The sequence below is a fragment of the Vicugna pacos genome, chromosome 9 (genome assembly GCF_048564905.1).
Source record: "Vicugna pacos chromosome 9, VicPac4, whole genome shotgun sequence".
Taxonomy (NCBI): Eukaryota; Metazoa; Chordata; class Mammalia; order Artiodactyla; family Camelidae; genus Vicugna; species Vicugna pacos.
Genome location: NC_132995.1, coordinates 59,138,767 through 59,278,463, shown reverse-complemented (window position 1 = coordinate 59,278,463; position 139,697 = coordinate 59,138,767). Strand labels below are relative to the sequence as shown.

General features: G+C 35.8%; 1 protein-coding gene, 1 non-coding gene and 1 pseudogene across 3 annotated transcripts; 1 reads left to right on the top strand and 2 right to left on the bottom strand.

Moving 5' to 3' along the window:
- Nucleotides 1-22,714: 22,714 nt before the first annotated feature.
- TRIM33 (tripartite motif containing 33) lies at nt 22,715-133,496 on the bottom strand. Of its 2 annotated transcripts, XM_015247479.3 has the most exons (20): nt 132,840-133,496; nt 86,799-86,917; nt 86,232-86,376; nt 85,942-86,074; nt 55,498-55,614; nt 53,005-53,119; nt 50,623-50,769; nt 50,029-50,146; nt 48,341-48,615; nt 47,583-47,747; nt 44,625-44,825; nt 37,178-37,310; nt 35,663-35,726; nt 33,258-33,417; nt 31,766-32,115; nt 29,536-29,659; nt 28,107-28,181; nt 26,181-26,333; nt 24,706-24,756; nt 22,715-24,626 (listed from the first exon to the last, which is right to left on the bottom strand). In XM_015247479.3, exons 1-20 carry the CDS (start codon nt 133,363-133,365, stop codon nt 24,414-24,416), a joined length of 3,384 nt encoding a protein of 1,127 aa, XP_015102965.2. In that variant the 5' UTR covers nt 133,366-133,496; the 3' UTR covers nt 22,715-24,413. The 2 variants fall into 2 exon arrangements, with proteins under 2 accessions (XP_015102965.2, XP_072824095.1); XM_072967994.1 differs by lacking the exon at nt 24,706-24,756.
- LOC116281859 (U6 spliceosomal RNA) lies at nt 60,586-60,692 on the bottom strand. The gene has a single exon (XR_004191321.1). It is a non-coding gene; the product is annotated as a U6 spliceosomal RNA (small nuclear RNA).
- A 245-nt stretch (nt 133,497-133,741) lies between the features above and the next one.
- LOC107034477 (cytochrome c-like) lies at nt 133,742-137,100 on the top strand (annotated as a pseudogene).
- Nucleotides 137,101-139,697: the final 2,597 nt, after the last annotated feature.

Below are 139,697 nucleotides of genomic sequence, written 5' to 3'. Positions count from 1 at the left end.
AATTTTTCTCAAATGGTGCGAGTATTTTGAAATGTCTGTGCTAAGAAAGCTTTTCTCTAGGATACTATTTAATGCACAGATTGAATGAATGAATGAATGGGGCCTTCCAGAAAGAGCTTTGGGCAAGGTTGTGTGAGGACCCAGCCTTGCCCCTGTCTGGAATCTGGCCTGCCTCACATCTTGAGTTTTGCTAGCATGGGAGAGGTGACAGGCTTCGGCTAAGCTATCTGGGTCATAAGAACCTCACAGACAACCTGGGTCCACAACACTGGGAGCCCTGGGCTGCACCAGGATGAGCAGCACGCGGGGCCAGCCGAGCACCCACCTCTCCCGTGGGCGGGAGTGCATCTCTGCATGTCTGCTCTGTTCTTCAAACTCAGACTCACTGCTGCTACTGCTTCTCTCTTCTCTCTCCAGTAGCTCCTGCCTCTTTTTAGTTTGTTTCCTCTTCACTCCAGCCTGGCAAGACTCCTCAAAGCCCTGACTCGACTCCTTGGTCTCGCCCCACCACATGAACCTTGATTCTACCCACATTCCCAAGGTCAGATGCCTCTCTTAGACCAACCAGCCCAAGACCACCAGGGACAAGCCTGGGTCTGACCTGACAACGGCAGGTTTGTTGGCCTGTGGCAGCGAGAGAGCTCACACCAGAGGAGCTGGGAGGCAGGTTACCAAATGCAGGAGAAATGAGTTATTAGAGAACGCGGGGAAGGGTGGAGTGTAGGTGACACTCAAACGAGCAGTGTTCTCACAGCAAAGCCAAGCTGAGCAGGAAGGGATCAGATCAGGTCTGGGCAGCAAAGCGAACCAGGGCCTCTTTCCTCAGAATCAGCAAAGCCAGGAGCTGTGGATGGTTGTGTCCAGAAAGCCCTTAACTGCAGCTCTGCACCTGGGCTGTAAAACCCAGGCTGCCTCCCTGTGTCAAAGTGACTTAGAGCCTCCAGGCAAGAGGGGATGTTTCATTCACACCGATAGAATCTCAAACGGTGAAATGGCTGGTAATCTATGATTTTAGAGGAAATGTTTCTCAGTGAGTGGAAACGCAGTACTCAAGGAAGGGGGCTACGCTTTACAGCTGCAGCATGTCCTTGGGAGACACGTTGCATCATGTCAGGGTTGCAGCCTGCTTTATCTGTGTCTGCTCCAGCATAACTGGCCAGGCGGACTGTTACTTCGTCGGTCCAAGAGGGAGGATCAGATTGGCTTAGCCTAGCTCTGCAAGCTGGGTCCAGCTCAGGCACTGGACGTCAGGTGGGCACCCGAGTCCCCTGAGTTGGAGCCGGGAGGAGGGAGCTGCGGGCCCTCCTTCGGGCTGCCCTCCTGCAGGGGCCGTGAGCGCGGCCAGCATCACGTTTGTATGCCTGGCGCACGGCAAGTAAGTCTTGCCCGTGAAAATGAGGATTCCAGCTCCAGAGCTGAGGCAAGGCCCTCGTACAGACAGCCTGGCTCAGGTTCAAAGCATCAGACCGTCCCTTCCAACTGCCCCTGCTCCACGCCCCCTTTCCAAGAGGAAGACCACGTCTTAGGGTGTAGGGTAAACTGCTGTAACGCAGATCTGAAAACCCGAGGGCTTAAACAAGACAGAAGTTTCTTGTCTCTCAGGTAACAGTCCAGAAGCAGACAGGTGACCCAGGTGGGCAGCTCTGCCATCCGCAGCACGTGGTTTCCACTTGGACATCCAGGTGGCGAATGTGGTTCTTGCCAATGTCCCAGCAAACAGGGAGGGGAGAAGCGGGGAGCACACACTTAGTCCTTTCAAGTGCAAGACTCGGAGACAGGGTAGGTTATTTCAGCTCACATCTTGTTTGTAGAACTTGGCTTCAAGTGAGGGAGTCTGGGGCCGTATGACCAGGTGAGCCTCTCTTACTGGGGAAAGCAGAGAGCAGACACGGAGGGGCAGCTCCCAACACGCAGAGACACAGACCTTGTCAGGCTAGCCTCTTCACTCCCAGGCAAAAACTTCCTTCCCTCTTTGTCCTGTCTTGGTTTCTGAGGGAACCAGGGACTCTTAACACCAGAGCCTCCCGGCAGATCCTCCCCCGAGGATCCTGGCAGGGGTCTCGCTGCCGATGGTGATGAGGGCTTGCTTCACCATATTCTCCGGCGGTGTCCTTCACCACTCAGCCCCCTTGCCCACCCCTGTCCCTGTCACTCGGTCTTAGGTGCCAGCCCACCCCCTCTTCCCTCCAAAGGGCTTTGGTAGGCAAAGCAGGCATGGGCCCTGGGAGCACTGGAGCATCCTGAGACCGGGTGCTGCCTCCAGGGCTTTTCCCAGCCTTCTCCAAACAGCTTGTTCTCTTCTCCCTCCCACAGGCCCAAAAGGTGTGGGGCCAGGTGGGGACAGAAGGCACTAAGGTTATGCACAGCCCTGGGCAGCTCTCTTGGCCCAGGGACTGACCACACCGGGGAGGCAGCTTTCTTGAGTGTCCAGAGCAAGCAGCAGGAGACAGGTGGCATCCCAGGCACTGCAAGCGCACGCCCACATCCCCAATCCGACCCAGATGCAGTCCTCCAAGTCCTCCACAGCTGGCACCCACACCATCAGCCCTGGTAGACCTTCGGGCACTGACCCCAAGCCCAGGCAGATGCCGCATCCCTGACGTGGTGGATGCTGTTCTGACTCGTGTCCGACCCAGAGGACACCAAGGACCACGCACACAATTATTACAGACAGACCCCTCCCACCCCAACACTAGCTCTTAAGTTCACATGGAAGAATGTCCCAGAGAAACAAATTCATACTTAAGTGATAGTGACTTCAGGTGCTGAGGGGCATGGTGGCACCGCGGTTAAGTGCATAGACCTGAAGCCAGGTTAACTGAATTAAATCTAAGGTCTGCCACTGACTAGCTCTGGGGCCTTGAAAAACATTACTTAGTCCCTCTCTCAGTTCCTTCATTTATAAAATAGGATTAATAATGGGAACCCAATTCACAGTCATCACAGAAGATGAAAAGAATTGCTACATTGAAAGTGTCTAAAACAGTGCCTAGCTCAAAGCATTCAGTAAATGTTGGCTATCGTTACCTTTCTAGAGGCCTTTGGGTTTTAATAATGGATAATGATAATACATGACCCTGTGGAAAGACATCCACACATTTCCATGAGGGACTGAAACCCTGGCACTTTGTTCCTCTCCATTCCACTTCTGGCCACCATGATCCTGGGGGACTCCAGTTGGACGAGCCATCCAATCACTGAGTTCCTGCCACCTTGACCTCTTCTCCCTTTCTGCCTTCTCCCATGTTCATACTGGGGACATTATCATTCCCTGACTTACTTCACCTTGAAAAATAACTTGAGTGTCCTATTATCTACTGACTACAACTTTCTATCCTCCCACCTTGTCTATTCAACTACCCCAGCTATAACGGATCTTCAGTGTCATTGTATATATCTGGAGGGAACTCTAATTTGAAAAGATACATGCACCCCAGTGTTCATAGCAGCACTATTTACAATAGCCAAGACATGGAAACAAGCTAAATGTCCATTGACAGATGACTGGATAAAGAAGTTGTGGTCTATTTATATGTTAAATATTTATATTTCTAATGGAATTTTAGCCATAAAAGAAGAATGACATAATGCCATTGGCAGCGACATGGAAGGACCTAGAGATTATCATATTAAGTGAAGTCAGTCAGACAGACAAATATCATATGATGTTGCTTATATATGGAATCTAAAAAAAAATACAAATTTTATTTAGAAACCAGAAATAGACTCACGGACATAGAAAACCTGTGATTACCGGGGGGTAAGGGTGAGGTAGGAATAGATTAGGAGCTTAGTATTAACAGATACACATTATTATATGTAATAGATAAACAACAAGGACCTACTGTATAGCACAGGGAACTATATTCAATTTCTTATAATGAGCTGTAATGGAAAAGAAACTGAAAATACATGTATGTATGTTTATGTGTAACTGAATCGCTTTGCTGTACACCTGAAACTAACATTGTAAATCAACTACACTTCAATAAAAAAATTTTTTAATGTTTTGAAAAAACATTTTTTCTTACAACTTTTAAAGAAATTCTTGCAGGTTTTAAAGAAATTGGGTCTACAATTTAAAATCTTTCATTAAAGAAAATTCTAAGGACAAGTTACTTTGTAAACTAATTCTAATTGTATGAGGAAGAAATAATGCTTATTTTACCCAATTCCTTCCAAAGAACAGTAAGAAACGGATTAATCACCAACATATTTTCTATTCACTTTTTCCAAGAGAAGAAGATCTAACTGAAGGAATGTGTTAACATAACACGTTTCTTTCACCACACATTTTCTTTCTTTGTTGTCTCCGTATGTCCATCGACCTTTCATAAACATTATCCACGTAGCAGACCTCATCCTGTGCCTCATCGCAGCTGTTTCCATTCCTTAACTTTCCATGTGTATATTCCCTTTCTCGGGTCATTCGTGACCATCCCCATGTTAATTTGTGTAAGAGGTCAGCTAATTGCTGAGCCTCAGTTGTCCTACTTGCTACCCGTTTGGGGCAGGATGTACAGACTGGAGTTCCAAAACTGCCTGTCATGACTGGATGACTAATTCTTTTTCATTCCACCCTATGAACTACTACCTGTATTTAAATAAACAGCAGAGTCTGCTCTTTGAAGATGAACGTCTGCCTCTTGGCATCTTCCATTCCTGAGCATCAGTAGTCTTTATTACTCTGGCTATCTAATCTCTTCAGCCTGTCCACTAAACTCTTAACTGGCCCCCATCAGGGTGATTTCGTGAAGATTTTGAGCCATAAATTTCCTGGAGAAATGTTTCAGTTGGTCAGGAGACCAAATATTTTTTCAGAGAGATGTGCTTGTGGCTTGCAGGGCAAAGGAGAAGGCAAGGTGAGTGAGGGGCTGGATTTGGTGAGGGCCAGGGATACAAGTAATAGCCAGAGGCTTTGTAGAGGCAGGAGGAGAGGGTCCTCCAAACCAGGCATGATGTGCTGAACAGAAGATGCCTCACTATTGTAGGAGTTTGGCCACCCCTATGATGCTACTGAAGGTTATTGTAGAATCTGGTTGGTTGGTGATGATTCTCCAAGGCTGAATCTATACCTGGCAGGAGAATCCATAATAGTGCTCAGGGAACTGTCATCTCTTCTCCTGGAATTATAAAGGGGACCTAAGTGATTTCAGAGAGGTGCAATATCCTATAGGTAGTGAGGGTGAATGGTCAGTTTGTGGATGGCAGGCACTTTCCTGGGTTTGAGGCTGAACAGTAGCCAGTCCACATGCTGAAGTATGGGTAGTAGCAGGATCCTGGGTACTGCTTTGATACTGAAGGGTTCTGTTCTACATGAGGAGGAACCTAAAAAAAATGGTACCCTACTCTTCATCCTTCTCCAAATCTGAGAGGTGTAGACAGCATCCATAGGCAATCAGAAAAGCCTTTAGTGGTAACACCTGGTTGTGAGTCAAGACTGGTCCTCAAATCTGGTTAACCAAGCCCGCTGCTAATAGTGTAGAATTTATAATCCTTTCAGGGACTTAAAAAATTGGAATTATTCTGGCATAAAACCTTAAAGGTACTGGTGCTACTGAAGTCTGTGACCCCTGGCTGATAGGTGCTGAGAAAGGCAAGGCTTTCTGTGGTGGTGCCACAGTAATTAACCCCTCTTCCTTGTGGTCATCCAGAACCTGCATCTTATGCTCCCATTCTTCAGCATGAATGAAGCATCAGAAGAATTGACTCCAAGGCAGACAGTGTTGACTATATCTTAGAGATATTTGGCCACAATGAGGAAGAGTCAGAAGAGGGAAGCAAAGACGGGGATGGTTGGCTTTTTAATGAGAGACACGTAAGCAAGTTCAAAGCTGCTCTGAAAAACCCAGCACAGGAGAAGTTCAAGACTAAAGAGAGCTGGGATAATCAATACAGAGAACATATCCCAAGGCAAAGGAGCTGGCCATCCGGAGAGCTTGGTAGGATTAGACAGAGGAAGGACATCCCTTCTCCTCACAGAATGGACTTAGGAGAGGACGGCAGAGCATGGTGCTTGTGGATTTGATGGTGGGAAGCTGAGGACATCATGTTTGCTGGCTTCCCTTTTCCTGTGCGTTATGTTGGAGGCCATCAGCTGGGAGTGAGGGGTTATGGAGAAGGTTGAGGCAGCAGATCAGAAATTCGAGAAAAATGAAAGTTTGAAATAGCTATAGTGGTGAGAGGAACAAGTGAGTTGATCTGAGAAAGATGGGATTATCAGGCATGGATGAGGCACTAATGGAGGTTGGTGACCGTGAATTTATAAGTTGGTAGCAATCTGACTTTCTGTGAGACTTTGTGTAAGAAGTAATTTAATGTAATGACTAGAGTTCAGGATTTTGAGCCAGAGAAACCTAGACTGTGTGATTTGTGCAGGTCACTTAAAGTCTCTGAGCCTCCCCTGGACTATTAGAATAGTCATCCTTTTCCCATAGGATTATTGGAAGAAGTGAATGAGTCATTATGTGAGAAGCACTTAGAAAAGTGCCTGATACATAGTAAGTCATTAACAGATGTTTGTTTCAGGTCTTTATTTTCTCTAACATTGTGCAACTGGCTGAGGGCAGGCAGAGGGATAGGGGAATTACCCAGGGTTAGGATTTTGCCTGACTGGTGCTTTAAAGGACAGAAGGCAAAGGAGTTTAGAACGTTGACTGAAATGAATGTGATGAACCATAGATTAAGATGAACCATAAATCCAGAGGGAAGTAATGAGAGGAAGAGGTGATGGATAAGGAGACTACTACCTGGATGGGCAGGATATTTTTAAAAATATTTTTAAAATGGAAGTATAGTCAGTTTACAATGTGTCAATTTCTGGCGTACAGCATAATGTTTTAGTCAGATATATATTCCTTTTCATATTCTTTTCCATTATAGGTTACTACAAGATATTGTATATAGTTCCCTGTGCTATACAGTAGAAACTTGTTTATCTATTTTATAGATAATAGTATCTGCAAATCCAAAATATTTCTTCCCACCTCCTTCCCTGTCTGGTAACCATAAGTTTGTTTTCTATATCTGTGAGTCTGTCTCTATTTTGTAAAAAAGTTCATTTGTGTTTTTTTCCTTTTTCTTTAGATTATATATATATAAGTGATATTATATGGTATTTCTCTTTCTGGCTTACTTCACATAGGATGACATTCTCCAGGTCCATCTATGTTGCTGCAAGTGGCATTTTATTCTTTTTTATGGCTGAGTAGTATTCCATGTATAAATATACCATATTTATACTGTGATAGTGAGAAGGCAGGAGGAGGGACTTCTAGGGAAGCTACCAGGGTTCTATTCATTGTTCCAAGTAGTCATCACAAGGGTGTTGACCTTATCAAAATGCAGTAAACTATAACTTTGTGTGGTTTTTCTATTTCTGTGTTTTATTTTATAATTAGAAAGTTAAAAAGAATTTTATAAATAGATATTATGGACAATTTTCTGCCAATAAGACAAGCTAGATAAAACTAACAAATTTCTAGAAATATAAAAACTGATGCACTATGGAGGACAGTATGGAGGTTCTTTTAAAAACTAAAAGTAGATTTACCATATGACCCAGCAGTCCCACTCCTGGGCACATACTCAGAGAAAACTGTAATTCGAAAAGACACATGCACCCTTCTCACTATCACAGCCCACTTCCTCCCTCCAAAAGTAACCACCCTCCTAGGTTACAGGAATCATTTGAATTTTTAATGACCCAAGAATGCATCCTGAAACAATGTAATTTAGCCTCACCATTTAAAAACAAACTGGTATGTCTTTAACCTCCTTTTAATGCACAAGTTTCAGTTTCCAACCCTTTCTTTTCCTCACAACATACCTCTGAAGAGCAAGGGCATTTCAGCCAGAGAGTTCCACGCGATCTGAAATTCGCTAACTGCATTATCATGGTGCAGTTCAACACGTTATTCTGTGCTCTGCAATTTCTACAAACTGGCAGTTGGATGCAGAGGCCTTAGCATTTTCAGGTTAGATTCCTTTGGCAAAACTGTAGGTTGGATTTTGTTCTTGCATCAGGGGGCATATTACTGCTTTTTCCCCCACCGTGGATTGCTCATTGCTTAGATTCATTCATTCACTGAGGACTGCAAAATGATATGTTGATTCTATAATTTGATTTTCACTCATTAGCTGAAATAATTTTATAAAGGAATGCTTCCCTCATCTGCTACTTGGTTACTCCATGACGGTTCATATAGGAAAGACAGGATATAGGATTTGAGTCTTTTGATACATTTACCATTTTTCAAAGTAATGACTGGTTTCCATCATCTTCTAAAGGTTCCCAATTTTTATATCATTACGAACTCACAGATATAGTTTATGGGCTTCAATCAACTGCAATTATTATCCTTTTTGAAATTCAAATTACACCATTTTGGAAAGTGGAACTCTTCACATTGGCTCCTGAGTCCTTACGAGATGACAGTTGTAGTGGTTAGCTTCCTTTAGTCTCTTGTGCGACAAGATGCTCCAGGCTTATGTATTTCCCACACCAAAATTTGAATCAGTCATTTAACAGAAAATCTGATTAATTTTATTGTGGGAATAGTGTTTGAAGACCACATCATGAGCTAGCTTGGATATAATGACTTCTTCCGTGAAACACTTAGGAAAGCAAAATAAACTAAAAAATACTCTTTTAAAATGAGATATAATTTACGTAAAATAAAACGCATCTATTTAAAGTCGATAGTTACATGAATTTTTACAGATGTATACATTTTTGTAACCACCACCCCAATCAAGATATAAAACATTTTCATTATCAAAAACGTTACAGCCTTTTTCAGTTAATCTACCTCCCGAACCAGAGGCAACCACTAATCTAAGTTCCATTAACGTACATTAGTTTAACCTATTCAAGAGATGTATACTTTCCAATTATTAGATACTGTGTTCTATAAATCTTCACTGAACTTTATATTTCCGTATGCTTGTTTTAGGTATGCCCCTTGTAAAGAACAAGTATGTGAATTTTAAAAATTAAAGTATAGTTGATTTACAATGCATTAGCTTCTGGTGTACAGCATAGTGATTCAGTTATACATATATACATATTCTTTGTCACATTCTTTATTATAGACTATTATAAGATATTGAATATAGTTCCCTGTGCTAAACAGTAAGACCTTGTTTTTTTATTTTATATAAGCAAGTGTGTAAATTTTTAAATGTAGTTTGACAAAGTCCCTTTTTACTAGGCAGTTTGGTTTGCTTATATTTACTGATTATTGATTTTTAAATTTCTGTAATATTTTGTGCTTTCTATTCATCCTATTTATTTCCTCCCTTTCTTCTTTTAGATTTCCCTTTCCTTTTTCCTTGCATGCATATTACACATTGTAGTTCTATTATTTTTAAAAGATTATTAGTATGTATATTTAACTTAAGGTCTAACAGTGACCAGTGTCTTGATCCTAGTGTCAAACAACTCAAGGCCCTTAAAATGCTTTGATTTTGAGTTTCCCTTTCCTGCTATTTTTGTTCAGTATTTCAGTGCTCTTGTTTACAAAGGGGCTTTTTATCTTTTTCAGTATTAAGATATTTCAAATATCACAAAATTCATCCATTTAAAGTATACAATTCAATGGTTTTTAGTATATTCCTGGATATGTATGATCATTACTACAATTTCAGATTTTCATCACCCTCCAAAAGAAACTCCAAACCCTTTAGCTATCAAGCCCTACCCCTAAGCAACCACTAATCTGTTTTCTGTCTCTACAGTCTTCCCTGTATGGCTATTCCACGTACTGTTTATACAGTAGTCATTGATGGACATTTGGATTACTTCCACCTTTTGGCTACGAGGAATAACACTGCCGTAAACATTTGCGCACAAGTTTTTGTGTGGAACTATGTTTCATTTCTGTTGGTTATACAGTAGGAGTGAAATTGGTGGGTCATACGGTAACTCAATGCTTAATAGTTTGAACAGATGCTGTGCTGTTTTTGAAGGCAGCTGTGCCACGTTGCAGCCCCCCCCCTGGCAGTGTATGAGGGTTCTGATTTCTCCACATGCTCACTCACATTTATCTGACTTTCTACTTCTACCCATCCCAGTGGGTATGAAGTGAGATCTTCTTAGGGGTTTTGCTCTGCACGTCCCTGGTGAATGACGATGATGGGCCTCTTTTCACGTGCTTATTGAACATTTGTGTATCTTCTTTGGAGAAATGTCTGTTCAGATCCTTTACCCATTTCTTAATTGGGTTATTTGTCTTTTTATTATTGAATTGTGAGAGCTTTTAATATATTCTGGGCACTAGTCGCTTATCAGATGTATGATGGCAAATATTTTCTCCCATTCTGTGGGTTTTTTTCATTTTCTTGATGGTGTCCATTGAACAAAAGTTTTGATTTTTAAATTAAAGTTAAGTAAATGTATCTCTTTGGTGTTGTTGCCATGCTTTTGGTGTTACATCTATGAATTCCTTGCCAAACAGAAAGTAATGAAGATTTCCCCCATGTTTTCTAAAATTTTTATAGTTTAGCTTGTATATTTACCTCTTTGATATATTTTTTGTATATATTATGAGACAAGGGTCCAACTTCATTCTTTTGCATGTCCTGAATGGTTGACTCACTGACATTTGTTGAAAATACTCTTCTTTATTCATCGAATGGTCTTGGCACTCTTGTTAACAAATCAGTACAAGAGATTTATGGGTTTATTTCTGGACCCTCAGTTCTGTTCTATTGATCTAGTTCAATCCTCGCGCCCATACTACAATATCTTGATTATCACTGCTTTGTAATAAGTTTTGAAACGGGAAAACCATTGCTTTATTCTTTTTCAAGATGGTTTTAGCCATTCTGGTCCCTTGCAATACCATATGAACTTTACAATCAGCTTGTCAACTTCCACAGAGAAGTCAGTTGGGATTTTGATTAGGGATTACACTAAATCTATGTATCAGTTTGAGTATTGCCATATTAACAATGTTAAGTCTTTCTGATCCGTGAACATGATGATTTTACAAGTACTTTGATCTTCTTTAGTTTCTTCCATGTTTTATAATCTTCAGAATATAAGTTTTACACTTACTTTGTTAAATTTAATTCCTAAGTATTTTATTTGTTTCCATGCTACCGCAAATGGAGCTGTTCTCTTAATTTAGTATTTTCAGATTGTTTATTGAAAGTGTGTAGAAACACGATGGATTTTTATATATTGATCTTTCATCCTACAACCTTGCTGAACATGATTTTTAGTTCTAATAGATTTTTAGTGGATTCCTTAGGATATTCTATATATAAAATCATGACATCTGTGAACGGAGATACTTTTACTTCATCTTTTCCAATTTGGGTGCCTTTTGTTTCTTTTCCTTGCGTAACTGCCCTGTTTGCCTCCAGTACAATGCTAGATAGTAGTAAGGGCAGATGTCAGTCTTTTTTCCTAATGTTTGAGAGAAAGCATTTAGTTTTTTTAGCATTACGATGTTAGGGGTGGATTTTTCATAGATGATGTTAATCCGACTGAGTAGTTTGTGTCTTTCTTGGTTGGAATGTATCCTTTTCATCTAGGTTATCTAATTTGTCATATAATCATTCTTTGTATTCTTAATTCTTTTATTTCTATAAGATCATTGGTAATGTCCCATCTTTCATATGATTCTAGTAATTAGAATCTTCTCCTTCCTCTTCCTCTTTTTTTTTTTTTTTTTGGTTACTCTAGCTAAAGATTTGTTAATTCTGCTGATCTTTCTAAAGAATCAGCTTTTGGTTTTCCTTGATTTTCTCTGTTTTTGTATCATGCATTTTATTAATTTCAGCTGTGATCTTTATGTCCTGCTTTCTTTAGGTTTAGTTTGCTTTTTTCAGTGTCTTAAGGTGAAAAGTTGTTACTGATTTGAAAATTTTTTCTTAACATGCATTTATAACTATAAATTTCCCTCTAAGCAATGTTAGCTGAATTTCATGTTGTTTTATTGTGCCATTTTATTCATCGTAAAGTATTTCCTGATTTCCTTTGACTTCTTTGACTCACTGTTTATTTAGGAGTTTAATTAAATTAGGAGTGTAAGTAATTCCACTTATTTGCGATTTTCTTACTTTTTCTGCTATTGACCTCTAATTTCATTCCTTTGTTGACAAACAACATATTTTGCCTTATTTCTATCCTCTTAAACCTACTGAGGTTTCTTTTATGGCTTAGCACATGATCTTTCCTGAGAATGTCCCATATACACTTGAGAAAAATGCATATCCTGTTTTCCGTAAAGAACAGTGCTTTACAGACGTCTGTTAGATCAGCTGGTTTACAATGCTCTTTGTCTTCTAGTTGCTCTACCTATTATTGAAAGCGGGGTATTGAAATCTCCAACCATTATTGTATTGTCTGTTTCTCTCTTCATATTTCTCAGTTTTTTGCTTTCGTACGTTTTACTGCTGATAGTAAGTGTGTGTAAGTTTAGAATTGCTTAATCTCTCTGATGTGGATTGATACTTTTATTATTTTATAAAATGTCCCTCATACTGTTTTCTGTTTTAAAGCCTTTTTTCTCAAAGCATAGCTTTCATGTGGTTGCTGTTTGCAGGACACATCTTATTTCCTCCTATTACTTCTATCTGTTCTTATCTTTGAATCTAAAAAGTGTACTCCAGTAACAATATATAGTTGAGCCAGGTCTTTTTATACAGCCTGACAATCTCTGCCACTTTATTGGATTGTTTAATCCAATTTAATGTTACTCAATGTTAACATTAACATAATTGGATTAATCTCTGCAATTTTACTTTCTGCTTTCTAGATCGCAAGTCTTCTTTGTACTATTCCTCCTTTAATACTTTCTTTTGCTTTAAGTAAATATTTTCTAAAGTATTTTAATGTCTTTAATGAATTTTCACTGTATTTTTTGAGGATTTTTAAAGTTGTTCTAGCCTTTACCATATACACTTTATCAGAGTCAGCTACAGATTCATACTAGGCTAACTCCATGTAGGAACATCTCTCTTATATAGCTCTATTCGTGTTTCCTTTTTGTAGTATTATTATATACAAAATCCCATTAATTCTACAATTCCCCACAATACACTATTATAATTATTACTTTAACCAAGTATAGTTGACTCTTGAACATGGGTTTGAACTGCATGGATCTACTTACAGTGGATTTTCTTTCAACACGTACATGATCGTGTGCTACAGTGCCACACGATCCACAGTTGGTTGAATCCTCAGATGCTGAACTGCAGATAAAGTGGGCTGACTATAAATTATACATGCATTTTTCGAATGTGTAGAGAATCAGCGCCCCTAACCCCATGTTGTTCAGAGGTCAACTGTATAGTAATTTCCTTCTGCTAAAACAACTCCTCCCCACCTCCTTTATGCTGTTATTAGCAAATACAAAATATCTTACATTTCAGTATGGGCCCAATGACATATCATATACATATTATTTTATATAGTTGCTTTTTACAGCAATTAAGAGAAGGGAACGCATTTATGCTGTCTTACATAATTACATAATTACCTTTACTGATGTCGATTCAAAGTATCGAAAGGTGTCATTTGCTTTCAGCCTTAAATCCTCTTTAGGTATTTCTTGTAAGGCAGGTCTGCTAGCGACAAAATTCTCCAATTTGTCTATCTGAGAAAGTTCTAATTTCACCTTCGTTTTTGAAACACGTTTGCTGGATGTAGCCTTCTTGGTTGACGTCTTTTCCCTTTGAGCATTTTGAATGTTACCTATAAGCTTCTGGCCTCCACTGTTACTGCTGAGAAGTCAATTGTTAATCTGCTTCCCTTGAAAGGAGTTGTCTTCCTCTTGCTGCTTTCAAGATGCTGTCTTTGAGCATTTTTTACTTTGATGTATATTTGAGGATTTCTTTATTTTTATCATACCTGGGGTTCGCTGAAGTCCCTGGATGTATAGTCATTGTTTTGCAATACTTAGGGAGAAAGTTCAGCCATTATTTCCTTGAATATTTTTACTCCTTTCTCTCTTCTCCTTCTGGTGTTACCATTCTGCATGTTGGTGTGCTTTAATGGTGTCCCCCATTTCTCTGAAGCGGTATTCCATTTTTCTTCATTTTAATCCATTGATTCATCTTCAAGTTCCTTTATTCTTTCTTCCAGTTCAAGTACACTGTGAAGCCTCTCTAGTGAATTTTAAAATACTTGTTACTGTACTTTTCAACTCCAGAATTCCCATTTGGTTCTTTTTAATATCTAGCTCTCTATTGATAGTCTCCATTTGATGTGACATGGTCATCACACTTTCATTTGCTTTTTAACTATGGTTCTCCTTAGGACCACTTTCAAATTTTTCTTACGAATTGCAACATCTTGTCACTCTCATAGGCAGTTTCTGTTGCCTGCTTTGTTTCCAGTATATGAGTTGTATTTTCCTATTTCTTTGCGTGATTATTATGTGTCAGGGACTGAAGATTTTAGAGAATATGTTGTAGCAATGGGTCTTCCCCCTCCCCACTCTGAGCTTGTTATTTTGTTTAGTGACTGGCTGAAATAGTTCAGTGAAAAGTACTCCCTTGCCTCTCTCAGTATTAAGCTTCTGATGTAGCTCCTCAAGGCCCAGCTTTGGGTATAATCATATTTTCCTTGTGATGACTGAGTTTGGTAGGACTTCCTTATTTCTTTGACTATGCCCAGCTGTTAAAACTCCCACAACTGCCAGCTGCTGTATTTCCAACAATGCTGTGGGGCGTAAGTTGCTCTACAAAGGAATCCAATCATATCCTGGCTTCTTTAAAGGCACCGATGACCATTTAGATTTGAAAACAATGAACAGCTAGACATAAAAATGATAAAAACAAAAAGATCAAGTCGAAATTATACAGAATGCAGTACACTGCAGATAGATAGACTGTATGAAGAAGTTAAAGGACAGGATGGCTCTTTTGAGATGTCTTAGTCCCTGGTTCTCTCCTGCAAACTAGTTAACCTACAGTTTAGACTGTATCTTAAATTTCTTCTCAGTTGTCTTTTGCCACAACATGCAGCGTTGTGCCCTCACGTTTGAAGTTATCCGTGCTCTGTTGCAAGTGAAGTCGGTTCTTCAAGGGATTAGGCGCTATTGGTTTCATAAACTGCTTCTCCCTCAAGGTAAAATCACTATGCCTGGGCTTAGCTGGGACAATGTCAAATTTCTGAGTGACACCTCTAATCTACAAGCTCAGTGGAGGTGGGAAAGCAGCCCGAGGCCTTCTCTGCTCCTCTTCTAGCAGGGAACCACCACTTCATACAGAAATCAGTGTCCCTGTATTCTGAACGAGCCACACCCAACGGAGAGCCTCTGCTCTGAGTGGGGGCTGAGTAGAAGTGAGCTCCCACTTCTCAGCCACAGTCACTCAAGACTTAAACTCAGCAACAGGCAGCTGGGGGCAGGATGAGAAAGACTAATATTCTGCTTTTCCCACGAGGAGAGCCTTCCAGCTGGGAACTGAGGAAGAGGAAGAGGAGGAGGAGAGTCTTGGTTCAAATATTACACACTCTCACCATTCAGAATTTTCATAGGTTCTTTTGAAGAGATGTTTCATCATCTGTTTGCACAGAGAACCATGTTCAGAGGCTTTATGTTTTGTTACTAATTTTCACCAGTTTCTGGGGAAGCAAGGAAGTGCAGCTCCTCATGCTATCATGCTGGAAAGCATTCAGTTTTCTTTTTAACTTGCAAAAATCAACATCCTTATTGTTTTATAGTCTACTTATCTCCATTAACTATTTTCTTTGATCACCGTTCCTTCTTAGATCTGTTTTTTCTTGGAGTAAACCTTCAGAAATTCACTTAGGATATAATAGTAGTAAGTGCTTTGTAGCCAGAATGTCCTTGCCTTTTTTCTTGATAGTTTTGTTGGGTACAGAATTCTAGATTAACAGCTCCCTCTTGGTATCTAAAATATTACTCCACTATTTTCTGGTTTCCATTGTTCTTAAGCAGCTATAACACTAGTAACTGTTACTTATGGGGAAGGTCTTGCTCTTTCAAAGACCCTCTGTTTTTAATTGTTTGCTTCATAAGGGTGTCACTAAGACTTCCCACTTTTGTAGGTCCTTCAGAATTTAGCTCAGTAGGCCTAGATATTAACTTATTCCCCAGCCTTCATAAATGTCAGGATCTATGACTTTAATAAAATTTGGCAAATTCTCAGTCAAAATACCCTCAAATATTATCCCTAACTAGTCTATCATCTCCTAGCACACTATTATGTTCATCAACCTTCTCCACATGTCCTTAATGTCCTTTAACTTCTCTTCTTCATACAGTCTATCTCTCTGTCATGTACTGCATTCTGTATAACTTCATTTTGGTCTTTTTGTTTTTATCATTTTCATGTCTAGATGTTCATTGTTTTCAAATCTAAACGGTCATTTTTCTTCCCATGCACTCTTGTTATCCCCACCTCCACCACCATTAAGCCTCTTGTTCCTTCTCAAATTTTTGATGTTTTCTTCTATTCTCTGTATTGTATGCCAGTGAATCATTAAGCCATTAAGTATAAAGGGCACACCTTTTTTTTTGTAGCCAACATACACAATACCATCCCAATTTTAGAGATGTCAATTTTTTAAAATGTCTTTGTACATAATCATCCAGTAATTTCAGTATCTGCAGTCATCGTAGGTCAAAAATCTTTCTCCTGATTTTTAGAAAATGGTTTGTTTCTCATTTTTGTGACCTTGAATGAATCCAAGATTATTGGAACATTACCTATGAGAACTACTTGAGATTGGGTTTCAAGTGCTTTTCTTAAGAAATTAATATTCTGTTGAGTGCCTGGAATCACTTCTAACCTGAAACAACTTTGAATTCTTAAGCTTCCTGACTGCATAAATAGTATGAGTCTGTATCAGCTTATAGATGCAAATTCTCGGATGATTTTTTTCCTTTCCTCCACCCAGTTTTCTTTCTCTGAGGCAGGCTACTCTGGTTCATTCTTTACTGAGTGTTTTTGAGGTCCCAGGTTTTGGAGGAGTATCTCACTCTGACCTGATATTTATGTCAGTCCTATGCTTTGTTTTTAAAGTTTAGCAAATTCCATAGTCTTTAGAACACAAGGATTGTCAGAGTCCTCTTTAACAGTTACTTCCCTGGATTCATGCTTTTTGTCCCACAATCTCCTCTCCCCACTCCATTAAACTTTATTTTGAAATTTTTCAAGTCTGCAGAAGTTTGAAGGAACATTATTGCTGTACCTATATATTTTTCACTATTTGCTATTGTCACATTTGCATCATACACACACACACACATGCTTTACCTAAACATTTAAAATAAAATACTTCATCCTAGATATTTCAGTATGCCGTCTCCTAAGAAACAGATGTCCTGTATAAGCACGACCCATTATTACACCTAAGAAAATACACACTCTGGATCATCTAAGAGTTCATATACAAATTTCCACAGGTGTGCCTAAAATGTCCTTAATGGCTAGGATTGTTTAATTCAAGATCAAATGTAAACTCATGCACTGCTTGCTGTTTCATCTAGAATAGTCTCCCCACAGTTACTTAAACAGTTAGTTTAAGAATTCATATCAGAAATCTCTGTAATGCCCTATATTCCACTTCTAATTATTCCACATAAGATTCAGGTCAAACACTTCTGGCAAAAATGCTACCAGTGATAGGGTGGAGCTCTGAGCAGCCTTCTTCCTTCCTAGCTCAGCAACACATTTAAAGGGTTTGTTTGTTAGTCAATCTTATCCAGCATCTCAGATGTTTTATATCATCAGAGTTCCTCAGGGCATGCAGTCTGCCATATTGTCAAAAACTGATGCCCCCTCTATGCTGCCTTTCCAAATCACCAACAGTAACATATTTATAAGTGAAAGAATAGTGATATATTTATCACTACCTGAGGCCAGGGAATAGGAAAAGAGGACACTTGAGACAAAACCTGGCATTAGGAATTGTAGCCTACTGGTTCATGTTTGCATTTATTATCTCCTAAAAATCTATAGCAAAATATGGGTATTTGCTGGAATCTTTAGAAGTCTATATATTTAAGAGTTGAGGATAGGTTTAAACATCTTGGGGGTCTTGTATTAAAGTCTCTTCTCATCCATCAGTAAAAAGGGAGAAATTACATTTCTAACCTCCCCCTTTTCGTGGCAATAGCAGGAAGATATAGGAAAAAGGAAACTGAGAACTTACTATGGGCTGTATATGACCATCCTCGTTTCACAAATAATCAAAAGTAAAACTCAGAGTCCACATAACCAGTAAATCTAAGTTTAGTTTGAACCTTTTAGTCTGAAATGGTGAAGTCTGCCCAGTAGCCAAAATTCATGTTTTTCCACTGTACAAAAATGCTTATAGAATGGTAACAATTTGGAACATTCATTCTGATGTTTTACTTTATTAACATAAGCTCTGTATAACCTAAAGAAAAAACAAAGTCAAATTTCTTGAAAGAACGGTCTACACTCAATCATCTAACCTACTGCACTCTTGCTGCTGCTCAAACTGGAACAGCTCTTACCAGCGTCATCTATGGCTTCTAAATAGTCAACTTCATCATTACTTCATCTCCTGCTCCAGGACTTGTTGTCACTGGTACTTCACACTGTGGCTCTCCTGGCTTTCCTCCATGACTACTCCATAGTGCCCTTGTGGAGTCTGTTCCCCTAGTTTCCTCTATTATTAAGTATTCTACTCTTCTCATTCTATAAATTTCCTAGGCAACATCATACTCGTACATTGTTTTAGTTATCAACTATTATGCAAGTGGCTCAATGACAGTTGTTTACTGAACGCCTACCATGTGCTAGGCATACTCATGATGAATAAAACATTTCTGTTGGATCTTACAGCCCAGGGATTTCTCATGAGCACCAGAACTATGGACCTGCACCTTAATTTTCCATAGGTACCTTCAACTCAGCAAATCCCCAAACTCATTCTCCTCTACTCGTAATCTTTTCTCCCCTGATTATTTTAGTAGATACCATATAAAATATACCTAAGGCAAGTACATGGCCCCAGTTATTGGTCTATTTTACTTTTTAAATCTATAATTTGACTATTTTCCATTTCCACTGCTAGATAGCCTAGTTTAGGGCTAACCTGGATTACAGCCTACAACTGCCTCTCCACTTCCAATCTGCTCCATAACTCATTCTTCATAATTAAAACGATCTTTCAAAAAGGCAAGTCTGATTATGTCAACTCTCCAAGCCCCATCCTGCTTAAAATTCTTTTCAGAGACTCCTTGTTGCCCTCAGTGTAAGGCCCAAGCCCTTTAATGTTGAGTTTCAAGACACCCTGCATGAAAAGGACTCTGCTCAATTCTTTAGGTTAGTATTTTAATACTCCAACTTACACTCTATTCCAGCCAAACTGAGTTTTTTGGGGTCCTGGAACACACAGATGTTCTTTTAATTTTCAGGCTTTTGTAACACTTTTTTTTCATTCTCTCTTTACCTGTTCCACTGTCCTATCTTTCATGAATGAAAGAGAATGCTTCCCTGACCAGCAAAATTGGGGGTCAGATCCCTTCCCATGCGTTACTAACTACTTTCTGTGTTAACCCTATCATTGCACTCATTCTCAAATACAGTCTAAAGACTTGTGAGGGCAGGAAGGTATTTTATCTTGTTCATGACTGTATCTCCAGTGCCTGGCACATAGTATACATTTTAAAAATAAGTTTAAATGATTAAGTCTCAACTCAAAAAGGAAGGAAAAAAAATTCATTTGAAAATGTTTTCAATTTTCTAATTTAATAGAAATAACCAAAACAATGTGGCTTTCAAACAAGGCTTTAAACTGATCTAATACAACTTCTACAACACGTTCCAGAGCATTGTAACAAGAAATATTTACAGGCAGCGAATGCATTAAATAACCAGGAAAGGAAAAGCTTGCTTTTATTACACACCAGCAAAAAACACAGGAAGGGAACAATTAGAAACTGTAACTTTGTTTAAAAAATTAAATATGATTATTTAGAGAATACAATACCACAGAAACAGCACTTTTTCTTTCAGAATCATACTGAAGGATAGTTAACTATGTGCAAAAATAATAGTAGTTGTAGTAATGATAATAATGAGGGGAGGAGACGAGCTGAAATACCGGAAGCAAGGAACTAGTAAGGCTGTGAATTTAACCCTTTCGTGTGTAGGTATGTCTACATAGAAAATAAACAGGCTTTCAGATTGCACAAAATTTTTTATAGGCGTATTTACATGTTTCACTGTGATTTAAAACATAGTTAATGCCTACATCTCTCAAACCAGGAGCAGACATGCATTTCGTTCTTAAGACTGAAATTGAGGCCACACTTGAAAGGGAATATTGCAGTGGCACTTACAAAATCATTTCAGTGCCTTCCCACACACAAATTTGGTGAATTTAAAAATCAAAATTAAAAATGCTGTTCTTTTAAGATCACTTGCTAGAAAAGGGCTAAATGTAATTTTGCACATTTTGTAGTTTGATTATAATAAATGTATCCAAATTGACTAATTTTTGAAGATAATTTTGTTTCTCAGACACAATAAAAAAATATATAAAAGACCACAAAGGCAAACACAAGAAACTAAGATGGAAGAAATGCTATACATGCATTTGACCAAGTAAAAGAAACCATTATATCCAAGAGTACATGTTGAAATCTGAAATGTCTATGTAAACTGTGGCATATAAATTTTTTCTTAAAAAAGTACCTTCAATTTTTTTACTCAAACGCCTACTTTTAAAAAAATATGCAACTTTCCCCAATTTTTAAAATAAAATGCCACAATATAGTCATTAGCTCCAGCATACATTTAAATTTCTTAATTTTTAAAAGATAGACTGGGTGATATGCATACAAACTTTCCTATAAAATCACCATCCAGGAGGATTACGACATGCTATTAGGCAACAGACTTAAAGCAGTGTTATTGCTTTATCGAGGAGGAGATAACCGTGGGAAATAAAGCATCCAGGTCTGGTATGTGATCACACTGTGATATACCTTAAGCTTTGGATCACCTCCAGCAGATTATTAATATAGACGGGATGAATTAAGAATTCATGGGATGAATTAAGAACTTGATTGTTTTAATCAGAGAAGTTGGGGTGGATGGATTTTATAAAACTACTCACTGATCCAATGTTAAATACACAAATAAGCAGTGCTGACTTCAAGAAATGAGATTTTTATAGTTCATGTGTTGTATTTGAGTAGGTAAGGGACTTAAAAGGCCAAGGGAGAGCAGCTACTCCCATTTTGAATACTAAGAGACTGTTTAACATATGGTAGGCTACAGCCCAAGGGCTTAGTCAGAAACCCTAAATCTACTGGCTAATTAAAACTAATCACTAATAGTTACATGGCAGGATACCTGCTGAGGTAATTAATAAATCTATAATTTCCACACTATAAACCCTTTGCTTGTATTTAAAAGCATTATTTCTTTGGATTAACTAAAAATCTCAAAACTGTTACAACAAAAAATCAGAGTTTAAAATTCCCTTGTAAGAAATGGAAGTCAGAAGGTACCTTGTTGATTCCAAAAAAGAGTAATTTCAACAGTGGATACAATGCCTTAACCTTTCTCCGTGGTAATGATTTGATGTTTCTATATAGAACATGACCTACAATTTAACCATACTTTGGAACACACACACTTCACCTTGCAAAGCAATCCGAAGCAATTCCTTCACTCAAGTGAATCAGCTGAGCCAACTGCTAAAAAATAAAAATTAGGCTAGTGGAACATGCTGAGGGACACTTTGTTCTTAGTGTTCTGAGGGGAAATGAAAGCAATGAAGTATGGTGAAAACTTTGTAAGCCTTTAAGGAAATATTTAATATCTCCAAATCTAAAACACTGCCTTTAAACCAAACTGCTTTTCAGGGATTGATATTCGATGTTTGTCTTTTTTAAACAAATTAACAGGAAAACATGCTAAGATTATCTGAATATCAATTTAAGTTTTTGTATTTTTTTAGTTACTGCTAAACAAATTGGCTTATAAACACAATGATTAATGTGCAAGAAAAATCTTAATGAACTCTAAGGTGAACATCTTCATTTAATGGTGGTTTGTTGACAGTTATACAATTTAATACTAGTTCTTCAGCAGTATAAATTATCTTCTGTTAACAGAAATGGAGCCTAGTAAATGCTGACAGTAAGCGGCTTTTAAAGAACCAATTTTAAATTAAAAGAAAAAAACCCGAAAAACTCCATCTAACATGGAAATGTTTTGAAGAGAACATCTTACCTTTTAAGGCCTCAGATACCAAGAAATAAATATTTACTTAAAATTTTGTTTTTCCAACCCTGTTGGTAGTACTTATTATCTAAGAAGCATAAAAAGGATTCATATGAAGAGCAAACATGAAGTATTAGAACTTGATGGCTTGGCAAAGTGAAGTTATACTGTTACGCATCTCTTTCCAAAAATGTGCCCTTATGTAAGTCTCCTGATAAACTGAAATCATGATGTGCTGGGGAAGAGGAAACACGCTCTGATAAAAAAACACATTTTAAAATAATTTTCTCCTTCTTGTAAGAAAACTTTAGATTTTTAAATCTGAGAAAAATGATGAACTTTAAAACATATACCAAACTGTTTTAACTTATAACAAAACTGAAAAAGAAGCTAAAAGAGAGTCACAGAATAAAATAAGTCAACAGCAATAATAAAACCAACACACCATCAAAAGGCTTGACTCATATTCATGTTTAACCCCACCATTTGTTAAAAGAAAAACCCAAAGAAATTTGTATAATAATTTCTTTATAGCACTTTATTTAATTCAGTACGCACTAAAAAATATTTACCTCTTAGACAATTATGTCAATTTTTTTCTGAGTAGTCTACTGTCTGAGCTGTTTATGCTGAATTTTTAAAAAGGCAAAAATGATTTGCCACAAATCTGCTGACATCTGAAAAATATCTAATGGCAAGTCTTCTATTTTGGTCACTTTACATTCTAACATGTCCATACAAAAGTAGGACTAAAATTTTTAACCCAACAAAAGAGAAGCCTGTACACAGTCTAGAACACACATCTTGGATCTGAGCATCACAAATGAAGAGAAGAAAAATGAAACAGAGCCAAGGTGGTTTATCTGCCTCGGGTGCTGAAATCAGAGTAGTAAAGGTGGGTTTACTCCAGTAACCATTCAAGTGGGGATTGATTGGCTCATTTTCAGGATATACTTACAGGTCTCTTCTAAGTCCTTTAAGCCCCTAGTCCATGCAAATGTCCCACTTGGTGGACAGATGAGTAATCTAACCCCACCGGGTTTATTTCAATATTTTGATATTTTAATATAAGCTGCTTCTTGAAGATTTTCTGAGAAGTCTGTTCTCTATTAAAATAAGATAGAACCTCAAAATATGAATGTGAACATTAGAAATAGACAGCATATATTACAAATCCATTCTTGATAGGAACATTAGTAAGAATACATATTAGCTTAAAAAACAGGCTCAGCAAATGTTGCTGATCTGCCAGAAGTTTTAGTTCACTATTTACAAATAAGACAAAGTGAAATACAGAAAATTTTACACATTTGGTAGTTGACAGATTACTGTTTGCCAATAGTGGTCTATCAGAAAACTGATATGAGGGAAGACTAGATAAGAGCCAGTTGTCACCTTCTCAAACAAATGTTACATGTACAGAAAACTGCATTATTTTCAATTTTCAAACATTCTGCCTTTCATGGGAATAACTGTATGATTCGATGATTTGATTGCAAAATGCAATTCTGTGAAGTGTCTTCTGGAAATGACTACTGTAATTACATGATCTGCTACTGAAAAGTTACTATATTTATTTCAGTGGACCATTAAAGGTGATTAAATGACGATCAATGTTGTGTTTCCTAGATTCTTAAGTATGAATAGAAAATTAAACTACTGTTGAGTTCTTTAAACCAATATAAAAACTAAGGCCCAACAGCATCAAAATCAGAAAAAAAAAACATAATGGCATGATCTAGGGCACATCTGCACTGACATCAAAGTGGAATCTGAACAACTTGATTTTTAAGTAGAAAATAAGCCAGTATGTGTGTGGAGGGGGAGGCATAAAGTTGTTTTAATAACTGCACTTTAGTCCAAAGAGATAATTTAATAAGCAACATGATCCTCAAGTAATCGAACACTCAGTATCCTGCACCAGTCAACACCAAATGATCGTCAATGTCTGCCCATTCTAACAATGAGTCCTCTTTAGTAACAGAAATCTTCAAATCACTTCACTTTTGCTTTTGTTTTTACTTTTAAAGTTGCAAATAGAGTCCTCTCCCCTTTTCTTGACAAGAATGTGTTTTCTGTCCATTATTTCAATCTAACACTGTGTAAAAGCTATCAGTTTCTTCAAGGAGGTGCCCACTGTAGGCAGGATATTCCAGCAACACTTAAATAAAAGTTTTTCTTTCTTTCTTTTTAAACAATTGATTTAAGTTCATATCATTTTACTTTATATGTACTGGTCTCTCATCTGACTTTAGGCGTTTTCTGCGGGGCTGTATAAAGTCTTCATCAGAGTCCTCAGTTACCTCACCATCATCCTCTTCCTGCTCAAATTCTGGCAAAGGTGCGAAGGTCCTGTCTGAGTAGATCTCTGTGAGTTTATCTTCAAAGTACAATGCAACTGCTTTCCCTGCCTGAGCTACTTCTGAATCAGCCTGCAAGCAAAAGATAGGAATATTCACCTATTGGTAATGCATATTCCTTCACCAAGTTTGCATGGTCTGAAAAGCTTACCTTCAAATTAATCTCTTGTGTTTCTGCATAAACTTGAACAACTTTCATCATCTAAAAAGGATACCAGAGTCAAAAAAAAAAGGGAAATTATAATCCTTTCTAAAGTTATAAGACTGTATAGGATTGGTGACGAAAGTCAGCCATACTAGGAGGAACAAATTGCTATTACCAGATCAAGTGCTTTCTAAAATTATACAGAACACGGACCCACTTTCTTTACAAAGCTACTACTAAAGCTACTGTGAAATTCTCTCAAATTCTGAATTAGTGGCATCAACCTGAATAGGAGTTGGTCTGACTACATCAATCTACTTAAGCGGTTGTTCAAAGTTTGGCCGTTTTTAAAAGAACACTTCTTATATTTGTTTTACAAATTTTTCACTTAATCAGAATTCTATCTGTATGGCAACTGGTTAATCATAAATTATTTAACTATTATTAAAGCAGTTAAAAGGGGTCTTCTTCCCGGCAAATGCTAACTATGGTTCATCAAAGCATATTTATTTGAAAATAATCTAACTGGATTGGAAAATAAGACAAAACTTGGGACTGTATTAATTTAACTTTGAGCAAGTGAGGTTTTACTATATTCTTTGTGGCATATTACTATAAAGGTGACTAAACTTTTCACCTAATAAGAAACTTTTTTTGTTTAAATTTTTAAGTCACCTAGATGCTTCCAGAGGCAACTCTGAGTACATGTTAAATGATTCAATGTGATTTTTTTAGTTAATATTCACATGGCACCCAAATTTCATCAGTAATAAAGATTTTAGTTATTAATCTTTTTGAAGATTTTGTGGATCCTCATCCAATTCCATTTTTTTCTCCTATAATAATGAAAACATTCCTTAACAATAAGAGACTTGACCTTTCACAAAGAAAACAAAAATTTCCTTTAAGGAGGTATATATCTACCACATTTCTTCTGAAAGTACGGAGAGCTCATCTTTAGTCTCAAAATAATACATAACCAAAGTTAATGAAAGTCACATTGCTGAGATCAGAACTCAGCATTATATACTCAGAGCTACTATTCAGGTGAGCCACCTGAGTTTATAATTTTAAGGCTCTCTTATTTATATGGCCAATAATGAAATCAAAGGACACCGGTACAAATACCTTTCCTAAATGTACTCAAAATGAAGGCTTGTTTGTAATCATTTCCCACAAAATATACTTAACTACAGATTACTTTCTATACTTATCTGAAGCCTCAACATGTTCAGGAAGGGGTATTCAATAATATTCTTAATTTATTATATTATATTTAAGTATATACTTCAAAATACATGCAGTAAGCTTTCTTCTTTGGAGCTGTGGATGCAATCAAATTTCACTTCTGACAGAACTGAAGCAGAATAAATTTTTAAAATCAACTTTGAAAATTTCTTGGCAGAAAAAAACAAAAAACAAAATAAGCAAACAAACAAAAACTAGCAATCCAAGACTCTATAGTTTGGAAGCTAACATACTTCATTAAACCTTTCACAGTTCTTGAAGATCAAACGAACATCAGCCACAAAGTCATCTGGGATTTGGTAGTGTTGGGAATGTTTTTTCTGCAGCTTCTTTTTCACGGTGGATAAATCCATTGGTTTCTTTATAATTTTATAGTAGTTTGGTATCTAAAGAAACAAATAAGAATATATAAGGATTCTCCAAAAATGCCAAAGCGTTTAATTTGAATTTGGAAATGCACGGCATATTAATTTTAGAGAAAAACATGTGTTGATTATTGAGCCAGCTGCATGCAAATTCTGAGTAGAGAGAATTGTACTTTAAATCTTCTGCCTCAATCACATCATGAAAATCAAATCATATTCAGAATGTATGGCAGTCTATGGTTAGTGAGGGACCCACAGTTCTATCTTTAATAAGTAAATCTGGAAAGAAAGCAGTCAGCAAGGGCAGCACGCCACTAGTGTTAAGGACACCAGTCCATCCAAACTGTATGACTCCTATTAAAAAAAAAAAAAGAAAAAGAAAAAAAAAGATTCCAAAATGTATTATTATTATTATTATAATACGGTATCTTTTAAAAGAGAGAACCTTGTAACACAAAGAACTTTGGACACAGCAATAGAAGGAAAAAGACTGTAGTAACACAATTCAAGTTTTATTAACCATTTAGTGATCATGCCGGGGAGTTCTGACCCCAACTCTTGGCCAAAACTTTGTAAGCTTGGGAAATAACTGAACACAGAGAAGCTATTTAAACAGTTATGAAAATAAAATATTGAAAAGTCATTTTCTACTGAAAAGCCCCTTAACTTGAAGACCAGGCTTCCTGGTATCAGATGATTACTATTCAAACAAAACATCTTCCTTGTATCTTTTTGTAATTTAAAATCCATTTCTGAGCCTAGCTAGTAAACAGATTACTATTTCAATGCTCTGTAACAGGCCTGGTATTCAGTAATACCTTAATTCAACAAGTGATGGCAAGTAAATAAAATACATGCAGCATATTTCCATCCCATTTATGAGGCCCCGAGCATCCCTGGTATTCCTTTTACTAATGGGACTTTAAAGCCTTTATTCCTTACAAAAGGTTCATTTAAGATAAACAAAGGGTGTTGGCTTGCAAAATTTCCCCATAGTCTTTTCTTAATCTTGACTATTCATAAAAGAGGATTTATGAAGGCAGAATCAGTGTGAAAGAGTCAACTTTACACTTTTACTCAAATTAATACTTATATAGAGATTATTTTCTCCCCAAAGTACAGATACTAGAATCTTAGAAATAATTTAGTCCAATATCCCCACTGTAAGTTTAAAAAGTAGAGGCAGAAAATTATGTAATTTCCCCACAGTTATAAAGCCAGTTAATGGCAGAAATAGGAGAAGTAGTTAAGTCTTCTAATTCCTAGTTCAACTCTTTCCATTATATTTGTATCCTTTGTATCCATCTTAAAAATAAAAGAGGACACTAAATTCATTGTCTTCATCATAGCAACAAAAATCTTTAAAAACAAACTCCAGTTTTAACAAGTGAATCTCCATTTAGTCCTAATATCATCAAAAGTACTTATTAATAAGAAATTTATCAGCTACTATTATGCTAAAAAATTTTACATAGGCTACTGAATCCTAAAAATAATCCAACAAGGGAAGAAACAGTTAAAAAAAAAACTTAAAAAAAATTGTGGGGGGGATTAGGTTTATTATTATTAATTTAATGGAGGTACTGGGGATCGAACCCATGACCTTGCGCTTGCCAAGCATGCACTCTACCACTGAGCTACACCCTCCACCCAGTAGAAGAGAGAACTTGAGCACCTTGGTTGAGGTCAAGAAGCCTGAGTTTTAACAAAAGAGTTTGGGCTCTGGCCTTAGACTGCTTAAGTATTACACTCAACTTCTTTATCAGGAAGGTACTAATAAGGTAAACAACTCACCGAAGCAGGAACTGGCTCCTGGAATTCAATACTTAATTCATGGCAATAGAGGTAAAGCAGAAGACGTTCACATTTCTGGCGAAAGAAAAGAAAGGAAAACCCATGAAATGCTTCCTCCTCTAGTAAGATATTCTTGAGAATGAGAACTTTATCAGTACAAAGTATTATTACAACAAACTGAACATAAGCCTCCCACATTACTACCTATCCAAGTAAATATATACATCCAGAGAAAGATATCTTGCTTCCCGTTTAGTTTTGAGACTATAAGTTCATTTAAAATAGGTCAGAAGATAGTCAACGATAGAGTGCCTTTGTTCTTATCTGATAACTCAAGTAATTTATCTACCATTACCTCAACTATTTATGCAAATGGATAGGAGTCATAAAAGCAACATACAGCATTTTGTACAACAATTTATCACTGTTGCTACTCATTATAATTCCCCAAGGAAGGCAAGATACATGCTACTTCCTTTCTTGAAGGGATTCTTCTGAGGTTCAAAATTAAATAAAAACTGTCCGTGTCTTCTTAATACATTTCTAGAATTTAAAAAATAAAACCAGAAGTAAATTGAAATGCATTTTACATTTATAGTTTCTATTTGCTTAAACTTCTTTTAATATAAGTTTGTATACTCTAAACACATACCTTCCCCTCAAAGACAGTGGAGGGCAGATTTTGCAAGTTTATACATCAGATCAAAGCCAAACATAACTGTAATGACCACAGAATTATGTGAAAGGTATTTTGTCATTAGAGATCAGACTACAGACCAGATCAGCAGAAATCTGAGTGAAATGAGGAGAGGAATTTGTATTTCATTCTTCATATGATGGGAAGCTATTAGAGGATTTTAAGTAAGGAAGTGATAGTTTTTAATATGTAAACAAGTCTATGCACTGCATAAAAAATGGACTGTAAGTGTGCAAAAGTACAAACAAGGAGTTCAGTGAAGAGATTATTACAATAGTGCAGATGAAAAACTATGATGGCTGCCTAAGAAGAATAGTCAGGGGGAAAAAAACAGTATTATAGTCATTTCTGATTCTTCTATTTCTAATACATTTCTGGCTTGAGCAACAGAGATGACTGGTGGTACCATATGATAATGGGGATTATTGAGGGAGGAATGCAAGTTTTTTATGTTGTTATTTGCTTGTTTTTACTGCCTTTGCTTTCTGAAGGAGAGGATTAAAAATCAAGATTTTGGTTAGGAAATGCTAAGTATGACAAAGCCAGACATAAGAGCCTGGAGCTGAGGGCTAGAGATAAAGATTTCAGAAGTCATGAATATACCATCAGATGCTGAGATTAAAAAGCGAAAATTTATCAGGTTACATGTATATTACACTGACGGAAAAAAAAAAGATATATAGCCAGACAACTACAGAATCCCTAATAATAATCAACTTATTTGGCACTTACCCTTTGGTCCACGGGACTTAACCCCTGCGCAGTTTTCCCCTTCTTAGTATGTTGCAAGTTATCACAATCATATTCAACTTCTGGTTTCCCAATATCTCTGCAAAATGTGCATATCCAGTCTCCACTAAAGAAGGAAATAGGCAGTTAGTCCATGTAATCATGATAAAACCCTAGGGAAGCTAATTTCCTAAAGGTAAGTCTACAGTTGATCTTTCCAGTTCTGTGGAAAAGAGAAGTTCTATTTTTGCCAAATTTCGTAAAGTGAAGTTGGATAATAAAAACCTCCCAAAACGTTTCCATTCTTCAATTGATTACCTTCTGGAAAGCAATATAAAGCCAGTATCTCTGTATTCAAAGGGAGTCTCTTCATAGCACAAAGCTCACGATCAGAACTTGCAGCACAGGATCAATCCTCAAGACCCTGGTTTTACCATCACAATGACTCCATATGCATGAAGAAGACAAGAGCACAGGATATGGAGTTCTTCAGGTACCTCGTACTGTTTTGGCATGTATTAAACATGCCAAAAAAAAAAAAAATCTTCTTTCATGCCAGTCTTTTAAATCTGCTCAGTCAATGGTTTTTTATATCAGGATTTCTATTAAATCATAAATTCCAATATGATGACTTCAAAAGCATTCTCCCCTTTCCCTCCCCATATATATATATATGTGTGTGTCTAGGGATTATACTAAAACTATGCCAACCATTTCAGTTCCTTCCAAAGCACCTGCCTTTGAGAGAAAGCTTTCAGTGGCAAAATTCTGACATTCCAGATGTTACTATCCAAAGAAGCAAAAAATTTGAAGTCTTAGTTTCAAGACCAAAATGCCAATGCTTTTCTTTTCTAAAAAAGTTGAAGAAAAAATAAAGGCCCTTCTTACATCTATGGCAAATGACTATGTCTTCTAAGATTTAAGTAAGAATTGTAATTCTTCAGAAAAAATATTCTGGCACTCTTCATACATCCACTACTTTTCTAATCCTAAAGGCTGAATTTTGAAAAAGGGGAGCATATTCAACTAAAATCATTTCTCCTCAGGAATCTGAGAAGAAATGTGAATTTTCTATCTATAGGTAGAAAAGAAGCTGAGTTTTCCCAAGGACACTGGTTTACTTTCTTTCACGTAAAGAATTTGGGGTAAGGACTGGTGAAGAAGGAAGGCTAAAAGAAGTAAGTATGACTCTACTATTTTTGATCTCTGAAATCAATTGGAGATGAAACTGCAAGAACATAAAATATGTTAAATTTAAGAAAAGAAAGAGTCTTCTAATCCAAACTCTGCCACCTGAAGATGCAGAAATTAATGTCTGAAAATTAGTGAACTGTCCAAACTAATTAAGTTAGTTCACTACAGAATTACAACCAGGCTACAGGTATCTAACCCAGATTTGTTCTACTCTATTAGCTAGTACCATCAGCTAGTCTTGGGTGCCCACCAATCAATGCTTTAATGCTTGAAACCAGACTTGGCTGCCATGGGGTCATACAGCCTGAGGACAATGCTCATACGTTGCCCCAGTCTTTATCTTTACTCCAAGTTCTTCTCTTCTAACTAAGGAATTCAGTTAACTGTCCATTCCAAAGTTAATGTCTAAAAGACATTCCAACTAGAGGATCCAAAGAAAAAGTCTGAAAAATCTACACACAGTGCTTCAGCCAGGAACTACCAATTAACCACTCCCAGTGGTCAAGAGGAAGCTATTCTTAAAAGAACTCAAAACATTCAAGGTGTTTTTACAAAGTCCTTGTTTTTTCTTTAAAATGCCTTTCGAGAGCTTTCAAACATGAGAAAAATGTCTTTGGCAAGATCCAAATAGAGTTGCCTTAAACTGAATAGCATTCACAAATAAAGCCATTATTATAGACCCTATGAAGATTGATGGCAATAAATTAAAAAATTATCTTTAAGAGGAAATCAACTAAGTTTCTCAACATCCTAATCCTTTGCCCCTCATAATTTAGTTTTATCTAATTTGCTCAAATTAAGTATAAACTGGAGGCCAGGAAATAGTCTATTTTTTATCATTAAAGCACAACTTAGACCTTGGACATTTCATCGTACAGCTGTTTGTTTCTCTAGAAAGTAATGGAATAATAGGTTCCCTGTTTTATAAAAGTATTATGCACTGGCTAAGAAGACTATCTGTCCTGATTAACTTTGTTTGGGGGTGAGGGTTGGCTTATAAAAATAAACAACAATGAAAAATCAGTTATTTCACTGGTACCTTGGAAAGCTAAGAAGTGTTGGAACATGACAAGTTAGATGAAAGACCTTTGGACACTTTTCACAGCACAAGAGATCCCCTCCATTTTGGCAGACAGCACACCAGTCTTCATTTGGGTCATCATCTTTGCTGTTGCCATCTCCTCCAATCCTTGTGGACCTGTGCATGAGGCTTCGAACTGGGGACTTTCCATTGACGAGGCTATTGAGCCCTGACTGTTTGCAGCTTTCATTCGTGTCTGTAGGTTCAGTTTTCACGTGGTTTTCCAGGCTTGCTAATGCATCCAACTCACTCTCCAGATGCAGGTTGGTAGAGAGAGGTGGTGTCAAGCTACTCTCAGGACTACTCAACTAAAACAAAGCAAGGACAAATTCTTGAAGAATCATTTAATCCTTATTGTAGGCAGTATGTGTTTAGTTTTGTCAACATGTATATACAATATGATATACTGACATGATTATTTTGAAATTTATTATTAATTATAAAATTTGACATCCTATTAGTAACATAAAAGAATAAAAATAACCTCAAAATTATTTAGGCATGTTAATGTATGATTTCAGCAAGCAGTATGATATTAGTTCACTTGAATAAAGGAATTAATTAAACTGTTAGGCAGACTAACTGGGAAGTAAGTACAGGCTTATACTTTTCCTGCCAAGAGCTGACTGTGATGCACTATTTTTCACTCAGGAATCTGTCGCATAGCTTTGTAGAATTTTGAAATATTCTTCTGCCCACTTATTCTAACATACTAAGATTACGACAGTGTAAACTCTTTCATCACCCTTTTGCATCCAGTTTTTTGGAGGTACTTTCCAAACCAAGTTCTGAATGAAGAGGTAACACTGCTCTCTATACCTACATAAATTGCATTCAATATACTGATACCCTGAGCTGAAACTTCTATGTGCCAACCATGTAGGAAATGAGACATATGCCTGGGTAGGAAGGAAAAAAACCAAGATTAAAATTTCTAAACAAAGAGATGAAGAGGGACTTGGGCCTTCTTTCATATAAATTTTATAAAATGTTCCATCTGAGGAACTCTAAAGTCATTAATAATTCATAAGCCAAAGGCAATCTTTCCATCACAAAACTCTTTGATCGTTAAACTTCTTTCATGTCAGCAGTCTTAATCCTGAGCTCATAGGTCTAGGAAAATAGCCAAGGATCTTTTGTAGCCTGAGACTCAATGTAACTACTGAAATGATTAATAAATTTAGAACAAGAACCCAAACTAAAAGATAATTTGAAATGAGTCCTTAATACAAGGACTTAAAACAAGTAAGTCTTTTCTGACCAATTACAGCTGACACTTAGATGAAAAAGATCAGTTAGAAAAAGAGAGATTTGGCTTGCACCAGGCATAAAAATAAAAAAAAAATGAATAAATGCCCAAACGACCACTATTCAGATTAATACACCCCAAAATGGAAGAATTAGTGAAATGATCTCCTTAAATCCCTGACAGACTCCAGGGGGAACTTACCATGCAGGCACTCCTCCTGCCATCCTCTGTCTTTTCTTGTTTCACGGCTCCTGAAAAGCTGCATATTTCATCTTCAGTGCCAGGTTCTTGCTTGACCTTCACTTGATCAGACTTGAAACTAAGACTTGTTTTTTCAGCAGTTCTTCCTGACGACCCACAGCTAATAAAAACAACAAATAAAGATCACATATTTGTAATTGTTTTTATATACACTACACAGTCAAACTTAATGAAATTCCTTAAGTTATATGAAATGTTCATTAGAGTGAAAACAATTTATTAGCTTTATAGCAGGTAAGGATATTTCACAATGCAGTTAAGAGGAGTATGGTATAAACTTAGCTTCAAAATTTTAAAAACGTAGATCGAACTTTGAGAAGACCTTAGAAGCACATTTTATGGTCTGAGGCACTTATCGTAACTCATTCACGGAATCTAGGAACAATCATTTTCCCAGGCTTAGTAGTACAGAATATCAGTAATTGCTCCTCTCTCTATGAAAGTTTAAATTCTTCTCTACCCTCAAATATCTGAAGGAAACAAAATTAAAAATAGTGATTCATGAAATGTTCTCAAAGGAATCACTGTTTTAGCCTCTGAGTCTTTACCTGAATTGATGTGATGATAAGCTAAGAAGACAGGTACATGACTAATCAGTTCTATCTAGACCACAAAGCAAAACAACCGGCAAGGGAAGTGAGTAACTAAGACTGCATTACTGCCGAGAACAAAAACATCTTTCACTCAATTTGTACTTTTAGAAGAAATGTACTGATTATTTAAAGTGTAATTCAAAGCCAAGAAAGTATATAATATAGGACAATTCTTCAAAATGCATATAACATATATACAAATAAAAAATTCATGTATCTTGAATAAAGTCTTTATTACACTGCACTAAATTATTCAAACTAAAGAGTAAAAATCAGTCAACATTTACCTTTAACACAACACACACACACTCTCTCTCTCCCTACCCCACCATTTCTTAGCTCTCTGTCCACCAAAAAGACATAAGAAACCATGAATAACCAGTAGCAGTATGTGTCCCTAGTACCCAGGAGACTGTCTCGGAGCACCATTTCCCCATTAATATGACCAGGATTTTAGAGAAATGGCTTGATTTCAGGCCTATGGCAAGAAATGCACAAGATGAATCTGGAACATCTAAGAGAAAACAAGAATGCTTTCAAAGACTATTGGGGTTAGAGCAAAAGATCTAAGAAGCCAACTTGAAAAAGCTCTGACAGGCCAAATATGGAACAATTTAAGCACCAATAAAAATAACACCTATAATTTTAGAACATAAAATATGTTTAAATGTATGAGCTCATAAAGTTAATAATACTCATTGGTCACTGTTGGAGGGTACTGGGAATCAACTCATTATTATAAAAATAGGTAAATAAGGAGACAAAATCAATGTATTCTGCCTTTAAAATTTATTTATTTATTTATATATTGGAGGGAGGAATTTATTTCATTTATCTATTTAATGGAAGTACTGGGGATTGACCTCATGCATGCTAGGCATGCATAATACTACCACGGAGCTATACTCCCCCCATTCTGCCTTTTTCATAATCAAAGAGTTGACAGAAAAAGTTTCTGCTTACAGAAGTATTCTAAACTAATAATTATTATAGCATACCTTCTTTATCATTTGTAAACCAGTAAAATGAAAAGAGCTAAGGCAATGATCATTACTGGCTGTTACCACAAAAAACAAACAAAAAACCCAACCAGACATTTTGTGATCCTGACAGAAGCACACATCACTACAACAAAATATTCTTCCCACCTAGTTCCCTCGAATCAAATCTGAAACTAATCAACCTCCCTGATCTAAATACCAATACAGAGAAAAAAAGAACAGGCAAGTGTATTTAATGACAAGATGGGGAAATGAGGAAAACTCTGTAAGAGAAACAATACATTTCCTCAACAAATATACTGAGTTTGACCTCAACACATGTGTTGATGGTAATGGAGTTTACCCGAATCTGATTCAAAGAAACCATTAAAAAAAAAAAAAGCATTTGTGAGAAAAACTGGGAAATCTGAATATTAAATAGAGCTCTATTGATGTGAGAGAGCTAGCAATTAAATTTTTTTAGGTGTGATAATAGTTGCATGATTATAAAATTTCTAAATCCTTATCTTTAAGTGATAGATACTAAAACAGCCACAAGTAAAATGATAAAATCCCTGAGATTTATTTCAAAATAATTCAGACCAGGGCGGAATGGGTGCGAGTATAGAAGAAATAAGACTGGTCATAACTTGATCATTGTTGAAGATAAGTGAAAAAGTATACGGGATTTCATTATAATAGCCTACTTTTTAAAATATGTATTTGAAATTTTTCTTAAAAAAAATAAAGCTATTAATAATTTAATACTCACCTGCCTCGACTACCAGTACTAGAAGTACTAGGGGGTCTCACAGGTGTGTGAGAATTGGATAAACCTGAAAAACAGAAAGTCAAATGGGTATGTATGCGGGTAAGAAAATTCAGAATTCTACCTACTAGTTACAGAATTCAAGATTATTATAATGCAATTTAGCAATTCTTGGAAATCAGACCTAGTCTTAGTCTGTGAGTTAAGAATGTCATGTATAATTGTTGGCAGCGATCAATCCAGTTTCTCTCAGCTGAGCCCAGACACCATTCTCAGAATCCTCTCAGAGCAAAACTATTCAATCCATGAGAACTACAAGATCAAGAGAAAGCTATTTGCCATCTTATCCCAAGTCATTAGGTAAATATCCTACTTATACTCCTATTAATTATTCTTTCTTTTAAAAACCCTGGCATACGTATATTAAACCTAAAATATAATGATTCCAAAAAATGTATTAATGATACATCTCATGAAAAAATCTTATTTTAAATCTGGACTGCTCTTACTCTAGAAATAATGAAGTGGTTATGTTTCAGTAAGAAAGGAATAACCAACTGACACCAAAAAAATATACCCCATAACCACTTCTGCACTGTCAATTTGTTTAGAGTTGCTTTAATCATTCATTCATGTAAAAGGGTCAATAAAACTGGGATTCTGGAAGAGAGCAATATCTCATGGACTTGACTAACCACATTTTAATAGTTTTCAGTAAATTTTGATGGTTTTTTTTAACTGCTAATTGAAAATTTACTTGCCCTTCCTCAGTTTTTGCCTTCTAAACAATTTTTCAATTTTTTCATTATTTAACAACATGTTTTAAACTTTGGTTGAAACCAAAGAATTCAACTGACAACCTGTACTGTAAAATATAAGACATGGAAAGTAAATGCATCTATAAATCCAGCAAAGAACAGGAAAACAGTTAAGGGTTGGGGGAGGGGTACATTAGAGTTCTGAATAGTATACACTACAGATATATATTAATATTATTCAGTTCACTGAAGCCTGCCCACATTATTTGAAGAGAGATAATAGAGCAATTAGGGAAAAAAAGTTACTATAATAGTTATGTCTCAACTTGGCAGCTGTTTGGTCAAACATCAGTCCAGATTCTGCTGTGAAGATATTTTTTAGATGTGATTAACATTTAAATCAGTAGAATTTGAGTAAAACATAATGACGCAGGCCGCATCCAATCAGCTGAAGACTTTAAGAGAAAAGAATGAGGTCCCCAGAGCAAGAAGGAATTTTGCCTGGATTCAAGACTGTAACATCAACTCTCCCCTGGGTCTCCACCCCACCTATCTGCCCTGTAGATTTTGGACTTGTCAGCCCCAACAATCACATGAGCCAATTAATTCCTTAACTTCTCTCTCTACACACACACACACTCCCACGTACACCCCCTTTCCTACTGATTCTGTTTCTCTGGAGAATCCTGACTAATACACGTACTGAAAGATACTTTTTTAAGGTGTTGAAGAAATGAGGCAGTACCTCAGCTGACTTTACCTGATGATCCTGGAGACAGGGCAGAGGGTCCTGGGGAGGGATTCATGGTGCTTGTGGGCTGTGGGGGTAGGTGACTGCCTGAGATGTATCTACTTAGTAGATTATCTAAACTACTTGAACCAGCATCTTCCAACTAAAGAAAAAGAACAAAGATAAATTTGCTTTGATTGAAGCAGAGGAGAAGTTATTAATTTCATTAGCATAATCAACTTATGCACACAGTTTACTAACAGATTATCCTATCTCAAACTCAGCTTAATTGTTGTTTCCTTAGGCTTCCCTGAGGACCCACACAGTATAAAGTTTAGGTGAATTAAGCTGTAATTAATAGTATTCAATAAATACCTGGCTGCTCAAGACAAAACCCAATAACCCACCAAATCCTTTATGATTTACTATGAAAATAGTTCTTACACAAATTGACACTTTAGCCTTTTCTCAGAGTTGATGCAGGATCCTGTTTTCAACATCCTCATCCCCTAGCTCGCTACCTTTATTTCAATAATCATAGTCCTGCCAGAATCACTCGACTAAGTTTGTATCAACATGATTAAACATCTAACGTAAAAGCTTTAAAAAGTCTTTATACTCAACGAAAAATCCTTAGCCTGAGATACAAGGTCCTTTATTACACACACAAAAAGGGGGCATTCAACAGAAGAACTAAGCCCTTTCCGCACTTACAGGCAGTAGGTTAAAACCAGAGGATCTGGCGTGGTGACTGTGGGCTGGTTCCCAATTTGAACCTCAGTTCCCTATCTTTAAAACATCCCACCTACAATGAAGAACTGTGATGATGAAATAAAAAAAAATTTATTTAAGAAATAGTAAATACTATTTAATCATGAAAATTACCTTAAGAAAAATTTTACACTATTCCATATAAGAGATGACCAAATTATTCTATGTTAAGTAACTGCTAATCTTCTTGCTTACTGGTCTACCTTTACCCACGGTTGCCACTTTTAATCTTCTTTCTACTAGAGGCCAGATTACTTTTAAGGCAAATCTACTTCTCATTCAAAACAGAAAACTGAATGTATTAATTTGCTTCTTGCTCTCCTTTCCTCTCAAAATCACTATTTTCAAGGTTATAAAAAAGGAAAGAATGCCTCAAAGTAGAAATTTTGAAGAAAACTATAAATATAAACCAAGATAGAACTGGATTAATAGAAAAAATGATCAGAATAAAGCAGCTCACAACATATTACAGGCAAGGGTGGACTCTGCTAAAGTAAACTGTTTTCATCATAAATGTATGTTGAACCTATCAACAATGTGGGTATAGAGGGAACATACCTCAACATAATGAGGGCCATTTATGATAAGCCAACAGCTAACATCATACCTAACAGTGAAAAGCTGAAGAAGTGAAATCTTCTCCTGTAAGATCAGGAACAAAACAAAGATGCCCACTCTCACCACTTTTATTCAACACAGCATTAGAAGTCTTAAAGGAATTTGGCCAAAAAATAAAATAAAATAAAGAGGCATCCAAATTGGAATAGAAGAAGTAAAACTGTCACAATGTGCAGATGACATATTATATATAGAAAACCCTAAAGACTGCACCAAAAAAACTATTAGAAGTAATAAATGAATTCAGTAAAGATGCAAGACACAAAATAAAAATACAAATATCTGTTGCATTTCTATACACTAACAATGGACTATAATAAGAAATAGAAATTAAGAAAACAATCCTACTTACAATCACATGAAAAAGAATAAATTTAAGCAAGGAGGTGAAAATATTTCTACACTGAAATCTGTAAGACACTGATGAAAGAAACTGAAGAATACATAAATGGAAAGATACTCTGGGCTCGCAGACCGTAAGAGTTAATATTGTTAAAATGTCCATAATACCCAAAACAATCCATAGATTCAATGCAATCCCCATCAAAATTCCAATGGCATTTTTCACAGAAATAGAACAAACAACCATACAATTTCTATGGAACCACAAAAAAAACCCAATTAGCCAAAGCAATCTGGAGAAAGAAGAAAGTTGGAGGCATCATGGGCCCTGATTACAAACTACATTACAAAGCTATAGTAATCAAAACAGTATGGTATTAGCATAAAAAAAGACCTACAGATCAATGAAACAGAATAAAGAGTCCAGAAATAAACTCACATATATATGGTCAATTGACAACAAAGGAGCCAATACACAAAAGAGAAAGAACAATCTCTTTAAGAAGCAGTGTTGGGAAAACTGGACAGCCACATGCAAAAGAATGAGACTAGACTATTATCTTGCATCACACAGAGGAATCAACTCAAAATGTATTAAAGACTTGAATGTAACACCTGAAACCATAAAACTCCCAGAAGAAAACATAGGCATTAAACTCTCTGATGCTGGTCTTGGCATCTGATTTTGCATCTGATTCCAAAAGCAAAGTAAACAAGTGGGACTACGTCAAACTAAAAAGCTTCTGCACAGCTTCTGCACAGAAACCATCATCAACAAAATGAAAAGGAAACCTAATGAATGAGAGAAAATATTCACAAATCATTTATCTGGTAAAGGGTTAATATCCAAAATACATACAGAACTCATATAACTCAACAGCAGAAAAACCAAACAATCCAATTAAAAAATGGGCAGAGGATCTAAATAGAGATATTTTCCAAAGACATACAGATGGCCAACGGGTACATGGAAAGATGCTCAATATGACTAATCATCAGGGAAATGCAAATCAAAACCACAATGAGATGTCATCTCACCCCAGTTAGAATGGCTATTATCAAAAAGAGAAGATATAACAAGTGTTGGAAATGATGTAAAGAAAAGGGAACCCTTGTACACTATGCTGGGAATGTAAATTGGTGTATCCACTATGGAAAATAGTACAGAGGTTCCTTAAAACATTAAAAATAGACTATCATATGATCCAGCAATTCCACTTCTGGGTGTTTATCTGAAAACAACTAAAACACTAATTTGAAAAGATATATGTTCACTGAAGCATTATTTATAATAACCAAGATACGGAAGCAACCTAAGTGTCCACTGAGAAATGAATGGACAAAGCTATAGATGAATGAATGAAGAAGATGTAAAATATTCACATACACAATGTAACATTAGCCATAAAAAAGGAAATCTTGTCATTTGTGATAATGTGGATGGACCTGAAAGCATTATGCTAAGTGAAATAAGTCAGACAGAAAGACAAATGCCGTATGATCTCAGTTATATGTGGAATTCGAAAACAAACCAACAGACAAAAACAGAATCAAACTCATAAACGCAGAGAATAGATTTGTGGTCACCAGAGGTGGTGGGTGGGTGAATGGGTGAAAGGGATCAAAAGGCACACTCTTCCAGCTATAAAATAAATAAATCACGGGGAGGTCACGTACAGCACGGTGACTATAATTAATACTCTACAGCATATCTGAAAGTTGCTAAGAGAGTAAATCTTCAAAGTCCTCATCTCAGACACAAATTTTTAAATTATGTATGGTGACTTATGTTAACTAGACTTATTGTGGTAATCATTTTGAAATGTATACAAACACTGAATTACTGTGTAGTACAACTGAAATGAATGTTGTATGTCAATTAATTGACGTAATTTAAAAAAACAGGGTAGAGTGCATGTTTAGGATGCATGAGATCTTGGATTCAATCCCCAGTACCTCCAATTAAAAAAAAAACAACTGAACTACACAGGTCTTTCCCATAAAAGCCCTTAAAAAACCCTCATGTCAGAGACATAAAGGGCTAAAGATGAGTGTGCTGTGGGCTAGCTAGAGGGATGATTAAGGGGTATTAGTAGCTGTGCCTGCCCGGTGGTCATAGCTACTGGCTAAGGATTCACTGGTAAGTTATAACTAAAGCCAACTAGAGGATTTATGAAGAGGGGCAGTTCCTAATATGGGCCACAGGTAGAAACTGAGCTATGTCTCACCTAAACACAAAGGAGGAGGGGATGATTCAAAACAGATATGAAAGTTCCATGTTACCTACCTCTACTCCTACTCCTTTTATATTCTCCCACCTGCAATCTATATCTCTGGCCAGAGGAAACCCTAAGGCTAAAAGAGTGGAAAGATTAGGATGAGGCAAACCACACGTACATAAAAGGGCTTCCTTGATGCCACTACACCACCCATCAGGGAAATGCTAGCTGAAGTATTTACCTCAAGGTTTTACCAGATAAGGATGAAGGGTCATTATAAATAAAGTTATACATCTAATTGAAAAACATTCATTCATTTATTCTTTAAACCAGTGTTTTCCAAGCACCACTGAATACCTGCATAGAATAGGTAAGTGTTACATAATTTCTACAAATTCAAAGGAAAAAGACAATCCACAAAGGAACTCAAATAATCAATGAAACTAAGGATACCTAACCACAGGAATAAAAGAAATCTAAATGATATCAACAAACATCATTTTTACCTATCATCCTGGTAAAGATGGAAGACAGCCAGTGTTGGGAACTACAGTACAAAAATGGGTATTCTATAACATTTAAATGTAAATGTGAGTGTCAGAAAGACACACATGGTTTTCCCAGGACTTCATAATATCCAGTATAGTATCCAGATAAATTAAATTACTAAGTATGCCAAATATGGAAAATTGATTGCAAAGATTTTAATAAAATAAATCATTAGAATACTACATTAAATATAACCTAATCTGAACAGAATCTAATATTCATTTAGCTATTCAAAAAGTATTGAGGTTCATCATGTATCCCCTTCCAATCTGCTGGAGATGAATAGTAGAGTAGAGTAAAAAATAAGTCAGGTTGAGAGAATTCTATTTAAATCAACACCGACTCTATACCGGATGGCTGTAATGACCAGTATTAAGACATATCAACAAAAACCTGAGATACCCTTGTATTTATTTCCTGTTGGCATTGCACAGTTAATACTACCTTGTCTGCTTCCTGTGTAACCTCCCTCAGGTTTCTTTCCACTATACCATGGAAACTACAGTATAGGAAGAAAAGTTACTGATTCTTCAAGAGATGATAGGTTTGCTTCCCCTTCTATTTTTGGTTCATATGGTTGACTACTTACTGTGGCTGTACATTAGTGGTAACCACCTCTAATTGCTTTTAACAGTGGGTGACAGTAACAAGTGTTAGCAAGGATGTGGAAAAACTGAAATCCTCACACACTAACACTGCTAGTGGGAATGTAAAATGGTGCAGCCACTGTGGAAAATAGTTCGGCAGTCCCTCAAAACGTTAAACACATTCACAACATGACCCTAAAATTCCACTCCTAGAAATTTACATAGAGAACTGATAACTTATGTTCACAAAAATCTGCATACAAATGTTCACAGCAGCATTATTCCTAACAGCCAAGAAGCAGAAACCCAAATGTCCATCAACTGATGAATGGATGAACAAATGTGGTAATTCCATAGAATAGAATATTCAGCCATAAAAAGGAATTCGGTACTGGTATATGCTACAACGTGGATGGACCTGGTAAACATGCTAAGTGGAAGCCAGACACAAAAGGCCTGATAGGCCTGATATTGCATAATTCCATTCATACAAAATGTCCAGGAAAGGCAAATCCATAAAAACAAAGTAAATTAGTGATTTCTAGGGGCTGGGAAAGAGAAATGGAGAGTGACTACTAATGAGGACATGAGTTTCTTTCGGGGTGATAAAGAGGTTCTGAAAGTGGATAGTGGTGATGGTTGCATCATCTTGTGAATATACTACAGACCACTGAATTGTACATTTTTTAACGTTAGAATTTAGGGTATGAATTATATCTCAATTTTTAAAAGTAGACAATACTTTAATAAGTAAGTAAATAAAAATAAGGTCAGGCAGTGTATCTGCAAGGAAGAGTAAGTTCATAAAAAGAGGCATGGAAAACTAAAGATGGGGGGGATACATTCCAGAGATTCTTGTTTTGATTTCAAAGCTCTTTTGAGCAAGATAACAAGGGAAGCCTAATAAAGACCCATTTCCTTTTGATGCTCAGCTTTTCAAAGATGGGGAACATCTACTCTTCCTCCATTTGCTCTCTATAAGAAAGAACTAAATCAAGGTCAGAGTGGCCCTAGCAAATTAAGCTAAGTTTGACATTAGCAACCTTCCTTCTCCCTTTGAAGGTTTCTCAAGAATTGGAACCAAGTCTTGTTTCTTTTTATTCTCAACACCCAAGCACTTTACATGCACTGAGTGCTTAGTAAAACTTGAATGACTCCTTTAACATCGTACCTATCTCTCTCTGGTTGCCCAAAGCCTCTCAGTACGCTCTCTGTCCATGCCCACAAACCCAAACTATCTCCCTGCTATTTCTACAAATAGTGGGGAGAGAACTAGATTTGTAATTAGAAGCTGGACTTTGAATTTCAAATTATCCATCTACTGGGTAACTCTGAGAAAATCACCAACCTGTCCTACTCTCATCCATAAAATAGGGATATTATATATCATATGAGATGATTTCAAGCATTAAGCTGAAAGTTTGTAAATTATAAGCTTACATTTATAAATTTTATTTTTATTAATATATTTCAAATTTTTCCATTCTATATAGTCCAGTACTCTCAGCACCATTCACTTAACCAAAAAAAAAAAAAAAAAACACAACTTTCCTATTACCAGGGAAGCAATCAAATTAAGAGAATTCACGAGTTAGTGATTTTGAAACAATTCTGAAGTTATAGAAACATCCTTTAAAACTAACTCTTTAAAAATCCACTAAATACATAAAAATATTAAATTGTAGCCACAAAGAGAGTCATTGGTCACAGTGTCTTAGTTTCACTGCTCGTTGCTCCCATGGTGACCCTTGACCCTAAGTAACTCACACAACGCATGAGATGACTCAGTATAACCTTCAAATTCTATATTTACATTTAGAAAAAAGATTATTTACATGAATTTATGAAATTTCAGAAGGCACTGAATGGTATTTTTCTTCAGGAAAATGCTACAGGTGAAAGGGACAAGACAACTCAGATGTCCTTCACGCTCTATCTTCTAGTCCTCACAACTACCTTTTCTCTCGGTATACCCTACCAGGTATCTAGACCTTCCAGCCTCTTGCTTTCTGAGTCCAACCTGTATGCACAAGGGTTGGCAATCCCTTCTGTACCTAACAAAAGACTGACAAAAATTTGACTGTATTTCAGCACTAGGCCTCCTTTATGGATCTAAACGTATACCAGAAGTGCTTCATTCAACACACTGTCTGCCTATCGGCAGATGATACAAAGATCAGCAAAGCTGACACCTTGTAACTTTAAAATATTGAGGAGTGCTAGTTTTTAGCATGTGTAACTTTTAAAAATTTAAATATTCATATTCTACTCTTTGGAAATTTCCCAAAAAAATGCTGCTCCTGAATTTAAAAAGAAAAACCACCAAAAATATATACTCTAACTCCCTAATTTAACACAATTTTTAATCTTTCATTCAACTTAAATACAAACCTGTATGGGTGGAATATCTGGCAGCGATGGAAGGTTTTCTGGATTGGTAACTGAGGGAATTAGTTCTATTGCTGTAACAGATGGGCTGGTGGGACCTCGATTTGCATTTGCCATTGTAGCTGTAGTAGGGCTGGTTGGATTGACTGGGTTGTTGTGCACTGACACAACAGGAAAGGGTCCAGCATGCCCTGGGTTTGAGTGCTGTTAGGAAAGAAGATGTTATCATTATTTGATCTGCCAGGATATTCTAATATGAACTAAACCCTGACAACAATTTTTAGTTTTGGAAGGATACACAAGTTTAGTGTTTGATACCTATGGCTGAGACAAAGAAGTAAGCACTCTAAAACTTAGGCAAGGAAAAAAGAAGTCAAACTTAGCCTTTTCATTTTTCTACTCATTTTTGTGTAGCACTTAGGAAAAAAAATAGACTTGCTAAAAATTGTACCCTGTCAGCCTAGTGATACCATTTTACTTCAGAACAAAGATATATATAATAGATAGTCTGGAAGCCCCTAAAGTTTTCAGATGTCAGACCAGGAAAGCCACTGTTCTGTCTATATTTCACTTGGACTTTTTGTCTTTTTTAAAATAAAAATTAATTGTATAATTGTGTATTATGTAACTGATATAGCAGAAAGAACAACAAATTTACAAATAGAAACATGACATCAATTCCTGACTCAAATACTACGTGACTTCAGACCAAATCATAATCTCGGTAATTCAGAAATGTGGATAATGATGAATGAAAATGGATGTCTGTCTTTAAGAGGGCTGTTATGAGGGTCATTTAAGATACTATATAGATGAAAATCTTTGGGAAATAAATTACTATATACATAAATCATTCAAAATATTTAAAAGCTTAACATTCTAACGTTCAGTGATTTCTGTAGGGGCCCAAATGTCTAAGGACAATGTTCCGTGATAGTTGGTCAGTCTGACTCTGTAGCTTCTGGACCCTTCCAAAGGGTTTACCTGCTCCCTCGTAATACTTGAAGGCTTTCCATGTACTAAGAGGTACATGGGTATGTGGGTATGTGAACACTTTTAAGGAAATTAAAGTCCAGATAGTCAACCTTCGTATGTCTCTTTTCTGAAGAAAACTCAATTTGCCTAAGAATGTGCCATGGTCTGTAAGTTCTTTTTTTTCAATTACTTCTTTCACAACTACCCTTCTCCCAAAACAAAATACAAAACAGCACATCTCTAACCCACTCCTAATCTTATCCAGCATACTGCCCCAGGGTTTAAAAAAAAAAAATCCTCCTGGAGAGACAAGCAAAGGTACAGTTAGAAAGGAAGGTGTCAAGTTGTTGACAAAGTACCTGGCTCCAAAACCTGGGTAACAAATCTCTAAGTGGGTTCTGGTAATCAACAAAAATGAAGAAAGATCTGAAGATGCTGTTAACTGATAAAAAATATTTTTTAAGTAGTTTTGAATTCCCAGATACATATTTCTGTGAACAAGATTCCCAAGCACCACATGAAAACAAAACAAAACAAAACAAAATAAAAATTGATGATGAATTCTGACTTACTCTAACAACAAGGTAACAGACATACAAACATGCATAAATGAACAGGAAGAGGCTCAATCTCTCTCTCATAAAGAAATGTATATCTAAAAGAATTTTATTTTTCTTTCCTAAAATTCTTAAACAAGGTAAATATATTTACCTTGTTTAAAAAACTGTATAGAAATAACTGTAATGAAAATGTGGTCTAAAGAAAAAGTTTTATTAAAGCTTAATAACAGCATTATCAACTGGAAATTTAAGAATTTTAAAGCTGAGAACATCCTTCCAGTGGAAATTGCAACAAACTGATTCATATATCAAACATAAACATATTAAGATAAAATTCTGTAAAAGTAGATGGGAAATTCAAGCCCAAGGAGAAAAGGGAGTATAAAATTTAGACTTTCAAAAAGAACTTGCTACAGTATTTGGGACAATAGTGGATCCATTTACAAGAATACTATAATGTCAATATTTACAATATGCTAGACAGAATGTCCTTTGCAACTATTTAAATTTAAACTTGCAATGGAAGCTTTAAATGTCAACTTTCAAATATGAAGGAGTGTGTATTTTTTAAAAGTCTTTCCAGAGGTAACTGGACCAAAAAGTTGGACAACCACTGCTCTAGAACAGCACTTGCCCAACTTCAGTATGCAGATCGATCTGAGTCAGTAAAAGTTCACACATTTCTGAGTACTCCCCTCCTAGAAATTCTGATTCAGTGGTTATGGCTCAGAATCTATTTCTGACAAGGTCCCCCAGTCATTCTGATGGTCTTTAAAGCATGCTTTGAGAAACATCACTTGAACAATTATAAAATGACCTTTTTTTTATATATATAACTAGAAACCCTATGTAAAAGTAGCCTCATTTTTATAATTATACCTCCTATACAAATATAATCTACTATTCAAGCAAAGATTAAAAAACAAGTCTCTAAACACACTTCTTTTTAAGAGTAGACATATCTATCCTAAAAGAAGCAATACTGAGTAAAGAGAAGGAAAAAATTACATATAACATAGCTCTATTGTTTTTAAAGTCCTTTTTATGTATTAGGTTCAAAATGTCACATTGAAAGATGAGAGGAACAATTTCAGGAAACAAATTCTAATCTAGATTTTACAATTCTCTCTTGTGACTACAGACAAAAAACAAGTTCCTTTGTTTCTCACTCTATAAAATGAATTGGTTAGACTAGATCATGGGTTCTTAACCCAAAGTATACAATGGGTTTAATGATATCAAAGAAGTTCTTTAAAATTTAATACATATTTTATGTGTATTTTTCTGGGACAAGAAGATACACAGCATTAATCAAATTCTCAAAGGTATCAAAGAGCCGTCCTCCCCATCCCACAACTGATTAAGAAAACTGTTGTCTTTTAGTTTTAAAATTATATGATTCTTACAAATGTAACTCTAGGCATACTTGTCTTTGGAGGTGTGGCTGCATCATGGAATACTGAGGGCCGCTGTGCCTGGGTATCCCTGGTATTCGGGCAGCATTCTGAGCCAATCTCATCTGATGGGCTTGGAAAGCTCCACAGTTCATGTTGCCTCTTTGCATTGCTTGCACACTGATCAATCTTGGAGGCTGCAAGAGGTAGAAATTGCACTTATGTAATAATATTTATAAAATTATCTTTCAATTATAAAATGTTATGGTAAAAATAATTTAGTGAGGATAGAAGAGCATAAACTAAAAAATGTAAGTCATTCTCATCTCTAGCCTCAATCTCCTCTCAGTATAGGTGTATGTTTTAAAGCATACCTGCATTAACTTAATCAACACTGCATTAATAATTTTAATGGGAGAGGGGAGAACAGGAGAGGTACAGGGATGGGAATGATTTGAACAAATGCCTAAAGAATCAGACCTTAGGCAGAAACAACATGGGTCTTTGGCCCAAAGCCACATGTGCAAAACAAAAAAGATGTGGCATGGAGGATAAAAATATATATACCTCCACAGTACTAGAGTTAATTTTGTTTCCCATCATACGTATTTACTTTTTGTCCTCCCTCATAACTCCCCACATCCCTGCCACACCCAAGGCAAATATTTAAACTGACCTCTGGGCTCTGTCCCTGTTAGTGACTTTGAAATGTGTAACTCCTCTATATGAGACAGAGTGTAGCCCTGAGGTCTTCATAATGATATCAATAACGCAGTGACATAGCTCTCACCTGCTGCTGTAACATCTGAGGGGCGGCCTGTCTGGGGAGCTGCTGTGTGGCTGCTGTTGTCGTTGGAACAGGTGCAGGCGGCTGCTGCATCCTCATCTGCTGCAGCTGCTGGTGTTTCTGTGCATACACTTGCTGTTGCATGTGCTGAAGTCGAAGCTGTGCTAAGTTAATCTGTCCAGGGGTTTTACTAATGTGGTTTGTCCCTGGAGGAACTTGCCCAACTACAACATTAGGAGTATAACCAGGAGCTGGTTTACTCTCTATTACTAGATTACCTGAAGGATTTAAAAAATGAGAATAATTTGCATAGAATCAACTAACATCTACTTTGTGGATTAATCATTATATTTTCCTCTTTCCTTTGACAACTATCAGCACTCAAAGCTTCCAACAGCACAGAAGGGATGGGAGCTAGGTTTAAAGGTGATGAAAATCAGAAACCTAACATAGTCCAAAGCCAAATAACTGGCTTTTGATTTTTCAGAATCTATTATCTGTCCTTATTTTCTATTTGTACAGATGTACAGAAAATTAAAGAGAGCAGAAAGATAGATATTACTAGAGGAGGCCCATCTAGTCAGTCTAAATCAATTCTCCGCTGACAAGATTTAAGGATACTCAAGATAGCTAATACTGATTCTGTCTGCCTTTGGACTGTTAAAATGTGCAGGGCAGAGTACTAGACTGCTATAAAAAAACTGTTTTCTGGAAAAATGTTGAATGTTTTAAAGCACTTATATCCTTGGAAATAACAAATTTTCCTTGCTTCTTACAGAGTCAAGTGCTTTCTAGGAACAGAAGGCAAATTTTAGGAAGGTTTGATCTTAAATAGAGTTGGCAAACCTTTTTCCTGTAACAGGGCAGATACTTTAGGCTTCGCAGCAACAAAAAATCTGTTGTATACTCCTTGCTCTTTACTTGTTTTTACAAGTCTTTACAATGTAAAAACCAAACTTAGCTACCGTGTTGCACAAAAACAGTTTACCGATGCCTAATCTAAGGGTATAGCCAAACTTGAATATACACAAAGATTACTTTTTTTTTTAAACAAAAGGCCATTCACCTCTGCTTTTACACTTTCAATGGTGAGGACTTGACTACTTTGAAAAATGAGTTTAACCAATCTGTAGACAGCTCTACTTGCTGGTTAGCTTGGGGGGTTTTGTTTTACTATATTGAGTTGTTTGTCTAGCTGCAACTTTCACCTATGGTTCTTAGGTCCACACTGTGGAGTAACAAAAGCAAAGTCCATTTCTTTTCCATGTGAAAAGAGCTACCCTATCTTTCAAACATGCCTCAGAACATGGCATGTGGACACATCAGCATCCTGGAGGTCCTCCTCAAGTGGGCAATTTGGTACAATTACTAAGCATCTAAAAAATTATTCCAGAAAACAAAGACTGATTTGCTAAGTTTTTGATATGAAACAGTCAATATCAATTTTAAGAAATGTGGGGGGAAAGTTAGAAATGAGATACACATTTTTAAAAACTACACAGGAGACTCTCAACATTCTTAATGATGTAATAAGCACTGCTGAAATGAGTTTCCAATGAAGAACATATTTTCCAAAAAGTTTACATGTTAGAATGAAGTTTAGAAACTTTAAGTATCTATAATTTGTTTTAGATGCTTTCTCCTCCTAATCAGCGTTCCAAGTTATAGCCATAAAACTAATTATTTCTCACCTAAATTGACTACATTCTTTGCCCAGAAGGTGGGATCACAATGGAAACGTATTGCTCCATTAGCAGCAGGGACAGGATCACACCGTGCTTTCAAAATATGGCGCAATTGAAAAGTAATCTTAAAGGGAAAAAATTCACATTAGTTTTAAAATTAAATATCACTTAAGAAAACATACAAGATAAAGACATGAAAGCTCATGTAGCCCCACAGTGTCTGTCTCAGATGAGACAGTATCAGTGTTTAAAAGACTGACTATATGAACAATCAAATGCACATGCTTGAATTTCTGCCATTTCTGGCAATAAACTACATTATACTACTAGGTAACTTCAAAACCTATGATTGACTTAAAACCTACTGTAAGACTCCATTTATATGAAATTCTAGAAAATGATAGAAATCAGACTAATGGTTGCCTAGGACCAGGGATAGAGGGGAACAAGAAATCTTTTGTTAGTGATGGAAATTTTCTGTACTTTGATGTGACTGTGATTACATATGATTACACTTTAAATGGGTGCAGTTCACTGAATGTAAATAATATCTTAATAAAGGCAGTTTAAAGAAAATAAGATACTATGTATGTGTCTCACCAGTCGCTTGCTGTACAGCAGTGCCGTGCTGCTGCCACTCGCAATTGCCCAGTTTGTAAAGTTCATTACATGCTTCACCTGCCGAGAAAGGCCTGTGATGTCGTTCTGCTGCTGTAGCAACTTCATCTGTCTCTCTTTTGTAACATTCTGAAATAGAACAAGAGGTTCACTGAAGAATCTTATATGAAAAAAATCAACTCATATTTTCTATTGCAAATGAAAACAATACCTGTATTTTTTTAAATGGGATCACTTAATAAGCTCCTCATTATTTAATGAGTCTATGATCAAGGAAAAAGTCACTAACAAAAGTGGGACTAAAAGAGTTCTCTAGGCTAAAACAGACATTCCACATATAGAAATTAATGCCAATGATGTCTCCCTTTTCCTTCAGAAGATCAAAGTATCTGTTAAAAAGTGTCTACTAGGCTAATCCAATATACAGAGCCTTCACATGACATTTGAGCTTACTTTTAGAAATAATTTTATATAATCAGTACACTTCTCAGGCCAAAGAAAATTCTGCGTTACCAGTGCCACCTACTGATGTGGAATGAGGCTGAAGTTAAAATCTTTTTTTAAATATTTAAGACAAAAGAAGAAAGATGAATTCCAGAGTTCTAAGAGGAGAGTTAGAGAAACTTCTCATTTGACAAAAAATCATAAAGAACAAGGGAATAAGTGAAGATTGAAGGAAAGACGAATTTGGAGAATTTGCTGCAAAGGAAAAACAAACTGCTTTCTGGGAATTAAAATTTCCAGAAGGGAGAGGTGATGCCCCATGTCCTTTGACATTCAGCATGCTAAACTACTTGCCTCTTTGTTCTTAACTACTTTCTTACAAAAATGACTCAACTTGGTTTACTTAACAATTTTTTCCCTAAGGAAACAAGTTGCTCATTTCAAAATGTAAATCAATGGATAAAAATATTCAACTGACAGAAATTTCAATTACAACTTTCCTGGAAATCATCCCTTAAAACTTAGGAAAACCTCTAGTTTACAAAGTTTAGAAACATATTACACTAGGAAACATCTATTGCTTAAATTATTAGCATGTTAGGAATATGTGGCAGATTTATCATTAGGTATTTGTGTATATATTAGCATTAATTTATTACTCATCTTTTTATTCAAAAGTTCTTGAAATGGTTTCAGAACATTACTTTGGACCTAGAGTTAAAATGTATTTACAGTAAATTAAAAGGTATCAAAAAAAATTGCTTGCTAATGTTCTCCATTTACAAGATTCTTTTGAAAACAAAAATTTTATATGGTGAAATGCAACTTGATTGGACATACAACAGTTGCAGGAGACCTCAAAATTTAATGGTATGTGTGAGAGTACTTTTAACCTCACAATTGTGTCTCAGTGACAGGATGTATTTCAAAAGACAGAAATTCAGAAATAGTACTCTGCTGCCATAATTTCTTTTATTTGTATGGGACTGTATCTAATATTTCCACAATATTTTATGATGGGGTGGAATAGAAAAAAAATCTATGAAAAATGTGAGATTAATAGAGGGAAGGGTTATAGCTCAGTAGTAGAGCATATGCTTAGTATGGATGAGGTCCTGGGTTCAATCCCCAGTACCTCCATTAAATAAATACATACATATGTACATACATACATACATACCTAATTACATAACCCCCAAATTGAGGTTAATAGTAATTAAAAGTTAAATAATCAAATATTCACATAATTTAAATTGTTACTATTCAATGTTGCTTTAAACATAACCCCGTATCATCTAAGCCTACTTAAAAGCACAAAATTTGAAAACTCATCAACTATGGTCAATAAAGGCTTTGATTAAAATTTAATTTGCATTTCACAAATTGACTGGATTCTCATCTAGAAATTTACATCCACATACTAATCTCAAAACACGCAACACAAAGACTTAATACAACAAAACTATCAGTAAGTTTATAAATTTCAAAATGAGCAGCATTTTTAGCAAACTATGGAACACCTTAAAAAATAAAGTGAAGCACACACATCAGTCAGTAAGACTCCCAATTCACATGTAAAAGTTAAACCGAGGACCCAACTTGTGGGGAGAAGAGAGGATGTGGTGGATCAGCTTTGTCTTCATTTACATCACATTTTTAGTAATAATTCTTTCATTCCTAAGAGGACAATACTATCTCCTAATTTATGTAGCTAAAATCAGTGTTATTAATTAAATTGGGCTGCAAAGTAACTAACTTGAAAAAGGTCAATTTTCCAATAAAAAACAAACAAAAAAAATTTTTAATTTACTTTACTTCCATACTCCCCCCAACCAATCGAAAAAAGCTTTCAATAAACATTAAAAACAGCTAAAGAGCAAGAGAAGCAAGTTTTTGTTTTATTTTGGCTTTGAACCATACCTCTAGCTGCTGTAAGAGAGATTTTCCTTTCTTATTAATTTCATTGATAAGGGTGAAAATGGCCACTTTAATTTCCTGTTCTACTCGTTTGTTAGTCTCATTTACTTCTTTTATCCTGAATAAGAGAAATGCATCATTAGGTTATTGACTTATCCTATGTCTCTGAATCATCAACTGTTACAGAAATTCATCCAACTGGGCACTTAACCGAATAATTAAAATTAAACCTTTGTCAAAATGTACAATTCATGTTTTGGCAGACCTAACCACTCAATTTGGTCCAAACAAGTTAAGTATGTAGATAAAGAATGGATTTAGTGACTTTAAATTAAGTTCATAAAGGACAGTTTATTAATCTGGATGGCAATCTCCTTTAGTTCCTATGAATGTGATATACAAACATCTGACATCAACGACTGCTGGTTAGTGTCAAGTGTGGCACATTCGTTCTATTTAATAGTAATGCTTTCTAAGAGCAATGTGCAAAAAAACCAATGCTGTAACCGATACTATTATCTTTTGAAACAGTAGGAAGCTTAGAAGTATTTAGTCTGGCTCATAATTTAACCACTTCAAATTTGAATTCAGATACACCCCTTTCATAGGTTCTTCTCAAAATGGTTTCCTATTATATACAGTTAAGGGAATAAACATTTTCATTTCTTTTTTAAAAATATGTTAGATGTTTTAGAAATAGGTATAAGTTCCCATGAGGTTACTAAAGTTTCGGTTGCAAATATGAAATAGCTGCTATCTTGCTATTTATAAAATAGGAAGAGAAGACTCTCACCGATAAATATATAAAATGTTAACAATCATACGATGGCAATCTTCAACTTTTATACTTTCTACTTCTGTACGAACTATAACCTACACTTTCAATTCCTAAAATTGCCTTTCATTTGCCAAATTCAAATTTGAATAACTTTAATACTCTGTCAAAAATGTAGTATTCCTTCCTTTGTACATCAGTGCTGTTGAGGTACTTTTTGAAAATTTTATTCAGTTCTGTCCTTATCTTATTGAGTGAACACATTTTTTTAAATGAGAGTGCTGATTACTAGTGATAAGAAATATATGACTCAAACTTAAAATGATTCGGCCAAAAGTTGGACTCATTAAGCATGCTGAAAGCAGAGAATAGTTAGCCACAGTCAAACTCTCCTGGATTTAAGCACAGATACTATATGTTCCATTGTGAAGGAAGAAAAAAAACAAATGTACATTACAAAATGGAGAAAGGTCACTGAAGAATCTATCTAAAAAGAAGAAGTATCATTAGAGATTTTAATACTTTTTTAAAGCCTTCTGGAGATGAAATAATCTCCCCAACCCTTTGCAATCTTGTAACACATAAACGTCACGTCTCTACACAGCTTCAGGAACATATATACAAAATATGTACAAAATATATATATATATATAAAAATATGGGACTGTCATATGAATTATCTCACTATCCTTTCTCTGAGAAGGACATGTATCTGTAATTTATGAGAAGACAGTTATCTTCTCCAATATCACCTACAATATATGAGCAATATGAAAAACCATTCTGAGATAGCCATAAGAACTAACCATGACTAGTGCATATGTGTATATTTACACATTATCTACAGCCTCTGAGGAGCCTTTATTTTCCTTTGGTATCACTTTTTAAGATGAAAGTTGTAACACCTTACTAATGTCTAATGTACTATTTTCTAATATAATGTACTATTCATTCATTCATATTCAATATTTTTGAGTTTTCTGTGCCATTTTAAATAGTCATAAATTAATTTTAATATTCTAGAGAATCTAGAAGTCTCAATTTTTGTGAATATAAAGAATAAACACATAACAACCTTATTCGTACCTCGAAGAACATAAGAGTTTTAATTATGCCAGCTCCAAGTGCTTGTCTTTAAGGACTCTCTAAGAGTCTTAATCTTTATCTTCTCATTTCTTAGTCCCACTTGTTTTATCAATAAATTTAATTTATTTAGAAACGAACCAAAATGGAATTTTCAAAAAACAGGTAGTATTACTGATAAAAATTATAATAACAGCCAAAATCTGAAGGTTTACTATGTGCCAGAAACCGTGCTATATATGCATCTTATGTAATAATACCACTAAGTACGGTTTTACAGATGGAAAATTAATTTGTCCACTACTCTTCATACTCTCTCTTCTTCCACAGTCTCTAGTAAATTTTGTAATTCAACTCTCTACATCTTAATTGTGTTTTCTACATTTAATCTACAAACACTAGAGTCATATTAATTATAAAATAGTCAAAGATGTATCCTAAGAGTATTCAAAATTTTAGTCAATTGAATTTTCCTTAATTAACAAATACTATAATCCAAACTCAAACATACCATTTACCCTTCCAAAAACAGTTTTCTATATATGCTTAATATAATATAGAAGGAAAACAAATTTAAACTGGACGCACTGTGTTTAATGATCCTTTAAGTGATATTACAGTTTTAAGGAAACACTTACCTATTCTGCACCTGAGTAGCTGCAAAATGAACGTAATTCTTCTTCTCAAGAAGCTTAGCCAGTAGATTCTCAATTGCACCTTTCTGGTTTTGAAAAGCTTCTTCCAAAAACTGATATCTTTAAAAACAAAACAAAAATTACATTTAAAACAAAATTTATGATTGTGGTTTGGAAATAAAGAACTGCTGCATTGAGTCAATCTTGAAATCTTACTTAAATGACCAACATTCTGTGCTGGCCACTCACCCCTTTGTCATCAGCAATTTTTAAACACCAATCCCTTCCCTCTTAACCCGACCTTGAGAAGCCACTGTAAGACAAAAAGAATCACTCAAAACTGAGTACTCTTACATTAGAGTTTTGATTCAGGATTACATTTTTTTAAACTCCAAATGGTGGCATAAGTTGTATACATTTTAAGTCATAAAATACAACCACATTATATAAAATACCTTTAAAGGTGAGAAAATCACCTACAGTTCCAACATCATAAAACCACTGCTACTACTGTAATATATAGTTCCTTAGTCTTTTTATTACACATTTTTAAATGCAAGTGTAATCATAACATACATACAACTTTGCATGTGACTTTCATTTTTTAGCTTGTCTTTACAATCACCACTTGAAATAATTTTTTAGTTCTAGATTGTAAATACTGTCAAACTTTTCCAAAAGGGTTCTATCAGTTAAAAATATGACCAATACCAGTTTTACTGTAACTTTGTCAACATAGCGGTGAATGTTAAGATTTTCTAATATTGTTATAGAGAAAATTAGACTTAATAGTAAAGACTACAGTTCTTTGGTTGCTAGGAAGGCAAAATGGTTTTCTTTGCTAGTTTTATTATCTTTGTGTAAATTATTCATTAAGTCAACAAATACTTTTGGGCTTCTTCTATATGCTACAGATACACAGGTTAAAAAAACTCTATTATAAGGGGGCAGGGAATAGCTCAGAAGTAGACAGTACGCTTAGCATGCAGGAGGTCCTAGGTTCAATTCCTCAATACCTCCGTTAAAAAAAAAATCCATTATTGTACATATTTTTATAATAAATAGGAACTAATATGAAATGATACCACACTGTGAAAAGAGCTATACTGGAGGCATACACAGTCTGCACAACAACGCAGTATCTAAATCTGACTCAACACCAAGGCATGCTTCACAGAGAAGTCACAACAGTATTATCCTATGCTAAGTAAAGAGGAGTATATGGGGAACTACACATATGTTAATATACCTAAAGAAAGCCATGCAAAGGTCAGAATATGAGACAATAACCAATAAAATCCAGAACCAGACTGTGAAGAGCAGAATATCCTATGCTAATTTTTGGATTTTAGTTTTTCAGTAATGGGAAACCCTTGACAAATTCCAAACAAGATGTAATAATCAGATTTACATCCTAGGAAAATTATCAAACAGAAATATAAAATATAGAACTGAAGAATAGAGAAAGGGAAGACCGGCTAGAATTCTAAGACAACAGCTCAGATGAGGTATCAGGGTATAGTACTAACTGGTATAGCTGAACAAACAAATTTGAACAGTGGAGTCTGTCACAGAGATCGGCACTTTTGGTAATTTGGGAGTTTAACTAGAACCATATAAAGCAAGGTCTGTGGTATGACCAAAAACTGAATGCCAAGATAAGGCTGAGTCAAGAAAAGATCACTGGAAATGAGAAGTTCAAGGTACTGACAAAGTTATAATTGTCCACATGGACACTAAAATCATTAAAGGCCAAAACTGAGACAAAGAGGAAGACTATGAGCATCTAGATGTTTGCGCCTTCAGTGAAGGTCTCAATTAAGATGGAAAGGCTATGAATTTGTTAACAAAAGGAAAGTTTGCTAAGTGGTGGGGTCCAAGAGGTCAAGAAAAAAATAGAGAGCATTAGATGAGAAAGTTTAGAGCAACAGGGGGATCGATTGGTGTTACTGAGAACAGCTGGCAAATGAGATTTTTATTTTGTGCATTAAGAAATTTTTATTGTATGCACAGGGAACTATAGTCAATATTCTGTGGTAACCTATAATAAAAAAGAACATGAAAATGAATATATGTCTATTCATGTATGACTGAAACATTGTGCTGTACACCAGAAATTGACACACTGTAAACTGACTATACCTCAATTAAAAAAATTTTTTTACTGTAGTAAAATACACACAACAAAATGCACTGTTTTACGATTTTTAAGAATATTTTTTCAAGCGAAAGAAACCCTGTCTAAAATGTAAAGGTTAGCACATTATAACACATAGATATTAAACAGCACAAAAGCATGTGAGTTATTTTAATTTAAAAGGCTTTTAAAAGAGGTTCTACTCTTAACACAGGTGATCTAAAGATTGTTCCTTCATTGAAGGAACACTTTATTTCCTATACCATAATCTCTATGGTATGTCCAAAATAAAATTTTACTTTGTTTAATCTGTACAAATAGAACAGGAATATGAGATTATAATGCTAATCCTTTTGACTTAAGCTTTACATTGTGAGGAAGGATCTTTGGACCCAAATTTAATTATGTCAGCAAATAAGAAGGCAACTGGTAGAAAGGTCAACTAGTATAATAACACACAAAGTTTTAATTCATAAAATTTAACCCTGTATGTCGCTTCTCGGCCTTTCGGCTAAGATCAAATGTAAAATTTAATGCTGTACAAATTTATTTCTTTTCTCACCTCAAAATAAATGGTTTAGAATTCTGTTTCTAGAAATCTCTTGCTGCATTCATGTGAACATGCAGCAAGCAAACATACCATGATACACCTAGGTGAAAGTATGTGTCCTTTCCCTCATAAAGGAGCTGACATCTGCGCTGGACGTTAAAGAATGAGTAAGAGCTTTCTAGGTAAACAAACTCAGGAGGGAGGCAAGAGCTTTCACTGGGGGAAAACAATCTCAACGTACAAAAAAGCACACAGTTCTAAAGCCATCTGTCATTTTCAGGGCTAAGGAAAAGAACACAAAGCTAGAAGCGTAGTGAGGTACCAGATGCTAAAGAGCACTGTACGTTTGAAGTTAGATTCAGATAAATAATAGTGAACCATCAAGGGATTGATTGAACACTGATAATCAAAATTCTCTCTGTTCACCTGAGTAAATTTCAATTGTATTAGGAGAAAAATACTACTTGAAGCTTGGAAAACAAAGAAACAATATAGAAGTAGTTTCGGCTACAAGCTACTTCTGATTCTCTTAGCTAACAAAATTAACTAACACTGAATTTTCTTTTTGAACTTATTAAAAGTTACAGTTGAAATACTGCAGGAACGGGGGGAAAGATGAACAACCAATAAATGAACTAAGCATAATTTTGTTAATATGTAAATACATGACAGCAATTAGATTTTGTTTGTTTGTTTAGGGTCAGGGGGATTAAGTTTACTTATGTATTTTTTTAGAGGAGGTACTGGGGATTGAACCCAGGACCTTCTGCATGCTAAGATGCACTCTTATCACTTGAACTATACCCTCCCCCAGCAATGTCTTAGATTTTAACCTTGCATATGAAGCAGTGATTCTTAACATGGGATTCTTAATCACAGTGAGCTAATTTCAGTATTTCAAAATGTCTAGGTAAAAATTATGCTTTTCTATGATTTAGTTACTTAGGCCTTATAAGTAAGACCTTCTGTGATTTTGGCTAGAATTATAAAACTCAGTTTAACACATATTACCCAATAATAATATTATGAACCATTGATTATTATGTTTTGGACAGAATTATCATGCTTATATATATTTTTATTATTGAAAAATAAATTATTATTTAATGTAGTTTTCTAAGAAAAGAAGCTTTTGAAAATATGGTTCTCATAAGTAATGTGAGAATCACTTAGCTAGTAACTGCAAACCGTAACTTTTGAATGCACATGTAGAGTCTGATTAGGTCCTGAGTTATACAAGGATGCTACTCTGTTTGCCAAATAATTACAGTATTATCCTTAGTAATTGTCAGAGTGTTTAACAATAAGATTTTACTCTGGCACTTCCAGGGAAACATATCATCTTAGTTTGTATCCAAACTAAAAATCAGGGAAACAGTTTTAAAAATTGATATGTAGTAATTCTGATTCTGTTTCTTTCTTAATTCAGTTACTCCATAAAACTTAATAAATATGAATCACATAAAACTACATAAATTTCCATGCACATATTAAACTACAGGTTTAATCTCACTGAAACTACCATCCAATAGCAAAAAGTATCCATGTAAAGCCAATTTTGTTAATGTAGCACTCACTCTATCCTCAAGATTACTCTGAAAAAATCCCAAGCATTTTATTTTATCTAGGCATTTATCAACCTAGATATAGCAACAGCTGGCCTGTTTTTAGAACTTTGTAAGTTTTTAGGCACTGCTAAGTATCTTACATGGATTCTCTCACTTAATCTTTAGAAAGACTTAATGACTAGATAATATTACTGTCTTCACAGTAATAGATGATTTGGACAATCTACTGTGTCTCAGTTCTTCAGAAAAGTATGTAACGATCATATTTATCTTACAGGACTATTCCAAGAATTGATCAAAACCACATAAAGCACTTAATAAACACAATATTTTGTTTACTAAAGCACAGTAAGGGCTTAAAACTAGGTATCATTGCTACTTTAGCAGTTAAGAGACATGGAGAATGGTACAAAGGAGTCTAACATACAGATGTCAGAGTTTCAGAAGGAAAGACAAGAATGCAACAGGTGCATTATTTGGAGAGATTATTAATTGAAAGACATAATCCAAAGATTAAGGAAACCAAATCAAAAGAGGTAATCCTAAAAGGCAATGAGAAAACAAAGACAAGTTACCTCAAAAGAATAACAGGTAGAAAAGTTTGCTGACCCCTTAAGGGCAAAAATGCAATGCACAGATATAACCAATGTGCTGACTACAAAAAAAAAAAACCTGAAACCTACATAAAATACTATGCCCAGCAAAAATATCTTTCAAAAAATGAAAGCAAAATGCAGATATTTTTAGACAAACTAGAACAACATTCACTACAAGTGAACTTTTGGCAGAGTTGGTGGTTAATCAGCAAAGGGTGTCAGGACGCTTGGGGAAGGGTACAAAATGCAGAACACTTCATGAATTTGCGTGTCATCCTTGCACAGGCTCCATGCTAATCTCCTTTGTATAGTTCCAATCTTAGTATGTGTGTTGCCAAAGTGAGCACTACCAGTGGACTTTTACTGAAAGATTCTAAAAGTAATAAACTTCAGGCAAGGAAGATGAACCAAGGCAAAAGGCCTGGGAAGTAAGAAGGAAAAAAAAAAAAAGAAAGTGAGGTAAAGAAGTGAGAAAAATCTTAAACATTATATAAAATCAGTAATAAAATTTTCAGCGGGGGTTAGAAAACAGAAAGAATATAATACATGATAATTACAAGGAGAGCAAAGGAGAGAGAAGAATAAAGTTTTATTTTTAAATTAAGGTATAGTTGATGTACAGTATTATATGTTTCAGGTGTACAACATAGTGATTCACAATTTTCAAAGATCATATTCCATTTATAGTTATTATCAAATATTGGCTATATGCCCTGTGCTGAACAATATATCCTTGAAGCTTATTTATTTTATATATAGCAGTTTGTACTTAATCCTCTGAGTCCAACTTGCCCCTCCTCCCTTCCCTCTCCTGACTAATAATGTAGTTTGTTCTCTATACCTGTGAGTCTGTTTCTTTTAATTCACTAGTTTGTTGTATTTTTTAGATTCCACATATAAGTGATATCATACAGTACCTGTCTTTCTGTTTGACCTATTTCACTTAGCATAATACCCTCCAAGTCTATCCATGTTGTTGCAAATAGCAAAATTTCATTTTTTATGGCTGATTAGTATTCCTCTATGTGTGTGTGTGCCTGCGTGCGTGCGTGTGTGTGTATATATTTAGACACCCCACATCTTCTTTATCCATTCATCTGCTGATGAACATTTGGGCTGCTTCCGTATCTTGGCAATTGTAAATAATGCTATTATAAACACTGGGGTGAACGTGTATTTTCAAATTAATGTTTTTGTTTTTTATAGATATATGCCCAGGAGTGGAATTGCTGGGTCATATGGTAGCTTTGTTGTTAGTTTTTTGAGGAACCTCCATACTGTTTTCCACAGTGGCTATACCAATTAACACTCCCACTGACAGTGTATGAGGAGGGTTCCCTTTTCTCCACATCCTCGCCAGCATTTGTTTGATCTGTGGGTCTTTTTGTTTACAGTCATTCTGACAGGTGTGAGGTGGTATCTCACTGTGGTTTTGATTTGCATTTCTCTGATGATTAACAACAATGAGCATCTTTTTATGTGCCTGTTGGCCATCTGTATGTCCTCTTTAGAAAAATGTCTATTCAGGTCCTCTGCCCATTTCTAAATCAGATTGCTTGTTTTTCTGATGCTGAGTTGTATGAGCTGTTTATATATTTTGGACATTAACCTCTTATCAGTCCTAACATTTGTAAATATTTTCTCCCAGTCAGTACGTTCCCTTTTTGTTGATGGTTTCCTTTGCTGTGTGCAAAAGCTTTTAAGTTTAATTAGGTCCCATTTGTATATTTTTGCTTTGTTTCCTTTGCCTCAGGAGCAGATTCAAAGAAATACTGCTACAATTTATGTCAAAGAGTGTCCTGCCTATGTTTTGTTCTAGAAGTTTTATGGTGCCCAGTCTTAAATTTAGGTCTGTAACTCACTTTGAGTTTATTTTTGTATTATGGTGTTAGAGAATGTTCTAATTCCATTCTTTTACATGTAGCTGTCCAGTTTTCCCAGCACCATTTATTGAATAGACTGCCTTTTTCTCTGTTGCATATTCTTGCCTCCTTTGTCACAGATTAATTGACCATAACTCCGTGGGCTTATTTCTGGGCTTGCCATTCTGTTCTACTGATCTGTGTCTGTTTTTGTGCCAGTACCACACTATTTTGATTATTGTAGTTTGTAGTAGAGTCTGCAGTTAAGAAATGTGATGCCTCCAGCTCTGTTCTTTTCCAAGATTCTCTGGCTATTTGGGGCTTTTGTGTTTCCTACAATTTTTTAAATTATTTGAATTCTGTGAAAAATGCCTTTGATATTTTGCTAGGGGTTGCACAGAATGTCTAGAGTACCTTGAGTAGTATGGTCATTTTAACAATATTAAATCTTCCAACCCATGAACATGATATACCCTTCCAAGTACAGGTCTTTTACCTCCTTAGCAGGTTTATTTGTAGTATTTTATTCTTTTTGATGTGACTGTAAAAGCAATTATTTCCTTAATTTCTCTATGTGGTAGTTCATTGTTAGTGTATAGAAATGCAACAGATTTCTGTATCCTGCAACTTTGCCTAATACATCGATGAGCTCTAGAAGTTTTCCGTAGGGAATGAAGTTTTAAAGTGGTCTAAAATTATTAGGCAGTGGGTGATCATATTAAGCTTATACTTTGATAAGTGTACATATTGTAGTTTCTAGAGTAACAACTAAGAGAAAAAAACAGTACAAATAACTTTGAAACTAGTAAAATGTAAGAAATGGAATTATGAAAAATATTAGCCAATCCAAAAGAATAAAAAGGGGGAATGTAAACTAAAATGGGAAGGAAAATAAGAAATGATTAAATGAGATGGTAGATTTAAATGAAAGTAAGTAACTGGAACCTTGAATAATACAAGAGTTAATCTGCATATAACTCACAGCTAACCCTCTGAATTCATGGTCCCTCTGCATCCAGGGATTCAACTAACCACAGACCATGTAGTACTGTAGTATTCACTACTGAAAATATCCACACATAAGTGAACCCATGCAGTTCAAACCTGTTATTCAAGTCAACTGTTGAACATTAAGTCAGCTAAGGGCTCCACTAAAGGATAAAGATTCTTAGACTGAATTTTGAAATAATCCCATCATATTTGTTCATAAGCAACAAAGAGATCATAAGGAAAACAGCAAAGTAGAAAGAAAAAATGAAATGAAAAAGGTATACCATGCAGTACTAGCCAAAAGAAAGCTGGCAACCAAAACAAAATTCAAGGCTAACATGACAAGAGATAGAGGTTGACTCAAACGGTTCAAGTCACCAGTGAGATCATTTTAAGTATGTATGTTACTGACAACATAGCTTGAATACATATAAAGCAGTGATAAAACAAGAATTTAAGAAATTCAAAATCATAACTGGAGATTTTAACACACCTCTCCTAGTAAAAGAACAAACAGAAGACCTGAGGATACAGACAGAACACAACATACCCTAAGACTACTATACTTGAGCGTGGAACACTATAGTCTAAAGTACAATATACATTTTTTTCAAATTCACACAGAACCTTTAAAGAAATTAATTTTATACTAGGCCAAAGGTCAGCAAACGTTTTGTGTAAAGGTCCAGACACAGTACATATTTTTAAGTTTACAGGTCCTAATGACTCCATCACAACTGTTCAATCGTTCTTCTCCCTTCATAGTGAAGAGAGAGACCATGGTAGCATGGTTGGACTTGGCCTACAGGTCATAGTTTACCAATGAATACACTAGGCCATAGAGTATTAACAAATTTCAAAGGACTGAAATCATGCAAGCCACATAGTCTAACCACAATGCAAATAAATTAAAACCCATCCCTCCTCCAAAAACAGATAAGTTTTCCACATGTTTGGAAGTTAAACAAAAAACAAAAAGCTAATCTATAACCTAACCATTATTCAAGGAAGACATTATAGCAGAAATTAGAAAATACTTTGATTTGAACTGTTAAAATATCACATATCAAAATGTGAGATAGGGCTATGGCAGTACTTAATAGGAAATTAACATTTATTAGGGGAAAAAAAGATGAAATTTAATAAGCCAAGCATTCATCTCAAGAAGACAGAAAAAAGAAAAGTAAAATAAAACCAAAGGAAGTAGAACAAATGAATCAGGATGAAAATTGAAAATAATGAGGAAGAAGATACAACTTACTAGAGAGCAACAAGACAAAAGTTGATTCTTTGAAAAGACTAATATTGACAAACCTATGAAAAGACTGATCAAGAAAAAGAGATAAGGCATAAATAATATCAGGGGTTAAAAAAGGGGTCACAATCACTACAGATCTGGAGGCATTAAAAGGATAGTAATAAAACCTTTTATCAATATATTTAAAATTTAAGATAAAATTTGGACAAATTTATAGAAATTTAGAAAAAAATGGACAAATTTATAGAAAAAATATAATTTTACAGAACTGATATAAGAAGAAATAGAAAACCTGAACCACAAAGAATCTAAATCTATATTAAAAAATAAATATAACCACAAAATTCCTATCCAAAATACAGATCCTAGAGAAACACATGAACCACATGCACATGTATCCCAGGAGACATGAAAGAATGTTCTTATTTTGTATACCAGTCAAAACTAGAAACATACCTAGCAGTTCCATTTATCAAGTAGTTAGGTAAAACAAAAAACAAAAGTCCAGATTTTTAAGGACATTTTATTGAATCCTTAAAACTGTTTTTATTTAAGAGAACTCTGGGACAACATGAAGTGCACTAATACTCCCATAATAGGGGTCTCAGAAAGAGGAGAGAGAGATAAAGATCCTGAGAAAATTTTTGGAGAGATAATAACTGAAAACTTGCCCAACTTGGCAAAGGAGAGTCACCCAAGCCCAGGAAGTGCAGAGATTTTCACACAGGATCAACCCAAAGAGGAATACACCAAGGTACATAGTAATCAAATTGAAAAAAAATTAAGGATAAGGAGAAAATATTTAAATCAGCAAGAGAAAAGCAACAGATAACATAAAAGGGAATTCCCATAAGGTTATCAGCTGATTTTTCAGCAGCAACTCTACAAGTCAAAAGGGAATGGCACGATATATTTAAAGTGATGAAAGGGAAAAATTTACAACCAAGAATACTCTATCCAGCAAGGCTCTCGTTCAGATTTGATGGAGAAATCAAAAGCTTCACAGATAAACAAAAGCTAAAAGAGTTCAGCACACCCAAACGAACTTTACAATACACATTAAAGGAACTTCTTTAGTCATCAAACCGTAAGAGAACAAAAAGAAGGAAAAAAAAAAAAGACCTACAAAAGACTGCTTTGGCAATTCAGGTTCTTTTATGGTTCTCCTGAGTAAAGTTCAATGAACAAGCTTCTTATTCTCTAACAATAAATGTACCTCATGAAAACAGTATGTCTAGATAGGAAATCCTGATTTGTTGCCACAGCCATTCCTGAGAAGACTGATGGTAGATCGGAATTTATATGTCATTTCTACCAGCTGTTTGGATCACATCTGAAAGGCTTTAGAAGAACTTACAGAAAAACTAAAAATCGAGTTTGGCAAAAGTTCTTCTAAAGTAGTTGTTCTCAACCTTCACTGAATAACAAAAAACACCTGAGGTGATTTATCAGTATTCTTAATATACTGTAAAAAATGATACCCAGGGTGTAATTTAAGATTCCTATTTAACAGTCTACAGTAGGACTTAGGCATCAGTATTCTTTTTTAAAGCTCTCTAGGTAGTTCTAACATACATATAGGATTGAGAATATCAGCTCCAAATCTTACATATCCATCTGTTTTTTTAAATTTAAAAAAGCCTAATTCCTAGAAAAGCTATTTCTTTAGGAAAATATTTTAAGAGAAATTTCACTTATATAGTTCTACTCAAATGACCACCACTATACTATCTTACTCTTTACACAAAAATATCTGGTATTAGATTTTAAGCAACTACTCTCTCTTAAAGTATATTGATCATCAAAAAAAAAAATCCACAAACACCCTTCTCTATAGGAAAACTGAAATCAGGGATAAAAAATATTAAGGTGGAACAAAGGTGACTTCCACTCAACCATGACAGAGTAACTGGTACCAGACTAGCTCTGCCACCAAGAACTATAAAATAAGACAGAAATACATGACACAACTGTATTCAATCATTGGACTACAGGCAGAGAAAGACTACAGGCAGAGAAATCATGTAATTCTTTAGAGCATCTCTCTGTCTGTAGACAATTACATGATGGCAGCAAGGAGGCTGGAGATCAAGCAGAGCACAGAAGTATCTCTGAGCTGAGGAAGCAGAAATCAGGGTTAGAGACTACTTAAGCTGCCGGAATCCATGGAGCAAGGAACTGGAATGGAAGAAACTGCGCAGGGTGAGGCTGGGGAGTGGCGGTGAAGGGAGAAGAATAAGTGAATTCCTCAAGTCCTTAGCCAATGTCTGGGCTTTACATACAGAGGATGAGCTCACGCAAGGCTTAACAGAGAGCAGCTGCTACGAATTCCACGTTGTAACAGAGAAACTAGAGGTCAAGCAGTTTTGGAAGGCAGAATTCCAGCTGAGCCAGTGGGGGAAGAGACTTTGTTCACCTCCCCAGGCACCTGAGAAAAGCAGAAAGGCCACACCTTACACAAAAGGACTATACTTGGAATAATTTATTCCCTAGGCCTATGTGTCCTAACAAAGCCTAAAATCAAGCCTTGGTAAGATCTTACAAGAAATAGAGTTTAGAAGTTGAGAGAGGCTTGGGAAATACCTTGGCTTTCCACAGATCCTTCCTAACAAAGGGTAAAACCAAGCTTACACACAATCAGTGTGATCAGACAGTAATTTAAGTGCCTACTAGAACAATAATCAACAGTCTGCAGAGGAAGATAAAAGAACAGAGTTTCTGTATCATCCACAATGTCCAAATCTCAATTAAAAATCAGTAGGTATTCAAAGAAACAGTAAAGTATGACTCAAAGTAAAGACAATAATACTGAATAGGAAATGGCACTTAGATGGTCCAAGTGCTGTATTTAGCAAAGACTTCAAATGGAATACTACATATGTATTAAAAATTTAAATGAAAACAGGTTCTTAATGAGTGAACTGACAGGAAATCTCAACAGAGAAATAGAAACTATTTTTTAGAAAAAGGAAATTCGAGGCAAGTACAATACTTGAAATGAAATAATTCACTGAATGGGTCTGATAGCAAATGGCAGATGGCTGAAGAAAAGCTGAGTGAAAATGAACACATGAAAAGTTAGGAAGTCTGAAGAAGTGAGAGAAGAGACTGAAAGAAAATGAACAAAGCCTTAGAGACCTGTGTGACAAAAATCAAATGTCTATCACATGCGTAGCTGGAGTCCCAGAAGACAGAATGCGGAGAGAAATTTTTTTTAAATGGCCAACTTTCCAAATTTGATGAAAACCATAAACTTACAGATACAAGAAGTTCAGTGAACTACACACGGGATAAACAGAATGAAATAGATACCTTAAAACATCATGGTCAAATGGCAAAGACCAAAGAATCAGAGAAAATCCTGAAAGCAGCCAGAAAACTGCCAGACAACGTTCAGGCAAAAACAGTATGAATGATGTAATTAAAAACAAAGGCAGCCAGAATACAAAGTAATGACAGCTTTTAAATGTTCAAAGAAGAAACTGTCAATCCAGAATTCTATAAATAGTGCAAACATCCCTCCAATGAACAGAAGCTGAGAGTATTCACTGCCAGCAGACCTGCAAAACAAGAAATGCTGAAAGAATATTCTTCAGGACAAAGGAACAGTAGAGATGTAGAGAGATGAAGAAAAACAGTAATGGTAATAAATGGGTAAATACGTAAGACTGAGCTTTTACTTTCTCTTCTCCAAATTTCCCTACAAGACTAAACACTAAAAAAAAATTATAAGGTAAGATTTACAATGCATTTATGAATAAATGATATGGCATTAGTGCAAGGGATGAAGACTTGATAAACCTAATTATTCTTTTGTAAGGTTACTATATTTGTGAAGTGCAAAATTGTACAATACTTTAAGTAGGCTTAAGTTAAAGCTGTGCATCATTAGCCCTAGAGCAATAATTGAAAATAACAGAGGTATACCTTAAAAAGCCAAAAGTGGATATAAAATAAAATACCAAAAAACAGTTTTAACTTAAAAGACGGCAGGATATAAACAACAGAACAAGACATAAAGAGAAAAAATAAAAACAAAAGAGTAAATGGTAAACTTAAACCTATCAGTATCACTAAATACATTAAATGTAACAGGATTAAATATTCTAATTAAAAGAGGAAGAGCCTCCAATTAGGAGAAGGGGCCCTCAACTATTTATGCAATGAAAATATACACATATAATTGATAATTCTTATATTCAAGGAGCTCTACTAGTTTTTTTTCCAGTATCTAAATTAACAAATATTTGTTCAATAGAGGAAATGACTAAATTTGTGTCAAGTACTGTTCTAGGGTCAGTGAATAAAACAAAGACACTTACCCTCATGAAACTAATATCTAATGGGAATTACAAAAAAATAAACAAGCTGTAAATTACAGAATATGTTTAGAAGGTGATAAGCGCCACATAAAAAAGAAAAACAGAGCAGGAAATGGAGGATTAGGAGTAAAGGGGAAACCTGCAATTTTAAATACAGTGATCAGAGCTGGTCTCACTGGCAAAGGTAGATTTAAACAGAGACTTGATGGATATATGAAAGTTAGCTATGCAAACAAGTGGAGCAAGAAAGGTCTAGTTAGAGAAAACAGGAAGGCAGCAGCACCCCTAGCACATTTTAGAAACAGAAAGAAAGTTGGTGTAGCTGTAGCGGAGTGAGAAGAATAGTAGTATGTAAAATGCATGTGTATAGGGCTCTGTAAGGAATCTGACTTTTACTCTGATTGAACAGGAGAACCACTGCAGGTTTTGAGCAGGGGAGTGACATAGTCTGAGTTGAGAGTCACTCAAGTCGTTTTGTTAAGAATAAACTGAAGGGCAATAGCAGAAGCATGGGGACAATTTAGGGGACTACTGTAGTAACCCACACAAGAAATGATGGTGGCTGAGACCATGAGGTAGTAGAAGTTGTGGGATTTGGGGATCTATTTTGAAGGTGGAGCCAAAAAGATGTTCTGATAAGTTTGGGTTTGGGTATGAGAAAGCAGTGAGGTTGAGGATGACGCCAAGATTTCTGGCCCATGCAATGGAAATGCAAGTGCCACAAACTGAGATGGGGCAAGGCTAGCAGTAGAAAAGGTTTAGAGAAGTTATCAGTTCAACTTTGGATATACAGTTGACTGTTGAACAAACAGAAGTTAGGGATGTCAAATGACTGTACAGTTAAAAATCCTAGTACAACTTTACAGTTGGCCTTCTGCATACACGACTCCCCATCTGTGGATTCAACTCAGATCGTGTATACTACAATTACGTATTTATTGAAAAAAATCAACATATCAATGGACCCACGCAGTTCAAACCTGTGTTGTTAAAGAGTTTCCTACATTATAGCTGAGAAAGCAGACAATCAAGTAAAACAGACAAATCTGAATGAAAGCTCAGGAGAGTGCTGAGGTAGAAATAGAAATTTGGACATCACTGGCATACGGATGGTATTTAAACCCATTAAGACTGTAGCTGCAGATCAGAGTAAAAGGCCTGGCACATTCAATATTAGGAATCCAGAAAAAGAGCAAATGAGACAGAGAAAAAATAATCAGTGTGGTAAAAGGAAAGCTAAAAGGATGTGGCCTCCTGGTAGCCAAGTAAATAAAATGTATTAAGGGAGTGATCAACCATGTCAAATGTTGCTGATACACAAGGTATTAAGATGATGACCGAAAAGTGATGTCTAAGTTTAGTAATGCAGTGGTTACTGGGTGACCTTAGAAAGAACAATGTTGGTAGAATGCTGACAGTCAAATGTGTAACATATTTAAGAGAGAATGGGACAGGAGAAAATGGAAGCTATGATTATAAGCAATCCTTTCAAAAATTCTTGCTGCACAGAAGGAACAGGGACAGTTGCTGGCAGGCAAAGTGGGTTAAACAGAAAGTTCTGCATTTTCTTTCATTTTTAAAGTTGAAAGAAAAAAACAAATATTGAAAACTGATGGGAATAACTGCTAGAGATTGAAAAAACTGAAATTGGCAGAGAAGGCCAAACTGCTAAAGCAATATCCCTGACTACATAAAATGTATATTCATTGGAGCAACTGGCTATAGAGTTCAATTAAGATAATAGAAATATGGAAACATTGGTGCAAGTACTTGGTAGATAAGTAGATATGGTAGAGGGACTGCAGACGTGCTCTTTTGATTGCTTCATTTTTTTCAGTGAAGTAGGAAGCAATACTAATACCTGGGAGTGAGGATAGAGGATGAAATGTTGGACATTTAAGACAGAAAAGATGTGAATGTACAGTATGATTGACAGGCAACATTAGGGTCCACCTGAGGTTAAGTGATCATGAATTAAGAATGAGATCAGTTAATCTTATCATCTGTTTTTTTCTCCTGTGATGTTGAGCTGCCATAAGCAAAGCATGATAGAAGGGAAGTAGCATTTAATCAGGACGGTGGTTTTGTCAAGGGAGTTTAACCCAGTGGAATATGAGACTCAAGGCTAAATGCAAGGGAGTGAAAATGATTGGCCACAAAATTAAACTGAAAACGGGTTAAGTGAGAACATAAAGAAATGAGGTAAAGTGAAAGGGTAGTACAATATCAAAATAAGTCACTGTATGCTGAGTAACTGTTGAAATCTGGTACTAAGCAGAATAAGCCAGAATGATGGGAGATGTGCTCACAAAGAGGAATGCTTGAAATTGAACAAAATTACTGGAAATGCCAAAAGTCTAGTATATGAGCATGGGTGTGAATGGCAAGGTAGAGGACATAAACCTTAGAAAAGAGTTCAAAAACACAAAGACCAGAGTGTCAGAAAGATCAAAATTATGTACATTAAAATTACCAGGAATTAAGACAATAGTAGCTTACCACTGAGTTTAGGAACTTAAATCTGTTAGAGATAAAAGAGGAATGACCCAAGAGTTTTATGTGACAGTACCAATGAATGTGAGTAAACTCTCCACCTGTGATGATGGGGGCAGAAGGTCTATAAGATGCCTTCCAAAATAATAGGTCTTCTTAGAGTTAAAATTCAACACTTAATACCACCATCCACCCTACTTCTATTGTGCTCAATCTAATTTTATCATAAAATAGTGTTTATATTATCACAAAATCTCAGATTTAATATGGTCAAAACTTAACTACCAACTCCCTAAATGTACCTACCAAACCATGTCTTCTCACAGTCTTCCCAACCTCTTTTAAGTTGAAAGCCCAAAGTCTTGGTGTTATTGATATCTATCTCATACAACCCATAGAGCAGCAAATCCACACACCCATTTCAGGCATCAAATCCAAATTCAAAAAATATATAGAATTTGATTACACTTTGCTAACTCCAATGTTAGTACTCTAGTCTAAACCACCATTATTTCTTGACTAATTACTGAAAACCTGCCTCCTAACAAATCTGATTTTGTTCTTTCTCTTCCTTTAATTGTTCCTCACTACAGGTAGTGTGATCCTTTTAAGACAATAATCAGTCAAACCATTCCACTGCACAAAAGCTTGAGCATTTAACTCAGAGTAAAAGGCAACATTCTTACAACAACCTAGAAAGCACTAAATAATTTGGCCCTTTCTGCCCCTCTGACTTCATCTGATAGAAATCTTTCTCTTGTTCACTGCACTCAGACCATACAGCTCCTCAAAGGTGTCAAGTAAGCTATCTCTGGCCCTCTGCACTTGCTTCCTCTCTACCTGAAATATGCTCTTCCTTGCCACATTTAAGCAAGGCTGGCTCCCATTCTTCCTTCAGTGTCTACTCAAATCTCACCTCCCCCTTGAAGCCTTTTGAAATCACCCTATTTAAAATAAAAATTTACAAGCGCAGAGTTCCACAGAGGATTAACCCAAGAAGAACACACCAAGGTACACAGTAATCAAATTGATAAAAATTAAAGATAGGGAGAAAATATTAAAGTCAGCAAGAGAAAAGCAACAAATAACATTCAAAGGAACTCTGATAAGCTTATCAGCTGATTCTTCAGCAGAAACTCTACAGGCCAGAAGGGAGTGGCACAATATGTTTTAAGTGATTAAAGGGAAACACTTACAACCAAGAATACTCTATCCAGCAAGATGGAGCAATCAAAAGCTTCACAGATAAACAAAAGCTAAAGTAATTCAGCACCACCAAACCAGCTTCACAACAAACGTTAAAGCAACTTTAGTCATCAAATCACAAGAAAAGAGAGGAAAAAAAAAAGAGAGACAGAGAAAGAGAAAAAAAAAAGACCTACAAAACAAACCCAAAACAACTAACAAAATGGCAATAAGAACATACGCACCGATAATTACCTTAAATGTAAACGGACTAAAGCTCCAACCAAAAGACAGAGACTGGCTGAATGGATATGAAATCAAGACCTGTATATATGCTGTCTACAAGAGACCCACTCAAGAGCGAGAGACACATGTAGGCTGAAAGTGAGGGGATGAGAAAAAAATATTCCATGCAAACAGAAACCAAAAGAAAACTGGAGTAACAAGACTTATATCAGACAAAATAGATGTTAAAATAAAGACTATTACAAGAGACAAAGAAGGACACTACCTAATGCTCAAGGGATCAATCCAAGAATAAAATGTAACAGTTGTAAATATATATGCACCCAACACAGGAGCATCTCAATATTAAAGGCTATTGTTAAGAGACATAAAAGGAGAAATAAACAACAACACAATAATAGTGAGTGGGGGACCTTAACATCCCACTTTTATCAATGGACAGATCATCCAGAAAGAAAATAAAGAAATACAGGCACTAAATGACATATTAGACTAGATGGACTTAACTGATATCTATAGAAAGCAACAGAATAAACATTGTTCTCAAGTGCACATGGAATATTCCTCAGAATCGATGACATGTTGGCCCACAAAGCAAGCCTGAATAAATTTAATAAAACTGAAATCATATCAAGCATCTTTTCTACTCAAATGCTATGAGGTTAGAAATCAACTACAAGAAAAAAAACTACAAAAACTGCAAACATGTGGAGGCTAAACAATATGCTACTAAACAACCAATTGATCACTGAAGAAATCAAAGAGGAAATCAAAGAAATACTCTGAGACAAATTAAAATGAAAACACTACAATTCAAAACCTCTGGGACACAGCAAAAGCAGTTCAAAGACAGAAGTTTATGGAGATACAAGCCTACCTCAGGAAACAAGAAAAATCTCAAGTAAACAATCTACCCTTACACATAAAGCAGCTAGAAAATAGAACAAACAAAACCCAAAGTTAGTACAGGAAAATAAATCATAAAGATTAGAGGAGAAATAAATGAAATTGGAGCCCCCCAAAACAATATTAAAGGTCAGTGAAACTAAAGGCTGGTTCTTTGAAAAGATAAACAAAACTGATAAACCTTTAGTAACATCCATCAGGAAAAAAAGAGAGGGGCCCAAAATAATAAAATCAGAAATGAAAAGGGAGAAGCTACAACTGACACCACAAGAAATACAAGGGATCGTAAGAGGCTACTATGAGCAACTACACACCAACAAAAAGGACAACCTAGAAGAAATGGACAATTTCTTAGAAAGGTACAATTTGCCAAGAAATAGAAAATATGAATAGGCCAATTACCAGTACTGAAATTGAATCAGTAATTTAAAAATTCCCAACAAAAAGTAGTCCAGGACCAGATGGCTTCACAGGCACATTCTACCAAACACTTAGAGAAGAGTTAACATCTATCCTTCTGGAACTATTCCAAAAATTGCACAGACAGAAACACTTCCAAACTCATACTATGAGGCCACTATCACCCTGATACCAAAACCAAAGATACCACACACACACACACAAAAAAATTACAGGCCAGTATCACTTATAAATATAGATGCAAAACTCCTCAACAAAATACTAATGTCAACTCCAACAATGCATTAAAAAGATCATACATTATGATCAAGTGGGATTTATCCCAGGGATGCACATCAATATCCACAAATCAATCAATGTCAACACCACATTAACAAACTGAAGAACAAAAACCTGATCTGAATCTCAATAGATTCAGAAAAATTTTTGATAAAATTCAACATCCATTTATGATAAAAAAAAACTCTGCAGCAAGTGGGCATAGACAGAACATACCTCAAACTAACAAAGGCCATATATGACAAACCCACAACTAACATCATACTTACTGGGGAGAAGCTGAAAGTATTTCCTCTAAGATTAGGAATAAGACAAGGATGCCCACTCTTGCCACTTTTATTCAATATAGTTTTGGAAGTCCCAGCCATAGCAATCAGAGAAGAAAAAGAAATAAAGGGAATCCAGAATTTTCCAAATTGGATAGAAAGGTATACTGTGCTCTTAGATTGAAAGAATCAATATTGCTAAAATGGCCATACTACCCAAGGAAATATACAGATTCAATGCAACCCCTATCAAATTACCAACGACATTTTTCACAGAGCTGGAATAAAAAAATGTTAAAATTTGTATGGAAACACAAAAGATCCTGAATAGCAAAAACAGTCTTGAAAAAGAACACAGCTGGGGGGAATCATGCTCCCTGACTTCAGATTATACTACAAAGTTACAGTAATCAAAACAGTATGGTACTGGCACAAAAACAGACACAAAGATCAATGCAACAGGATAGAAAGTCCAGAAATAAACCCAGGCACTTATGTTTCAATTAATCTGTGGCAAAGGAGGCAAGAATATGCAATGAAGAAAAAGGCAGTCTATTCAATAAATGGTGCTGGGAAAACTGGACAGCTACCTGTAAAAGACTGAAATTAGAACATTCTCTAACACCATATACAAAAATAAATTCAAAATTGGGGGGAGGGTATAGCTCAGGGGTAGAGTGCATGCCTGGCATGCACAAGGTCCTGGGTTCAATCCCTAGTACCTCCACTGAAAAAACAAAAACAAAAAACTGTCAAAATGGCCAGATACTATAAAACTCTTAGAGGAAAACATAGGCAGAACACTCTTGGACATAAATTACAGCAATCTTTTTTGCAAATTAACTCCTAGAGTAATGGACATAAAAGCAAAAATAAACAAATGGGATATAATAAAACTTAAAAGCTTTTGCATAGCTAAGGATACCATCAACAAAACAAAAAGACAACCTACAGAATAGGAGAAAATATTTGCAAATGATGCAACTGACAAGGGACTAATTTCCAAAATATATAAACAGCTCATCTAGCTTAATAACAAAAAACAAGCAACGCAATCAAAAAATGGGCAGAAGACCTAAATCGACATCTCTCCAAAGACATTCAGATAGCCAACAAGCACATGAAAAGATGCTCAATATCACTAATTGTTAGAGAAATGCAAATCAAAACTACAATGAGATATATCACCTCACACCAGTCAGAATGGCCATCATTAAAAAGTCCACAAATGATAAATGCTGGAGAGGATGCAGAGAAAAAGAAACCTTCCTACACTGTTGGTGGGAATGTAAATTGTTGCAGCCACTGTAGAGAACAGTACGTAGATTCCTCAACAAAAGAAAAATCGACTTATCATATGATCCAGCAATCCCACTTCTGGGCATAAATCCAGAAGAGAACAGAATTTGAAAAGACGTGCAGTGCACCCCAATGTTCACAGCAGCACTATTTATGATAGCCAAGACATAGAAACAACCTAAATGTGGACATCCACAGAGGATTAGATAAAGATCTGGTATATATATATATATATATATATATACACACACACACAATGGAATACTTCTTTTGTAGATTGTCTTTAATTTGTGACCAATAGCTTGTCATATTTTTTAGAACATCATAATTTTGACTTTATATTTCCTTTTGTTCCTATATAATCTTATGTCCTTTCATGCCCTTTTATATGGGTGGCTGTGTCAATCAGAAACATGCACAGCTGTAGTGACTAACAGTGGCTCTGCAGGCAGTTGATGGTGTTAGTTCAACAACATCAAATTAAGAGTACCTGAGATGATCTCAGCTTTACCCTCATGAGCAGATAATGGTGTCAGAGTTCTAGGCATCAAATACAAATTCAATGAAGGAAAAAAGGAAGAAAAAGGCTGACCTGAGCAACATTTGTCCTATTTATCACGAACATAAAAACTTTCTGAAAATCACCTATTAAGCAGAATTCTAACTTATATTTTTGGGGTATAAACTGTGGATCAGAACTACCATAATGCCAGGAATGCTGAGAAAGGAAATAGCTTTTCTAGTTTCTATATTTGAAACTAGACAAGAGAGATATAAGTTGAGTATTCTCAACTATCCCACAATGTATGGCATATGGCATATGACAGTGGTTCTCCTCAGAATGTCAGATGATACTTCCATTCATTCATATTTCAATGTACTTTAAAACTGCTTAGAATCATGTGAGAGCGAGCAGAACTTAAGAACTGATGGGCTTCACTGTAAGGCAATTTTTTAAATCAAAATGAACCTCAAATGGCAACATTAAGAGGCCTCTTCTAATTATTCACTTTCTCTAGAGCATGAAAAGGCCTCTAATTCCAGGAAACAGGGTAGTGAAGAACAGTGAAACAGAAAAGTGTCATTACAGGCAATCTGGAAGCAAGCTGGGAGAAGTGAAGGTCTCACAGTTTAGAGTGTAGATTTACATTTATTCTCCCTAATTTCAGTAAAGTACCTTATACTCACCCTCCATCTGGGCCTAATTTCTCCAAGTCCAGAGTCTCTGATCTTAGAGAATAAGCCCTACTTTTGTCATACTTATCACCTCTAGATCCTGAACCACATAGGTGTCTGGGAAATAAAGAAAATGGCTTCATTTTTACCTCATTTGCATGCCCTTGGGTTGTAGCTCATTCAACTCTAGTAGGTCAATTATCAGGTCCAACAAATATTAATCAATTTCCCTTGTTTTGAAAAACTAACAAATCTCTATTGACATCTCTTCCTTAATTAAGTCTATACTTTTTAAATTTATTTACTAGAGGGAGGGGGGATAACCCTATGGTTTAGCTAGAAACTATGTAGTGTTCTGAGGTACAAAATTTCACAAAGTTCTATAGACGCTTTCCTTTTTTGAAAACTTCCAAGGCCATTAAGAAAACCAAGACCTCAATAGAGTTTTTTTTTTTTTAAGAGAAAAATGTGTAGGTCACAATGTTAGTAACTATAGTTAGACTGTTATAGAGTACTTACTGTGCTAAGCATTTTATAGTGACAATTCTCAACTTAACCCTCACAGCCACCTTATAAGGTTGGTACTGCGTTTTGTAAGATATACAAGCACGCTCACCACAGTTCATCATCTGTATCACTATACTATGTAGCAATCGTCTTAAAAGGGGTGCAGGGGGATGCAGAACTATAATTATAGAGTGTATAAGTCAATAATAATTATGGAATAAGGTTAAATTTTAACCAAAGGAAAATTCACATGTTTTTAATGGAATGAAGATTCAACATAAGAATCTTGAAAAAAAAAAAGAAGATAAAAGAGAACTGTGAGAATTGGAATACTTCAAAAAAATAAACGACTTCAAAAACTAGATCACTAAAATGAAAGATAAAAGACTCAAATCTATGGCTAGGCTAATAAAGAATAAGGAAATAACTCAGCTATTCAACATTATAAACAAGACAGAGATATAACCACAAGTTTTTATAAAATCTTAACAGTCTGCTTATTTCTAAGTAATATGTTTTTAAAATCTCTATTAAATAGATGATTTTCTAAGAAAATATAAATTATCACAATTGCATGAGTAAGAAGTTTATACTGTATAGCACAGGGAACTATATTCAATATCTTGTAGTAACTTATGGTTAAAAAGAATATGTATGCTACTATATGACTGATACTGTGCTGTACACCAGAAATTGATACAACATTGTAAACCGACTATACTTCAATAAAAAAAAAATTAAAAAAAAAAGAGCTGCAGTTGCTGCAGAAATAACCAGAACCCGAAGTCAAATGCCTCCAGAAAAACAAACAAACAAAAAAAACAATTGCATGAGTGACTCAAGAGGTGGGAAATTCAACTTTATCAATAAGCATGTGAGAATCTGAGCCCCTTAAAGAACTAGCCCTAAAAAGCCGTTAAGTCCAGACAGGGAAATGGGATGGGTTAGATGGAACAAAGGTATAAGGAAAGAAAACACACAGAAATGAACTGGCTTTAAGGTTAAATAGTTCTCTTGACAGTGTTCCGTAAGTTAAGAAACAGCATTAGTAAAGGCAGAGAAGTTTAAAACAGAAGGTTTCCTACTGTAAGAGTGCAAATAGGAGATAACAGATTGTGTAGTTAAGAATTTAGCCTTGCCCAAAGAGAAGTGTGGCCTTTACCCTCAGCTGCTAGGAAGGCATCTCTAAGCCCTTGAAATGTTCTGCCTGATAAAAATGTTTTTGTTTACTTGGGGCCTTAGGCCACAGGCTAATATGATTTACAGTAGGGTCTTCGGGTCACAGAGTATTAGCTCAACCTCAGGAGAGTCTGGAGACAGGTCAGTCAACTGGACAGTGAACTGTATCTACAATGCAGAGCTCCAATAAAAATTCTGGACACCAAGGCTCATGCAGGACGCCTTGGCTGGCAATATTCTGTTCATGCTGTCACATATCATTGCTAAGAGTCAGCTACATCCAGAATTACACTGAGAAAAGACAATTGGAAGCTCCACATTTAGAACTCTCCTAGACTCTGCCACATGCATTGTTCCCTTGGATGATTTTAATCCATATCCTTTCACTGTAATAAACATTAACTGTCAGTACATAGCTTTCAGTGAGTCCTAGCAAATTACTGTATCTGAGGGTAGTCTTGGGAAATTCTGAACTTTCAAGTGAACTGTGAGAAGTGAGTATGGTTTTGGGGATCACCATATTCTGCAGTTGGTATCAGAAGTGAGAGGAGACCTGTGAATTGTTCCCTAAAAAGCAGTTGGCATCAAAAGTGGGATTCACTAAAATGACCCTGACTCACTGAAACATGTGGTTGAGAAGAGGAAGGAAAAAATGACAGATATTATGAATCTTTGATTCCTGGATGACTACCTTTCTAGTCACTCATGGTATGTAACTGCAAATGCTATTACTAGAGGTAAAAGTTACCAACAGAATTTAGAAATGGTAGACCCAACACCATAGGAGTTGAGTCATTGGATAAACAAGGAAATACAAACTAATTAAGAAATAAGTTCATTAAACAATTCCTTGGTTATTGTAATCTGTAGTAGCTAAAATGAAGAATGTGTTGGGACAGAACCTGACACTGGGCAAAGCTCAGTGTCAGCCAGTCTGAACTATGGCCACTAGCCTCAGGGCCATTCCAAGGTGGAAAACTGTGCTGAGAAAGAAGACAGCACCTCAAAAACTTCCAGTCACAATGTAATTCAGGTTGAGGAAAGACAAAATCAAGAAACTGATAAAACCAGGAAGTACAATGCAAAGGAACTGTCTCACTGTATGCTTCCTGAAAAAAACCTCTACTAAAATATTGTGAGACTAATTATGTAGAAGCAGTATCTTTTTAATATTATAACAGCTTTATTGAGGTATAATTTATGTACCACACAATTCACCTATTAAAAATTAAAATTCAGTGGTTTTGAGAATATTCCCAGTTGTATAACCATTACTACGATCAATTTTAGAACATTTTAATCCTCTGCAAGAGAAACCCTGTATACATTTGCAGTCATTCCTCATTTCCCCAACTCCACCCCAGGTGTAAGCAACCGCTAATCTACTTTCTGTCTCTGTGGATTTGCCTATTCTGGAACCTGCATATGGAATCATACAATACATGGTCTTCGTTGACTGGCTTTTTTCACTTAGCATAAAATGTTTTCCAGGTTTACTATGCTGTACCATGTATCAGTAATTACTCCTTTTTATTGACAAATAATATTCTATTATATGTTTAGACCACTTTTATTTATCCATCAGTTGATGGACATTTGAATTGTTTCCACTTTTTGGATACTGTACCATTGTGAATGCTGCAGAATAGAAGAGCAATGTTTGAGTTGATGCAGGATGCGCAGCTCACTACCACTGTACATAATCCATATATAATCTAGACACACAGCAGGTCATTCCCATGGGGACAGACAGCCTGGTGAACTAGATAAAAGCCCCTGTAAAGACTGTTTACCATCAGACAGGTGACTATCCATCTCATACAGGTGCTAAATGGAACTCCCCAGAAGAACTGGCTGATATACTTCTCACACAAGCCATGCCAGATTAGCATTATGAAGATCAGGATATTCATCTACTGAGCATGCCTTTTACCAAGGTCAAGGTAAACAGTATGATTAAGGAGGACCCTTTTACATGGGCACCTCCAAGTAATTTTACTTCTGCAAAATCTAGCAACAATCTGAGAAACCTTATCTATCAGGTTTACTGTCTCAGCTTTATGGGCCTTACAGATGCTAAGAAAATTAAGAGTAATTCATGAGAAAATAGGAAAAGATAAAGGGGAGAGTCAAGGGTTTTATACCAGCAGGAAGGAAATCTTTAGATGGCTGTTTTTTTAAAAAAAAAAAAAAAAGAGAGAGAGGATGAATAAAGCAGACATTGATGGGGTTAAAACAAAGATCTTAATGCAGCGCTCCTAGAGGTTGGGTGGACCAAAGGGAGCCAATGTTGGTCCTCAACATTAAAGGGCACGAAACAACTCTGCTGTATTTATCCCAGGACCAAGAAGTTGTAAAAGCTGGAGGGCAAAGATGATAATGAGAAACCTGACCTTGCATTGCCTGGAGAGACTGTTTCATAGATTAATCAAACTGAAGACTGAAGGAGAGACCAGGGTCTTCTGGCTCAAACCTCAGCTGAAGAAGCCAAGGCAATATGCACTTGTGTGGGTAAAATAGCCGGGGGTGGGGGGGATGTGATAAGAGACACTTCTGGGACTCCTTGGCATGGGAGCCCAATGCTCTGAGACTCTAAAACCTATTGAAGGTCTAATGGGGGCTAAGGTTAGACTGGGACGAGAGGGATAGTTGATAGGATTAAGGTTAAAGTTTGGATGAAAGTTGGAACAGCTCATACAACTTAATAACAAAAAAAACAAACAACCAAGCCAAAAATGAGCAGCAGACCTAAACAAGCAATTTTCCAATGAAGGCATACAAATGGCCAATAGGCACATGAAAAAAATGCTCAGTATCACTAATTCAGAGAAATGCAAATTAAAAACTACATTGAGGTATCTCACACCAGTCAGAAGGGCCATCATTAAAAAGTCCACAAATGATAAATGCTGAAAGTGTGGAGAAAAGGGAGCCCTCCTACACTGCTGGTGGGAATGTAGTTTGATGCAGCCATTATGGAAAACAGTATGGAGATTCCTCAAGAAACTAAAAGTAGACCACATGATCCAGCAATCCCACTCCTGGGCATAATTTCTGGAGGGAACCCTAATTTGAAACGATACATAAACCCCAATGTTCATAGCAGCACTATTTACAATAGCCAGGACATGGAAATACGCTAAATGTCCATTGAGAGAAAACTGGATAAAGAAGTTGTGGTATATTTATACAATGGAATACTATTCAGCTATATATATATATATATATATATATATATATATATATATATATATATATATATATATATATATATATATAAAGAATAATGCCATTTGCAGCAACAAAGATGAACCTGGAGACTGTCATTCTAAGTGAAGTAGGCCAGAAAGAGAAAGAAAAATACCATATGATATCGCTTGTATGTGGAATCTAAAAAAAAGACACAAATGAACTTACAAAACAGAAACAGATTCACAGACAGAGAACAAATTTATGGTTACCACTGGGGGAAGCGGAGTGGGGAGGGATAAACTGGTAGTTTGAGATTTGCAGATACTAACTACTACATATAAAATCAATAAACAACAGATTTATACTGCATAGCACAGGGAACTATATTCAGTATCTTGTAGTAACTTATAATGAAAAAGAATACCAAAACGAATATATGTGCATGTATGACTAAGACATGCTGTACACCAGAGATTGACACAACACTGTAAACTGACTATACTTCAATAAAAAAGAGGGGGGAGAAAGTTCAAATATATGAACAGACTTTATGAAATAGTTATATCTCTCCTTTATGTGAATATATTATTGAAATGGATATTAGGTCTGACTGGTATTATAAAAGAGAAGACATAAGTTCACCCTAAGGCTAGTCTTGATTAGACATGCTAAATAAGAACCACTAAAACTGTCCAAGTCCATAGAAGTTAATTTGAGACAGTATAGGATACCTGAATGACCAAGAGATTTTGACTTTAATGACAAATTAAAGCTGGAGTGCTAGCATCAATGAATTCTCTGTACAATAACCATGTGTACCCTGTGAAAAAAGTAAATGGCTCATCAAGAATAACTGCAGACTATTAAAGTTTGAATAAAGTTGTGCCACCATAGCATCAGCAGTCTTTGATATGGGTTCCACAGTACAAAAAATATATATACAGCAGGCTAAAAAAGACTGGGACTCAGTGACTGAACCTGCAATTTTTTTTTCTTTAACGCTGAAAAGGAGCCAACAATATTTTTCCTTCATGTGGAAGGATCCTAGTTTATATTTATTATACTGCCACAGGGTTATTTCAATTTACCAGCTTACTGGTATAATTTGGTTAGAAGGGATTCAGACTTAATGCAGGTCCTGAGTATAATAATCAAACACTATACTGATTTCATATCAATAGCAGAAACTAAAGACAAAGGTAGGACTGACTTAACTGCAATGGTGACACACGTGACCAACAGAGGCTATTGCTAAATACAACAAAGGCTGAAGGACCTGCCCAAACTGGTGAAATTCTTAGGAGTGATACAGGCAGGTGATATCCTTGACATTCAACATGTGAAAAAAAAAAAAAAAAAAAACCAACTGCTTTTGCCACCTACCCCCAGAACTAAACCAGAAGCCTAACATTTGGTTGGTATATCTGAATTTTAAAGAACACATATTCCACATCTAGGAATATTACCAGCACCGATCAATACAACTTCCCAAAAGAAGGTTGCATTTGAATGGGGGCCTGAACAAAACCAGGCCATGTTTGAAATGCAAAAAGCAGTATCTCTCTTGACGCTTTTGGGTCCCTGTGATCCACACTCAGACACGATTTTATAGTATTGGCAGCACATTCTTCTGCAGACTGAAACTTATGGCAAAAACCTCCGAGTGTCACTTAGAAAAGACCCACCAGAATTTCTGACCAGAACATTTCTGGATGCCGTAATAAAATTTATATCATTTAAGAGAAAATTACTAACTTGCCACTTGGCATTAAGACAGACTCTGTAACTGAAGGACATAAAATAACCCTAAAACCTGGCTCATAATGTTTTGGGTGATAGAGGAATACTCTAATAAGAAGAGTTATACAGCCAGCAGAGTTCCATGTAAACAGAGATGGTTTGTACAGGAACATGCAACCAGGAAGATGCAAAGAGGTATCTATTTATTGTATGTATGAGCAAGTAGCTGGCCTCTTTTCTCCTAAATCTGACTTTGAAACCACCTGAGGAGATGCTGAATGCTATGATCACATAAGTGGTGCCCTATAAACAGCCTGGTTTACAGATGGTAGTTCTAAGGTGAACAGACAGCATTCTGTTTAGAAGACCATCACTCTAACTGAAGAAGGTAATAACAAATCATATCAATGAGCTGGACTGTATGCTGTTATCCCCTATGTTCAGGTTTTTACTGAACTCCGCACTTGATGTTGAAGAGAGGGTGATCATGTGGACTGTTTCTTAACTTCATACAGATGATAAAGAGAAAGAGTTTGGTAAGGTTCAATAATGTATGCTATCCTGAACACTTTAAACTCTGACTACAGGGTATCACTGAAGAGTGCTTTTAAAGGGGGTGGGGTAGGGCACAGCTATACATTAGCCAAATGATACTGGCAGCAATGTAAACAGAATGAATTTGACAACGGAAAACTCAAAGCACAGAGACTAGCTGTAAATGTGTTTTAGTAATAGGAACTTAGGCTTTTATGTCCAATGACACTGGTTCTGCAGTAGCCTATTCAGGAAAAATTTAAAGTGTGAACTAAAGAAAAGGGAGGAACATTCAAAAGGTAACTAGTACTTCAATATAAGTGGTAAAAGAAAGTGGTGAAGGAAAGGGAAGGAATGAATCACAGTTAAACTTTGAGAGAGGGGTGGTTGAACCTATTCTTTCACAGGAAAGAGGATGCCATGTTCCTATTCTTTTTGCTTCACACCATCAATTTAAAGGGCCATAAGAAATCTAAATGCTCAAAGATTCAACTGCAGCTGTGAGAAAGTAATTTAATGTCTTACTGAGATTTATTACAACACAAGGGTAAGATCTGGCCCTGAGCTGAAGGCATCCACAAGATTAGTCACCTCAAGTAAAACATGAGTCAATTTGCAAGTAAGATGAACATTTTGTAACAAAGGTACAAAAGTTTAAAGTAGCACTTCTACACAAATGTTCTGTAAACAGTGAGAGGTGCCTAGAAAAAGAAAAAAGCATTAATTTTATGTGGTCAAGTGTGAGCAATTCCATACACCATATTCTATATTCTGAATACCACATGGGAGAAAACGAGCACACAGGCGAAAACAGATCTGGAGTCCAACTGCCTGTGTTCAAATCCTGGATCTACCACTTATGGTGACACCTTGTACAGCTTGCTAAAAAGCTTTCTGTGAGTAGGCTGGCTCACCTTCAAACAGTAAGGATACCAGTACCAACACTTCATGGGTGGTTGGTGTGAATTAAATGAGCAAGCAGCATTCAGAAAAGTGCCTAACACAAACTACAGATGCAATAATTGTTAGCAGATAGGATTCATGTACCCTTTTCTTAAAGAGGATTCTAATGAATTCCAATGACTCTAACAAACTAAAAGCTCTAAGACATCCTTTAGTTAATACGTTTAGGTGTGGTTAATCCAACTTAACACCTGACTAGAAATTTCAATAGTTTTCAGAACAGTTCAGATGTAACAGGCTGGTGATAAGTGAATACTACTGCATTCTGAGGGTAAAGAGGGTTGAAATACAAAACTGTGTAGCAATGAATTAGCAACTATGCTTATTCAGATGCTTATAAATCCCTAGTTTTTCTATAAACTGTGTATCTAACATGATCGGTATATTTATGTTTTGATGTTACAATGGGTATCAGTTAGCCATACCCATGGAAATATTACCTTTTAAGATGACAGCCCACAGTCTAAATCCCACAGTATACTTGAAAAAAGTGTATTTGAACCAGAGGCATTGAACACAAAGAAATAATACAATTCCATTCTTGCAACCCAAATCCATGTACTGATACATTTTCAACAAATATTCATAAGACAATTAGACACAAATATGGAAACCATTAAATAACTTATCAAAAACATATCTTGCATTAGTAAATAAAATACACAAAGCTGAAAATTTTTAAATGCTAAAAAAATTATGATAAATATCTGCTTTAGGAAAAATACTTAATTTTACAAGAACTTTTAATAATACTTAATAAGCAATTATGATTTCTGTACCTATGTTCTTTGTGTTCCAACAGCTGACAGTCTCTACACGTCAGTCTATCACATGTTTCACAGAAAAGTTTCAACTGTTCTTGTTTGTGTACAGGGCAGAAAACAGGGCGCTGACCAGATGCTCCAACAGACTCTGCAGTACAATAAAACATACATTTTTAAACCAAACCAAATTTCTGTCTAACCTTCTAAATTCTTATTGGTATCAAAAGCTTATAAAGATAAGTAGAAATGTTATACAGGCAAAAAGGGGAGATTAACAGTAATCATTAAAACTGCTTCTGTCTTACCTGAGACATCTTCTTTCTTCCTGATCAGGTGGTCTTTAGTGAATTTTACTCTCTGATGTGCTTCAATACATGTCTTACATAGCCACTCTCCACATTCCACACAAAAGCCAACTGCACTTGCATTGTCTTCACAACTAGTACATACCTAAAGGAGGAAATAAATACTAATCTACATTAAATTTACAAAATATAGATCCACAAAATTAAAAGGTGAAAATATTCCAAGTTGCTCTCAAATATACCAATGCCTTGTACCTAGAATAAAATTATTTTGTTATCCATTTATCTTCAACAAAATTCTTTCCCCTTCAGATCAAACATTCAGGTGGGCAAGAATCTAAGTCTCAGAACACAAAGTCCACGTAAGATTTGAATTTTTAGGTAATGACTTTTTGTCTCATTTAACCAGGTCTGAGGGTGTAGAATAAAGATATCCTTCATTTTCAATTTGAAAGATGAAACTAAGGCAGAACTACCCTAAATTATGTAACAATCCAAACATGTTTTTCTTCTAATTCACATTTTGATTATCAAGATAGGAATATAAAGCAAAATTGAGAAACATACCTGTTCTGATTTCTCGTCAGAACTGCTAGGAGCTTCAGATGTATCTTTCACAAAATAATTATCCACAAGGTCTATCTGTCTGCATTCTTGGCGGCATACTGGGCACCGTATTACACCAACTACAACACAAAACGACATTAAGAAATATCCTTCAAGGAAAAATAAGGCAATTGTACATGATGCCTGTATGTAACCTATCCACTCAAATGCTATAGGCGAGAACAAAGAAAAAAGCATTAAGAGCTGAGTAAAATAAGTTATTCCACTGAGGTATATTCCTTTGGGGAAAAATGATAGCCTATTTAGGAAAAGAAAACAGCATTAATATGCAAAAAATTTCAAGGTGCTTCTTTATTACAATATGTAGTTGGTTGGCTGAATAATGGCCCCCAACGATATCCAGGTCCTAATCCTTAAAAAACCTGATTCACTCTATAAGGCAAAGAGGATTCTGCAGATGTGATCAAATTAAGGCTCCTGAGATGAGAATGCTGTCCTGGATTATTTCATAGGCCCTAAATGTCATCACAAGTGGTCCAGGAAGAGAGAGGGAAATAAAAATTCGACTACAGAAGAAGAGGCAATTGATAAGGAAAGACAAGGTTAGAATAATATGCTCTGGAGACGGAGACAAGTCAAGGAATACAGGTGGTTGCAATAAGCTGAAAAAGACAAGAAAATGGATTTTCTCCTCAGAGCCTCCAGAAGGAACCAGACCTGCCAACACTTTGACTCTAGCCAGTAAAACTGGTTTCAAAAACCTGAACCTCCAAGAACAGCAAAAGAATAAAATGTGTGTTGTTTTAAGATTCTTAAATGTATGGCAATTCTGTTACAGCACCAAAAGAAAAACACAATCTATCATCTTATAAATTCTAACTTGGTTTAGAACTGCTTAAATTTAAGTTAATGTGAGAAGAAAGATCATCTGTGACTTAACCTGCTAGTGTTCTAGCATCTATCAGGACAGATAAACATGCTGAGGTAACATATGGAAGTTACAGTTAAGAACTAGAAAATAGCACCATAGTCGACACAACAAACTGACTACTATTGTCAGCCATAAAGTTGAGGATATAACTTAAATGATACAGCTCTTACTTTTAAGAAAGTGTTCAAGACTAGTATGTAATTTTTAGTTATTCCATGCACAACGATAGGACGCACTATACAAAGACAAGGATATAAACAGAGTTCCAAAGAGTTGTACGCATACAAACTACAGAACCTTGTATAGAACTGTAATGGGAAAAAAAAAAAAGTCATGGCTAAAAGTAGGAATATCACTCAACAGATATATATACAATGTTAAAACAAATTCAAATTTACAATTATATATTTGAAAGCAAAATAGTTTTTATAATACAAAATGCATCTTGCTCAAAGGAAATGCACAAAAACAATTTTTCAAATTAAACGAAGAAACAGTATGGTCAGGAGAAAGAGGACAATGATTATATATATTTTTGTATCTGAGACGGCATGATTTACACCTGTTCAAGAAACAAAAGTATAACTACAAAGGAGATAAGTAATTTAGGGGCAAAAATACATGAGTAACTAACTTCTTACAGTGAATAAGGTAAGTTTTCACTGAAGAGGTGGCACTTACACATGGTCTTGAAGAATCAACATGCATTTACTAGGGTACAAGAAAGAGTTTACTTGGTTGGCCTGGGTTCCCTAAACCCTACAAATTCCTAAAGAAGGCCTGTCTTCAATATCGGCCCTTGACTGGCTCATGAGAGATGATCTCTGAACCCATGCAATATTATGCCTGATAAAAGTGTTCTTGTTTGCCTAAGGCCTTGGGTCATCTGTATTCAGTTTGACTTTTGGGGTGAGCTGGAGTCCAAGTAGGTGGTATCAGTTCTGTGGAGGCTGCACCCCTATGTGACTGATTCCCCAATAAAAACCCCAGACACAGAGGCTCAGGTACACGTCTCTGCTTGGCAATACTCCTGCATGTTGTCAGATACTGTAACTGGAAGACTGAAATATCTCCCTGTGCAACTCCACCGCAAGGAGATACCTGGGAGCTTGCATCTGCTTTCTCCTGGACTTTACACCATGCACTTTTTCTCTCTGCTAATTTTAATCTGCATCCTTTCACTGTAATAAAATGCAACTATGAGCATAACAGTTTTTCTTAACTCTGTGAGTCCTTCCAGCAAATCACTGAATCTGAGGGTGGTCACAGGGACCCCTCAACAAAACAAGGAAAGGAAGAAAGAGCATGCAAATGAAGAATAGCAGGTACAATGTTCAAAAATGGAAGAGAAGAAAAGTAGTCTACAGACAGAAAAATATCTATATGCATACATAATTATATATATGTAAAATGCTGAAAAAGTTAATTTGCAACATCTAAATGAAGGAATATCTCTGAAGAGACATTCTATTCTGAGCAAGAAACATTCAATATTATGAAAAATAACCATTATACCTGTGTAAATAAATGATTCGATTCAAGTCATACCAAGTGTTTTGTTTCTTTGAACTCAATAAGCTGATTCTCAGATTCTTAAAATTTCTACTTCAGTCTGGCAAGCTGACATCACTGTTCATAAAAACATAAATTCACCTTTTCCTCATTCCAAACTCCCCCTTAAAATAAAATTAAGGGATTTAAAAGATAAGTTACATACGGAATGGGGGAATACATTTGAGAAAGACTCTTATTTGCCATAAGGATTTTCAGAGAAGCTTGGAATAAAGAAATTTGAAGCATGAAAGAATTCCCAATGAGACACAAGGAAAATTCATGACTGCAGCTGTCAGCAAGTGTCATTCCTATGCTGACTACTTACTTCTGTCAGATTACCCAGAAGTCAAGGTGCCTTATCACCAAGACAAAAAGAGCTGAAGCTTCTTTAGAGAACCTTTTTTTTCTACCTGTGTCTATATTTATAAATAAATTTAAAAATTGTATAAACTTTTGTGTTGAAAATGAGAGTCATTCTCCACTTGAGTTTATGAGTAAGTATTCCCTTGTAATTGGTGTAGATCAGATGAGTGTGCTCCTGACTCAATCACTCAGTACTAGTTGTCATGGTGAGTTTTGATTATTATACAAAACTGAAACCCAAACTTCAAAGCCAAAGCTACTGACCAGTTTTATACATAATGTCCTTAGAACTGATTTCATTACCTCAAAGCTCAAGTTCTGAGAGTCTCATTCATACCTATTAATTTCTTTTAAATGCCAATTTACTAAAATGTGTAATTACTGACAGGGGGCTGGTGTTAAAGGCCCGAACAGACAAGCCTACGAACTAGTTTATCTCCACAGTGTTATTTTGTTAAGTGGAATTCAGTTTCAGTAAATTGGTGGACTTCCATTCCAGATGGATCACTAAACAGATGTGGAAAGACCACCTGACCCCCACTTGAAACACAGAAATGACTAACCTACAACAAGTTTATGTGTAGATCCAAAAATATACAACTGTGTCTACAACCAAGAAGACAATGTTCTGAAGTGCCGGAAACAAAAAGGGCACTCAAAGCCCAAGTGGCAAGGCACTGACGCCAAGTGGGCCACAGGGATTATCGGTCCAGCCACTGGAAACACGAAGTAACACAAAGGTTAAATGTGAAACTGAGCTCCCTCAATAAAGCCGTGGGGCAGGCTCTAAGTACTCTATAACCTAAAATCCTTGCCAGCCCTGGAGTCAACCATAAGAAGTCAGAACACCAAATCAGCTTCATACACAGATGTGTAATCAAAGTGTGTATGGTCTGCACAGTACACAGAAAAGCCTAGTCGAGAAACTAAGAAGCTTGTCTAGCAGAGCTTTCCAGGTTGCTGAACTTGTGGAGATTCGGGGAGAATGACATATATTCAATGAGCCTAGAAGTTCCACACCTCTTCCCACATACCTTGGCCCATGCATCTCCTTTTTCTGGCTGTTCCTGAGTCATATTCTTTGATAATAAACTGGTAACCTATCCAATGTCAGAGGACTTAAGGGAAGTTCAGGTAGTGATGCAACGTCCAGCCCAGCACCTTCATGTCCTGGCACAAGTTTTCCTGGGACTTCAGAAATGCTGAGTGGAAAACTGGGAGTGAATCTATTATGAACCAGAGGAACCCAAGGAATCCAGTCCATCATACTAGTCATCTTCCCCAAGGCTGAAGTCAATGTTTCTCTTCTATTCTCTAACCTAAGTTCAGTATCTTACTTAAAATCTCCTCTTCAATCAATCCAAACAAAATGCCCACAATGCAGAAGTTATTATTTTTTGCCAAATATCCACTTCTCTTCCTGGGATTCCTATTTAGGTGAATTCACATATTCATTTAACAACAATAGCAAAAAGAAGCTTGTCTGGACGCTTACAAACACGAAACCATCTCATTAGAACACCTCTGAACCCAAGGCACAAGAGGAACTTCCACTGAAGATAAGCTCATAAATAAAACTACAGTACCCATGAAGAAACCCAATACTATTAGAGCGAGTCAACAAACATAATAAACCGAGAAGTAAAAACCTGAACCACAGAAAACAAAACAGCCTCAAAAAGACTTCAAATATGTGTAAATTGTTCAGAGACATAAAGTGACAAACAGAATCTATGAAAATGGGCAGATCTGAAAAGAATCAAAGAAAATAAAATATTATTGAATGAACTCAAAACACAAGTTAAGTAAGAGATAACTGTAAAGAAAATGATTAATGTACAAGATAAATATGAAGAAATCACACAGAATTCAACACAGGGATAAACAGAGACAGAAATCACAAAAGCAGTAAGCTAAAGAACTGAATGAAAAACTCCAGCATGTGCCAAAAGTTCTAAAAGTCGATGAAGGAAATGAGGTAGAGATACTACAGAGATAATGGCTGGAAATTTCAGAACTGAAGAAATGAGACCTCAGATTACAATCCAAGTCTTGAGTAGGCGAAATAAAAAATAAATCTGCATCTAAACATAGCAAAGATGAAAAAAAAACACTCTTAACAACTACTAGTAACAGAAGAAAATCAGACTTAACAGATGACCTCATCAGTAAAAACAAACTGCCAAAAGAAACAGGATTATCTTCAAAGCTGTTAGAGAAAATAACAACCAGCCATCTGTATCCTGATAAAGATATTATTCAACAATAAGAGCTAATTAAATTTTCATACATATAACAATACTGCTATATGAACTGCTAATTCACTGCTATAAGAATAAAGCATTAAACTGAACCATATAAAACTGCCAATATTAGACCACTTATAACCTGCAAATATAGCAATTTTACAAAGTTCACCCTGATATTTACTTTAGGAACATCAAAAAAAATATTTAGAAGTGAGATATAAAAACTCATAAACAAAGGTATAAAACACATTGTGGGGAGGGTACAACTGAGCAGTACATGTCTAGCATGCACAAGGTCTTGGGTTCAATCCCCAGTATCTCCATTAAATAAATAAACAGATCTAATTACCACCCCTCCAAAAACATATTGATATCTACATATCCATGGGCTAAAAGTAAATATTATATAAATATTAGAGGTTAGAAAATAAAAAATTAAAATATCAAAATATGGTAATCTGTTCTAATTAAACTACAGCTGTAAAAAAATCATCCTATGTTGGTGTCATATGTATGTACACACAGCCAAATTTAAAAAAATTAAAGAATGACATCTTAATGAAATTGAAAAAAAATCATTCTAATTACAGTATGAAGGTAAAACAGACATTAAAATTATATCAATTAAAATAAGGTAAAGCCTTGCATTAACAAAATAAGCAAGGTCCTTAAAACTCAATCACACAAAATAGAGAGCCAAGTTTCAGAAATTCCAAGAATCTCTATTAGTTGGCACCTTTTTCTCAGTACGATTCACAAAAATTGGCTCATGAGACTACTAGGGACACAGGGCTCTCTCCTAGCCTAATCACGCTCTACCTTGTACTTCTGCCCTCATCCCACCAAGAATTTTAACCTGCCCATTTGAAAATGAGAACTGTGCTGGGGACAGGAGATAATCATGATCAAATTATATCTATATTTGCATTAGTAGAAGGTTTCACTGTAGTATTTATTGAGAAATTTATATTAGTTCATTTAGTCCTCAGATAAACTCTGTAAAGTAGGTTCAATTACTATCTCTACTTCAAAGGTGAGGAAATTAAGGTTCAGAGACATTAGACAATGTTCTCAAGTCATATGACAATGTAAATGGAGGGGAGGGAAGACCAAGATCTGAAACCACAATGTCTGAACCTATAGCTCATGCTCTTAAAGCCTATGCTAAACTAGCTTTCTAAATAAAAGGCTTGTCTATTAGTAACAAAATGAGAGACTAAACCAAGGCGGTCACAATAGAAATGCAGAGGATAAATTATTATTAAGGCAGAATTGACTGACTTAATGAATAAATGTGTGATGATGGAGACGTAACAGTTACAGCAAGGGAAGAAATTAGACATTCTAGAATTGCAAGTTCCTGGTATAGATAATTCATGGATAATTACATAATTACTCAAAGTGAGGGGAAAGTAATTTTAGTCAGAAAGTAATGAGTAAGTATTGGACAGACTGTTTAGCAGAGTTCTAGAGCTAGAGTGAACTACCAGCATGTAAGTAGTAGTGCAAATGTGAAGCACAGTTATGATTAGTGAGGGAGAACAGGATGAAGGACAGTATCCCTTGGTATACTAATATTTGTAAGTCAAGCAAAAGAAAAGGAGTCTTGAGATTTAGGAGACAGATTTCAAACATTTTCAACTGCAAATCACAGTAAGTACATTTTACAGCAAAAGCCAGTGCACAAACACATACATGTCAGAAATAAATGAGAACCAAAAAGTGGTCAACTACTTTTTCCATGAACAATTCATGATCTTGTCACCACTGTACCAATACTTTTAGAATTACGTACTATCCTTAAATGTCGACTGACTCTTGGTGTGACCTAACAATCTTTTTATTCAGCTCTAGCTTCTCTTTCCCATACCTTGGAGCAGTTAGTCCAAATCTTCAATCATCAACTCCCCTCCTTTCCCTTAGAAAATAATGGTGAATGAAAAAATATAAACAGGTTTCAGATGGAGAAAGGGGTGGAAGGGAATTTACACCTATGGCCTCCAATTACTTCAGTGGGAGGCCAGATCAAGTGATGAGAGTGAGAGTCTTGTGACCTGAGTGTTGAAAGTTTGAATTGAGTAATTCAGGGAACAAGAGACTGGAGAGAATAATGAGATTATCAGGTAGTACCAAGAGCCTCAAATTTGAAAGGTACAACCATTCCCAACGCTAATTCCTCCCTCCACTTTGCACCTATCTCTTGTTCATCTCTGATTCTTCCCCGTGTGCACACGGTAATAGGCACTGAGGAAGCAGTACACATTTTCTCAAAGGGAGGAAGGCAAAAAATAACTAGATTCTGAAGCAACAAGTCACTGATCTTTTCTACAGAAATTTTATAACAATGAAGGTAGCAGCAGAAAGATCTTAGTATGAGTATGGGGGAGTTGGAAATGTGGAATGTTAAGTATGTTACCCATTCCTACAAAAAGTTGACAATCAAGAGGGAGAAAGAGACAATGTACCGCGAGGAGAGGCAGAACAAAAAATACTGCATTGCAGGAAAAAAAAGGAGATATAATATAGAAAATAACTAAAATAATTGATTTATAATCAAATTAGCTTATCTCTACAAAATAATACCATAAATATTCACAAGTCAGTTTTACCACTGTGGTCATCATTTTGTAATGTATAAAAAATACCAAATCACTATGTTGTACACCTGAAAATAATACTGCAAGTCAACTATACTTAAATTTTAAAAATCGAATATTTTATGTGTACATAATATTTATAACATATATGCAGCCTGAACATAATAAAACAAAAACTCAAAAAGCCAAAAACAAAAATTTTTTTTACCACTAAATATAAAATTGGCTTAAGCTGAAGTCATAGTTATATATGGCCACTTATGTGCACAAATGATCATATAAGACCTGACACTGACTATGAAACATAACAAAATACATTTAGGAAATACATTAATAATCATGGATGTTATCATAAAGCCTCTTGGTATTTAAACTTCCTAATTCTTAAAGATGTATCAATCTTTAAATTAAAATTTAGAAACCTCACATACTCAGAAAATTATACGTTCATTACCAAATATAGCAATCTAATTCCAATACTCAGCATTATCTGAAATAGGGTTCCTGTAGTTTTTTCAATATTGACAGAAACTTGTGTAAAAATAACATACTTTTAAAATCGGTAATGTGGACAAGTTATCATCTGTTATTTTTTAAATGCAGTTTAAAAAACAACAAACAGTTTAACCAATAATTTATTAAGAATGATTTTTATTTTTTATAAGAAAAGAAGGAAAAGGCTACAGGGATAGTATTTGGACTACACAGCATAAATTATTACTATTTGATCCTTTACAAAAAAAGTACTGAACATCTAATTTGAATGAATGATTTTTCACTAACTCAGAAACAATGCCATACAACCAAAAACTTCAAGATAGTTCTTGAATTCAAGTACTCAACTCCAAAACTATAGGAATTCTGAGTCTTCTTAGTGGGCACATCTCACAGAAGAGAGGACTTCAATTTGTGTATACACACATGTGCTTATGTGAGTAAACTTCCATGCACTGAGGTTTTCTTTACTCCCTTTTTGTGGGGGATGGAGGTATGGAACAGAAAAGGCCCAGTGGAACCTGGGGTCTTGACCATGAAGAGCCAGAATTCCATGGCTGCCTGGTCCACTGCATCTCTTTATTCACTGCCTCCTTTAGAAGACCATCTGAATTCTGCACGGACAGGCTCAATTGTTCAGTTCCTGGATTGTGTGAGGACTGCTCCAACCCAAGCTGTACAAACTGAGCAGGGTAATAGTAAGGCTCTGCTACTCTTGCGATAAGGTATTTAATTTGAAAATACATTCAATACTGGGCAGCTGAAACAGTTAATCACATATTCCACGGTCTATTCATTCACCACTGACCAATAAACACCACCTCCCATAAATTTGACCCTATAAAGAGAGCCATACTAATGAACAGGCAAAGAACAAGTATATTCCATTTGAGGAGGTTCAGTAACTTGCGGGAGACCAAGGTGAACAATCAGAACCAGCTGACTGGCTCCTACTGAGGCAAAACTAATGGAAGAAATAAGAGAACTTGAGTAGGGGGGAAAAAAGGTACTAAGAAATCTCAGAGAAATGCAGTTAAGAGTATACATCACAAGTATAAAGACAAGAGCTCTGCTGGAATTAAGTAAACATGATTTCACACTTTTTTAAATTTTAAAAAGACGATTAAAAAAAGGTAATTCCTAAAAAGCAAACTGATCAAATTAAAAAACATAGCTAACAAAAGAAAGGTTTAAAGAGAAAAGAATAAACAAATATATACTAGCAAATGAGGGTGGGTGGAAGGAGATAGAACAAACAAAACAGGGAAAACAATAACAGCATTAAATAAATGTAATTTGACTTCAAAAAGCATTAAATAGGACAAGGAGGAATTTTATTGAACAATAAAGGAATAAAAAAGGATACAATTCATAAACTATCATAAACTTTAATGCAACAAACATGATGGCAGCCACAAACAAAATGTAAAAATATACAAAAATGTACAAACATTAACAGTTAAAGATAAATTTAGCAGCTCTTGAACTTATATTTCCTTATCTAAATTCTGAAATCCAGAAAATTTTGATAAAAAGTTTAGCTTCAAAACACATTTAGCGTGGGTGGGAAGGGACAGACTGGGAGTCTGAGATTGCTAAATACTGACAGGTATATATAGAACAGATAGACAAGTTTATACTGTATAGCACAGGGAAATATACACAAGATCTTGTGGTGGTAGCTCATGGGGAAAATGAATATGAAAATGAATACATGTATATTCATGTATGACTGAAAAATTGTGCTGTACACCAGAAATTGACACAACACTGTAAACTGACTATAACTCAAAACACAAACACACACATACACACACACTCTTAACGAAAAAGACCCGATCTGAACTGGCATGAAACTGTATCTGTAGTTACCCTACTTAATGCAAATATCACTGCAGAAATACTACAGTAATTGATTGCAAGGATCCTGCCACAGCCCAGCTGAGAAGTTAAGTACTGTCTTGCCTCTCTAAAATGTGAAAATTTGTGCATCCCAAAATGCATTTGACATCAATGTGAATCCTGAATAGAGTTGTTTAACTTAAAAATAATAAAATATTTTTGTTTTCCTATGTCTATAAAACTTTAATCATATAACTTGGTCATGACAGAAGAAAGTAGAAGGTTTTACTGACCACACATATGGACATAATCCAATCCAATAACCCTAAAAATACACATTGTAATTGACTGTACTTCAATTAAAATAAAAAATAAATAAATAATGTAGACTCTGGAACCAGACTAATTAGGTTTAAATTCTAGGCCCATCCCCTTCTGTGTTGTGTGACTTTGGGTTAGTTCCTTAACCTTGGAGTCTTGTAAAACAGAGATGATAATAGTACAAAAAAAAAGTACCTATCGCAAGAGGTGCTGGAAGATTGTATGTGCTAATAAACATAAAATCCAACACACAGTTAAGTACTCAGAAAATGGCAGCTATTATAATTAGCTACTATTTGTCTCAAAGATTTTAGAACATCACTGTGTAACAGAATTTTCTGTAATAATGGAAATGTGCTATATCTGCACTGTCCAGTGCAGCAGCCAATACAACAGGTGGTCACTGAGCACTTTGAAAGAAGCTTGGTGCAACTAACAAAATGAAATTTTAAATTTAATTTTAGTTAACTAAAATTTAAACAGTCACAAATGACTAGTGGCAATGGTACAGGGCAAATCAGATCTAGAAAATATAAAATATGAGATGTTACTTTTTTAAATACTAAAAATTTTTTAATTTTTTGACAAAATGAAATTACAAAAGGAAAAATCAACAGCTAGCCAACTTCCACTAATGGAAGAATAAAAAGCAAATCCTCCCCTCAAAATACAGGTATAAAACATGGAAAAAATTGTCACACATAAGCACAAAACCCCCACCTACTTCAAATCACTGGGAAACAACCATTAGACAAAATGAGAAGTGCTTGTTCTACAAAAAGTGCTAGAGTTTCTGGTAAAACCAGTGGAAGGCACTGGCCTTCCTGCCTGAGGATGATCTTATTCTATGATCCCCACTCCAACTCCAAGTCTGGTCAGCAAGATCAGTAGTTTAACTAGAGTGACATTGGTCATAAAAACAGCAGCTTTGTTCTCATACCATATACAAAAATAAATTCAAAATGAATTTTAGACCTAAATGTAAGCCCAGAAACCATAAAACTCCTAGAAGAAAACATAGGTAGAACACTATTTGACATAAATGGTAGCAATATTTTTTTGGATCGGTCTCCTAAGGCAAAGGAAACAAAAGCAAAAATAAACAAATGGGGCCTAATTAAACGTAAAGGTTTTGTACAGCAAAAGAGACCATTAACAAAATGAAAAGACAACTTACTGAACGGAAGAAAATATTTGCAAATGGTATGACTGAGAAAGGGTTAATATTCAAAATATATAAACAGCTCATATAACTCAGTATCAAAAAAAAAACCCAATTAAAAAATGGGCAGAAGACCTGAACAGACATTTTTCCAAAGAAGATACAGATGACCAACAAGTACATAAAAAGATACTCAACATCGCTAATCATAAGAGAAAGGCTTATCAAAACCACAATGAGGTATCACCTCAAACCTGTCAGAATGACTATTATCAAAAAGACCACACATAACAAATGTTGGCGAGGATGTGGAGAAAAGAGAACCCTTGTACACTGTTGGTGGGAATGTAAATTGATGCAGACACTTTGGAGAACAGTATGGAGGTTCCTCAAAAAACTGAAAATATAACTACCATACATGATCTAGCAATTCTACTCCTGGGTATATAGCTGGAAAAAATGAAAGAACTAATTTGAAAAGACACATGCATCCCAATGTTTGTAGCAGCATTATTTACAATTGCCAAGATATGGAAGCAACGTTAAGTGTCCATCAACAGATCAATGGGTAAAGAAGTGTTTGTGTGTGTGTGTGTGTGTGTGTGTGTGTGTGTGTGTGTGTGTGTGTGTGTGTGTGTGTGTGTGTGTACACACCATGGAATACAACTCATTAAAAAATGAAATTTTGCCAAGAACATGTGTGGACCTGGAATGTATTATGCTTAGTGAAATAAGTTAGACAGAGATAGACAAATACTGTATGTTGCCACTTACATGCAGAATCTAAAAAATAAAAGAAATGAATGAATATAACAAAACAAACAGACTCACAGATATAGAAAACAGAATAGTGCTTAACACTAGGGAGAGGGAAGGGGCAGGGACAAGACAAAGGTAGAGGATTAGGAGGCACAAACTACTATGTATAAAATAAATAAGCTACTAGGATATATTATACAGCACAGAGAATACAGCCAATATTTCATAATAACTTTAAATGAAGTATAATCTATAAAAATACTGAATCACTATGTTGTACACCTGAAACCAACGTAACTCTGTAAATCAACCATAATTTTTAAAAATAAAATTAAAAAATTAAAAAAACAGCAGCTTTGCTGCTATATGAGGCTGGGGCAGGAGGGCAAGTGTGAAAACAGAAGACTTGCCAGCTAAAAATAGGTATCCAAATTAGGAAAGAACAGTTTTGCTATACTGAGGTTAGGATCACAGCTAAAGCAAGCAGTGGCCCAAACACAAATTAATTTAAGACTTAAAATGAGAGAGTCACAGAACGACTGAAATAAATTCTCACACATACCTGGCTAACTAAAAGGGAGACCCAAGAAAAGCCCAGTAAAAACAAAAGGTGAAGTGAGACTAAAAAACTGGCTGCAATTTTTAATGTGTTTCCCAAACCACAGGGATGAATCACTAGTGGTGTGAGGCTGATAGGCTCAAGGTATTTGATCACAACTTCCACCCAAAGCACTGGCTGATCACCAAGCTTTGTAGATACAGGAGCAAACCGCAGGAAGCCAGGCTAAACAATAAAAATAAAAATACTGAAAAGAGGTATCAGTGGCTATACTGTACAGTTTCCATTACTTTCAAGTAAGTTATTGAAAAATGCTAACAACCCACAGAAAAATAAAGAGAATTCAGAGTTGCTAAAATATATATTATAATCTAATTGAGGAACATTTAAAGAAACAGAAAAGTGTGACAATCTCAGTGGGGAGGAAAGTCAGTCACCTAATCAACTGAGTCCAGACATAGAAGTTAGCAGACGAAGATTTCAGAGCAGCTATTATAAACATTTCCAAGAATAAAGTAAAATATGACAGCCGTGCCTCAACATACAGGAAGTCTCAAGAGAGAATTAAATATTATAATGACAATCCATAGATAAAAAGCAAAATATCCAAAATAAAAATTCATTATATATCTTGGCTCAATAGCAGACTTGAGTGAAACTGTAGATAGATAAAAGGGGAAAAGATCAAAAGGAAACAGGTTCTCAGAGACTAGGAAGACAACATCAAGAATCCCAACATAAATGTAATGAGAAGTTCCAGAAGATCAGAGTAAAGAATAGGAAAAATGCTTGAGGAAATAATGACCAAAAATGTCCCAAACTCAAAATACATTAATCTGCAGGTCCAAAAAGTTGGAAGAACTCTAAATATAATAAAATGAAGAGAATCAAACCTTGATTTACCATACTCCAACTGTTGAAGGGCAAAGATTTTCAAAGAAAATTTTCAAAGCAGGAAAAGAAAATTCATCCCACATAGGTGAACAACAGTAATATTAACATCTGACTTTTCATCAGAAATAATGGAGGTCAGAAAGCAATGAAATGGCATACTTAAAGTAACTAAAAGACTATAAAACAAAGAATTATATATAAAGCGAAAATATTCTTCAATATGAAAGCAAACTAAAGAAATTCCCAGGTAAAATTAAAACTTAGGAGAATGTCACTGGCATATGTATATCACAAAAAAATAATAAAGTCCATTCAGGCTGATAAGAACTGAAATCAAGACTGTAACTTGGATCGACATATGGAAATGAGAAGCACTAGAAATGGTAAACATGGAAAACATAAAAGACTATTTTTCCATCTTGATTTCTTTTTTAAAAAACCCACAAGCTTGTTTAAACCAATAATCATAATAATGTACTGATGGTTTTTAAACATATAAATTGAATAATATGACAACAGTTACAAAAGAGAGGAATGGATCTATAGTAGAACAAAATTGCTACATTTTAACAAAATTAATACAGTTGTACCTTGAAGGGGCTTGTACTAAATTAGACATATAACTGCTAGAGCAACAACTAAAACAAAAACAAAGTAAAAACTCAATGAGAAAATTTTAAAGAACATTAAAAATACTGGTGGACACAAAAGGTTTAGTAAAGGAAAGGAACCAAGAAATGACATGACAAAGATAGAAAATAAACACCCTAAATCCAACCATATCATTACTTAAATATGAATGCACTTAGCATACCAATGAAAAGGCAGAGATTAAGCACAAAATCCAACTACGTGGTATCTAAAATAAACAATGTTTGACTCAAAGACACAACGGACTGAAAGTAAAAGAAGGGTAAAAGATACACCATGAAAATAGTAACCAGAAGAGAGATGGAGTGGTTAACATTAGGAAGAAGAGTCTCAGCTAAAAGTATTACTAGACACAAAGATACACATTTTATATGCCAAAGGGCCAATACATCAGAAATATATAAAAATTATAAATGCATATGCACCTAAAAAATACCCAAAGCAAAACTAATTGCATGAAAGGAGAAACAGACAACTCAACAATTTCAGCTGGAGATTTCAATACTCATTTTTTCAGGAATTGGTAACAACAATTATGTTAATAAGCCTTGAACATAGTAACCAACTTGATGTAACTGATATGCATAGAACACTCTATGCAAAGATAGTACAATACAAATTCTACCACAGCACAAATGAAACATTCTCAAGGACAGATCATGTATTAGTCCAAAGATGGGCACTAATACTAAGGCCCATGGGCCAAATCAAGCCTGGTCTGTTTCTGTATGACTCACAACCTAAGAAATGGTTTACATTTTTCAAAGAGTTCTGAAAGGTTTTTTCCTCCTGACACCAAATATCTGTTGTCTTTTCTAACACCACTTCTCCAACTCTCTGACATCAACTGAGTGTCTAACAATTCAATTCAGTTCTGATCCTACCTACCCAGAGTTCGCATTATACTCTATCGCAGCCTCTCCACTCTCCCCAGAGGTCCAGGAACTTTCAAGCCCCACCCTCTTATCACATGCTTGGTTTCTCCTAACAGCACACATCCTGAAGCTATCTAGTAGACCCACTAAGTCACTTATTTAGCATAACCTCGGGTATGGTTAAAAGGAACTTTCATGAATAATGAAAGATCCACCTACCACCCCTATCATTCGGTCTTATAAGTTCTGTTTCAGGAAACAGGGACAAAGACCAAACACATAATTCAAATTGTATGGGGGGAAGAGGAAGTGGGCCACAACAGAGATCTTGTGTGGTGTATAAAGCCTAAAATACATATTACCCGGCCCTTTAAAGAAATAATTTGCCAAGCCTTTGCTAGTTAATAAGAGAAATCTCACTAAGCTGAAAAAGTCTGAAATCATACATAGTATGTTCTCCTACCACAATTCAATTTAATTAGAAAGTAACAACAGAAAGAAATACTGAAAGCCCAGATTTTTGAAAGTTTAAAAACTAAATTCTAAATAACCCATGGGTAAAAGAAGAAATCACAAGGACAATTAGGAAATATCTTGAACTGAAAAATGAAAACTAATACATATAAATTCACAGAATGCAGCCGAAGTAATACTTAAGAGTCCAACAGAAATTCTGCCATAAAATGTTCTGTATCTGCAACATCCAATGGGGTAACCACTAGACACATGAGGTAAGTAAACACATACTAGAGTGACTGAGGAACTCAATCTTCAATTTTATTTAGTATTTACTAATAGCCATATATCAGAATTAGCTAACACATTGGACAGCACAGGCTTACAGAAATTTATAGTTTAAAAACATGCTAAAAAGGAAAAAAAATTCTTTTTTTTTAAATTGAGGCATAGTTTACAATGTGTCAATTTCTGATGTATAGCACAATTCTTCAGTCATACATGGACATACATACATTCATTTTCATATTCTTTTTCACTGTAAGCTACTACAAGATATTGAATATACTTCCCTGTGCTGAAAAAAATTTCTAATCAATAATCTGAACATGTCCCTCAAGAAGATCAAATCAAACCCAAACTAAACAGAATGAAATAAAGATGAGTAGGTATCAGTGGAAGGAGAGGGGATGAAACTCAAAGATGGTTCTTTGAAAAGACCAACAAAACTGATGAACAATTAGCTTAGATGGGGGACAAGGTGCAGGTAAGGAAGGGAAGGGGGAAAAAGAAGAAGGGTACATGGGGGATAGAGACACACACTGAGATAGACTGACATAGAGGTTAAAAAAAAAAAAGAACAAAGATTACCAAACTTAAGAGTGAAATAGAGGACTTCAGAACAAGCTCTACAGAAATCAAAAGAATTAAGGGAATATTATGAAAGTTTTTATATCAACAAGTTAGACAATTTAAATGAGCCAAATTCCTAGACAAATACAAACTACCAAAACTGGCTTAAGGAAACAGAGAAACTGAATATACTTATATCAAGTAAAGAAACTGGATTAAGTAATTAAAGCTTGCAAAATATAAAGTCCAGGCCCAGTTGGTTGTTTCAATGGTAAATTCTCAAGGAAGAAATAATATGAACTTTATACAAACTCTTTAAACTTCTAAAGATGTGTCTTTAAAAAATACAAAAGGAAAGAAAAATTCACAAGTCATTTTAAGAGGCCAATATTACCCACAGACAAAATATCACCAGAAAATTACAGAGTGGGAACAAAGATGTAATCTATCAGAAGAGGAGACAAGGATCATTCCCAATTTTCTTGCTTAGGGAAGTGGAGTGATTACTCAATAAGAAAGGGCTTACAAGAGGAGATCTGGAAAATTCTGAGACAAGTTCATTTTAGACATTTGAGATGCATCTGGGTCATTCAAGAAGAGACATTAAAGAGGCAGCTGTGTTAAACAAAACTGTACTTAAGTGAGATTGCATAAGGATAATATGTTTTATTCTGAAGTAATGGCCTACCTGACAAGATTGCATGTACTCTTAATAGCTTTCTAGTTGATATGTTGTTTTAAAATTTCTGGTAAAAAACAATACAATCAGCATTTCATACTTTACAGATTTGTGGGTTTAAATGAGTGATCATTATATAACCATTTATATTGTTCAAAATTTCAACCTTCTCCATGTTTTTATACTTTCAAAATAATTACAAAAGTTGAAATGATGAAAAAGCATCTTAGCTAAATAATCTTGATCAAGACTCTCTGACTTGCAAATTTTCTCATTTGAAAAAAAATTATATTGATCATTCCTTCAATTGTTTAAATTAAGTGCTTATTTAAGTCTCTCAAACTCCAACATGATATCCTGAGAACCAAAATCATCTAACACTGCCCTATACAAAATGGGAATTTAAGAATTCAATGAGTCATGATTCTATAATTTCACACCTATAAACTGTAAAATGTCAGAAATCCACAATATATCCACTTCAATAAATGGTGTTGGGAAAACTGGATAGCCACATGCACCCTAAAAAGAATGAAAAGAATGAAAGAAGAAAAGAAGAAAACTGGGACCCTATCTTACACCATACACAAAAATCAACTCAAAGTGGATTAAAGATTCAAATTTAAGACTAGAAACTATAAAACTCCTAGAAGAAAACACGGCTGGTAAGCTACTTGACATCAGTCTTGGCACAAGTTTTTTTTAATTTGATTCCAAGAGCAAAAGCAACTAAACAAAAATGAAAAAGTGGGACTACATCAAACTAAAAATCTTCTGCATAGTAAAGGAAAATATCAACAAAATGAAAAGGTAACCTACAAAATAGGAGAAAGTATTTGCAAATTATATCTGATAAGAGGTTAATGTCCAAAATACATTAAAAAAAAAAACTCACAAGACTCAATAGCAAAACACAAAGAATCCAATTTAAAAATGAGCAAAGTAACTGAATAGATATTTTTCAAGAAAGACATACAAATGGCCAACAGGTACCTAGCAAAGATACTCAACATCACTAACCATCAAGCAAATGGAAGTCAAAACCACAATGAGATATCACCTCAAATCTGTAAGAATGGCTTTCATCAAAAAAACAAGAGAGAACAAGAGTTGGTGAGGTTGTGAAGAAAAGGGAAACCTTGTACACTGATGGTTGGAATGTAAATGATAAAGCCATTGTGGAAAACAATATGCAGGTTTTTCAAGAAATTAAAAACAGAACTACAATACAATCCAGCAATTCCACTTCTGGGTATATATCCAAAAACAATGAAAAGAGGGTATCAAAGAGATGCCTGTACTCCCATGTTCATGACAGCATTACAATAGTCAAGAAACAGACACCACCTAAGTGTCCACCTAAGAAGATGTGGTGCGTATGTGTATACATATATACATACACATTCACACACACACAAAGTGGAATAGTATTCAGCCATGAGAAAAAAAGGAAGGGAAATTCTGTCATTTGTGAGAACACAGGTGGACCTAAGTAAAATAAGCCAAAGACAAATATCACATAGTATCACTTATATGTGGAAGCTTAAAAAAAATGTTTATTTTAAGGTCAAACTCATAGAAACAGTACAAAAGTGGTTGGGGAGACTAGGGTGAGGAATAGAGGGATAGAGAGAGTTTAGTGAAAGGATACAAATTTTCTGCTATGAGATGAATAAGGACTGAGGATCTAATGTATAAGATGGTGACTAATGTTGATAACACTGTATTATATAACCGAAATTTACTCAGGGAGTAGAACTTAAATGTTCTTACCTATATAAATATAAGGTGATAGATGTGTTAACTGAATAGATGGTGAGGAACCATTTCACGATGTGTATGCATATCACATTACAATGTACATTCTAAATATCTCACAATTCTGTCAACTATTCCCCAATAAAGATGGAAAAAAAATCCTCAGTATTTCTACTGTCATCATCTTTGGGGGGGGTAAATTAGATTAATTTATTTTTTAATGGAGGTACCAGGAATTGAACCCAGGATTTCATGCATGCTAAGCACATGCTCTACCGCTGAGCTATATACTTCCCCCTCCATGGTCATGATCTTAAATAAAGGACATTTTAATTGAAGCCAACAATTTTTTCTTACCTAACCTACTGAGAAAAATCTCCATGTCAGAGGGTAGTAACAGGGAGCTGAACTTCTATCCCTACCTGGCAATAACAAGAAAGAATAAGGTAAGGCAAGTCATCACTCTATTTCCTCTCTCTGGTATGCTAAGGTCCCAGGAGTAACTAAAATTCTACTTCTTACCTTGCAGCAAAAAGGTAATGTGAGTTAGCCCTATGCTTCCTCCTTCTCTAGCATCACTCAGGCTCAGCAGAATTGAGTATACATGGCAATAAAGTTGTATGAGTTGGTATCCCACTTTTGTTAGGAAGAAGCAAGTGGGAACTGAAATTCCATGTCATCCATTTGCAACAAGGCAGTGAGAGTCAGCACTCCACTTCTGCTGGCATAGTGACAATGGGGCCCCGCAAAAAGCGAACATACACACCCACATGGCCATCATGTCTTCCACAGGAAGACTGCTTGCTAAAAAGATTAAATATGAACTCAAGTATCAGAATATGATATCCAAAATATCACAACACACTAAAAAATAAGTCAAACTAAAAAAAAGACAACTAATATATGGTCAAGAGAATCAGATGTTAGAACTATCTGACAAAGAATTTAAAGGAATCAACATATAAGTGATTCAACAAGCAATTACAAATTCTCTTGAAATAAATTTTAAAATAGACCAAAGAGAAATTACAACCAATACCAAAGAAATACAAAATTTCATATGAGAATACCATGAACAACTATATGGAAACAAAATGGATAACCTAGAAGAAATGGACAAGTTTCTGGAAACATACAGTCCACCAAGATTGAATCAATAAGAAACTGACCACTTGAGCAAACCGATCACTAGCAATGAAATCGAATTAGCAATTTAAAAACCTCCCTACCAACAAAAGTCCAGGACCAGATGGCTTCACTGGGGAATTCTACCAAACACACAAAGAAGAACTCACACCAGTCTTTCTCAAACTCTTCCAGAAGACTGAAAAGGAGGAAGTACTCCCAAACTCATTCTGTGAAGCCACCATCACCCTGACACCAAAACCAGATAAAGACACTACCAAAAAGGAAAATTACAGATCAATATCACTGATGAACACAGATGCAAAAATCCTCAAAAAATATCAGCAAACAGAATCCAACAGCACATAAAAAAGATCACACACCATGATCAAGCTGGATTCATCCCAGGAACACAAGAATGGTTCAACATACGCCAATCAATGTGATACACCACATCAACAAGAGAAAGGACAAAAACCACATGATCATCTCAATAGACGCAGAGAAAGCATTTGATAAAATTCAACACCCATTTATGATAAAAACCTTTACCAAAGTGGGTATACAGAGAACATATTTCAACATAATAAAAACTATTTATGACAAACCTACAGCCAGCATAGTACTCAATGGTGAAAAACTGAAAATCTTCCCACTAAAATCTGGGACAAGAGAAGGTTGTCCATTCTCACTACTTCTATTCAATATAGTCTTGGAAGTCCTAGCCACAGCAATCAGGCAAGAAAAAGAAATAAAAGGGATCCAAATTGGAAAAGAAGAGGTAAAACTGTTACTATATGCAGACAACATGATACTATATACAGAAAATCCTAAAAGCTCCACACAAAAACTACTAGAACTAATAAAAGAATTCAGCAAGGTAGCAGGATACAAGATTAACATACAAAAGTCAGTTGCATTTCTTTATACTAACAAAGAATCAACAAGAAAAGAAAGTAAAGAAACAACCCCTTTTAAAATAGCACCCAAAGTAATAAAATACCTAGGAATAAATTTAACCAAAGAGATGAAGACTTATACATGGAGAACTACAAAACACTGTTTAAGGAAATTAAAGACTTAAAAAAATGGATAGATATCCCATGCTCCTGGATTGGAAGAATCAATATTGTTAAAATGGCCATACTGCCCAAGGCAATCTACAGATTTAATGAAATCCCTATCAAATTACCCAGGACATATTTCACAGAACTAGAACAAATCATATTAAAATTTATATGGAACCACAAAAGACCCAGAACTGTCGAAGCATTACTGAAAAAGAAGAATGAGGCTGGAGGAATAACCCTCCCAGACTTCAGACAATACTACAGAGCTACAGTAATCAAAACAGCATGGTACTGGTAGTAGAACAGACATACAGATTAATGGAACAGAACAGAGAGCCCAGAAATGAACCCACAAATTTTTGTCAATTAATCTTCAACAAAGGAGGCAAGAACATACAATGGAATAAAGACAGTCTTTTAATCAAATGGTGTTGGGAAACCTGGACAGCAGCATGTAAATGAATGAAGTTAGAATACTTCCTTACACCATACACAAAAATATACTCAAAATGGATTAAAGACTAAAACATAAGATAAGACAAGACACAGTAAGTCTCCTAGAAAACGTAGGCAAAACATTATCTCACACAGATCTCAGCAATGTTCTCCTAGAGCAGTCTACCCAAGTAATAGAAATAAAAGCAAAAATAAACAAATGGGACCTAATTAAATTTACAAGCTTTTGCCCAGTGAAGGAAATATAAGCAAAACAAAACAACCACCTAACTGAATGGGAGAAAATATTTGCAAAAGATAAAACTGACAAGGGCTTGATTTCCAGAATATGTAAACAGCTCATATGATTTAAGACAAAAACAAACAACCGAATCCAAAAATGGGCAGAAGACCTAGACAAGCAATTCTCCGATGAAGACATATGAATGACAAATAGGCACATGAAATAATGCTCAATATCACTAATTATCAGAGAAATGCAAATCAAAACTACAATGAGGTTATCACCTCACACCAGTCAAAACAGCCATGATTCAAAAGTCCACAAATGATAAATGCTGGAGAAGGTGTGGAGAAAAGGGATCCTCCTACACTGTTGGTGGGAATGGAGTTTGGTGCAGCCATTGTGGAAAAACAGTACGGAGATTCCTCAAAAGACTAAAAATAGACTTACCATATGACCCAGCAATCTCACTCCTGGGCATATATCCAGAGGAAACCCTAATTCAAAAAGACACCTGCACCCCAATGTTAATAGCAGCACTATTTACAATAGCCAAGACATGGAAACAACCTAAATGTCCATCGACAGATGACTGGATAAATAAGCAGTTGTATATTTATACAATGGAATACCACTCAGCCATAAAAATGATAAAGTAATGCCATTTGCAGGAACATGGATGGCCTTAGAGAATGTCATTCTAAGTGAAGTAAGCCAGAAAGAGAAAGGAAAAATACCATATGATATCACTCATATGTGGAATCTAAAAAAATAAAAAAGACAAATGAACTTATATATAAAACAGAAGCAGACTCACAGACATAAAATACAGATCTGTGGTCGCCAGGGAGGAGGGGGGGTGGGAAGGGATAAACTGGGAGTTTGAGATCTGCAGATACTGACTGGTATATATAAAATAGATAAACAAGTTTATACTGTATAGCACAGGGAAATATATTTAATATCTTGTAGTAGCTTACAGTGAAAAAGAATATGAAAATGAATATATATATATATTCATGCATGACTGAAGAATTGTGCTGTATACCAGAAACTGACACAACACTGAACTGATTATACCTCAATTAAAAAAAAAAATCAAAGAAACAGAAGTTACAGAAAATCCAAATGGAAATGATGGACCTAAAAAAATATAACAATCAAACTAAAAATCTTGATAAATGGCCTCAAAAGTAAAGTGAAAATGACAGAGAAGAGAATCATTAACTTCAGAACAAATCAACAGAACTTATCCAAAATTTTTTTCAGTGGGAAAAAAAAATTACCAGTCTCAAGGACCTGTGAGACAGTAAGAAAACAGCTAAAATTCATATCACTGGCAACCCAGGAGAGAAATGAGTGGAACTTAAAAAGTATTTCAACAAATAATGGCTAAAAAATATCCCAAATTTGCCAAGACACAGACCTGCAGAGATCCTTAAAAATTCAAAATAAGATAAATCCAAAGAAATCCACACCAAGAATCATTAAGTTCTGAAAGCTTGCAGGCAAAGAAAACAGCCAATAACTGCATTACAAGGGAATATCAATTCAAATGACAGTGGATTTCTCAAGCAAACCAAAAGCTAAAAGAAAAGAACTCAAACACAAATCTTATATGCAACAAGAAATATCCTTCAGGAATGGAGAACTAAAAAGATATTGTCATGAAGCAAACTACAAAAATTTGTCACTGGCAAACCTACCCTTAGTGTATGATTAAAAGAAGTCTGCTAAACAGAAAAGGCTTATTAAAAGAAGGAACATCAATTTTCAGAAAAGAACACTGGAAAGGCTAAAAATGAGGGTAAACATACTTCTTCTCACGGGTCCCTTTCTCCACACAGCCCCAATACATAAGGCACAACTCTATCCCAGGCACAGTAGGATAAAAATACTGGGGCAATTTGCTCACTTGCTTGTAGCGCAGAGGTTCCATGCCAAAGAAGAGGCAAGCCAATAAGACCAGAGGCAACTGTACTCCATCTAGCACCCTGCTCATACAGCAGAGAAGTCACTCCAAGAAGTGAGCCACTAGACCCACCTACAACTCCAGAGCAGTGGCTCAGAGAATTTACCCAGGGAGGCAGACTATATAAGAAGAGAAAGGTCTGAAGTCCTCCCCAAAAGAACAGACTTAACTTGGAACAGAGTATGCAAAAGTTGAAACCTAAGAGCACTTGGAAACAAATTTTTGATGGAAAACAATTAAGAGAAAGCTGATACTTTCAAGAGAACAATAAGCTAAACCACAGGCCAGCTAGTTTATCAGAGACCCAGAGAACCTAAAATGGAGCTCGCCTGGAGTCATAAAAAACCCCAAAGACAAAACTCAAAAACTACCTTGAAAAGGGATCTGAATTTCATTGCAAGAGACCATCATAAAAGTTGTCTCAGGGCATTGTCAAAAACAGCAGAGCAACCTGACCACAATTAGTGGAGTCTAACAGCTTAGTGTAATACCAACAGAGGTAGAGAGCTTAAAATATCAAGAAAATAAGAGCCGTCCTAAAATCATGACATCCCAGGGTGACTACATATGCCCAAGATGATGCCCTCTGAGAAGGGATCTCAGAGGCTTCATATTGTAGTGATAAATAAACTTGACTTAACTAAAATGACCTAGTCAAGTCATCAAACAAACAACTGGCAACCCTGGGGCAGGGGTGGGGGAAGTGGGGAGGTACAGTACCACAAAAGAAGGCAACAACAGAAAAGTGGAACAAAGGATATAAGACATACAGAAAGGAAAATGCAAAATGGCAGGCAAAAATCCAACTATATCAACAGTAACATTAAGTGTAAATAGATTAAACAATCAATCAAAAGACAGAGATTGTTTGACAGAGATTGTATTAAAACCAAAACCAAAACTAAAACCCAACTACACACTGTCTACAAAAGATACAATTTAGATTCAAATACACAAATAGGTTCAAAGTAGAAGGGTGGGAAAAGATATCACCCAAATAGCAGCCATAAGGAAGGTAGTAGCTATACTAATTACAGTACTTCTAATCCCCAGAATCTACTGAAGAATGAAAGATCAATGTACAAAACTCAATTATATTTTTATGCAGTGAGTGAAAAATGAATATGAACTAACAATCTCCAAGAAATGAAATTAAGAAGACAATTTCAATTACAATAGCATTAGAAAGAACACAATACAGTTGACCCTGAACAGCATAGGTTTGAACTGCACGGGTCTACTTACACACAGATTTTTTTCAATACTAAATACTACAGTACCACACAATTCACAGTTGGTTGAATCTGCAGATGTGGAACCATGGATATGGAGGAAATAAACCATGTATACAGAGGGTGGACTATTAAGTTATACACAGACTTTCACCTGCATGGAGGATTGGCACTCAACCCTCACATTGTTTAACGGTCAGCTGTACTCAGACACAAATTTCTTAAAGCATAAAACCTATATTCTGAAAACTATAAAATACTGTTGAAGGAAATTATAGAAGATCTAAATACAGGTATACCTTGAAGACACTGTGGGTTTGATTACAGACCATCACAATAAGCAAGTATCACAATAAAGCAAGTCACATAAATTTTTTGGTTTCACATTACATATAAAAGTTATGTTTATGCTGTACTGTAGTCTATTAAGTGTATAACAGCATTATATGTTAAAAAAAAGTACATACCTTAATTTAAAAATACTTTATTGCTAAAAAATACTAACCATCATCTGAGCCTTCAGCAAGTCATAATCTTACTGCTGGTGAAGGGTTTGAAATATTGTGAAAATTACCAAAATGTGACACAGAGACATGAAGTGAGCAAATGCTGTTGGAAAAATGGTGCTTACTGTCTTGCTTGATGCAGAGTTACCACAAACTTCAATTTGCAAAAACCACAGTATCTGCAAAGCACAACAAAGCAAAGTATGTTGGTAAATGTAAAGATCTCCTAGGTACATGGATCAGAAGACTTAATATTGTTAAGATGGCAATACTTATCAAAACTGACTTACAACTTCAACATATAATCTCTATCAAAATCTTGGTTGGCTTCTTTGCAGAAATTGACAGGTCAATGCTAAAATTTATATGGAAAGTCAAGGGACCCAGAATAGCTACAATAAACTTCAAAAAGAATGAAGTTGGGGATTTACTACCAAATTCAAATCTTACTACAAACCTACAGTAGGCAAGACAATTGCTACAAGTACAAGGATGCACATAAATAGTTGTACCCTGCTATTCATGGGAGGATTGGTTCCAGGACCCCCATGGATATCAAAATCTGTAGATGCTCAAGTCCCTTACATAAAATGAAATAATATTTGTATATAACCTACACACATCATTCTATATACTTTAAATCATCTTTAGATTACTTATAATACCTAATACAACATATATGCTACGTACATAGGTGCAAATACAACACAAATGCTATGTAAATAGTTGCCCGGGTGTTTTTACTCTTCATAACTTTCTGAAAATTTTTTTCTGAATATTATCATCTACAGCTGGTTGAATCCACAAATGTGAAACCTGTGGATATGGAGGGCCAACTGTAGATGAATGGAATGGAAAAGCCCAGAAATAAAAATTCACTTTTATGGATGTTAAGACAATTCAATACAGAAAGAAGAATCTTTTCAATAAATGTTGCTAGGACAATAAATATCCATATGCAAAATACTGAAGCTGGATCTTTACCTCACATACAAATTTTACATACGAAAATTATTTCAACTGCATCATGGATCCAAATGTAAGAGCTAAAACTGTAAACCTCTTAGAAAACATAAGCGTGCATCTTTATGACCTTGGGTTAAGAAATGCTATTTTAGATATGACATCAAACACAAGAGCACAGAAGAAAAAAATTAATTGGACTTCATCAACGTTCAGTATTAGCATAAAACCTTTGTGCTGCCAACACTGAATGTAACTCACGTCGATGAGTTGTATGCTTAATAATGGGTAAAGTGGCAAAAATTTTGTTACATATTTTTCCACAAAAAAGTTTTTTAAAAAATCAAATGTTTAAAAATACTTATGTGTAGCAAATGATATCATCAAAAAAGTGAATGACAGAAGATACATGCAAATCAGATCTAAGTTTACTATCTGGAATATACAAAGAAATATGAGAACTTGATGTCAAATAATCCAACTAAAAAATGGGCAAAAATTTGAACAGACATTTCCTCAAAGAAGATATATAAATACAATAAGCACTTGAGAAGATGCTCAACATCATGAGCCATTAGGAAAATGCAAATCAAAACCACAATGAAATACTACTTCACAACCACCCGGAGAGCTCTAATAAAAAAGACATAATAACAACTGTTAGCAAGATTATGAAAAAAATGGACCCTCATACACAGTGCTGATGGAATGTATAATATTATAGCCGCACTGGAAAACATCTGGCAGTTCCTCAAAAGATTAAATATAGAGTTATAATACAATCCAAAAATTCCACTCCTAAATACATATACAAGAAAAATTAAAACATACGTTCATGCAAAAATTGAACAAAAATTGTTCACAGCATTATGCATAACAGTCCAAAAAGGGAAAGCAAATCAAATGTTCGTTAACTGATGAATAAACAAAAAGAGAAACAGCCATAAAATGGAATATTATTTAAAAAGAATAATGTACTGACACTGCTACAGCATGTATGAACCATGAAAGTTTTGTGCTAAATAAACAGTCACAAGAGACCACATACTCTATAATCCCATTTATATGAAATGTACAGAACAGGCAATCTACAGAGACAAAAAGGTAGATCAGTGGTTGTCTAGATCTGGGAGTGGTTACTGTGGGTTAATGGGGAGTGACCATTAATGGGTATAATGTTTCTTTTTGGGGTGATGAAAATGTTCTAAAATTGACTGAGGTGATAGTTACACAATTCTGTGAATACACTAAAAATCACACTTTAAATGCATGAATTACCAATGGGTACTCTGTATCAGTGGGTTCCACATCTCCAGATTCAACCAACCACAGATTAAAAAACATTCAAAAAAGAAAACACTTCCAGAAAATTCAGAAAGCAAAATTTTAATTTGCCACATGTCGGCAACTATTTACATAGCATTTACATTGTGTTAGATTTTATAAGTAATCTAGAGATGATTTAAAGTATAGATTATATGCAAATACTACACCATTTTATAAGAGACTTGAGCATCCTCGGATTTTGGTCTGGGGTCCTGGAACCAATATCCTGAGGATACTGAGGAGTAATGTATATGGTTTGTACATTTTATCTCAATAAAGCCCTTATATATATTTTGATACATTTTTAAAGCCTTATCTTAATATCAGATCAAATAGATTCCAGGTCAAAAAATATCTCTGAGATATATTTTTAAGTGAAAAAATTAAATAATGTTATTTATATAAAAGAGAAAAATGGTTTTTATTTGTATTTACATAGTGTCAAGTCTTTCAAAAAAAGCATAAAAATGAGGAAAACATGTCACAAAATAAACCACAAGAAGGATAGCAGTCTCCAGCATGAAAGTTGAAAAAAGGCAGACAACTACCTTATTCTCCCTGAGCAGGGAACACATGCATTGCACAACTTGAATTTTCTGCCATTTTGCACAATGTCACAAATGAGAAAGTGCCGCAATGATTGATTTTGGGGTTACAAATAAATTTTAGTGAGTAGGAAAATTCTAAAACCCAGAATTCACAAATACTGAGAACTGATTCTAAACAGTTTTATAATCTCTGGAAGGAAAACCAAATATTTTTTAGTTCTTTTTTTTGTTTGTGGTAAGATATATATACACAAAATTCACTATTTTAACCATTTTTGTGTATCCAATTCTGTAGCATCAATTACATTCACAGTGTTATGCAACCATCCAACCATCACCACCAATCTGTTTTCCACAGTGGCAACACCATCTTACATCCCTACCAGCAATGTACAGGGTTCTAATTTCTCCATATCTTTGCCAACACTTTCTGATTTCTTTATTAGAAACATCCTAGTAGATGTGAAGTGGCATCTCATGGTTTTGATTTACATCTTTAATGACTAATGACCTTGAGAATCTTTTCACGTACTTATTCGCCACATGTGTATCTTCTTTGGAGAATTGTCTGTTCAGATCTTTTGCTCATTATTTAATTGGATTCTGTGTTTATTCTTATGTTGTAAGCATTCTTTATATATTCCAGGTAGTAGATTCTTATCTGAGTCTCTCATTTTGTAGGTTGTTTTTTTACCTCCTTGACAATATCCTTTGGTGCACAAAATTTTTAATTTTTGATAAAGTCCAGTTTATTGATTTTTTCTTTTGTTGCTCACACTTCCGGTGTCATATCAAGAATCCATTACCAAATCCAAAGTCATGAAGATTTACCCCACGTTTTCTTTTAAAATTTTTATGGGTTTACATGTTCTTGGATTGGAAGAATTAATATTGTTAAAATGGGCCATACTACCCAAAGTAATCTACAAATTTAATGCGATCCCTATCAAATTACCCAGGATATTTTTCACAGAACTAGAACAAATAATCCTAAAACTTATATGGAAATCACAAAAGACCCAGAATTGCTGAAGCAATACTGAAGAAAAAGTATGAAGCTGGAAGAATAACACTTTCAGACGTCAGACAATACTACAGAGCTACAGTAATCAAAACAACATGGTATTGGTACAAAAACAGACATATGGATCAATGGAACATATAACAGAGAGCCTAGAAATAAACTCACAGACCTTGAGTCAATTAATCTTTGACAAAGGAGGCAAGAATATACAATGGAGTAAAGAGAGTCTCTTCAGCAAATGGTGTTGGGAAAACTGGACAGTTGCATATTAGTTAATGAAGTTAGAATACTTCCTCACACCATACACAAAAATAAACTCAAAATGGCTTAAAGACTTAAACATAAGGCAAGACACTATAAATCTCTCAGAAGAAAACATAAGTAAAACATTCTCTGACATAAATCTTAGCAATGTCCTCCTAGGGCAGTCTACCCAGGCAATAAAAATAAAAGCAAAAAGAAAACCAAATGGGACCTAATTAAACTTATTATAACTTATAACTTATTTTGCCCAGTGAAGGAAACCATAAGCAAAACAAAACAACCACCTACGGAATGGGAGAAAACATTTGCAAAAGATGAGACTGACAAGGGCTTAATTTCCAGAATACATAAACAGCTCATACAACTCAATAAGAAAATTTTAAAAAACCCCAATCCAAAAATGGGCAGAAGACCTAAACAAGCAATTCTCCAATGAAGGCATACAAATGGCCAATAGGCACATGAAAAAAATGCTCATTATCATTAATTTTAAGAGAAATGCAAATCAAACTACAATGAGGTATCAATCACCTCAAAATAGTCAGAATGGCCATCATTCAAAAGTCCACAAACGATAAATACTGCAGAAAGTGTGGAGCAAAGGAGATCCTTCTACAGGAGGGTAGTTTGGTATAGCCATTATGGAAAACAGTATGGAGAGTCCTCAAAAAACTAAAAGTAGACTTACCATATGATACAGAAATCCTACTCCTGGATATATCCAGAGGGAACTTTAATTCAAAAAGATAAATTTACCCCAAGGTTCACAGCAGCACCATTTACAATAGTCAAGACATGGAAACAAGCTAAATGTCCATCAACAGATGACTGGATAAATAAGTTTTTATATATTTATACAATTCAGCCATAAAAAATAAAATAATGCCATTTGCAGCAACATGGATGAACCTAGAGATTGTCATTCTAAGTGAAATAAGCCAGAAAGAGAAAGAAAAATACCATATGGTATCACTTATATGTGAATCTAAAAAAAAGACAAACTTATTTACGAAACAGAAACACACTCACATAGAAAACAAATTTACGATTATCGGTGGAGGAAAGAGGTAGGAAGTGATAAATTGGGAGTTTGAGATTTACAGATACTAACTACTATATATAAAATAAACAAGTTTATACTGTCTAGCACAGAGAACTATATTCAGTATCTTGTAGTAATAATCTATAGTGAAAAAGAATATGAAAATAAATGTATGTATGTATATAAATGACTGAACTATTATGCTGTACACCTGAAATTGACACAAAACTGTAAACTGACTATACTTCAATTTAAAAAAATTGGGTGGAGAAATAGACAGAACAGGCAAAATGGAATTTAAAGTCAAAAGCATTAATAAAGACAAAGAGATGCATTACTTAATGAATAACAAATAGCCATTCACTAAAAGGAAAGACTCTATGTATCTAAAAATATAGCTCCAAATATATAAACTGAATGTTGACAGAATTAAAATGAGAACCTAATCCATAATCATAGTGAGAAATTTTAACACATCTCATTCAGAAACTGATAAAGTAGACAAATTGACTAGGGATACAAAAGATTTGTATCAAATGAATAAAATAATAAAATTGAGCTAATATATACATATATAAAAAACACAAACCAATTTGATAAGGCTAAATAATGTATGAATCCAACTATATGACATTCTGGAAAAGGCAAAACTATGGAAACAATAAAAGGATCAGTAGTTGCCAGTGGCTGAAGAAAGGCAGGGATGAATCAAGGGAATGCAATATTTTTAATGCAGTGAAACTAGTCTGTAAATTACTATAATGGTAAGTCCATGTCATTATACATTTGTCCAAACCTATAGAACATAAAATACAGAGCAAACCTTAATGTAAACTATGGACTTTGGTGATAATGAAGTTTCAGTGTAGGGTCACTGCTTGTAATAAATGTATCATCATGGTGGAAGATGTTGTTAGTGCGAGAGTCTGGGTATGTGGGGGGAACGGGGTGTATGGGAACTCTCTGTAATTTAACTTTGCTGTGGACCTAAAATTAGTCTAAAAAATAAAGCCTACTTGTGAAATTTTTTATAAGGTTTCATAGGTTTAGCTCTTATATTTAGGTTGTTGATCCATTTTGAGTTAATTTTTTTTAATATGGTGGGAGGTAGGGGTCCAAATTCATTCTTCTGCTTGTGGAAATCCAGTTGTCCCAACATTATTTGCAGAAATGATTCTTACCCCAACTAAATGGATTTGGCATCCTTGCCGAAAACCATCTGAGTGCACTGAGAGGATAAATAAACTATTAACACATGCTATACGTTAGAGAAGATAGGAACTGAATGAGGACAAGGGGTGGGAAGAAGACTTTTCACTATTTAGCTTTGTATAATTTTAAAACTTTTGAGCCCAAGTGAAAGTACTACTTATTCAAAAGCAAAAAAAAAATTTAACTTTTTAAAATACAATTACATAGGCTAGCCAAAGAATAGGATGTATATCTGACAACAGACTCATGCTTGGAATATATAAAGAATTCCACAAAAGCATTTGGGAAAACGCAAACAATCCATAGGAAAAATATATGGGCGCAACTTGAACAGGCATATCACAATAAAAGATATCCAAAGGCCAATAAACATACAAAAAGGTACTCAATTTTACAGTTTATCAGGGAAACACAAGTTAAACTACAGAGTTATACTACTACATATCCATCAGAATAGCTAAAATGCAAAAAAAGACAGAAAATATCAAGTATCAGCAAGAATATGAAGCAAAAAAAAATCACAAACATTACTGGCAGTATTATAAATTGATACAACCACTTAAGAAAACTGGCAATATTTAGTAAAGCTGAATGCATGTGCAACTAATGACTCGGAAAGTCCACCCTAAGATGCATAATCAACAGAATGTGTGCGTATGTTCCCCAAGAGACACGTTAAACACATTCATAATAGGAAAAAAAAATGACTAGTAAATAGTAAAAAAACAACAACAAAAAATAATATCCACCAACATTTGAATGGATGAATAAATTTTAGTATATTTATAAAACGAATGCTGTGAAGACAATGAACAAACTACAATCACAAGCAATGTGAATAATCTTACAATGCTAAGCAGAAGCTGTCAGTCAAACGAGTGCACATTGTTTTGTTCTATTTTTAAAAGTTTTAAAACCAGCAAATTAACCCATGTTGTTAGAAGTCAGGATCATAGGTAGTAACTGGAAGGGGACACAAAGGGCATAGACTTATAGGGTGCTAATAGTGTACTTTCTCACTGTGGTTGCTGGATTTACAAATGTTCTTACTTTATGTATATTTACTGGACTATATACTTAAGATTTTTACACTTTTATTTATGTATATTTCAATAGGATATTTACTTTAAAAATTATACATATCATTAAAAATAAACCAATACTTTAGACTCCCATCACAAAACTATTCTGTATGAGTAAATCTGTTTACTACCATGCTCTCTACTATAAAAGGAAAGTTTTCATACAACTTTTCTTTGGCATAAGATTGCCTTTTCCCAAGCTTCTGCAAAGATAAGCAAGTTCCATTATGTCTTATGCCATATTAAATGATCCACTGGACTCAATAGTTTATCAAACAGACATCAAATGTGCAATTGTAACAAAAATTAATTTCACACTGTTCAAAATTTGGCAGTAGACCTATGAAATGCTCAAGTGTAACATGCTATGACATACCATCTGAGAACCACTGATCTAACTCCACTTTGAACATGTAAAAACCCAAGTGTTTCTAAAAGTGAAACACGTAGTTAAATTTCAGAAGTATATCAAAACATGGTTTGGTACAGAATTAGTAAAATTATGAAGGCACCTATATTATAGGTTAAATAGGCTTTTGTGATCTTGCTAATCACCATTTTCCAGCATTTCAATCCACTTACCAAATTTGAGTACACAATTCATACTTTGAAAATTCTCTGCGTTTTTTTCTTCTCTAACTAGATGGCAAAAACAATACTGATGTTTCTAATGATGCTTAATTCTTATTATCAAAATACCACAATAGCATTTACTGAAATACTCTAAAGGAAAAGTTTACATAGTACTTCAACTTTTAAAACTATGGTATCAGTCAAACTAATTGTAAATTAATTATGTTCAACTCAAATAAAAGTGACTAACCAGATTCTGAATAAGAACAAAGGTAGAAAAGTGGTAGTCTGCCTGGTATTATCTGGCCAGGAAAGAGCTTTTTTTTTTTTTTTTTTTAATAAAGTTCAAATTTTACTGCTTTTAGGCTACACAAGCTTTTATACTCTGTAAGCCTTATACTAGTTAACCTGCCTAGCCCCTGAAGGTATCTATCCGAAGCTGGTCTATTACATGGGAAAGCCACATTTAGGTAAAATTTTACATCTGCCTCAGTGGGTTCATTTGTTTAAAAAAATTTTTTTTGAGGATACCATAACCTGAAAGAATTTTTATAAGTAAATACAACAACATGAAAAAATTTTAACTTGGAGCCGATGTTATTTTACAGATAAGGAAAGAGAAGTCTAGTCAGATTCAAACAAACCTGCCCATATCTAATTCTGTCCTGCTGGTACTAATTCAGATATCCTACCTTGAAACCATACAACAAAACTGGGGGTGGAAAACAGAGAAAGAGAAAACTGGATCAATGTTAAAACAGCCTGGATTGCAGCCAAAAGCATGAGCTAAAATCAGTCACATATCATGCACATGAGATCCTCAGCTCCCAGGCATCTTTAAGAGTAAAAGCAATGAATTTCAGCCATGACAAATTTCTACTTCTAAACCATATTTCAAAGTAAAAAAATCTTGGTTACATTTTTTAAGAAATTCTGCTATGATGAGATATTCCATTTTAAATTTTCTAATTTCTCTGTCCATTGCTTTCCTGTGACTTGGGAATACTATGTCTGGTACTTAGTCTGGAATTATCCACATATGTTGTACTCTTTTAGCAAAGCTATAGTAAAAGTGTATAATAAACACTTTGCCATCTAATTCAAAACAAAATAACCCACATTCCACTGTGCTTTAAAACTGTGACGTTTGAAATCTTTTCTCTTCTCTCATTTGAAAAGATAGGTATACACCAGTAATTGAAGTATTTTTGTAAATGTTCTGCTACAGCCATACATATACCTATCGAGTTATAACTTCATCACTGCAATTTGTAGTGCCCCAAAAGCAGTACAAAGCAATGAGTACCAGATAGTCTGTCACAACTACTCATGCTGCCATCGTAGTATGAAAGCAATCATATACAATACATAAATGGGTAGAACTGTGTTCCAAAATTTTACTTTATGAACACAAACATGAATTTCATAAAATTTTCACATAGGACAAAAAACTCTTGATTTTTTTCAACAATTTGAAATGTAAAAAACATCATTAGCTCACAAGTCATACAAAACCAGGCAGCAAGCTAGATTTGACCCATGGGCCATATTTTGCCAACCCCTGATCTAAAGTAAGGTCCAACAATTAACAAGTACAGAACTTCCAATTAGAATTTTAGTGCCCTACTCAAATAGGAGAATCAAGGATTATCCACTGCTTGAGGAAGTCTCAAGACAAAAAGAGATCAAGATAAAAAGAAAAAAAAAGATCAGAAAATAAAGTTAAGGAGATCTTTCAGAACATCAGTTGAATAAGAAAACAAAGAGAAGGAAACCATAAGAGAAAAAGTAAGAGTATGAACCTAGAAGTGCTAACATTCAAACAGTAACAGTTCCAAAAAGAACGGGGGTGTGGGGATCAAGCAGGAAGAGTATGAAGGGAGGGGGTCCAAATGAAAAAAATTTTAAGTTTAAATTTTCTTTTTACCATAAATGAAAATTATAAGACTAAGTGAAAAAGCACAGTGCATTTTTAAAAATGATGAAAGAAAAAAAAAACAGACACATCACTGTATTTCAGAACAAGGATAGATATTAAAAGGTTCCAAGAGGTAAATTAAACAAACAAAACCCAACTGGGGTTGTACAAAGGAGCAAAAATCAGACTAGCATCAGCCATGCTGATTACTTTAAGACACTGAAAGAGATGTTTTCAAAATTCTGAGGGAAAAAAAAAATTTAACCTAGAATTTCATATGCAGTCAAACTACCATTTAAATGCAAGAATAAAATAAAGAGAAGATCAAAAATGCAAAGGCTCAGAAATTTTACTCTTAGCAATTCTTTTTTAGGATGTACAAACATGGGAGTAAACAAAGAATGGAAAAGCCTGTGTAAAGTAATTAGAACCAAGAGTCTCTTCAGAAAGTGGGCTTGAAAGATTATACTCTCAGTTATAAGGGTGCATAAGCAAATAATGATCGTAAAACTTAAAAAAAATTAATAAATCTGACCAATAGCATAGGAAAAAAATGTTACTATCTGGTTTCAGAGTGAAACAAAAAATTTCTCCTGAGAAGTACCAAATACAAGTTAGCCTATAAAGTAAACTCCAAACCAACATCTGCCAGTTCCAAGCAACACCAAACTAAAAACTTCAGTGATTTTGCATTGGTGGCACCTGAAAGAAGCAAAAACTCTTTGGAGGCTCGCTCCCAAACACCAGGTCAAGCAGGATTTATAGTTAAACCCCTAATAAACATGCTCACAATCCAAAACTACAAAAACACTGGAAGACACCATCTATTATAATCAGAAGCAAGTAGACAGAAGCAAGTAATAGTAAAATGAGATCTCAAGAACTTCAGATAATAGAATTATCAAATATAAATATGAAATCAGAATACTTCAGATATTTAAAAAATAAAAAGGAAAAGGAAAAACAAGAAAACAAAGCAAACACAGCTAAATGTAATTTAAGGGAAACCATTTATTAGTAAAAATAAAATATAAAGTATATAGGAATAACTCACAAAAGATATGCAAGATTTTTCTAGAGAAAAATACTGTATGATATTCAAAACTAAAAGATTTAACCAAATGGAAAGGCATACAACATTTATGAACAGGCAGTCACCGTATTGTAAAGATAGCATTTTCTCCCAAATTAATCTATATATTTAAAATACTAACAAGTTTTTCTAAGTGAACTTTTCACAAAATGATTCTAAAATGTATAAAAGCAAAAAAATCAAGATCTGTCAAGATAATCTTTAAGATGAACAAAGTATATGTGAAGGGGAATTAAATTACCTTAATGAATAACAAAAGTTTATGATAGCTTTACAATAAGAAATAAGGGCAGAAAAGAGGGAAAAACTGATTTTTAAAAAAACTCTCCTACATCAAAATACGGCATTCTAAAGAGTAAAAGAAAAAGTCAGGTGTATTAGTTACCTATTGCTGTGGAACAAATTACCCAAAAACTTAATGGGGTAAAATATTACAATAAGTCATTATCTCTCACAGTTTCTTTGAGTCAGGAATTTGGGAATGATATGGCAAGTGGTTCTGGCTCTGAGCCTCTAATGAGGTTCAGTCAGATGTCAGCCGGGACTGCAGACATCTGAAAGACGACTGACCATGCTGGAAGATCTACCTCCTAAGTGGCTCATTCACATGGCTGGCAAGTTGGTGCTGGATGTTGGCAGAAGGCCTCAGTTCTTTACAGAACTGCTAGAGTGGCAGCTCTTTTCACCCAGAATGAGGAACCTAGAAAGTAAGGAAAAAGCTGTATACCTTTAGTGAAGCTTCAGAGATAACTGTTAATTTTGCCGTATTCTCCTGGTCACTCAAAGAAGGCCTGAGTCACTGAGCAGAGACTATAGGAGGGTGTGAATACCAGGAGAGAAGAACACAGAGGCCATCTTAAAGGCTGGCTACCACACCAAACCACAGTGAGTTCAGAATAAATTTTCAACTTAAACAGCCAACCAAGGATCAGTATACAGAACATATCAAGAATTCTTGCAAATCAAAACCAAAAAAAGTGAGCAAACTAAAGAAAAACAGAAGACATGTGGACAAGTAATTCAGAGGCAGCAACATAAATCACACACAATGAGCATTTAAAAAGTATTAGTCATTAGTACCGCATAATTCACACTATTTACACATCATTAACGCATAAACTTTAAATATTTTTCTAAAAATGATGCATTTGTGGTCATCATCCTTGTTTTTTCCCACTTCCCCTTGGGACCAATGTTCATTCTAGACACTGGCTGGGGATGAAGGTACAGTTTGTGGCCACAGAAGAGACATAGGTTAATGTATCCAACACTGTGAGCCCAACCTTAGAACTTGTCCTCAGAAAAATAGTGATAGATCTCAGTCAACCACTCACAAATATTGGGGGGGGGGGGCAATAGATCTACAGTGAGCTATTTACAAATGGTTAACTTTAGTTACTTAGCACTTTTTTCATCTTTACATTGTTTTGGGGCAAGCTCTTTATGAATTGTGATGGGTACTCCAAAATGAAGGACTATAAATGTATGAAACTGCCACCTTCTACTATTCAATGTTCTGACATTTTTTCCAGTGGCTCTACATTATCACTTTCTTATTGTCCCTTTAAAGAAGCAGGTCTCAAACTTTTTAGTCTCAGAATCCTTCTTACACTCTTAAACATTGAAGACCTCAGAAAGCTAGTTTAGATGGGCTTTATCCATCAATATGTACAGCATTAGAAATAAAAATGAGAATTTTAAAATATTTAATATTGTAACAAATAATTGTTAATAACTAATGTTTCATTAAAAATATTTTATTAATTCATTTAAAAAGAAACTTATTGAATGTTTAACATCTTTATCAGAATAAACTATAATTTCCAAAACAAAATCTTTTTTAAAGAGTGGCACTGATTTCACACTTTTTAAATTTCATTTAGTGTCTAGTTTAACAGAAGCCTAAATACATGCTTTTGCATTTAAATCTGTTGTGATCAGTTGTTTTGAGAATATAAAGAAAACTTGGCCTCTTACAGCTATGTACTTAAGAAAGATGAAGATTATTTTAATAGCCTTTCAGACAATTTGTGGATATTCTGATATAATTCAAAAAATTTTAAGTGTATTTATTTATTTCTAAATGTCAGTTGCAATGTTAAATTTCAAACTATACTGATGAACTTTTACTGCTCCCTTACATTAAAATCTATTGATCTATTTTTCACTTTGAATGTTTCCTATGCATGATTTTGTAACATCATGCATTGGTCATTTGGAAAATATTGGTTCACTACGTAGATCTTCCAAATGTTGACATTTCATTGCACAATACCAAAAAAAAAGTGTTTAATATCACTACCAATCTCATTAGAAAAGCCTTTAAATAATGAGAAGCTATCAAATCCATGGTAGCAGATACAAGTTTCCAAAATTCTAATTTTCATTTAAAAGCTCAATTTTCATCATTGGCAATATATGTCAGCTGTTTTCCTTGAAGTGACAAGGCTCAAATAAATCATTTCTAAGAAAATGGCTGTCAAATATCTAAGCCTGAAAACCACAGTTTGTTAATCATTCTTTCAAGTAAAGATTATTTTCCAAGAAAAAAAGCAGCTAATTCAGCTTGGAATTCAAACAACTGCACAAGTACTTCTCTTATTGCACCTCAGTCTGCAGCAGAAGCACTTTATGCATTATCTCATTTCATCATACAGAATATTAAGAAGCAAGATTTTAAAAATGTTTACTGCTTCATCAAGGCCTTAAACTAACATGATTTTTACTGTTTTTGGTAGTTTTACTCTAAGTGTGTGGTGGTAAAGATACAATGCCTTTTAGAATAGTTTGGAGGTACTATCTTAAGTCCTGTTAAGGTGCCTAGCAGTTTTACCCATCACTGTTTTTTGTATCATTAATATAAATGTCAGAACAGTGAATAAGGCAAATGAATCAGTGTTACAATGAAAACAGTTTCAACTGTGCCAGCACCTGAAAGGGTATAAGAAACAATCTCCTTCCAGGGTTCCGAGGACCAACTTCGAGAATCACTACTTTAAGGTATTATTCTCATTTAGTGTCTGCTAAGAGGTGTATACATGAGGAAATGGAAAGCAATCAGATTCTCCTAAACTAAAATTTTTGATGTACAGATACTAGACCTTGTACACATTTAGGATTTAGAGCAATAGTTCACAAGGTTTTACATTATTTAGGTAGCTGAAGACGTTTGGAATGCAAATGACTTTGTCAGATGTGCTGTATTTCATTAGATGTCAGAAAAACCTAGAAAAAATACCAACAATTTAACTTCTTGCCTCTTCTTTCTGCTTACTATGAGATAATCACAAAAGACAATGAGGGACAACTGGAAGTCAACAAAAATAACAGTAGCACAATTTATTGGGCGCTTACCAGGTGCCAGGCAATGTACTAAGCAACTTACAATGTACTAACTCATTTAATCCTCAAAATAATACTATGAAATATGTATAATTATTCTTCTTAATTTATGGATGTTCAGTAATATATTCACAATCATTCAAGTAGTAAATAGTGGAGCTCAAATTCAGGTAGTCTGACTTTTTTTTTTGATGCTGATTTTTTTTTTCAGGTAGTCTGACTCTTGAATTGCACGTGTCTAACCAACCACAATGCTAGAAGTTGTTAGAAGTGTTTTTCTTTGACACATCTTTAATAACTAATTGCTGATAACTATATTATCATTCAAAAATTCAAGTCTGTTTATGTCAAATAGGGCATTAAAGAAAGCAGGCCTAAAAAAAATCCCCTGAACAGATAAGCCACATTCAGAACTAGCAAACTGCCATATATTACACGTACTCATGGAGCAAGAACTTCCAAAAGCTCAGAGGACTCCCCAAAGTGGCTCACCATGCTCAGTGGTAGAACAGAACCACAGTGAGCAGGTACTCACTACTTCCAGAGGTGCTCCCTCCCACTTCCCACGTGACCGTTGCCATCTTAGACTTTTCACAGAAAGTTGAAGATTCAAAAATAGAATCATTTTCCCATGTTGATTCTTCCATTATTCCCCACAAAAGGTAAGAATATTAAACTTAAATAGATGTAAAAAGTTAGCACAAAAGGCAATAATAGAATCACAGAAGTTTACTAGACAGGAATTAAACTTTACACTGCAGACCTGGAGAGGCTATCTAGGTGACATAACAAATTTATAGCAGAACCCAATGCAAGTTACTCTCAATCCAGATCTTCATCCACATCACCATGGTGTCTCAGAAATGCCCTCCTGCAAAAGTCTCATCTCCTTCAAGAGTTCATTTGAGTTTGTTCAGATGCATCAATATATATTTGTATTTTTATACTGTATTATACATTACAGATTTGTACATACCCACTATGGATAGCTATTCTGACTCAATCTGAAATAAACCTAAAAAAAGTCACAAAAACACTTTAAAAAGTTCACTATTGACATTCAACAAATTTTAACTAGTTCTTCTATTTTGATTTTTTGAACACTCCAACAGCACATAGATCAGCCTTTCTCAAAATATTTAAATCCATGTTTCTCAAAAGTATGGTAGGTTCCAGAATCAGAATTACATGATACTTGTTAAAAATTCAGATTCCTGGAGTCATCCCCAAATCAACTGAAACTGTCTCTGAAACTCCCAAAATTGTATTTTAAAAAGCTTTCCACACAGCAAAGGAAGCCATAAACAAAACAAAGACAACCTACAGACTCAGAGAAAATATGTGCAAACGATCCAACTGACAAGGGCTTAACTTCCAGAATATACAAACAGCTCATACAACTCAATAACAACAACAAAACAACAAAACAAGCAACCCAGTCAAAAAATGGGTGGAAGAGATAAACAGACATTTCTCCAGTGAAGACATCACAGATAGCCAACAGGCACATGAAAAGATGCTCAATATTGCTAATTATCAGAGAAATGCTAATCAAAACTACAATGAGGTATCACCTCACACCATTCAGAATGGCCAACAAAGAAGTCCACAAATGATAAATGCTGGAGAGGATGCAGAGAAAAGGGGACCGTTCCACACTGTTGATAGGAATGTTAAGTTGGTGCAGCCACTAGGAAAAACAGCATGGAGATTCCTTTAAAAACTAAAAATATACTTACCCTATAACCCAGCAATCCCACTCCTAGGCATATATTTGGAGGAAACTCTAATTCGAAAAGATACATGCACCCCAATGTTCACAGCAGCACTAGTTACAATAGCCAAGACATGAAAGCAACCTAAATGTTCACTGATAGATGACTGGATAAAGAAGCTGTGGTGTATATATATACACAATGGAATACTACTCAGCAATTAAAAAAGAAAAATGCCATTTGCAGCAACATGGATGATCATCATACTAAGTGAAGTCAGTCAGAGAAAGACAAATACCTAGGATATCACTTCCATGTGGAATTTTTTTAAAACGACACAAACGAATTTATTTATAAAACAGAAAGAGACTCACAGACAGAACACAAACTTATGGTTACCAAAGGGGAAGGGTAGGGAGGATAAATTAGGAATTTGGTATTAGAAGATACAAACTATTACATAAAACAGATCAACAAGGTCCTACTGTATAGCAAAGAGAATTATATTTAGTAGCTTGTAATAACCTATAATGAAAAAAGCATATATGTATGTACAACTGCATCACTATGCTGTACACCAGAAACTAACATAACATTTTAAATCAACTATACTTCAATTAAAAAAAAGAAAAGGGGGGGACTCTCCAGATGATTCCCATTCATTCAAAGGCTATTTATTAAACATTCACTCTACTGTATTCTAGTGGGAAACACAGAACAAATGAGTAAACAAAAACAAGTAAACATTTTGGATTTTAACTGTGCTATGAAGGAAGAAAGGTACTATATCTAAGAGTGACCTGGAGGACCACAGCTGTCCCCAATAACCTCAGGAGATTGGTTCCAAAACACCCATCAGGTACAGAGAGCCAAGTGTACTTTAAAAAGAGCAGCCAGAAACAGAATTCTAAGGGCAGTGAAAATACTCTGTGTATTATAATGATGGATACAGGTCATTATACATTTGTCTGAACCCACAGAACGTACACCACTAAGAGTGAACCCTAACATAAACTGTGGACTTCGGGTGATTGTGACGTAGGGCCATTAACTCTAAAAAATGTACCACTCTGGTGGGGGATATTGATAATGGAGGAAGCTATGTAGGTCTTGGGGTATATAAGAAATCTCCATATGTTCCACTTAATTTTGCAGTAAACCTGAAACTGCTCTTAAAAAATAAAGCCTTAAAAAAATTAAAATTAAAAAAAAAAAGCGGTCAAAGGAAGGTCTTTCTGCAGAGGCAACATTTGAATCCAGGAGTCCTTCATTCAAGAGCAATGGTTCTCAAACTTAGTGTGCATCAAAATCACCTGGAGGATTTGCTAAAAAAGACTTCTGGTTAGAAGGTCTGGAGTGGGGTCCAAAAATATGCATTCTGAATGAACAAGACCACAGGTGATGCTGATGCTGCTAGTCCAGAAATTACACTTGGAGAATCACAGATCTAGAGTTAACAGCTAAAGGGTTTGAATAACACTAGTGTGTTAAAAGAACAGAAAAAAGGCCATTAGGAGGGAAGGTAATGTCACTGTTTTCAGAACCACTTAAGATGGTGAGTTAAACTACCAGCTATGGCTACCCAGACCAGAGACGGAATCACAGGTTGTTCAATAATACCTTATACTTGCAAAGCATTTCAGAGTTTATAAAAGCACTTTCATTATTTAATTCATTATTTAATCTGACTCAGTGAAATATAAGTGAAGGACTATTAGCTACATTTCAGAGATAAAGAAACTGAAGTACAGAAACATTATGATCCTGGGGGAACCAGAAAACAATTAAGTGGCAAAACTATGTCCCATGACTCTAAATCCAGTGTTCCTTCCAGAACATTATGTTCGATTTTTTTTTTCAAGAGTAATAAGCAAAGGATACATACAGGAGTTAATACTAACAAGTTATTTTCTAGACTAGCTGCCTAAAAACATGGTGGCTTCCAGACTTAATTTGTTTCAGATACTGGTTAGAAAGCCACATTACCTTAAGACTTACAATATAAGTCCCATCTATTTATTTCTCCTAGTTCAAAAACAAACGATGGAGAAATGGAGAGGGAAATTCAGACTATTCTTCTCTCTCCTGCATAAATAACAGAGAGACAATTTCATAACCTCAGTCCTTAAGCCACATCAACCAAGCACAATTTTCATCTTGTGTTCCCTCTAAATCTCTCACCTAACCCAGGGTCCCACAAGAACACTGAATCCCAAATGTCTTACTATACTCATGAGGCCACAAGCAGTTAGTTATATACCCATTATCCACCCTCTATATACCCATTATCGTTTAGTATCTTCTCCATCAATCAAATCCTTACTCTTAACCTAACAATCTTACCTGTAAGTCTCAATAATACTCCAAACCCCAAACTGAAATTATATCCTCCCTCCACCACATACAACATACATACATACACACATACACACACACACCAGCTTCTGTGCCTGTTTCTTTTATATGCATTAATAGCACTGCCATCTACCAAACAAGAAACCTGGAACTCAGCCTAGACACGTGTCTCTCTCATACCAATCTCAATTGGCCCCTTATCTCCATTCCCATAGCTACTTACAATTAGCTACCACTAATAATAAACTAGCAGCCATTTCTTAATAACTACCATGTACTAGTGACTTTACACACTTCATTCTATCAGTAACCCTAGGAGGTCAGTATTTTGTCCTTGTTTCACAAATGAAAAAACTAATGCGTCCAAGCCACAAGTAGAAAGTAACAAAGTAGGCATCCAAACTCAAATGTTTCTCCCAAAGCCTGTACCTTTCCCCTATACCAAAATGCTTCTTTCTTCAATACCTGATATCAATCCCTTTACTACTTTCTCCAAATGCTAATTTCTCCCCTAGATTACTGCCATGATTGTCCTAACTGGTCCTCCTTGGTTCTTTTCTTTCTTCCCTTCAATATGCGAAGTGGTCTTTCTAGATCACAAATGTGATCCTTTTATCCTACTGATAAAAAAATCTGTTGAGGGCTCTCTTTGGTCTAACTACACTGTATACACTCTACAGGATGAATCACAAACCCTTTAGTACAGGTCCACAATCCCTTACCTGCAGTCCCAAAATTCAAAAGCTTTGAAATTTTATATTTTTTTCCTGTTTTCAATAAAACCCACTCTGAATTGCAGAAGGTTATCTATCACATTAGAGTGATATTCACATGCTTCACTGCAGAAACATTAATGTTTGATAATAAGTTGTTAACCCAGACCCCTCTGGAGTGTTAGAGACTTTACCAGAAAAAATAAAATTTCCAAACTATTCTGAAGTCTAAAACACACCTGGTCCCGAGGGTTTAGATAAGGGATTGCAGACCCCTTACCTATTCAGCCGATCAGGCCAACCAAATTTTCACCAATCACTTTACACATTCCTTAGCTCCGGGGATGTGTAAGGTGTCCTGTGTCCTGAATACTCTCCAACCCAGTAAGCTACTCACCCTTCAAGAAATCTGTTCAAGGGTTTCCTTTTAAGTGAAGTCTCCCTGACCTTCTCTTGACTGTGCCACAACCACTGTACCAAGTACCCACCTCCACCGCTACACCTTATATGTTTTGTTTCCCCTATGCTGGACTGTGAATGAGCTCCTCATCGAGTATTTTATTCAATCCTAGCACAGTATCCGGAACACTGAGGGTTCATTAATGTCCAAGGAACTGAAATTCACGCCCAGCTCTCCCTAATTTCCCATTCCCTACAAAGTTCATTTTCCCCTAATATGCAAGCCCCTCACAGCTATTTTGTTTCCAGAGTTCCTCCTTCCCAATGTCATCTTAAAACTACTTTCTACCAGACGTCTTCTCTTAGCCCTAAATTCTCCAATGCCTTTAACCTCTATTTAATCCCTAGCCCTTCTCTCCCCTAGCTTTTAACAGGTAAAGTTCTCTCCCGCTAAGGTAATTCATCCTCACAGCCCTTATCTCTTACCCACTCCCTCAATACCACTCCGTGCTGGGCCTTCCCTCCAAAACGCTTCTCACAAGCGGTTTCCCAGAGCCCCTCTTCTATCACAGTCCGGTCCACCCGCTCCCGAACCTGCGCTCGGCCCGAGTCCACGCCTTCCCAGCCCGCATCCGCACATCGCAAACCTCCCCAGCAGCCGGTGTCCCCTCCCCCCGTCTCCTGCAGCCGGCACCCCTCCCTTCACCCTCCCCGAATCTCTGGAGGGCCAGCTTCTCTGGAAATTGTCCAGGAGCAGTGTCTTTCACCTATCAGACCCCTCAGGACCACGCCGGTCCGAGAGGCCCCGGGCCTGAGCACCTCCTTCCCCAGAGCCTCCTCGGCCCCGCAAATCCCCTTCGGCCCAGACTGCGGGCAGGGCCTCCCGCTCACCTTGCTGGATGTCGCCGTTGCTGCCCCCCGGAATGGGCACGTTGAGCTGGCGCTCGGGCTCGGGCAGGCAGCGCAGGCAGAAGGAGTGAAGACAGGGCAGCAGCTTGGGCTCAGCCTCACGCCGGCTCTGCAGGCTCTGCTGACACACCGCGCAGGTGTCCAGGAGCGAGGCTGGCGGTCCAGGCGGCGGCCCCGCCGAGGGACCCGGAGCGGGAGCCGAGGCTGGAGCTGGGGCCGGCGTCGATACCGCCCCTCCGGGAACTCCAGGGCCCACCGAGGTTGCAGGGGCTGTAGCAGCCGGGGCCGAGACCGAGGAGGCCGCGGCCACCCCCCCGTCGTCGGGCCCGGCCGCGCCGCTCTCCGCGCCGGCCCTGCCGCCTTCCTCCTCCTCCTCCTCCACCAGAACCGCGGCGAGAGGCGGCTCCGCCTCCTGCGCCGCGGGCCCAGCGACCCCGGCAGTTACCGGCGCGCTGCCGCTGCCCCCGCCGCCGCTCTCAGCCTCGCCGCCGCCTTTGTTTTCCGCCATGTTTTCCTCTTTGAACCCGCCGGACCGCCCCGCGCCGCCCGCCGCCGCCGCCGCCGCCGCCCCCAGCCCCAGCCGCAGCCGCAGCAAGAGCGGCCGCCGAGAGCGAGCAAGCGAACGAACGAGCGAGAGCGCGCGCGCACGCGGCGCCCCCACCCTCGCGTCGCGCAGTTGCAGGAGGGCGGGCGCGGCGCGCGCACGTACGCACGGACGTCTTCCGGAGAGAGGCGGGAACTCAGGGCGCGGGCGCGCAGCCGTCGTCCCCGCCCATCCCGACCTCGAGGGCCGGCGTGTCGAGTCCGTACCCCGGCGCTTCAGCCCTCAGTGAGCCTTAAAAGCCAAAGGCAGTTGACGCTGAACTACCTGGCCGGGGGTGGTTATGAGCTCGGACGCAGCGGTGGTGCGGGAAGAAGAGCGGGAAAGGATAGAAGGCCGGGGCTGGTTCCTGCCGAGCCAGCGTCTCCCGGGCGGCTCGGTCCCCAGAGGCAGGCGTGTCTCCGCGGAAACCTCCCTCGGCGCACGGTCAGACGCCCCCGCCTCCTGACTCCGAGGTGCCGACCTCCTGGGTGTCTCTGCTTTAACTGGCTGCGTACCTGTTGGTGCTTGTACCTCGGAGGAGCAGTGAATCGAAGCTTTTTTTTTTTTTTAACTGGTGGCGTACCAGAAATAGGCCGAAAAGATCTAGTGAGGACGAAACTCTTTAACAGCTATTTTTAGCTTCTTAAGGTGATTGATTCTCTGACGTTGCTACGTATCAGAAAACCAATCAACTGAGAAGCTTTTTCAAAGTAGAGATGTGCCAGGACCACACCCCAGACCTGCATCAGGAAGTGGGGGAGAGCTGATGAATGTTGAAAGTCGCTTTTGCTGAATCTGATGTGCGTCAGCTTGGGGAGTCACCGATCTAACCAATATTAATGTCTCGAGAGTCCCACTTAGTGTCCTGGTGAGACTGCAGTTACAAATGCCCTCACAGTGTCGGTAATGGAAGCTTCCAGGAAGGGTTGTCTTTATTTGAGAAACAAGTACGACGGCTTTTTAAATATTAGGATCATGAAGTAGGCTTTATTTCCTCTTCTGATAGTGTTTTCCCAGGAAACTGTTACTCTTGAGCTGGTGTAAGTCCTTAAAATAAGACACCTCAAAACGTTTTTCATTTATTCATCAAAAAATATTCACCCCTTACTATGTGTCAGGTAGTGTTTTAGAGATGCTAGGATTACAGCAGAGAACAAAGAAGATCCTTACTTTCAAGGCGTTTGCAATCTAATGGAGGAAGATTGACATAAATATATTGCAGAAGTATATATACATAGATAAATGCTATGAAGAAGAAAAAATAAAAGAGATTAGAGATGATTGGGGAAGTCCTCTGTTGATAGGTGAACAAGCCTTGTGGTCCTCTTGCAACAGAGTGTTATAGGCAGGGGGCTAAACAGTCAGTACAAAGGGCCTGAGGCAGGCAGAGATTTTTGGCTTGTTAGAGGAACAGCAAAGAGTCAATGTGGCTGCAGTGGCTTGAAGGAGGGAAAGAGCAGTAGGACATAAGAGAATTAAAGGAGCCAGGACATATACAGAAATGGTCTTCAATTTTTTGAACGTTTGTGCCCTTGAAAAGAACTTTGAAAAACTATCTTCTCCCCTCAAACATATGTTGACTCTTAAAATTGTTTGTAATAAGTGAAAATATTTACAAAGAGTGCGATTTCTGACATTTTGCAATACTAACATTTTTCCATTGTCACAAGACTTTTTTCCAAGTTCACTTCAAAAAAATAAATTAGTGGGCCAAATTTCTCAAGCAATATCTTTGCTTCCTTGAATTTTTCTTAACCTTTTGATGCCTGCTACCATTGCCTTTATTAAAATCCAATATAATCAAAATGAGTGTATGTATATTCATGTGTGACTGAAGCATTATGCTGTACACCAGATACTGATACAACATTGTAAACTATACTGCAATAAAATATATATATATATATATATATATACAAAAAAAATCTAATATAAAAGTGTTGTTTTTGGAGAGGCAGCATGGAGGCTGAATCTGCTCTGGAGCCAAAGTGCCTGGTCTGAAGCCTCGTTCCACCACCTACTAGCTGTGTGATTTGGGGTAACTTAGCTTGCCTGAATTTCTTCATTTGTAAAAGGGCGTTTGCTCACGGTAAGACCTACTTCAAGGTTGACAATTAAATATTTGTAAAGTGCTAACAGTACCTGGCGATTAGAAACATGAAATGAATGTAAAAGTAGACCCAAAGTTCATGAAGGGAACAGAACTGGAGGGAGAAACAAAGGTACCGCAGAGAAAAATCTCAAGAAGAGAAAGCATGCTGTGGGCTGAACTGAGCAGTGGGTATAAGTAGAGGCTGTATCCAGCCATTCCCCTAACCTAGACTGTCTTTTACCTCCACCCGCTTGCCTGAGCATTATAAGAAAAACTCAGTCCTACTACTCAGCCATAAAAACCAACAACATAACACCATTTGCAGCAACATGGATGCTCCTGGAGAATGTCATTCTAAGTGAAGTAAGCCAGAAAGAGAAAGAAAAATACCGTATGAGATCGCTCATATGTGGAATCAAAAAAAAAAAAAAGCCACAAACAAGGCATAAATACAAAACAGACAGACTCATAGACATAGAATACAAACTTGTGGTTGCCAAGGGGGTGGAGGGTGGGAAGGGATAGACTGGGATTTAAAAATTGTAGAATAGATAAACAAGATTATACTGTATAGCACAGGGAAATATATACAAGATCTTATGGTAGCTCACGGAGAAAAAAATGTGACAATGAATATATATATATTCATGTATAACTGAAAAATTGTGCTCTACACTGGAATTTGATACAACATTGTAAAATGATTATAAATCAGTAAAAAAAGTTGAAGAAAAAAAAAAGAAAAACACAGTCCTGAAATAAAGGAGAGAGCTATCAGTAGGTGTCTGGTAGCTCTGCTTTGGAGAAGACTTCCCTGATATTGCTGGTAACCGGAAGTGAAAAGAACTTTCCAGGTGTCCAGAAGAAAACGCCCTCAAAGGGAATGACATAGATAGGTGAGCAATGGTGAGCATAATTCATCATCTGGACATAGGAGATTGGCAGCAGTAAGGCAGAGTAGCCCAAGATCAGCATTAGGATCTGCAATGGCCAATTCTACCACTTCTGGACGGAGCAGCCATGATCAGCAGCAGGAGTGGAAGAGACCATGAGGACCAGGAGAGGAATGCTGAGCTGCAGTTGAGATTTGGGGCATTTCTGTTAATGTACCTTACTTGTAATCATGAGTGGGTGAGGCCAGGGGATGTAAAGGTGACATTTTGTGATTTAAATTTCACTTCTCTGAACACAGGTACATAGGCATGTGTAACTTGGACTTAGCAGGAAATCCAACTTCAGAGCAGGCACATTTCTAGTGCATGTGTCGCAAGAGCAAAATTAAAATGGTGATGTTGAGGAGGGCAAGATTTTTGTCCAGAGGTATGCCCAGTGCCGTGGAAAAGAAAGGCAAGCACAAGAAATGATCTGTTTTGGCAGAAGACAGGTCAGGCCCCTGGATTCTCTTATACTGATGACAACAAGAACATCACAAAGGCATCACCTAGGGAGAAATGCATTTGGAGAATCCCAAGAAGTACATCCCTAGAACAAAAATGGTCTTCACTGGCACTAAGAAGAAGGCAGAAAAGGCAGACTTGTTAGTTTACCTCAAAGCCACTAATGAGTAGCAGTTGGCCCTCTGCCTTATTTCTTACAAAACAGGAATGTCTCAACTTCTTTTCTGTGTAACATATTTAAATTGACCTCATATAACGGAATCAGATCATGAATAGCTGATAGAATTTTTTGTTGGACAGTCCTGATTTAAATAATGTTCTCTTGTGGTTAAATTAATATGATCAGCTTTTTGAATTTTGATAGTAATTCCAATTCAGCAAGCACTATCACTGTTTCCCCCTTCTAAAGATACGATTGGACTTGCTTGGTAATGTTCACCTTTTCACAGACATGGTGAATGCCATCTCAAAACCTATAGGTTTTTGGTTTTAATTTAGATTTATATAACTGATTATATGAATATAATATTTAAATGTTGGGGAAGTCCCTTTATTGTCTCAGAGAATTTAGCAAGACTCACCTGTGTTTCAGTCTGTTCATCAGGCTGTGAAGGGCTGAAGATAAGGTAACAATGTATATATACTTTATCTTTCTGGTTTTAACTATGCCAGTCTAAAATCCCCTATATCTAAAATGTTTCCTTTTACTGAATGAAAAACATTTTAGTGTGGTTTATGTATAGCTATTAAACATTTAGACTATTTAACATATAACTATTAACATATAACATATAGACTATTTAACATTAACATAGACCATTTAACATATAAGACTATTTAATTAACATTTCTCACATTTTATAAATGATCTATAAGGTCAGATGCTTTTAAAAGTCAGTGTGACAAGCTTTAATAGCAAATTAATCTTTACTTTTAAAACCTTTATTATCTAAGTGAGACTGAGTTATAATTCAGGATTGTCTTTAACAGCTGTTCAAAAACACATGAAACTGTAAAACACCAGTATGTAAATGATTGGTAATGGTGTTTCTGCAAATTTATTAGAAGGATTAAAGTAGAGGAGATATACTATCAGCACACATTTGTAAATTATGTGATCATAAGGCTTAAGATAGTTAAAAACAAAATCATGGAAAATATAAAGTTCACTTCTCAGCATTTCACGATGTTGTGCAAAGTGCGCTTTGACTTTCAGGTGCTGTGTTGTCTAAGTTTGAGAGCCACTAGTACCAAGAAAAAAGAGACAAATTGCAGAAGTCTGAGTCTGGTAGCTAGTTCTTTGGCTGTTCTATATTTCTAAGGCCTTCCAGGGGCACAGTGGTAATCCCAGTAGTAAACACGACATTTGAATAGCAGTTTACAATTTGTAAAGTGACTTCACACACATTATCTCTAATTCTTGTAACCAGTAAGATTCATTCCAGTTTAGACAATAAACAGATTTCATGAGTGTACTGTAATATATTAGCTGTCTATTTTTACACAATAAGGTTGTTTCTAATTTTTTGCTATTGAAACAATACTGTAATAAACATTATGATGAATAATACTTTGCATGTCTATAGTTATTTTTTCTGAATATTCCTAAAGATAGAATTGCTGATTCAACAAGTACACCTATTGTAAAAGTTTTTAATATATAAATTCAAAGGGTTCTTATTACGTTATTAAATAAATAGATTGTGTTTGATGTATTTTGCTACTATAAATAAAAGTAAATTAACATGCAATCTTTTTTTCAAATTTGTTTCTCTCTCTAAAGATCTCTTTCCTCATGTCCCGCTCATTCCTCAATCTACTCTGGCCTAGCTCCCAACCCCATCACCCTATCAACACAACTCTTGATAAGGTCATCAATGACCTCCATGCTTTTTAAATCCAGTAGATGTATTTTATTCCTAACCTTACTTGTCTTTTCAGTGGAATTTCACAATGTTGGGCATTCCCCCTTCTGGAATCACTCACTTCCATGGCTTTCTTGACACCACGTGCTGCTGGTTTTCCTCCTACCTCTTGGACTGCTGTCTCTCTTTCACAGACTGTGTCAGGGGTCCCCAAAACCAAACTAGGAGAAGTCACAGAACTCAGAAAAGCTGTTATAGTCATGGTTATGGTGTATTACAGTGAAATGATACAGATTAAAATCAGCAAAAGTAAAAGGTCCCTGGAAAAAAGTCCAGAAGAAAACTGGCACAAGGTGCCAGGTGTCTCCTCCCAGTGGAGTTACTTACACAGGCTCTGATTCTCCCAGCAATGATGTGTGACAAAACGTTTGTGAAGTGTTGCTGATACTGAGCAGGACCCTGTAGGCACCCCTGCCAACCTTTGCCTCTTGTTTATAGAAAAGCTGAAGTCTTCCAGGCCTCCCTGAGTCATAGAAGAGCAGGCTCAAGCAGCTGATTAGGACAAGCCTGTAGGCATTGGGGGATGGCAATGATTCTGAGCATCTATCTCAATGATTAACTGAGATTATTCTTCCATTTCCCTTCAAAACTTTCAAGGCTGAACAGAATCTTTGGGTCCACCAGATTGCAGGCATTCTAATCAAAAGCAACTTTCCTTTTTGGCACCAAGGCAGTTGCCCCAGGATCATATCCTTGTCTCTCCCTCAAATAGAAACCAATTGCTTTCATCTAAGTCTCAGGAGGCAGCTGTAGAGAAGAAACAAGAACTGGCTAGAGCCCACCAAGTCCAAGATGATGGAGTATTTGACTTCTAGTCAACCTTGAGCTTCATTATATACTCAT

Excerpts from the sequence above, each read along its gene's own strand:
- TRIM33 (XM_015247479.3), bottom strand. The coding sequence starts at position 133,365 with ATGGCGGAAAACAAAGGCGGCGGCGAGGCTGAGAGCGGCGGCGGGGGC. Across the intron at positions 32,116-33,257 it reads GCAGGAGGAGTGCCTGCATG|TTGAGTAGTCCTGAGAGTAG; the intron begins GTAAGTTCCCCC and ends GCTTTGTTTTAG. Across the intron at positions 24,757-26,180 it reads ACTGTGAAAGGTTTAATGAA|ATGATGAAAGTTGTTCAAGT; the intron begins GTATGTTAGCTT and ends TATCCTTTTTAG.